The sequence below is a fragment of the Diabrotica virgifera genome, chromosome 10, assembly GCF_917563875.1.
Source record: "Diabrotica virgifera virgifera chromosome 10, PGI_DIABVI_V3a".
In the NCBI taxonomy this organism is placed as follows: Eukaryota; Metazoa; Arthropoda; class Insecta; order Coleoptera; family Chrysomelidae; genus Diabrotica; species Diabrotica virgifera.
In genome coordinates this window covers 116,356,506-116,500,684 of record NC_065452.1, presented here as the reverse complement: position 1 = coordinate 116,500,684, position 144,179 = coordinate 116,356,506, and the positions used below count along the sequence as shown (strand labels likewise).

At 32.9% G+C, this 144,179-nt stretch overlaps 1 protein-coding gene and 1 long non-coding RNA gene across 5 annotated transcripts in view; one reads left to right on the top strand and one right to left on the bottom strand.

The window, feature by feature from the left end:
• The window catches only part of LOC126893356 (uncharacterized), a 1,931-nt gene extending 443 nt beyond the window's left edge, over positions 1-1,488 (bottom strand). Inside the window, exons 1-3 of the long non-coding RNA XR_007701147.1 lie at positions 1,316-1,488; positions 1,026-1,285; positions 1-679 (exon numbers count right to left, since the gene is read on the bottom strand). The exon at positions 1-679 is cut by the window's left edge and continues 443 nt beyond it. This is a non-coding gene — a long non-coding RNA (uncharacterized LOC126893356). The remainder of the gene's footprint in view (positions 680-1,025; positions 1,286-1,315) is intronic.
• A 21,968-nt stretch (positions 1,489-23,456) lies between these two features.
• Positions 23,457-131,777, top strand: LOC114336926 (mid1-interacting protein 1-like). 4 transcript variants are annotated; one of them, XM_028287313.2, is made up of 2 exons: positions 23,457-23,687; positions 126,876-131,777. In XM_028287313.2, exons 1-2 carry the CDS (start codon positions 23,614-23,616, stop codon positions 127,492-127,494), a joined length of 693 nt encoding a protein of 230 aa, XP_028143114.1. In that variant the 5' UTR covers positions 23,457-23,613; the 3' UTR covers positions 127,495-131,777. The 4 variants fall into 4 exon arrangements, with proteins under 4 accessions (XP_028143114.1, XP_028143115.1, XP_028143117.1 ...); XM_028287314.2 differs by lacking the exon at positions 23,457-23,687 and adding an exon at positions 61,828-61,983; XM_028287316.2 differs by lacking the exon at positions 23,457-23,687 and adding an exon at positions 100,965-101,100.
• Positions 131,778-144,179: the final 12,402 nt, after the last annotated feature.

Below are 144,179 nucleotides of genomic sequence, written 5' to 3'. Positions count from 1 at the left end.
TTAACAGTTAGCGTTGTGCAGTTAATAGTTAGCATTCATAGACTACGAATGCGCATGTGTCTGATGGTTGGCAAGAGTTGCTGATCGTTCTACGAACAAACCTATCAGTAAGCACAATTTGTGATATCCATGGGTAGTTACTAACAGAAAGAGGCAGGAGTCGATTTTTAAAACATTTATTTTAGAGTCAAAACATAGTCATACCTTAAACGATAAATGTATATTATCATTACAAGTTGATACTAATTACAAAAATAAATACACATTTAAAAGACCAATACATAATTACTCATGAAGAAGTACATTATAATTAAAAATGAATAACCATTTTCATATCACTGCAACATAATGCCAAAGCCATCTTATATTTCAATTCGTTTAGTGAGCGCAACAAGCACTCTGACCGAACAGTTTCAAAATTCATTAGTTTTTCATCAGAGAATGCATATGTTGCTATCTCCAAACCATGTAGCTGTAACATATGTACATACATTGGGTTCTTCTTCGTCTGTCTTGCCCTGAGCATACTAAGCTAAAAATAGGATTGCTGCAATATGGCTGCAAACTTCACTATTACCGGCCATACGCATACAATGTGAATTTGCTATGTCATCAGAACTGGCTATCACCCCACCCAAGCATTTAGTCGTTTAGCATTAGATTTTTGGAAATGCTTCACCTAAAAAAAATATTTTATTTTTTTGGAAATTCTTAAACTACAAAAATTAATTTTTATTAGAGTATATGCGTTCTTTACAATGATTGAGAATATTTTATTTAAAATCAGACATTCATATAATATAATTTTAGAACAATCATGACAGTAATTCAAATATATGGCAGTAATAAATCATTTTCAGAGAATTATGGAGTTCGCCGTTTACAGATTAGGACGACGATATGTCTGGTTTCATACAGATATATAAACGTAAATAAATCTAATATTTAAAACCAATTTATCCAAAAGACACTAATACTGTTATCCATATATTTCTTAATGGTGAATAAATAAAATAAAGGCATACCTTTCCGACAATAATATGGAAATCAGGAAATCATTAACAATTTTTACTCCATTTAAAACAAATCCAGCTGTAAAATATTTGTGCCTGAAGGCTTTTGTATGCTTTCATCTGCTGCTTAGAGTAGCAACTGTCAGACTCCACCAGATATGTATAAATATCTATAATAGTAACTTGATGGACTGCACTTTACTGTAAAATCCAATTCTGACTGAATTGTTTATGGATCTAAATCCCCAATTATTTTCAGCTTCAATAAATATCTAAAACAATATAAAAATTGTTTCGCCTACCATTCTCGCAACATCTGGAGTTTACAATAATAATTTCCTTAAATAATCAGTTTGCATTGTGGTAAAGTTTATAAAGTTCACAAAAACAGGAAACGAAATCCAAATGAATCATGAATCCAAAATACGACGATAAACAATGAAAAATCGTTGAAAAATAGATACATACATAACCTCTTTGTTAGTTTGTGTGCCAACCAGAGGTCACGTGGTTTGGATTGCCTAATAGTTTTTTTCCTAAGAGCCACTGTTTTTGAGATACAACGATTCAAAGAGTTGAAAGACTTCTAATCGTCATAATATAATATATATGTATTAGTACACCAGGTATATACATCACTGAAGCTGTAATACAAGTAAACATAATATTCTATCGGTCAACTTAACTTATATTACACATAATAATATAAGATTATAAATATGATAATGTTTCTACTATTCAGCTTGCGGTCTACCGAGGGATGCAATGTATAAGCTGTATTATATTACAGTGCCAACAAAAAAAGCTTTACAAAGTGAATATAACGCGAAAATAATAAGAAATATTTGAATTTTACGGCTTAATCCCAACAAAAATAGTAAATTGATATTACAAAGTATTAACTTATAATAATTCTTTTTATTTATGCGCCTTAGTTCAATTTGTAAAGATGGGTTTTGTCGGAATAAACACGTTCGTCGGCTAATCTAATCACCCTACCTATTCTTTTCTCAGAAGGGTTTGAACATAATAATGAAAGACAACTTTCTAGCAAAATGTTTATTGCTAAGTACTAATAAATACTTATGCAAATTACACCGTAATCTTCCTGGGTGGCGAAATCCTTCAGGTAGATGACACTCTCGAGGTATTAATTAGTCTTCAGTACTACTCCGGAGTGAAAATACGTGTTAAACCTATATTGTTTAACCTATTTCGTGTTATTTTCATTGTTATAACAAAAATGTCAGAATATTGTTTTATTTGCGCTAACATTTTAACTGAAGGTGAAATTGTTACCGTTGAACGTGGTATAAAAACATTAATCAATGCAAGTACTGAAAGAGCTGATTCATCTTCTAATATTTTATTTGATCAATCTATGACAGTATCTACCACTCAACAGAAATTTCTTGCAAATACTCACAACAAATCTCGGTCCACTTCAATGCTGAAAGATAAGTTTATTGCTGAAAATATATCGGTAAAACAAGCTAATAATGATGCTGACGTAATGATAATTGAAACAGCCATAGAGCTATTCAATTTAACAAATACAACTATTGTTGTAGGTGAAGATGTAGACTTGCTCGTATTACTCACTGGTAGAACTCCAATCGAAAAAACCAGTTTTTTTTAAACCTGGAAAAGCTCAACACCAGTCGGAAATATATTCATCGAAAAGTTTATCTACTTTTGCAAAATGTCAAAATCATATACTATTTTTACACGCAATAACTGGTTGTGATACGACATCTGCATTTTTCAGGAGGGGTAAAACCACTGTTTTTAAAATGTTTGAAAAACAAGATTTACTTGAATGTGCTGAAGTTTTCAAAAAAACTAATTCAACTCCACAAGAAGTTATTTCCAACGGAATTAGCTTTCTTCTCTCTATGTATGGAGCGCCTAAGAAAACTACGTGCTTAGATAAGTTTCGATATGCATGTTTTTTTAAAAGTACTCGAAACAAAAAACAAGTGCAGTTATCTTGTCTTCCTCCAACCTCAGCGGCTGCTCATCAACATCTTTTTCGGGTATATTACCAAGTTCAAGTGTGGCTTGGTTATCAGCTAGATCCAAAAGACTGGGGATGGAAATTAGTCGACAATTCATTAGAACCAATTCAAACTTTACTCCCCCCTGCGCCGGAAAAACTCCTGAACACAATTTTTTGCAACTGTAAAAAGGGATGTAGCGCTAAATGTGGTTGCAAAAAAGTTGGACTGTTTTGTTCGGTAGCATGCACTAATTGTCAAAACCGTTCGTGCTTCAATGTTGAATAACAATCAATTGAGGATTCATTTGATTCTATCGAGGAGCCATGCGATGTGTCATTATTGGGACAATTTACTTGCACTTAGGATGAACAAGAAGAAAAAGAAGAAGAAGAAGAAGAAGAAGAACTAGAAGATGAAGAAGAGGAAGAAAAACAATGAGAAGAAGAACAAGGGAAGCAGAAGTGTTAGAAAATTATGAACCAGTTTGATAAATTTTCCTTTTTTTTAATTTATACCGCTTTATATAACTTTTATCATTTTTAACCCTTGCCAATATCAATTATTAAATAGCTTTAAATTAAACAGAATCATAACAGATCCGTGGAATAGGCCTACTGGGGAAACCACGTTAAAAAAACGCGCTAAGTACACTACCTCAAAGGTGGTGTGGAAACGTGTGCGCATATTATGACGATTACCACTTTTTTAATCGTTATATCTCAAAAACGGTGGATCTCAGGAAAAAAAGTAATAAGGCAGTTTTTATAGATAATTATCTAATCTACATTTTTTGTTGAAACTAATTTTACGATAAAACTTACCGTTTCGCTGAAAATCGCTAAAAACCATATTTGGTGACCTTTGACCCCGCGTAAAATTTTTAGCACGGGTCGGATTTATGAGGACTTTTCAGATTTCATTTATGATGGTATTTTGAACAATCCTGCCAATTTTCAGCTTGATGGTAATTTTTGTAGCCTCGGATGCGTAAGTTAACCGGAGTACTAGAGTTACGTTGTTATTCTTTGAAGGGGTCAAACCTTACTGGGGCTGTATTGTACAAATTCGTTTACAGCTTTGCTTAACTGTTTATGGCACGAGATTTTATAGAATTACTAGACAGTTGCTGCAAGGAAACAATCAATTGTAATATGTATGTACAAAATGATCTTACCCTCACATTTCAAGAAACAGATGATAAACATTCGCGTTTGGCCGGACGAAGCTAAATCGTGGGAATTTTACCAATAATTACCAAAAGCAGATGCGATTAGAAACTCTATATCCATTCTTCTTCACTGCACAATTGAAGTTTTTTTACCATTATTATTCGTCAATATTGCTTCAATAATATTGACCGTGACCGCCTTTCTGACAATTCAACAAAATTAAAATCTTAGCGATTATCAACGGTTCGGACTGTAACGTTGTCGATAATAATAAAAAAATATCATTCGACTAAGCAATAAAAAAAAAAGGATTTCGGTACCACTAAATAGGTCTGGATCCCGCGTATGAAAAAAAGTTGATTAATAGCAAGCTGAAAATTTGTTAATAGCTTAAGGGTGTCTAGTCGGACAAACTTTGATATGTGGGAACACTGGAACAGGGGAAGTTTTATTTGTGGAACAGGTTAAAAATTTGGAACGGTCAGGCCACGAAAACGGCACATGTATTTTGTCTGACAGAACAGACTTAAACTCTCCGAACAGAGATTAAACTATCATGCAAAAATCAGACTGCTATTTATCACCTATCATAATTCCTGTCATTTGACATATTCTACGTTATCCACTCATTAATAAGCCCATTTGGTGATAAATTCCAGTCTGATTTTTGCATGAGAGTTTAATCTCTGTTCGGAGAGTGTAAGTCTGTTCTGTCGGACAAAATACATGTGCCGTTTTCGTGGTCTGATCGTTCCAAATTTTTAACCTGTTCCACAATTAAAACTTTCCCTGTTCCCGTGTTCCCATGTACATATAGAAACCAATGAAGAAAACTGAAACTTTTATTTGTTACAGGAAATTTCATGTTTCTAGAGGTAGAAAATTCTGACTTAGAGAGGGACGTCCCATTACAGATTCTACCAAAGTCATTTTCCATACATATTAATGATGAAAATTTGTCTTATAAACTTATTGGCATTATAAACTTTGTTTGTCCCTACCATGAGACTGGAAATAAACACAAAACAACAACTGCATCAACAACAGGACATTATACTGCCATATGTCCTAGGCCGGGGCAAAAATGGACGGAGTGTGATGACATTACAGCCACAAACTCTAAAAAGAAGAACACATTTGAATGTTGTCCAAGTATGCTTATATTTCTTAAAATAAATGTTTGATCAGAAGAAATCCTTTCTAAGCGTTTTTTTTCATATCTGATTGAGCACCTACCTACCAAATTAAACCATAGGTCCCCTAGCTTGAAATCAAGATAACTGTAAAAATATGTAGTGAGGGGCAAAATTATGGAATAAATTCATTTTTTCAAGAATGGGCGATTTTAGAGAGAAATCATGAAACAAGTCGATTTTTATTTTTAAATTATGATTTTTTGGGATACATATCTTACTAGTGAGTGACGTCAATCATCTGGGTGTGATGACGTAATCGATGATTTTTTAAATGAGAATAAGGGTCTTGTGACATTTCATTTTAATGTATCTTCTCAGTAACATAAACCTTACCATAATTCTTTGCACAGGGTGACCAAAAAACTAATTTTAATTCAAATTAATTCACACATTGAGAATAATGGATGTAATTTATTTAATTCAAAATACATTTTAAAATTTTAATGCTGTCAGAAAATATAAAAACATATTTATATGACAAACAAACACTGCTTTTCGCTTAAATTAGATGCTCAAACTGCAAAGAGAAAGGTGGGTGCAAGCTTTAACGTTGAATTTAAGCGAAAGCGATGTTTATTTGTGAAATAAACATTTTTTTTCTATTTTCTGACAGTAGTAAAATTTGTTCTGATATAAATAAATTACATACATTCTTCTTTTTGTGTAAATTTATTTAATTTAAAAATATTTTATTGGCCAACCTGTATAAGTAATTATGGTAAGGTTTATATTACTGAAAAGATAATTGAGTAACCTTTCATATGAGCTATCACACGACCCCTATTTTCATTTTTAAACTACTGTGCTGCTAGCTTAAAATTAAGTTAGCAGAAGGTGCGATAGCTTTTTAAAAAATATAGCAATACATTTTTTCGTTGCACATTCAATTTGCATTTAAGTCAGAGAATACTCTGCCATTCAATTATAAATGATTTATCAATTTTTTAACTACTGTTCTGCTAGCTAGATTATCATGTTAGCAGACCATGCGATAACTTTTAAAGAAGAAGAGCAATAATTTTTTTTAACATTAAATTTGCATTTAAGTCAGAGAATATCCTGGCATTCAATTATAAATGATTTATCAATTTTTGAACTACTGCTCTGCTAGCTTGATTATCAAGTTAGCAGAACCTGCGATAACTTTTAAAGAAGAAGAGCAATAAATTTTTTCTTGGAACAATAAATTTGCATTTAATTCAGATAATACTTTGTCATTCAATCATAAATGATTTATCAATTTTTGAACTACTGCTCTGCTAGCTTGATTATAAGTTAGCAGAACCTGCGATAACTTTTAAAGAAGAAGAGCAATAAATTTTTTCTTGGAACATTAAATTAGCATTTAATTCAGAGAATTCTTTGGCATTCAATTATAAATGATTTATCAAATTTTTGACCTAGTGTTCTGCTAGCTTGAGTCTCAAGTTAGCAGAACATGCGATAACTTTTAAAGAAGAATAGCAATAAATGTTTTCTTGGAACATTAAATTAGCATTTAACTCAGAGAATACTTTGGCATTTAATTATAAATGATTTATCAAATTTTTGACCTAGTGTTCTGTTAGCTTGATTCTCAAGTTAGCAGAACATGCGATAACTTTTAAAGAAGAAGAGCAATAAACTTTTTCTTGGAACATTAAATTAGCATTTAATTCAGAGAATACTTTGGCATTTAATTATAAATGATTTATCAAATTTTTGACCTAGTGTTCTGCTAGCTTGATTCTCAAGTTAGCAGAACATGCGATAACTTTTAAAGAAGAAGAGCAATAAATTTTTTCTTGGAACATTAAATCAGCATTTAATTCAGAGAATACTTTGGCATTCAATTATAAATGATTTATCAAATTTTTGACCTAGTGTTCTGCTAGCTTGTGTCTCAAGTTAGCAGAACATGCGATAACTTTTAAAGAAGAAGAGCAATAAATTTTTTCTTGGAACATTAAATTAGCATTTAATTTACACTTAATTATGGTATAAGAATAAATGTTTTCTGCTGACTTTGTTCTGCTAACTTGATGGACGTAGAGTACACCGATGTGGACACTTTCTGCGTGTAAGAAGCTGTTCCATATTCTGTGTTTCTCCACAGTCACAGTTCACATCATCTTGGCCTGTTTTCACCCATTTTACCATGTTTGATTTTACTGGAGCGACTCTCGTTCTTATCTTGTTCATAGTTTTCCACGTTTTAAAGTCTAGGGATTGGCCCGTCCATTGAATCTGGAGAAGAGGAAAATACTCCGGCGGTTCACCTTACACTGTTCTAAGGAAGCTTTTCCTGGATTTCAGTCGCTTTCGTGGTGTTCGAGCTTTGTATAGAACATGCCGCTTGTCCGCGATCTGTTTAATTTTCTCTATGTGTTCTGCAACACCTCTGCGTGTTGAGGGTTCTGCAAAGACCGTTGCTTTATATAGATTTGAGAGTGGTGGTTTCATGCACCCCGTTACTATCCTGCATGTTTCATTTAGCGCAGTATCAACTTGTTTGGTGTGGGCAGATCTGCCCCAAACAGGACACGCATATTCGGCAGTTGAAAAACACAGTGCCTGTGCCGTTGTTCTTAAGACGCCAGGAAATGCACCCCATTTACTTCCTGTTAGCTTCCTGAGTATGCTGTTCCTAGTTGTTACTTTCTCTCTCGTTTTTATGCAATGTTATCTGTAAGTGAGGGACTTGCCTTGAGTTACTCCAAGATATGCAGTGATGAACGCGCTAATAACCGGCACAATAACGCAAAAGATGGAAAATATAATACATTGCGGAATAAAGAGAGATGAAACTAGTGGAGTTGGAAATTATCGGTATAAACGTATAAATTAACATTACATTACACAGTTTCCCATCTTTAGATGTCTGTGAAGGGAGTATTTTATAAAATTCTCCTGTCACAATGACAGTTATTGTATTCCTTCGGTACGTCTAAAGGTGGGAAACTATGTAATGCAATGTTAATTTATACGTTTATATCGATAACTTCCACCTCTATTAGTTTCGTCACTCTTTACTTCGTTAATAGACGAAGCAATAAATCACTAAAATCGGCCTTACCTCCGAAAAAAAAGGACAAGACGGATCTTAATAATTATTTTTGCATTCGATTCGTGAATGCGCCAGGAAACTTTGTGAACCGGAGCCATGATATAATATTTAAAAACTGCATACAAAAAATGCATTCTTAAAGTGCTTCTCAAACAGACAATAAAAAAAATTTAGAACTCGTCAATTATCGGCGGAAATGAGCTCAATTTTGTTACTCGGGGGTTTTGGGATCGCTGAAAACGAATATGACATCGGAAGTGATCTACGGAGTACCTGGTACCACTTACCTCGTTTTCTGGAGTTTTCGGCAAATTTATTAAAAAATTAGTCAAACGTCATTAGTTACGAGATAAACAGTAGGTACCCTGGGCACCAGGTACACCGGAGATTACTTGCGATGTCATATTCGTCGTCAGAGACCCCAGAAATCCCTAAGTAATGAATTTTAACTAATTTTTTAATGAATTTGCCAAAAACTCCAGAAAACGAGGTAAACAGTAGGTACCCTGGGTACCAAGTACTCCGTAGAGCACTTCCGATGTCATATTCGTCGTCAGCGACCCAAAAAATCCCGAGTAATGATTTTTGGCTAATTTTTTAATGAATTTGCCGAAAACTCCATAAGAAGTAGGTACCCTGGACACCAGGTATTCCGGAGATCGCTTTCGATGTCATATTCGTCGTAAGCGACCCCAAAAACACCCGAGTAATTATTTTTGACTAATTTTTTAATAAATTTTTTGCCGAAAACTCCACAAGACGAGGTAAAAAGTAGGTACCCTATGCACCAGGTACTCCGGAAATTACTTCCGATGTCCATATTCGTCGTTAGTGGCCCTAAAAACCCCCGAGTAAAGATTTTTGACTAATTTTTTAATGAACTTTAATGACGAGGTCAACAGTAGGTACCCTTGGCAACAGGTACTCCGGAGATCACTTATGACGTCATATTTGTTTTCAGCGACCTCAAATCCCCCGAGTAACAAAATTGAACTCATTTCCGTCGATAATTGACGAGTTCTGAATTTTTTTTTGTCTGTTTGAGATGCACTTTAAGAATGCATGTTTTGTATGCAGTTTTTCAAAATTATCTCTTGGCTAGAGGCCACAAAGTTTCCTGGCGTATTCACGAATCGAATGCAAAAAGAATTATTAAGATCCGTCTTGTCCTTTTTTTTCGGAGGTTCAGTGCTTCGACTAAATGTATTATGTTTTCCATCTTTTGCGTTATTTTGCCGGTTATTAGCGCGCTCATCACTGTATATGTTGGTCTTTGTGTTCTAATGCAGTGGTTCCCAACCTTTTATCTCTGGCAACCCACCTCCTGATGTTTTTTCATATTCGCGACCCATCCCTCACCCACGATTATATATAATGTACGCTACTCAGTTACTGTAAGAGCCACGGCGCGACCCACCTTAAATCTGCCCGCGACCCACCGGTTGGGAAACGCTGGTCTAATGTATTACAATTCCACGCAATTTGGAGTTTTCGCTTGGCTTCCTTTGCGCGAAGGTGGAAGCCGCAGATATGGGTTTTAGATGGATTTGGTCTCAGAGAATTTTCCAGGTAGTACGTTGTCATTGTTTTTGAGGCAGTTTCGAGTTTCTCCTCTACTTCTTCAAAACTATTTATTCACCACATTTTGCGAGATCGCCGGCATAGAGAAAGTGCTTGGTTTCAGTCGGCGTGGGTTGGTCGTTTGTATGTACATATATTGAAAATCATTGGTGCTAAAACACTTCCCTGTGGGAAGCCGTTCTTTTGAACTCGCCACCTACTTACTTTACCCTCCAGCATGACGAAAAAAGGTCTGTTTTGCAGTAAAGAATATACGACCTTACCTAGATGGTGGTCATTGAGAGTATCGTAATCGTATATACACCAGGGAAATAAGGCAAAAATATACCATGTTCGGAAAACTTGAGCAGGTTGCAAATGGGTTTTTTGGGTACTACATACCTATACCATTATAAATACAAAAATGCCCGTCACAGTTTGAACGAGAAATTTAGTTATTAACAAATAAGGCTCAAAATGGGAGTTTTTCGTTTAAATCGCTACAGGTAAAAATAGGGTGTTTAAATATCTTATTTATAATAGTTTTCTTTTAGTAGATGAGCCAAGGTTTAAAATAGCGCTTTTTGAATTTTGGTCCGATCATTTGTTGCTTCGGATATTGCAAAATAAAACTAAAATTTCGAAAATAAAAAAATTGCTATAACTTTTGCGAAAATGAATTTAAGACTCACATATTGCATGAAAAGTTGAGTCAAACAGTCTGCACAATGCACAAAAATTTTTAAGACGATTCGTCGATTAGTTTAAATTTTATTCAATTTGTTTATCGCAAAGAGCTTTTATATAATGATATAGCAATTCTGTGAAAACAATATGAAAGAACAATAGTCATATTTTCAAAGCGTTTAAAAAAATCATTAAAAAGTCATTTTATCACTCAGAAAATATATTACTAAAATAGTCATTTTTGGCTTATAAACAATTTGAATAACTTTGTTAATATTGACTGTAGGCTAAAACTACACTGGGATTTGAAAAACTGGTATTTTTATACGAATTTTCAAAGAAAAACTTTTCGCCTAGGTTAATTACGGTCAAAGTAAGCCACTTTTTTTAATTTAATTGACGGCTACTTTGTTTATAATAATTAAGCAACCTAACTTGAGCTATTTTGAAGTTGAAGATATATAGTTTATGCGTAAAAGTTTGAGTAAACTTTGAACCTCAACAGAGTGGTTAATAAAGTTTTAAAATTGGCTCCGAACGGAATTAATTCGTGGTCGGTGGAGGGGAAATAATAAAATCCGTGCACTCAAAAAATGAAATTGATTCTGCAAACATATGCTGAGATTAATATCGCCGGAGCTTGTTGATGGATTTTGATTATAATTTTTTTAATTTTTATGTACTCGTAGTCTTATAGAGTACGTTATGTACACACATCCCCACCTAACATTACAAAATGTTAGGGGGAACTCCCCTTATCACATAGGGATATGAAAAATAGATTACGACCGATTCTAAGACCTACCGAATATACATATATAATTTCATAAAAATCGGTAAAGCGGTCTCGGAGGAGTATGGAAACGAACACTGTGACAGGAGAATTTTATAGATGTAAATATATAGATGGCTATTAACAAATAGGGGTTGGTCATAAAAGAGTGAAAATTAAGGGTTAAATGTATTTTTTAATTCTACATCATATAAAATTAAGGTAAATAATTTTATCCAAAAAAATAAACAAAAATGTCAGGGGGGCAGCCCCCCTTATAACTTATGGGTACAGAAAATAGGTTAAAACCTCTTCTCTGTCTTATAGGATATACGTGTAAAATTTCATAAAAATCGGCCAATCCGTTTCGGAGTAGTATGGTAACTAACACTGTAACAGGAGAATTTGATGTATATAGAAGTAACTGCGAATTAAATAATAAAAGTGGCTAACTTTGAGCCGAATTAACCTAGGCAAAAAGTTTTTTCTGAAAATTCGTGTAAAAATACCAGCTTTAAAAATCCTAAAGTAGATTTACTCTATAGTCAATATTAACAAAGCTATTCAAATTATTTATAAGCCAAAAATGACTCTATTTTGCTAACCTTTTTTCGGAGTGATAAAAACGACTTTTTAATGATTTTTTTCAACACTTTGAAAACATAACTATTTTTCTTGTATGTGGTTTCCACAGAATTGTTATATCATTATTATTTTCTCAACAATAACATTGCGAAAAAAAGCTCTTTGCGATAAACAAATTGAATAAAATTTAAACTAATTGACGAATCGTCTTAAAATTTTTTATGCATTATATGGAATATTTGACTCAACTTTTCGTGCAATATGAAAGTCTTAAGGCCATTTTTGCAAAAGTTATAGCACATTTTTTATTTTTGAAATTTTAGTCTTATATTGCAATTTTCGAAGCAAAAAATAATCGGACCAGAATTCAAAAAGTGCCATTTTAAACCTTGGCTGATCTGCTAAAATACGAATAAGTACTCTAAATAATATCTAATTACCCTATTTGTACCTGTAGCGATTTAAACGAAAAAACTGCGATTTTTGACCCTTCTCGTTTCTCGTCCAAACTGTGACGGGCATTTTTGTATTTATAATGTATTAGGTATATAGTACCCAAAAAACCCATTTGCAACCTGGCTGCTCAAGTGTCCCGACAAAAACCTTATTTCTCTGGACTAATAATTTGTGGAGCAATGTTTTGTGCCTTCTAATGGGTATTTGAGTTTTTCATAATGTAAAGTATAGCTCGCTGGTAACTATGATTAATGTGATTCGTAATACATTTCCAGTGAAAATAATAACTCTTTGGTAAGTGTTGGCGATACAATTCTTTTTTATATGCGTGTCCGCGAAGATTATAACCCTCAAAATATTTAAAACGAAAAGATTTAGTTCATAATAGAGGCCGACGAAAACAATTATTTCCCTTTCTGTTTCTGTTTCTGCCGACGAAAACAATTATTTCTGAGAACTTTTCAGTATTATAATTTTCGTGGACCCACAAACAGAAATGATGTTTTTTGCTGATACTCCTCAAAAAATAAATTTTTTCGCTAACACTTTATTAGGGATTATAATTTTCACAATCATATAATCGAAAATAATATTGTTCTCGGCGTTCATTGAAAGTTCTACTCTTCGCTGCATTTTTCGGAGTTATACTTTTAGTAGGAGGCGGCGAGACGTCTGCTTTTTTTGTATACGAGTGATATCATCATCATTATCTTGCCCTTATCTTTATGGGTCGTCGGCTTCCACAATTACATTTCTCCAACGTTTCTATCTTGGATCATATCAATATCAATCCTCTTTACCAACATGTCCTACCTAAGCGTCTCCTCCCAGGGTGTTTTGTTTATCAGGGGCCCAGAGACTTTGTTATTTTTCTCCTATTCCTTCCAGGAACCCCTAGATCAGCAACATTTGTATTGGATGACATCTCGATGTTGAACATGACAGTACCATCTTAACCTATGTTCTCTCATTTTTGACATCAATTAGTCCCACCCCTAGACTTCCCCTAATACCCACTCCTAATTTTATCCTATTTTGTCACTTTACTGGTCCATCTAGGCATTTTCATTTCCGCCACATGCATTCGATGTTCCGTTTTCTTTTCAATTGCCCAACATTCAGTTGCGTACATAACAGCTGGTCTTATGGATGCTTTATGAGAGTAAGTAAGGACTAAGCACTGAGATTTGGTGCAAACCTACTTTGACATGAAATTGATCACAGTCTCTCCCACACCTGTCCTAACACTAGTTATTACTCCCTTCATACATGTATTCATACACAGCATTTGCATATTCATCGGGGACTCCTTTCTTATTGAGTGCTCACTACAGAATTTTTCGAGGAACTCTATCATATACCTACTTTCTCAAAATCAGTGGATGACATATGAGCATTTGTTTCTTTACTCTTGTATTTTTCCATCAACTGCCTTATAATGAAAATTTCATCTATTGTTGACCTGCTCTGCTTAAAGCCAAACTGATTATCGGATCACACATTCCTCACACATCCGTCTATCAATTACCAATTACTCTCTTCCATATTTTCACGGTGTGACTAATTAGTTTTATGGCCATATAGTGTGTACATTGTTGTATATTTCTCTTGTTTTCGTTAACAGGTGACAGGTACTAATATACCTTCTGCTTCTTCATTCGTCTGGTATTTCTTCAACTTTCATAATTCTATTAAATAAACCTGTTAGTCAACTTGTTCCTGTCTATCCCAATGATCTCCCTAATTCACCAGGAATATCATCTGGTCCAACTGCTATTTTTAATCCTTTAGCAATTGATATTTTTGACGTGGGTTGATTTTTACCCCGTTTATCTCTTTCCTCTTCAAGACAGCTTCTTCAAGAATCTTCTTATTAGTGTGGATGTTGGAATTTTAGATCTTTTTTCTGTGTGGAATTGTTAGTGGTAATAAATCCGAAAAAGAAGCATTGGGTTTTAGTCCTGTCGCCAGGAGGGTACAACGGTCTTCTTTATTCAGATGGACTTACCCAAGTTTTTTATGTATTTTGACCCGTAAAACACGAATTTTTTGGGTAACAGTTGATCAGGATGTCGATAAGATTGTTGTAAACAAAGAACTTGAGGAATTACATAACAGCCATTTCTCGCAAAACAAATCATTTTTGTATTTCTTGGGTCATTCTAAGCAAAAAATGTTCTTATAAGTTTTTTCGTAGGATGCATGGTTTTCGAGATACACGCCGTTGAACTTTCAAAAAATCGAAAGATTGCAATTTTTGAACCCGAATAACTTTTGATTAAAAAGTGAAGTAGCAATTCTGCCTACCGCATTTGAAAGTTCAAATTAAATTCTATCGGTTTTGATTATTTGCATTGCTAGAAATTAATTTTTTTATTGTTAAACAAAGCTATAAACACATGGTGCTTGAGTGATGTTTTCAATGCATTTCTCATTTAAAATTGAACGAGTAGACGCATGCATTGGGCATAGGAAACACTATTTGTTTGCAGCTTCGTTTGACTATAAAAAATTAATTTTAGCAATGCAAATAATCAAAACCGGTATAATGCGGTAAGCAGAATTGCTATTTTATTTGCTAAACAAAAGTTATTCGGGTTCAAAAATTGCAATTTTTCGATTTTTTTATCTCTAAAACTGTGCATCCTACGAAAAACTTGTAAGAACATTTTTTGTTTAGAATGATCCAAAAAATACAAAAAAATGTTTTGTTTTGAGAAAAATCGCTGTTATGTAATTCCTCAAGTTCTTTGTTTATAACAATCTTATCGACATCCGGATCAACTGTTACCCAAAAAATTCGTGTCCTACGGGTCAAAATACATAAAAAAACTTCGGTAAGTCCATCTGAATAAAGGAGGCCGTTTTACCCCCCTGGCGACAGGACTATTTCGATTTTCGAGAAATTGAATCTATTTCAAAATTTCCTTGTGAAACTGTCTCTGGAGTGATGTTGCCATTATCATTAATAGCCTGATCTTCCAGTTGCTTGGTATGTTTTATGTTCGTGTACTTAATTTTCTGTAACTGGTAGAAACTGTTGAGCAGACAAAAATCTTCATCCTTAAAGTTATCTGGGTCGAAAGGACAAATACCAGCATATCAGAAGCATATCAGATATGAGGTGAATTGAATTAGTTTTACAAAATGAATATATCTCGAGTGGCATATGACTGGTGTGATTGTCAAGTTTTAATTAAATAGGTTACTGTTGAATAGGCTAGTTGAGAGTGCTTAAGATATTTAAGTACTTAAGATACTTAAAGTGCTTTAACCATTCGTAACACAGCTGATTATTTATCCAGCCATTGTCGAAGCAGTGATATATTGCACCTTCTTCTTGATGTGCCTATCCGTGACGAATGTTGGCGATCATCATGGCAATCTTCACTTTATCTGCAGCAACGCGGAAAAGCTACACAGATGTTGTGTTGAACCAGGTTCTGAGGTTCTTTAACCAGGATGTTCTTCTTCTTCCTGGACCTCGCTTTCCAAATATTTTTCCTTGAAGGATGGCTTGTAGGAGGGCATATTTGGATTCGTTTCGCATAATGTGTCCAAAGTATTCCAACTTTCGAGATTTGATGATGGTTAGTACTTCTCCGTTCTTCCCCATTCTTCTAAGAACCTCCTCATTTGTGACCCGATCAGTCCATGGGATTTTAAGAATTCTCCGATATAGCCACATCTCAAATGCTTCCAATTTCGGCACATATCCTCGTTAAAGGTCCATGATTCAACACCAAAAAACAGGACAAAGAAGACGTAACATCTCAGCATTCTTACTTTCATACCAAGAGAAAGGTTGTGGCTCTTGAAAAACGCCCCCATACGGTTGAAGATTGATCTAGCTTTTCCGATGCGCGCTCTTATTTCTTGGTTGTTGGTCCATTATTCATTTATTATGGTGCCGAGGTAGTTGTAGTGCCTCACTCTTTCTATAGGGGTTTGGTTGATATAGAGTTGACCTTCTGTTATCTTTTTCTTGCTGACGATCATAAGCTTTGTTTTCTTTACGTTTATATTGAGTCCATATTGTTGACTATAATACGTGATTTTGTCCATGAGGACTTGTAGGTCTTCTAGGTTGTCCGCAAATACTATAGTGTCATCTGCATACCTGATATTATTTAGCCGGTACCCGTTTAGTAGAATACCTTTTTCAGTTTCGTGCAAAGCTTCGATAAATATTCTTTCAGAGTAAAGATTGAAAATTAGGGGGGACAAAATTCAGCCTTGCCTCACTCCACGCATGATTTTGACATATTCGGTGAGTTCACCGTCAACTCTGAGGTTTGCAGTCTGATTCCAGTAAAGGTTTCTAATTTTTTTCAGATCTTGGTTGTTAATTCCTGCTTCTTTTAGTATTTGCATCATCTTGACGTGTTCTACTCCATCAAACGCCTTCTCGTAATCAACCAGACATGCGTATACGTCGCAATTTACGTCTCTGCATCTCTGGAATAAGACTTGTATTGAAAACAAAGCCTCTCTCGTACCAACAGGATTTATGAACCCGAACTGACTAGGCGAAATTTGACTTAGTTTTAAATTCTCGTATGGATTACCTTTAGGAACAATTTTAGGAGATGACTCATCAGGCTTATCGTACGGTATTCTTCGCACTTTTTGGCTCCTGGTTTTTTTGGAAGTGCAATAAACTCAGACTTTAGCCATTCTGTTGGTATTTGTCCAGAGTTGTATATGTTGTTGAATATCTTTGTGATTATTGCTATTGATTCGTTGTTCATCAGTTTGAGTAGTTCTGCTTGTATATTATCGGGACCTGCTGCTTTGCCATCCTTTGGCTGTGTTATGGCAGAATAAACTTCCTGCTGTAATATTATTGGTCCATCATTTGCCTCTTCATCTAGCTGAAAGGTGTTATCTCTTTGGTCTTCAAATAGTTTTTCTAGATATTCTTTCCACGTTCTAATTTTACCCTGTTTATCTAAGATGATGTTTCCGTCAGAATCAGTTAGATTTCCTCTCTGTCTCCGTCTTAGTCCACCTGTGAGTTCTTTAACTTTCCTATGTACATTGTGACTATCGTACTTTGATTGTAGAATCTCAATTTCTTGGCATCTCTCCATTGCTTCTTTTTCTTTCGCTTCTCTAATTTTCCTTCTTATTGATATATTGATTGTTTTGTATGTGTCGGGGTCATTTTTGGCATTTCTTCTTTCGTCCATTAGTTTCAGGATCTCATTTGTCATCCATGATTTCTTCTTGGTTAATTTATCTGCCTTTAAGTGTCTATCCTTTACATTTTGAACTATTTCGGTCATCTGTTTGATCATTTTTTCTTCGTTTGATGCGTCTCTAATTGCAGTCACTTGCTCGTTTAACGTGGCTTGGACCCTCATTTTCGTGTCAGGGTCTTTTAGCATACGTAGGTCGTATGATTGTGATTTATTTTCTGCACTATTTTGATTTTGACGCGAAATACTCCCCCCAGTGGAACGTGGTCCGTCTCTAAGTCTGCTCCAGGATAAGTCTTGACAGATGTAAAGCTGTTTCGGAATCTTTTGTTTACTAAAATGTAATCTATTTGATTTCTAATAATTCTCCCGGGTTTGTCTTGAGGGGATTTCCATGTGTACAGCTTTCGAGGTGGTAATTGGAAAAATGTGTTAGTGACAATGAGTTCTGAGTCTTCTGCGAATTTTTCTAGGAGGTCTCCTCTGTCGTTTCTGACTCCAAGTCCATGTGCGCCGATGTACTGCGTCTTATCTCCAGCTCCAATCTTGGCATTAAAGTCTCCCATAATGATAAGAACTTCCTGTCGTGGAATTTTCTGTATAATTCTGTTGATATTCTCATAAAACTCAATAGCTTCTTCCTCTTCTTTGTCTGCAGTGGGAGCATAAACTTGGATAATATTTATATTGACGGGGTTGGCTTGTACTTGTAGTAATATCACTCTCTCTGATTTTGGCGTAAAGTTAGTAACGCATTTGGCAACATTGGGTGATACGATAAATCCGACTCCATATTCATGTGATCCATCACTTTTTCCCGAGTAGTATACCTTGTGATTTTCCACTTGTATTTCCCCAGAATCTGGCCATCTCATTTCTGTTATTCTCATGATTTCAATATGCATTCTCTTCATCTCCTGTATTGCATTGTGGATTTTTCCTGCTTTATATAAGGTTTTGACATTCCATGTACAGATCTTGATATTCTTTCTGCACTTTAATTTATTATCTTGTGGTGAACTCAAAACTGTCCTCCCCGGATAACCGATCGGAGGACTTACTCCGGAATTTATTTTAGTGTTGAGTATTACCATGATTGACTGACTATAATAGGGCGTATCGCTCTGGAGCATTAATGGGGTGTTTGCCCTACTTGTGCTTCCCATCCTTATACCGTTGACCAAATATTTGGTTCATCCGCCTTCGGGGCCGATTTCACAACCTCAGGACAAAAGGGTGCCCTACCACTGACCAACTCATCCGCCCGAAGCCGTTGGTCAGTAAGTGGGGGATTGCTTATACCGGAAATCTTTCGGTGAAGAATATGTAGTAGAAAAAAATATAGCGACCCGTCTGCCTTCGGAAACCTAATCGCCATTCGAGGTCGGAAGAAACAAGAGTTAGCCAAGAGAGGCGGATAGGAAAGATTAAAGACATTTCACTCAAGACAAGTTGAAAAACAGCAAAATGTGAAGGCGATTATGATTCGCCAGGTGCGTTTCATAAGCGTATGAGTATTGATACACCTTGTATTCCCGCTCGTACTTCGGGGTGTTGACTACAGACTGTATGGCTCGTCCAGTATGCCACAGCATGGAGTATAGGGTGCACGCCATTTTAACAATGTGAATACCTTAACTACATGGCCTGACTCAGATGACCCATGCACCTATCAGGACATTATTTTGAAGTTGACAATTCGTACTTTGCTTGGGCCTGGGCAAGGTGAACATCGGGGAATGTATCCTCCAGATGCACTCATCGTACAAACTATTGTCATGGTTTTTCCTTTTTTTCCAACAAGATTGCAGAGCCTACTTGTTTCTGTCCCTTTGGGTCCAAAATTCTTTAAAGTCTCTGTAGCAGTAGCGTACTGATAGATCCGTGGGCTCTGGTTCCAGTTGAGATGCGGGCCTCCCGCCCAATAAAAACACATTGCATATCAAAAGTTTTTAATAAACATTAAATATAAATCATCAAATATTTATAAAAACTCAAACTAATTTAAAACAATTAATTGGCCAACTAAGTTGGCCACTGAAGTTCAATATGTGAGGTTTTAATCCTCAAATTCCAACCACGTGGGAAGAGTCCTGTGTTGCCCTGGGAATATCCAGGTATATTTGCAACATCATTGAGTATTTTTATTAATATGTAGTATAACACAACAACTGTAAACATTTAAAGGGTTTTCATCCAAAACAAATTGGTGGCTCAGGCATGCTATTTTTTGGCTTTAGTAACACTGATAATGGATTTCTTAATCCGAAAACATTCTGTGATTTAATGTAATCCTTATTTAGGGAATTTTAAATATACCTTTTACAAAGGATCTCGTATTTTTATTTTTTTAAGATTTAACCGCAGAATGAAAGATTACGTTATTGCCGAGGGCCTGAAAGTCCCTGAAACCTTCTTTAATGTTCATTTTAATAAGTTACAGGGGTGAAAAATAAAAGAGAAAATTGAGTGTGATTTTTAATTTCAAATGTCTCATTCAAAAGAAACGGGTAATAAAATTTATTTTAAGGGACTTTCAGCCCTCGGTAATAGTGTAGTCTTTCATTCTGCGTTAAATTTTTCAAAAATATTAACTAGTCTGTTCAGGATTCGAAAAAAATGGACACCATGCCTGTGGTGATATTTTCCAAATCGGACATTCGCTATCTTTGTCATACAACGCACTCAGTTGAACAGAATATGGTGACAAGACAGTGACACAAACAAAGTTACTAAATATTTGACACTGACACGGATTCAGGAATATTTTGAGTTATTTATTAAATAATATTGATGGTGTATTATTTGATCAATAATTGATTTAAGACGTGAAATTAATAAAAGTTATTTATTGTTTATTATTTATGGAAGAGCCAAGCAGAGAATACACCTGGATAAATTCTGTGATCCAAGTATTTTGTTGTTCAAAATTTATCTAAGCGTTCCATACTAACAATATATTATTGAAAAAATCAGTTTTTCTCTATCTCGATTATTAGGTTTTATTGTATAGTATATAAATTATTGTAATCACTGAATACATAGTTGGTGAAAAAATGATCATACTAATTAACTGAATTAATAATTTAAGCGATTATACAAGTAACGGTTATCCAAAAACATTCAAAAGCCATCTCTAAGTTAATCATGCCATTGTCAACCAATGTTTACATCTTCATACCAGTGAGAATTTTACTACACGTAATTTGCTATGTACAGAAAGGAAAATTAGGGATATCCGTAAATATTTGCGCCTACGCTCTTAATGTTGATTATATAAACTACAGAAATAAGCTTAATAGTTTATTAAAAAAAAAACCAAAATCGACTTATATCAAAATAAAATTCATGAAGCTGGAAAGAAATGTGGAATAGTATAAATGATATATCTGGTCAGAAGCAAATGTCTGAAAATATTATTAGGTATACATCTAATAAAATTATATCAATAATCAGAGTAAAGTTTAAATAAATATTGGTAATATAATATGGATTACCGTCGAAAGTCGACATAATCAACCAAAACCCAAAACGGAAGATGTATTTGGTGATTTTTCTAGTGACCTTCTTGGGTGTGAATCTGCCTTTTAAATTTACTTCTCCGGGTTTAAAAACAAAGCAGAATGTCTATCGACTTAGCACCATGCGTAGGCAAGAGTATTCTTTTTTGCGCTACACCAAGTCAATAGACACTGTATCAATTATTTTACACAAAAGTAGTATTAAGGTTGGAAGTTAGAAGTAAAATTAAACATCTAACGTAAAGTTAATGCTACAGAACAAGACCGACGGTATACAGTAAACCACTTTGGATGTTGAATACCTTGATGGTAAAATAAATATAATAGTACCTATACTAATACGTCGCTGAAGAGTTCTATAAAAACAACTACTTTTTGTATAAAACCAGACTAAAAATCTAAAAATTAAAGAAACAACTCAGAAAACACAAAATATCACCGATATAAGTTGATTAACCTATGAAATGTATGAAATGCCAATAGTGTCAAAATTTCATAAATGACAATAGTGTCAAAATTTCATAACAATGGAGTAAACATGACTCAGGTTGCACCAATTACAAACAAGCATTATGGCGCGGTAAATTTGAATTACACCTCCTGGTTTAAAAACAGAGCGTAATAACATAAAATCTATTGAATGTAATCTTGCATTATCTCAATTTCCGAACTTTTACAATAGTTTACAACTTATTCATAAATCGTGCTAATATAAATACAATAAGTATTTGGGTTAGCAGGTACAGGCGGTTAAACAAGTGTTGAAACCATTGCTTCGGTTTGAAACAGATAAAAAGAGTACAGAACCTTTACAGAGGTGTTCTATATGTTTCATAATAAATTTTGTTTTCAAATTTTTTGATAAATAGGTATTTTTCGTTTTTATTTAGTGACTACACAAAATAAAAATTTATTAAGCAGTTACATTTTCTAGTGTGTACTTGTGCAGTTCAAAATGTCCCCATCAATTTAGAAAAAAAAAAGAAGCAAACATCGGGTTAGAGCGGGCCCCTTTGGGGCCCGGGCCCTGGTTCCGCGGAACCCGCGGAACCATGCTCAGTACGCCACTGAGTAGCGTACCGATAAATCAGCGGGCCCTGGTTCCAGTTGGGATGCGGGCCCGCCCGCCCAATAACAACCGCTATGATTGAGATGCAATTTGGCATACACATAGATAACATGTGAAACAAAGAATTGATTGTGCAGATGTGTGCTTTTGCCCTGAAGGTCAGTTTCACCCCTTCTCAGAGGGTGAAAAACATACGTTCAAGATAATTCCGGAATTGGATAAACTGATTAATTCTAAGCAACTTTAGTTCTACAGTTTTTTCACTGTCAATATTTTTCGAGTATGTATTTGTAAGTATGTAAATCACGTTTTGAAACGGTTTTTCGCAAATAACTCAAAAAGTATTTTATCGAAAAAAATATTCTTAGTAAAAATATAGCTTATAAAAAAGTGAAAAAAATGGTGTATATACGAAGTCTGTAGACCCAATAGGTGCAGAGTTGTATGTAATGAAAGGTATGTTCTTACTCGTCAAATTCCAAATCGAATATTTGAACGTGAAATAATCAAAAAATGAAGCACTTTTCGGGAAAAACTCATCTCAACTTTTTTAAGCTTTTTAAAAAGCTTTACTTTTGTTTTTTTTTTGGTTTCTATCATCAATATTAAGTATGTAACGCTCAAAATAAAGTTGGTACCTGTTTTTTAATAAAATAATCGTAAAAATTACCCCCAAATTAGCATCCCAAATGAAACTAATCGTTACCGCTTCACAAGTCACTTGACTTCTGTATTGTTTATATAATCTGTAAGTTTTATCGGGTCAACGTGCTCATTTAAAAAAAATGGTTTTTAATTAATTTTTTTTTTTTTATTTTAAAACAATTTTTTTTTAATTCTGAAATTAGTGAAATTAGAAACAAAAAAAGCAAAAAGCGGGTTAGAGCGGGCCCTGGTTCCGCGGACCATGCTCAGTACGCCACTGCTAGGCATTACCTTTGTGCCATTTCTTCGGAGGATAATAGAATAACAGTGCAATGTTGTTACAGATCGATATTCTGTAACCTTGCGAGATATCTAGAAATTTATGAGATATGACAACTGTGCGTAGTGTTTGGAAGCGCGTCCATCGCACCTGTCTAAGCATCGAGGCGCATGAGTTGGAAAAGAGAGCGCACATGACACAAAATCAAGGCTCCTGATTCGTCGGTGTGCGTCAGACGACTAGGTATCGTCATCGACATATAAAATTAAAAGAGAACAGAACATTCAGAATTTGTAAGTCACACTCAGGGATTGGGTGTTTCTTTAATCTCTCGCTGCAAGGTTGTTTTCACTGACCAACGTACGAGTTTTTGTTATATTTGTTCGCGCAGTTTAAATAATTTAAAGGACCCAATGTTGAGTGAAAATCAGAATCTAGCCATGAACGGTTACCTAGAAAGTATATCCACCAACTTAGAAAATAGCAGGTATGTTTTTGTTTATATATAGTTACTCATTTTGAATTATTTGCTGCATTAGTGAAAGTCATAAATTCTTTTAACTGACATTAGAATTTAGAACATTGGGACCCTAACCTCCAAGCAAAAATCCTTCATAGAATTTACCTTCAGATGAAATCTAGTCACTACTCTATCATTTTTATTTAAAAATCCAAATGACTAACCTACCTCTGATGTAACCGAGATAACATAATATTTCATTAATTAATTTATAAAAAATAGGGATTATTTCTCTAATTTCTCTGAAATTACCGGCTTATAGGTCGATAAAATCACGTGTGGGCTTGCACCAATAGCAGCTCACCAATTGGGCCTTAACAGAATCGTATGATTCTGAGGAACAACCTTTTAGCCTAATTTTTTAATGATTCCTTGTTTACTATTGAATTATTTTTATTGTTTGGTCTATATTTAGCTTCATGACAACCATCTGAATCGTTTTAGATTCCAGATAACCTTTCATTTTGACGTTTCCTGTACCATTTCTGTAAATATTATATACGCTAAACAAACAACATACTAACTTTATTTCCACTGTCATTCTTTGCTTCTTCATTGGTAAAGGGTAGCTTTATGTGTTTAGAACAGTTACATATTAATCATTCAGGGCGAAACTGTTCCTCCAAGGAGCATTTTAAAATGCATAATTTCCCCGAAAATCTGCACCAAAAGTAAAATGTTAATAGTATCAAGTATCAGTCATTTACCACTATATTGTGGTAATCGCAACTTGGTTAGAATTCCCATCATGTGGTATTTCTGTCTATCTATTTCTGTGTTATCTATTTTATTGGATCCATCAAATCTGCTCACTTTATTTACTGTTAGATTGTTATACCTCTGTAATCAAATGAGTTCTAGTATGACATTATTTTTTCATCAGTTTAGTTTAACCGTTGTCTTTTTACGCCCCTTTGTAGCATTGTTTTTAAACTGTTTTTGTAGTATCTCGAGTTATTCATCTTTTTTTTAATACCACGTATAGTTTGTTTCCTTATTTATAACTTGTTCGTTCAACAGTTCATAAGTACATAATTATTTAATATGAATATCTCTTTTTGAAAATTAATTTATGTTGTTTGCCAGAAATACCTATCAACTTATTTTTTTCTTAGATTTTGTAGTTGTTTCTTGACAGTTTCAATTATTATGTACAGGCTATGTTCTGCCCTCTTACATTTCCTCGAGTTCAAACATAACGAACACATCATAGGTACTTATCATAATTTTTCGTATCTTTGATTTTTCTTAATGTACCATGTCCTTTCAGAAAGTTGGTTATCATCATAGCCATCTTAATTTTATTCACTGCCACCCGAAATAGTATGCTTGTATCAATCTCGCAAGTTCTTCAACCACGAACTCTTTCTTAGTCCTGGACACTCCTGGACTGCGTTTTCCTTGCAACCCAACATTGGGACTCTGATTACATATGTCCGAAGTACTCCAGTTTTCGCTTCTTGATCATTCTCATATACTCAGTAGACTTGAGACGTTATAGTGTTGTGGAGTTTCCTATCTTTGATTATCTGTTGAAGTTCTCCCATCCCAACACTCAACACGTCTAGTTGTCTTCATGTCTACTTACTGTACTGTTTACACTTTTATGAATTATTCCCATTATCTAGTCTTGTTTGTCTTAAATGTCTATTCGTCATTTTTGATATTATCTGGCTGATAAGGTTGATGTCAAATTTTCTCAGAACTATTCTATTCATTGGCACACGACATAGAGAATAGAGCAAGTACGGTGCAGGATACGATCAGGCTATTAGACAAGAGTTAAAATATTTGACAGCAGGAAATATCAGGACATTGAACAAAAAACCAATTACAGTAAAGTGTATATTTTTAAAGACACCTATTGATTAGGCAGTAGAAACGCAGGATAAATGCAGGCATGTATATTATAGAAAAAAATTAGACTTTTATAATAATTTAAAAACGAATACATTCGAGTTAAAAAGCAGCTAAAGTTATTCTACATGAGAAACAGATGTTTAGGTGATCGAGAGTAACAAGATATCCGTGAAGATTTTGTTTTTGGGGGAAAGATGTCATGCATTATGGATGTTAGTTGTGAAATAATAAACTTACAAATAAATTGAAATTTAATAACTGTTTTGGTATATTTAATCAATCTTCATGCAATATTTTACTCTCCAATACCCGTCAATTCTGAAAAAAAATGTATTGTTATTTCTAATAAATAACTAACGAACGTGGTCATTATTGTAGAACATAATACTCATTATCATTGCCTTTATGCTTATTAAGTGTCAGCTTTCCCCAATAATTACGTTTCTGCAAAAGTTTCTATCTTTGGTTATACCAATATTAATCCCTTCACATACATGTCTTGCCTAAGCGTTTCTCACCAGGTCTTCTTTGGTCTTCCTCTCCTAATTCTTCCTTCTTCAAGTTTCATGTTCTATCGAAGGTTGGAAATCATCATGGCAATGCGGACCCTGTTGACTGCCGCTCTAAATAGCTCTGCACTACTGCATTCCCTCAAGTTCTTAAGCCAGCATATTCTTGGTCTTCCCACATTTCGCTTTCCTCGAATTTCTCCTTGCATAAGTTTTAATAATGAGTATTTTTCCTCTCTCATCGCATTACTTAAATTTCCGTCTGATAGTTTATATTATTTTCGCATCATCTCCTATCCATCTAGTTATTTGCACGTTTGGCATTCCTTAAATCCATGATAGTCGTAGGATTTTCTTGTAACACCAAAATTCAAAGGCAGCCAACTTATTCAGATGCACTTGTTTTAGTGTCCACGTTTCCAAGCCATAAAGAAGAGTAGAGTTTATGGATGATGCACGTGCTATTTCAATACATGTTTATATTATATACGTGTATTATATTATATATTACATACGTGTGCTTAGTGTTGGAAAATTCTTGAGAATGAAAAATCGGAGAATATTCTCGAGAATATTCTCAAGAATATTCTCGATATGGAGAACTTTCTGAGAATGAACCCCATGACGAACTTAGGAATATTGTTAAAGATGAAAAATAGGGTATTAAAAATCATGAAATTATATACAAAATTATGAGATGAAACAACAGTGTTATTTGTATATAAAAAATACAAAAACAACAGAAAACACAAAATTTCTTTGATAAAAAAATTAAATTGAAAAAAAAATGAAGGCTTCAGATTCAGAATCTATTTCTATCATTAATTCATCCTGGTCATCTACATTCTGCATTTCAATGTACTGATGAGAAGTTGTGGGATTTTGTTTTTCACGATTGGCCAGCTCAGTCATGGATTGGTCTACTTAAACAATTTTAAATTGTGAGCAATAAAAGTTACCTTACGAGCCCGTTCAGCAGTAAGCCGGTTTCTTTTAGAGGAGTGGTTTAAAAAACCATAAGTATTGAAACTTCTTTCAGTAGCTGCATTGGATGAAGGCATGCTTAATATATCAACTGCTATTTTAGTTAATTTTGTTCCGAAATATGTACCTTTTCACCATATGATTGGGTCTAGGTTTTCAATTTATCTTACAACGTATGGTTTTCCAAAAAATCCCTCCTTAGACCGATAAAGTGCCAAATCTGCCATTAATTCAGCCGACTCATCAACATGATTTAAGGTTGCTAAATTATCTACAAACTCAGTTTCCTCAACTTGTTCTCTGCTTAAATGAACACCATTCTAAATACATTCGGAAAAATAAAAGATTACCCATGAACGATCACATCAATAACTTATTTTGTATTAGCTGTGTTTTTCTATAAATAACAAACGTTTGTTATAGAAAAAGACAGAAAATTCAAAATAAGTGATTGATATGATCGTTCATGGGTAATCTTTCATTTTTCCGACTGTATATGCAAGTTAATATTGCACCAAAACAATAAATATTGACACTGTAAACACCCTTGCTAGTGGTTCATAGGATTGACAAAAGCAATATACCTACATATTTTTTAAATTATAATAATTTGACCCGTATCTAGTTTTTATTTTTGTTTCGGTTTTTGAAAATATAGAAAATTTTTGCCGAGAATATTCTCCAGAGAATTTTCTGGCCGACAATATTCTCGAGAATATTCTTGTCTCGAGAATATTCTCTTGAGAATATTTTCCTCTTACATCACGACGTGTGCTATTTCTTTGGTTTGGTCTACATTTGATGTTATCAGTATTTATATCCATACTCTTAAAGTATAGTACCTTCAATAATCAATTGGATGTTTGCATCGCCTCATTTAGTCATGACAGCATTCATTAAGGCGTTACATTACGTTCTGTAAATCATTATTGTTATCCATCATTCTTACTGTATCATCTGCAAAACATAGTTATTCTTCCAGAAACTTACATCTTACCCAGTAATTGTTCGTAATAGGTGATTATTACTTCGACATGTGCTCCTTCATTTCTCTCTGAGTTCTCCCAATATATTCATTCTTAATTTTATCCTTTTCTGTCATCATATTGCCCTTAAAGTGTCATAGATTACTTTCACATTAAATTTATCAGGGTCTCTCACACCTGTCACTAATACTATTTGTTGGTTCGTCACACATAATACCATTCATTTCTTATTGAAAACTCATCATAGCACCCCTCGAGACACTGTATCATACGCTTTATCTTCATGGATGAATAACATATACACAAGCGCTTGTGTCTTTATTCCCGTATTTTTTCATTACCTGCATTGTAATTAAGGTTGTACATGTTGTGAGTTTGCATAAATCTGAGTGATTTTCGGATATTTCGATTTCCTCACTTATCTGTCTATCAATAATTACTCTTTCCCATATTTTCATGGTGTCACTAAGTAGTTTTATAGTCCTGTAGTGGGCCCATAGTTGAAAAGAATACTTTGTTTTGACGTTTTTGTACACAGGTACTAAGGTCCTGCTTCTCTATTCATCGGGAATTTGTCTCATTTCCATAATTTAGTCAATTTTTTCAGTCCGTCCATTCAACTTACGTTTTCTTTTATTGTCATAAAATAATCTATTTGAGAAGGATAATTTCTTTTGTATTAGCCCACATGTGCCCACATAGTAGTTGATGCAAATGTGTCAAACCAAAAGAGGATATGAAGACATGGAGGAGTAGGTTTTGGAACTAAAAATGACGTTAGATGTGCTTTTCAAATTGACTAAAGCTGGCCACTCACGATATTGCGGTGTCATTCAATTTTGTCGAATTCGACTAAATTTCGTTCATTTCGACTAAAATGAATGCAACAAAATCGTCCAATTTGACCACAGACAGACTGGCCTGTCTGCTGCAGTACTGCAGAATTGATAATCTTCGACAATCTTTTCGAACGACACCGCAGTATCGTGAGTGCTCGGCTTAAAATGCGAATCTTCTACATACAGACACGGAAAAGCGAGTATCACCAAAACTACGATTCAGTTTTTCTTGACTTAAAGTTTAATATCTTAAATATCCTAACCTCATTGCATAAATTGTTAATTTTCTCTATTATCTCTTTCTGTTAGTACCTAATCAATACTCATTAAAGCTATTTATATTATGTAGATAGTTTTATTTTGTACTTCTTCCGTATTCCTGATTTTAACCAGCTGTTGATACTCTTGCTAATTATGCTGTTTGAAAAGCTTGTTTGTATATATTTTATTGCCATTTTTATGTCCACCTGTTGCTCGGTCTGTTTTTAAGTTTACTTTTTAATGTTACTGTTAGGTTGGATTTTAATTATCTAAAATTTTAGATTTTTATCGTGTGGCGCCTCCTCTTACTGTATTGTAATAAATGCTGTATTAATTAAATATTTTTTTTTTTTCAAAATTGCACGTTCATACCCAAAAATTTTAGAATTCATGAATTGTTTCATGAATTTTTTACCTGACAAAGGCTTTCGATCGCATCCAAGTCGAAGACGTCTTACATTTACTGTATAGAAGAAACATACCAAATCAATATTATACAAACCATCAAAAACATCTATTTTCATAATGAATACAGGCAAAGATAAATGGAAAACTATCGCAGTTTATACCAGTACAAAGCGGAGTCAGACAAGGTGACTCATTACGCCCACTGCTCTTTAATATAATAATGGACTAAATAATAGAAGCAGTACGTAAAGGTCATGGTTACAGAATGGGGAACAAAGAAATCAAAATATTATGTTATGCAGACGATGCCGCAATAATCGCCGAGACAGAAGACGATCTCCAAATATTAACACACATCTTCAATGCAACAGCCAATAAATACAATATGATAATATCAGCAGAAAAAACCAAATGTATGACAACATCTAAATACCCACTACGATGTAAAATCGAAATTGATGGGAAAATAATAACGCAGGAAGCAAGCTTTAGATATCTGGGAATATATATAACCAGTTACGGAGATATTGAAGAGGAAGTACGACAACAATGCTTAAAAGCAAGTAAAGCGGCGGGATCCCTTAATGACACAATCTGGAAGAACAAACACCTAAGACAAGACACAAAAGCAAGAATCTATAAAGCAGCAATTAGACCTATATTGACATACACGGCGGACACAAGACCTGACACATCTAAAACGAGACGATTACTAGAAACAACAGAGATGAAAATACTCCGACGAATATCAGGAAAAAGTCTGTTGCGATAGGGAGAGAAGCGAAAACATAAGAAGATCATGCAATGTAGAAAACATGGATGGGTGACAAAACGGAAACAGGTGTGGAATGAACACATTAAGTAGAATGGCAGAGGATAGGATAGTACGAATAGCACGAGATAAGTCACCAAATGAACGAAGAGGTATTGGCAGACCAAGAAAAAGATGGTGCGATAACTTAAACAATTTAGGAGGCTAATATTGAAGAAGAAACAGGCTTTAAAGCCTACATACAAGCAGGAAGAAGAAGAAGATGAATTTTTTTACCAAACTTTTTTTAAGGAGGTGCTCACGCTAGCGCCTGTTCTTTCGCTCTATAAGTTAGCTAGCACGCTTGCGCCTGTTCTTGTGGGTTGTATGGTAGTATGGGATCCTAGGTATGCAAACCTGACCTTACTCACTAAATGCCTTTATCTCCTACGACATACTCAGGACTACTCTTGTCAGCTGTAACTTCGAGTATGTCTCTTTTGTTTCTGTTCTATTCATTTTCTTTTGTTCTTTTAGTTCCGCCTATTTTGTAACATCGTCTCATTCTACTTTCTTGTTTATAATTTCTTGATAGTCTTTACCGTTGTGTGAAAGTATTCTTTGCTAGCTATAGCTTTCTTTATTATGTTTTCTGATGTGATACTTTGTATTATTTTTACTAACTATTCCCTTTCCTGGCTGAATTGACTGGCAAAAACGGAATATTCTACGTCATCCTGCATTCATTACGCATTGATCATCATTTGACTTTTTATTTTTATAAGTGGAGGTCCTAAAAGACCCATGTCACTCAAAAATTGTGCGAAATAAAAGTTGGTAAACTTGCAGTTGATCCAGGGCTCTATGTTGGAGATGAGCGTCTTTGTCCAATTTGCTTTAGTCGTTCCTTCGGACCACTGTCGTATACTATTTTCTGCTTTTCTCCCTGATCTTCCTTATATACCCCCTTCTCTTATTGTACATATTCATCCTGTCCTTTACCATTAACTGGGTTGGTAATCAATTAGTACCATTAACTCCTGCTATCACTGCTGCTAGTGGTTTCTTTTGCGTCCTTATCATAATTTCCATGTACTGTTTTTAATACTTCCTCGCAGACTGGGACCACATATAGAACTGTAGAGTGTACTATTTCTAAATACATCTTTGTGAACTTAGCCCCCCTAGATTTGTGAAAATAAATCTAAACAAATGTATTCTGGTGTCTCTTCTAATGTGGTTTGTTTTAGTTCCACTTTGTCCTGAGAAAGAAATAGGTTTATTGCCCCCTCCCATCCTTTCTTTTCCTTCAATTTATAAGACATTTTCATCTTTATTATTTTTATGATGTCTTTTACTAAACTTTATGTATGTATTATATTATATTGTTGTATAATTTTTATGGGAAAAATTTAGAAAATAAATTTATATCAAAGACCAAGAGATCATAGATTTTCATCGCCCTGTATATGACCAAAAATAGTAAATATTATAATTTAGTTTTAGTTTAGTTTTTGAAAAAGTGAGAAGTCGGTGTAAAGTAGTGAATTTGGCCTTTGCGAGCAGAATCGTGTTGAAACGAAATCATTGACCGAGTTGAGAACTTAATTTTCCTTGTGTCCGAGGAGATTCCTGTTTCTATCTAGAACGAGCACAAGATATCGAGCAGAGAGAAAACTGAGTAGATAATTCGAGTGAGTCCTGTTTGTTTGTTTGTGAAGCAGTTTGGACGAGAAGGACCTTTCGCAACATCCTAAGAGCCTAACAATATATGTTGACTAACCTTCGCTTCCACATTTTCATTGGTCTATGCTCTATATACACTCTTTTTCTAAATTCATTTAATTTCTACAATAATTGCGTCATACTCCTTTAATACAAATTGTACTAAATGGGTATTTCATTGTGTCCTCCGAAATTCATTATCTTAAATTTTATTTCTTTTTTTTTGTTGTGACAAAATAAATAATTATCTAAGAAAATACGCTACTTATAAATTATGTAAAAGGCGTATTTAATTGCCAAGTAAACAGTTCGCAGTTAACAATTTTTTTAGTAAAAACAATAAAATGATTTAAAAAAACTTTTTACTATAATTGGGTGGTTTGTTTATCACTTTTGTTTTAGTAACCTTAGAATTTTTTCTGTTTGTTTTTTAAACTTTTATAAGTTTCTTATTCTCGTATAACGGGAAACCGTCAGAGGCAGAGGGAGTACAGCTAGTCAAATATACGGTGATACTTGGCGATATAGGCCGATGTCAGATTATGCGTTTTGACCGGATACGGTGGAGACGCATCCGTTTCCAACGCAACCGGACCGACCTGTCACACTATGGGTTTAGCCTGGTGCAGTTAGTAAGCGCGTAAGGCCGATGTCAGATTATGCGTTTTGACCGGATGCGTTTCCGCCGCATCCGGTGAAAACGCATAGTGTGACAGATCGGTCCGGTTGTAATGGAAACGGATGCGTTTTGAGTCATCGGTACGCGCTTACAAACTGCACCAGACTAAACGCATAGTGTGACAGGTCGGTTCGGTTGCGTTGGAAACGGATGCGTTTCCGCCGCATCCGGTTAAAACGCATAATGTGGCATCGGCCTAACGATGTCTCAAAACGCATCCGTTTCCAACGCAACCGGACCGATCTGTCACACTATGCGTTTTGACCGGATGCGGCGGAAACGCATCCGGTCAAAACGCATAATCTGACATCGGCCTTAGTCCACTTGCAGAGAAAACTAAGTGGGGACATGGGCGCCCATATAAAAATTTTCAGGGGGGGCCAAACGTGAAGATGTTGCACAATTTTGTATTCTTTGGATGACGATATATACCTAGTTTAAAGCACTCGAAAGGCTAGGGGGGCCACGGCCCCCATGGGTATGGGCGCCCATGAGTGGGGTCTCATTCGGTGAACAGTATTTCTGTTGACTGCGCATCGTCGGTGGAGCCTAATATCAATACGGCCAAGTATCAACATATATTCGACAAACTGTAGATACATTCTTGAGATTATTTTCGTTTGTTACTTTTTTCTTCCAGGCGGGGCAAAGAAACAATACCTACCAGATTTTTGCAGTTGGATCCATCTCAATGAAACTTGTTGCATTCGATTCGTAAGAGCCTTAGAAAACTTCGTGAATTAAAGTGATGATGTATCAAATTACCTATCGAATTTCCATAAAACCCCAGGAGACGGGGCCCATCCTGGGCACCAGGTGCCTCGAAGGCCATCGTCGTCATGATATTGGTGTTCAGCAAGCTAAAAATCCCCGAGTAGTAATATTGAACTCATTTACATCGATTATTATTGATTATCGATTAGCACTTCTAAATGCATTTTCCTTGTTCAATAATGCAATCTTCAAGTCGTCATCATCACTTTAGTGGACAAAGTTTCCTGGGGCTCTTACAAATCGAATGTAAGTTGTGTAAATTTCTTTGAAATGCATCCAACTGTAAAATTTTGGTAGGTTTTGGGCTTTTTACTGCTTCACTCTCTCGCCTGTTACTATCATATGAAATAATCATAATCTTAAACCTTGAGTCACGAAACCATTGACAGACATTTAAAAAACAGTCTCGGTTTTTGGCGAAATACAGTATAGTCAAGGTAGGCCCGAACATTATTAGATTACATGACTATTTGCACTACTCACTACTTTCACAGCCTTCATATTATCTTTTTTAAGTTATTAAAGGTGTTAAGGTATTAAAAGGTATTAGGAAGGTATTAAAAAGAACAATAATTAATAACCTATAAAAAGCAGTATATAAAATGGAATTTTTACTACTATCTTGATTGTTATTAACGCTATTTGAAGGTCAGCCTTATTTTTTTATTCCTATTGACTCTCTGGTTTCCGTTTCTTTACCTATGCATCACCATAATTGGTTCTACAATCTTCTGTGGATCTAGGTCTTCTCGTAGAGAAGTCACTACTCCCATCGATTCCTAGCAACTTTCCTCCATGTTTTGATCCTTAGAATCTTAAGGTCTTTTTCCAGATCATAAATCCATCTTCTACGCGGTAATCCTTTACTTCTGCCGTCCTTTGGGTTTGAGACTGTCAGTTCCTTCGTGTACTCATTATTTGACATCCTAGCAATGTGTCCAGCTTATCTCAGTCTCTGTACCTTAATAAATTTCACAATATCTGGATCTGTGTATAGCTGGTATAATTCAAAGTTATATCTTCGACAGATTCGACACCATAGACCATTTTCATTTCTCAGTATTTCAAAACCATGGAGAGCTCTGTTTGCTATTGCTATGAGTGTTTTTACTTCAGCGATCCAAGATAAGTGAATTTTTTGACTTACTCAGAGGTGTAGTTGTTAATTTGGATTCTCTGTTGAACATTTTGAGGATTTTTAGCTACCAACATATATTTGGTTTTTTGTTCATTTACTAATTCACTTATTGCGTTTGTAAACTTTGTAAAACATTGCACTACGTATCTCCATAGTTCTGCCCACTACAAAGATATCATCAGCAAATGCGATAATTTGTGTAAATCTATTAAATATGGTTCCGTTCTATCCAATATTTATTTCAGTTTTCTCCTTGAATTCTAATGTTCGAGCTTATTTATACACGTTTTGCATTCTTAATTTTGTCAATTTAACTAATAGACAAGACGAAAACGGCGGGTCCGTTGGGAAAAATATTCCCATGATATTTTTTTGCATAATCACATTCGTGAGACATCCCAGAATAAGGTTCAAGAAGTCGCCCACGTGAAAAGTGGTTCAATTTTTTTTTAACAATTTTTTTTAATCAAATTGCAAAAATCAATATTTTTGACTCGAACATTTTTTTTGTAGATTTTTTGGACCATTCTGGATAAAAAAGTCTCTTATAATATTTCTCTGAAGTTGATCGTTTTCGAGTTACAAGCAATTTAAAATTGAAATAAAAAAATATGAAAAAAAATTTTTTAAGAAACGCTTTTCTTTAGTTACGAGTGACTAAAATTAAAAATATAAAAAAATCAACTAAAAAGCAAAAAATAAAAAATATTGAAAAAATCTAACACATTCGTCAAAGAAAAGCGCGTTCTTCATCGAATAAACGGTTTTCGCCCCACGCTTTTCTTTAACGAATGTGTTAGATTTTTTAAATTTTTTTTATTTTTTGCTTTTTAGTTGATTATTTTATAATATTTTTAATTTTAGTCACTCGTAAATAAAGAAAAGCGTTTCTTAAAAAAATTTTTTCATATTTTTTTATTTTTTAGTTTTTAGTCTTACACTTTTCAAACATTAAAATATATCGTCATGTTTATTAAAATATGTATAAAGCATATGATGTACTAACATGAAAAGTAGTCGGAGTCGGCAAAAAATTTGAACCTTTATTGTTTATTTATGAAGCATAACGTAAACAATTAACGTAAAAAGTGAAATTATGTATAGTTCATATCATTAGTTACAATCCGCAAAACTTTCAAGTTTTTACATTGTAAAAAACAGGAGAATTTAAGCATTTTCCATTAAAATCGTTTTTTTATTTAAACAATTAAAAAACATAAAAACATTTTTTTTATTGATTATTCGTGTATTGTTCCCGCGAATGCATATGTCTGCAAATTTTCATTCATTTGCATTGGAGAAAAGGCAGTCAAATTAACGTCTAAAAATTTGACGCAAACTATTGAACTAAATAAAAGCGTTTAAAAAACGAAAAATGGCGATTTTCAAGGCTTAATAACTCGGTTAAAAGTTATTATTATGAAACTCAGAAAGATCCTGAAAAAATTTTTGTCATTATTTTATTACTAAGCTGTTATTTTTAAGTAATAATAATGAGCGCCATGCACGAGGTATACGCCCGTAAATGTGAGTGCAAGTAAGATGCATAATTGGACTGCCGGAGTGGCATCTCTCTCGCACTCAGCATTTACGGCCGGTTACCACGTGCATGGCGCTCAATATTATTACTGAAAAATAACAGCTTAGTAATAAAATAATGACAAAAATTTCTTCAGGATCTTGTAGGGGGGGCATTAAACTTTGATTTAGTCGCTTTCTGACTTTCATGATAATAACTTTTAACTGAGTTATTAAGCCTTGAAAATCGACATTTTTCGTTTTTTTTTTCAATTTTAAATTGCTTATAACTCGAAAATGATGAACTTTAGAGAAAAATTATAAGAGACCTTTTTTATCCAGAATGGTCCAAAAAACCTACAAAAAAATTTTCCGGGCAAAAAATACTGATTTTTGCAATTTGATTAAAAAAAAATTTGGCCCACTTTTCAAGTGGGCGACTTCTTGAACCTTACTCTGGGATGTCTCACGAATGTAATTATGCAAAAAAATCTCATGGGAATATTTTTCCCAACGAACCCGCCGTTTTCGTCTTGTCTATAACTTAAATGGGGTCTCGAAGTCTGCCATTGCATTGTATAGCGCAGTAGTTATTTTAAGACTACTATAGGCTGCTTTGAAGTTGACAAAAAGATGATGTGTATCTATATTACATTCTAGTGACTTTATGTGTATATTATGTAGTTTACTTTATGACAGTGAATCTGCATTGGTAATGTCCAATAATATCCTTTGTTAAAGGGCACTTTTCTCAAAAAGTATGTTGCCGAATATTTTATTCACAGATACTAACAGAGTAATGTTGTATAGTTCTTGCAATCAAATTCACCACTCTTTTTATGCAGCGGACATACTATCTCCGTCGGTTTAGACGGCCCAGTTGGCTGGGGCGCAGTCGATAGACAAGTTTAGTGAATTTGTGATAGAGGTTCGAGCCTCAGCCAGGTCATTTGAAATTAATAAAAAGGCCAATGCCGTAGTATAAAACTCAATAGAGTCTACGACTTGGTCTGGAATAAACTGAAGTCTAATCGGCCTATGGAGGAGCGGTACGGCAAGGGATAAGGGCTTGCGGCTTGGTGATACTCCTCCATAGATCCCTTATCCTCCATAGATCCCTTGATATATATATACATATAATATCCCCTTTAGCCACTCCTCTGGTATCAATTCATTTTGCCATAAGTAGTATCAGTTTATGGATTTCTACCAAAAGATGCTCGTCGATTCCTAGGGCTTTATTATGTTTAAGTTTTTGGATGGCATCGACTTTGACACTTCTTCTCTTGTTGGTGCTTTAATGTGCAATTGCTGGTTGATTTTCTGTTTTAGCCTTCTTCAACATAGTCTAAATTGAGGTGATAGCTGAAATGTTGTTTCCATCTATTAAGAATTGAGTTTACATCATGTAGAGTTTCATCGTTAATATCTATACATACAACTTTTTTTTTCTCTCTACCTATTCGGTTATACCTATTTACAGGACATATTTCCCCCTATTACAGTATGTATTAATACTTTTTTATATTTATATCTTGCTCTAATGTTGTGATTGGCATTTATGGTCCGTACATTATAAATACCGTTGCACGTCATTGCACGTAAGTCAGAGCATTTGTAATTGAGCACTTTGACATTGTTTCCCAATTACAAAAAATTCGTGAATTCATTTTAAATCAAATATATCACATAATTATTGCGGAAGTGGATTATACAACAAAGCAAATTAATATTCAATATAAATAAATAAAAACAGAAATAGAAAACAAGAAGTTAAGTTATAATCTTACGTTAAAGTAAATAATAAAAACAATAAATATACTAAAACAAATACTTATAGTAACTAATAAAAACAAATCTGAAATGTCAATACAGGAACTGTAAAATAAGTGTTACCAATGTATGCCAAAATGTCACCTTTGTTCGATCGCAGTTAGAGTGTAATCCGAACAAGTTATAAAAATGTTTTCTTTATATTTCACTTATATAAATTAAACGAAACAAGTTAGGGTATGTTTCTTTAAATTTACATTAATAGAAATATTCAAATATTATTTCTACGCGTATATAATCAAATATGTCTGGTGGTTGTAGTTCCAGTGTTCTTGGCTAAACGATTCTAAAAAAAAGAAGAGATCAACGACTGAAATATTTCGTGCTGACTCATGTGATGTCATTTGTTATGACGCGGATGACGTGCATCAGTATTTATAATGTACGGACTATATGTTAATCTTTACGAAACAACATAAATTATTTTCTTCATTTACTATTTGTAATAGTTTTTACGCAATTTAGTAACTTCCAGGGTTAAGAATCACGTTAGTAATGAATATTTATAGGATATTTTTTGGTAATTTTTTACTTCTGCATGAAAATTAAGATAGAGGCTCGGTTTTCTAAATTCAATTAGTGTTATACTCCGTCGAAAGAGGTTTTAGCTTTCTCTAGAATAGTATCCGGTTAAAATTTAATAGCATATTTCATTAATTGTTGTTTTAACTGTTTCATTATAATCAGTGACATCTATTTTATATTCTGCTTTTATTTGAGAAGTTCGTACTGCAATAATTAGAAACAGTTTTGCGATAAAGAAGGTACCATGAAGTACCCAATTTTTTATTATTATTAAACAGATGTATAAGAGGTGGTCCCAATACTACTTTCATAGCACATGTGAATATATAGACCAGGGCATTTAGCACAAAATAAATCGATTTTTAAATGCCGCACCTAGAGACCTGCAACTTTTTGCATTGTGTTCTGGATGATGTCAGGAAAAAGTGTACTATAGAAAAATGGGTGGAAAGGCATGGTTGCATTTTAAAGTGCATAATAAACATCCAAAAGTGCATAAACATGTTAATAAGTGTATTAAGGACCTGATTTTGTTATTCGGGGGTTTTTGGGATGGCTGAAGATGAATACGCCATCAGAACCGACCATTGGAGCAACTGGTGCCTAGACTTCACTGCTAAGGCACGTCGCGCGTTGTTTGAAGTTTCGAGAGTTTTTGGCACTAAATTGATGCAAACCGATTACTTAGGGAGTTTTTGGGGTCGCTGAACAAGAATACGCTATCAAAACCGACCCCCGGTGCACTTAGCAGTGACCTTGGGCACCAGGTAGTCCAGGGGTCGGTTCTGATGGATTATTCGTTTTCAACAACCCCAAAAACGCCCCGAGTAATCTATTTGCATCAATTTAATTCCAAAAACACTCGAAACTCCAGAAGATGACGTGTTTTAGCAGTGACACTGAACACCAGGTGCTCTGGGAGTCGATTCTGATGACGTATTCGTGTTCAGCGACTTCAAAAGGCTCCAAGTAATCTGTTTGTAGTACCAATAGTTTGTTGTAACCCAATTTAGTGCCGATAACTTTCAAACCTTCATATGAGGTGCCTTAGCGGTGACCTTGGGCACAAGGTGCACCAGAGGTCGATTCTGATTTTTGGATGCATTTGATGCACTTTAAAACGTAATTATACATTTCCACTCAGTTTTATTTAGTAGACTTTTTTTCTCACATCATTCTGAACACAATACAAAAAGTTGCAAGTCTCTAGGTGCTGTCTTTAAAAATCGACTTATTCCTGTGTTTTTAGTGCTAAATACCCTGGTCGATTATCGTACTTATTCTATTAGTTTTGCGTATTCTATTAGTGTAAGTAGCAGATCCATTTAGATTTTCACTTGTTAGCGTTCTTGTTTTCTGACCAGGATTTGGACCAACGATCCACTAATAATACACAGTAAAGTGAATGCGTTTAGTCCTCATGGCCCGCTTGGCTATCTGAACGCGTAGAATACATCGAAGATTAATTAATCCCACCTAAATAATATTATTAACCTTGCATGGACACAATTTTTCAAACCTACGGTAAATTTTAGAGGCTTCTACATATTTACGTTGCTATTGCCCCAGGACTTATTTTTTGTCAAGGGAACCCCAAGCCTTGGCGTATTTCGAAATGTCTACTACACAAATTAGCATACTTCAAATTTATGATTAAAATTATTTTGAATGTTAATAATTTACTCGTCAAAATAATCAGGATCTTCATTAAGATCTTGCAAAATACAAATACAAATAAATTGAAATGTATGCTGAAACAAAAAGAACTTTTTTTATACCAAAAAACTTTATTTATAATATTATTTATATTTCTTTGTTATTATGATATTTATATATTATAAGTGATATGTCAACTATATACTATTGTGATAATAGAAAAATAATAAAGATTTGATGATAAAGATAAAAAGAAAACAAGCTGCAACTGCAAAAAAGAAACATCGGATAACAGGGTTGGCAAAAACCAAGGTTAAAAAACAGGTTTTTTGGTTTATACCAGGTTTATTGGGTGCAAAGCATTATAAGTCTAAATCCTTTAAAAATTAATAAACTATTTTAAAAAATAATAGTAATAAACAATGAAAAAATGATTGACAACTTTTACTTTTATTTACACACACAAAAAAAAATAATATAACAAGAAAACATCTTCAAAGTAATAATATTCAAAATAACTAAGTTCCAAAATACAAAAATAGAATGTATTATCTTCATTTTTTCATTTGCGGCAGATGCATTAAAAAATTTAAACAAGAACGCCAGTTTGGAGGCTTTTGCTGTACCCAACATGTTTCGAAGTTTCGACTTCACTAGCCCAAAGCAAGAAAAAATTCTTTCAATGACTGCCGAAGACTCTTGGACGGTGTGAAGTTGTTTAATAACATTAATGATGTTAGTATTAATATTGTTGTGGCTTTTCCACCACTCAATCGGTGTCACTTTTGAATCAATAAAAAACCACGTTTTTTTTCTTAAAACAAACAGTTGGTTTAAACCAGGGTTTCAAGCATTTTGTTTTAAACCTGCCAACCCTGCCGGATAACATTTACATACTTGGCAATATGAAACGAGGAGAACTAAGTTCACGTTTATAAACAATAAAGATGCATTTGATTCTATAAGTAGAAAAATAATGTAGTCAATGATGGAAACTTTGTAACACCTCGAAACCTTATAAAAACAGTATATTATCTCACACATAATAGAATCGCTGGGGTTGTACTTCTTCTTCTCCTTTAAGTGCCGTCTCTCAATCGGAGGATGGATATCATCATCACTATCTTGACTCTATTTACCGATGCTCTAAAGAGTTATGTTCAACTGCATTCAAACCAGACCCTTAAATTTTTCAATCCTGACACTCTCCTTTTTTCCATACTCGTTCCTCTTCTTATCTTTCCCTGTATTATCAATCTCAACATTTCATATCGCTATCCCCTCATTACGTATCCGAGATATTGTAACTTTCTTATTTTTATTTTATTTATTATTCGTATTCTTTGTCAATTTCTCGCAATACTTCCGTTTTCGTTTTCTAATGTCCATTTAATACGTACATGTTATTCTAAGCAAAAGGCCACACGGGCGATAATTTACGGCGCCGTAAGAGCAGTAAACCCATTGGTTGACCAACTCCTCCACCAATTTTAGATGAAATAGGAGTTAGTCAACCAATGCCTCGTCAGGTTAACTGCTCTTACGATGCCGTAAATTATCGCCCGTGTGGCCTTAGCCTAAGCATCCTTCTGTAACACCAAATTTCAAATGACTGTAGCTTATTTATATGTTCTTGCTTCAGTGTCTAGCTTTCAAGTCCATATTGTAGTATCGAAAATACGTAACATCTTAGAGCTCTTCCTCTAAGTTCTAAGACATAATACATTCCTGCCCAGAGCCGGATTTAAGACAGTGGGGGCCCCTGGGCAGAATTGGTGTGGGGGCCCTACCTCCTACCATTAAAAAAATGTTGATCTACTTTTATAAAATGTAATTTTAAATAATAAATAAGGGTCCAGCCTGTCCCCCTTAAATCCGGTCCTATCCCTGCCTAACTCCTATTCTAATTTCAATTTTTGAACTGAGTTCGTTATCTATTAACATTTGTGCTCTTTGATTCCAGTAAAGGTTTGTTATTATTCTTAAGTTCCTTTTTTCTATGATTTTTGTCTTTAGAATTTGGACTAATTTTTCATCATTTTGTCAAATGCTTTTTCAAAATCAGCCTAAAATAAATACACATCCACATTCATATCTAATATATATGCATGTTTGAGCTATCAGCATAAGCAAATAACGCCTATCTGGTTCCTAGTCCGTTTCTGAGCCCAAACTGAGTCTGTTCCTTCTTCAGTTTTTTTATTTACACGACCATGTATTATTTTCAAAAATAATTTGAGAACATAACTTTTTAATGATATTATTCTTAGCGTTTAGCGTCTACAGCGTTTTACTATAATGTCTAAGGTTTCAAAATTTATGCAGTTTAAGCTTTCTAAACTGTGATTTGGTCTGAACCCACTAGTTTGCTTTTTCTGGTGTTTTAATGCAATTTTAATTTCCTCTTTTAATCCATTAAAACCGCACCATCTTCTTCTGCTTCCATTTGTTGTGTTTTGTTGTCTTTTAATAACTAACTCATTAATGTACCTATTCATCAATCTCCCATTCTAGCAGTTTCCCATTTACATTTTTCAATATTTCCGGTTTTCTTTTTATATTGTTGTGAGTTTAATTCTTTAATTTTTTGTGTGTTATCTTTGTTTTTTCTCATATTCTTCTATTTTTGCGCATTATTATTTTAATCATTCTTCTTTTCCCTGCTTAATTTTGTATTTTATGTGTTTATTCAGTTGTTTGGACTTCTGATTATATCTTTGCTTTTATTTAACGTCTTTCTTCCATTAAATCTAAAATTTTCTCCATCATCCATTGTTTTTTTGTATCTGATTGGTGTCAGAAATTCTTTTTGACTTATAGCGATACGCTTTAATTACTATTTTTGCTAATTTTATTTTTTAATAACTTTTCTAAAAACGGTCATATAAATTCACATTTAATATACAAAAAAGATGCTAAGAAGTTTTACGAAACCATAATATGTTTTTGGTGTGTTCAGTTTAACAAACTGAATTCCCCATAAATTAATTACCTTATCAGACCTTATGTCAACTTCTTAAAATACAGAAAGGTTCTCAACTTTTAAAACGCATATGTTAGTAATTTATTGCCTTTCTAGTCATAGTATAACACCTCAAGCATCATGACAGAATAGAGTATTGTGGTCTCGCAGTATCATCACAGCGGACGAATGATTCAGACACACCCTCGCTAAAAACCCTTACGAGATAATAAACGAAGCACGCTTGTTTATCCAAAATAAATAAATATATTACTGTTCATTGTTTACACTTATTTTTAATTGATTCCGTAACCTACCATCGGAACAGACTTTTATCTGTCTTTATTAATAGTCATTTTATATCCGTTTCAGTATTTCGCAGAATTTGTTCTTTAACCTTTATTAATCGATTGTTGATTTCATCTGCCAGGCGTTGTCTTATGAGTGGGTTCCTTAATTTACTTTCATCGATTTGTGTTTCCTTTTTTATTATTCTCATTTTGAGCCTAATTTTGGTCACTACCGCGTTAGGTACAATTTTTCTTGAAAGCATCAGGCTTAATCGTGGCTAATTAAAAATATTGATTTCCGTAGCCTTAAATTTTTTCATTCGTTAGCAGCCAGCGCTGATATTGATTATTGAAACCCTATACATATTTAATAATTATTTTTGTATGAGTTTCCAGAACATTTCAGTCATAACAATCTTACGAACAGAAAAACACTTTAGTAATATCTTTAATCGTATTAAAAATTCACTTAGGAACTGTTACCTAATATTATATAATACCCAATACACATGGTTGTTTCATAATAGATACAGTTTTTAAATATTTTTCTTTCTAGCATAACCTTCTTTATTTACAGAAAACTAATACTAGACCAGGCTATTTAATAATAATAATAATAAGACGTTTATTGTTCCAAAAAATATATAAATTTCAAAAAAAACATAGATTTGAAATGTGGCAGGAATAGTGCGTTTAGGAACAATTTATATAGGTTTGTGGCAGGAACAATTTAGCGCTTAAAATACCGTAATAAATCGATTTTTAAAATACAACACCCAGAGACTTGCAACTTTTTGCATTGTGTTCAGAATGACGCCAGAAAAAAAGTCTAGTATACAAAAATGGGTGAAAATGCATAATTGCCTTTTTAAAGTGCATAACATGCATACAAAAGTGCATCACAATCACAAAATAAATGTATTGAGGGCCACTGAAAACGAATCAGAACCGACACCCGATGCACCTGGTGCTCCGGGTTACTGCTAAAATACACGTCATCTGGAGTTTCGAGGGGTTTCAGCACTAAATTGATGCAAACAGATTATAGCGACACGTTTCGTTTATTATTTTTTTAATTGCTAATTTCAAATATTAACTTTCTTTTCTAAACGAAAATAATATGGGTCATTTAAAATTCACATGTATTTCGCTCCTAAAATACAAAACCAGATTGTATAAAATTAATGTTTTTTTCTGAGAAACAAATTCCCCATTAAATAGTTACCTTATCAGACCTTATGTCAATAAATCACTTTTTAAATGCATTCGAAGACGCTTCTTAAAACTACAGAAGTGTTTTCAGCTTTTAAAACACCAGATAAAGGGCCAGCCTCTTTATGTCGATAAATTAGTCTTCAACGTAAAACCACAGTCATGTGTTTTTTAGTTCAGCCACATCAGTCAATACACAACCCCAGCAGGCATCGGTCGGTCAAACAACCCTCGCTGGGCCCAAACAATAACAAACCCTCTTACGAGATATAAGCACGCCTTTTTTAGATATAAATAAATATATTACTGTTCGTTGTTTTACACTTATTTTAATTTAAGTTAATTGTTTCCGTTAACCACCAACGGAACATTGGTGATCCCAAGATTACTCGGGGGTTTTTGGGATGACTTAATACAAATACGTCATCAGAAGCGACACCCGGAGCACCTGGTACCCAAGGTCACTGCTGGCTGAGGCACGTCATCTGGAGTTTCGTGGGTTCTCGGTACTAGTTTGATACGAACGGATTACTCGGGGGTTCTTGGGATTGCGGAACACGAATATGACATCAAAACCGACCGTCGGAGCACCTGGTGCTCAGGGTGACTGATATGCACGTCATCTTCTGGAATTTTAAGTGTTTTCAGTTTTTGGAGGTCGGTTCTGATGGCGTGTTCATGTTCAGCAATCCCAAAAACCTCACAAGTAATATATTTGCATCAATTTATTGACGGAAAGCCTCGAAAGCCGAAAATCCGCCGAGTAATCGGTTTGTATCAATTTAATGTCGAAACCCCTCGAAACTCCAGAAGATGACGTGCCTCAGCAGTGACTCTGAACACCAGGTGCTTCTAGGACCCGTTCTGATTACGTATTTAAAAGTCGATGTATTTTTTGCTCAAAATGCCCTGGTCTATACAGTAATACTTAGTGGCAAGTAAAATAGGTACTTAATGTACCACTGCATAGTTTTCCTTTATTCTAATAAGCTGTAAAGGAATCGTAAATAAAATTGATGGTAATTGGGGAACATCCATAAACTACATCGTAAACCTTTGGACTTTTTATTACCCTCCAACCCCTTCGTCGTAAAGCGTCGTTTACAATCGAGGTCCTCATTCATCTCGACGTCGCATTTGCAACTCATGATCCCCCTTTTCAGTGACTTTTTTAAATTCAATGTTATTTCTGGATTTTTTATTAAAATTAATTGTAAAACTTTATTTACGAATGTATCGTATCAAAAAAAAGTTAATTTAATAAACAATAATAATTATGACCACAGTATTTAGTGAAGAACATAAGGGCGGAGGTAAATTCCTCACCAACCAGTAAAAAGATATAATCCGACAGGTATTTTCCTCATCAAATTTAAAGGTTCCTATTAATCCGGTAGGTATTTTCCTCACCAACTCACTCAGGTAATAAAATAAAAATATAGATTTAATTTAAGAATGTCAATTATGAAAGCATCCGAAATCCGAATAAAAGACATTAATTTCCTTACATTATAATAATAGTTTATTTATAATATAGATAATAGGCAAGACGTATAAATTATTATTTAATATTTATTATAATAAGACAGACACTTTACAAAATCCATTCTAGTCATTTGATCAGACTGATATCTTAAATAAATTTACTACATTTTTCAACTTAAGTTTAACTTGTTTATTCTTTGATAGGTTTTGCAATATGCAAACTTTAAATTTTAACATACGTATCTACCTGAAATTCTTTAATTTTTTCGAAGGAAATATAGTATATGGATGGATGCGTATTACAAAACGATAAATTAAAATGCGAATGAAAAGATTCGCAAGCATTCGTAATACGAATAACAGAAGAATTTGCCCCTGTCCACAAAAATGAGGAGAATATGGCATTTTCGTCTATATAAGTTTCAACTAAATAATCAACATATCTATCTTAAATTTCATTTCCTGGTTTGCATGACATTAAATCAAATACAAAACAATCTGATACGTCTTCTGGTTTTATATGTAAGGCCAAAAGTATGTTTGAGCCACTTGCCTCTTTCTGAATCATTTTTATATTCTGATATTAAATCAAGAGACCAAGACATTTCTATAGGTACCAAGCTTAGTGTAGGTGAAATTTACAAACATGTATTTCAGTGTTCGGACACATTTCAATGATTGCATTCCTTTTCAAAATCTTCAAAAATTTTACTAGCATTAAACTCAATTTTGAGAGCTTTAAAAATTTCTGATTTTAACAAATAAAAAATATTGTTGTAAATTTCTGTTTTTTTGTTTGGCAGTAAACAGTATAATAAAGAAATGTAGTGCCCATTAATTAGCCCATGAATAATGAATAATTGCAATGTGCCATCCATATAATAAAATTCAATGTGGCTAATACTCTTATATTTGTTTCACAACTAAATACAATTATCCTACTTTTGACACAGTTTAAAAAGAGAAAATTTTCCCTCTTGGTTGTTTTTTGAGCACACCCTGTCACAAATTCTTGAACCTCATCAATATTGGAAGGAAGTCGACCAGGCATCATTTTTTGTCGATAATTATATATTTTTTCTTATGTAACTGACAACAATCGTAGTAATTGTTTCAGACAAATTAGCTGCAAGTGCTTGGCGTATAATTTTTGCTGCTTTTTCAATTCTCTTCGGCTTTACGTTTACAATAGTTAGAAACAATTTTTAGATTTAACTTCTGACAATCTGGTTCCTGATTATGTTGTCGGCTACTTCTAGATATTGTAAAAGTTGCACCAATAGTAAAAAATTTCGCACTACAAGTTGTTTTATCCTCCAGAACACTTCTTCACTTTTTAAAACTTTCACCTTATAAAAAATAAAATTTTCAAATACCAATACCGCGTAAGGTTTACCGCGATCACTTTCTATTAAACATGCCATTTTTGTCAAAATTCCAATTGTGACTAAAAATAAAATACTATAATTAATTAATTAATTAATTATTATAATTATAGGTACCTACTGTAATTTAATAGTAGATAAATAATTCAATTGAATGCCTTTTAGTAAAATCTACCTGAAATAACTGAAATAACCATTTTGGTCTTGGTGAGGAAAATACCTGTGGGATTATGATATACCCTTATAAACGCAGGCAAAAGATTATTTTGGTGAGGAAATTACACCCGCCGGAACATAATACCAACGAATATGTTGATAATACTTAATAAAATAGGCAATATAGTACATATCAATTAATAATTTTAAAAGCCTTTTTCTTTTCCCAGCCATTTGCTACTTCATTATCCATATTTTCTACGTCTATCCATTCTACACCGAGAGAGAAAAATTCTTGACATACAGAAAATTTATCAATATTTAAGAAAGATCGACTTGGCATATTGTCTAAGAAATATATCTTTGCATGTAAGATATAATTTTCTAAAATATTTCAAATAAATTTTAATATACCGAAAGAAATATATCTTAAACATGATTTAACTATCACTTTCTTGCAAACTGCAAAGCCATTTTTCAGAAAGAAATTATACTTGTCATAAGAATATATTTTCTTGGCATTACAAAACTCTTCTTTCTGAGCAATAATATTTCTTATTAAGGAATATTGTTATCTTACCATTATTAATTAATGTATTTAATGTTAAGAAATATATTTCGCAGATATAATTGTATATTTAGAATTAAGTTACATTTCTTAAAAATAAAGTGACATTACATACGGCGAAATAAATCATTCTGTTAAGGTAAAATTATTCTTTATTAGATAATAAAAACAGGATATAAAACGTTAGATATTAATACATACAAATAATTTATCCACTCTTAAACCACTGGCTTCTATACAATAATAAAAGGATGGAGAGGTAAATCCAACTTCCTTAATTTTTCCTTCTTTTTGTTAATAGCACTTTGTATATCAGCAATTACCTAAAACAAAACCGTTATGTAGAAAGAGTAAACTTATTTTAATAAAAAACATTTTTATAAGGATATAAGTACATATTTATTTTCACAAAAGGAAATATAAAAAAAACAAATACACTGGCCCACATAACATACACAAAAACTATTAATTTTTTGGTATAAGAACGGTAGGTATCAGTAAAACAGTCTACGATCCAAAAACATTTCTTGGCATTTCAACAAATAATAATCAATCATATTTAGTTCAAACATGGCTTTATTTATCCTACCATCTTTGTTAATTTTGTAATTTTGTTCTTTTTGTATATGAAATATTAATTATTTATCTGTGTAATAAATTAATATTAAGTCACACAATAGACATTGTTTAGCTAAAACAAGAAGAAAAATACAACCAATGTAAAACATTGAAGCAGACATAATATTGTAATTTTATTTAGTTATATAATCTAAAAGAGACAGCAAACCTAATCATTAAGAGATTTTATTACAGGAAAGTATTATTAGTTTACATCTTAAGTTATTTTATACTTATTAACTAAATTTCTTAACCGTTAAGATGTTTCTTTTAGACTAACTAATATTTCTTTATGACAAATAAAGCACACGCCATGTTTGATATAACGTTGAATTGTAGGATTGTATATTACAAGACGATACATTCAAGAAACATATTATAAAAGTCTAAGTTTTTCAACCTAATAAAAATATTTTTAAAATAAAATATTTTTAAAAGATTTTTAACTGAAAAACTTATTGGACCATTTTCCTGGTATATTAAATAGTATACATTTTTATTTTAAACATAGTATAGTTTATACTTAAGTATACACATTTTTATAAAGGAACTTACCTGTATACAGTACAACTAATATTTCTTTATGACAAATAAAGCACACGCCATGTTTGATATAACGTTGAATTGTAGGATTGTATATTAGAAGACGATACATTCAAAAAACATATTATAGTTTATACATAAGTATACAGATTTTTATAAAGGAACTTACCTGTATACAGTGGTACCATTTATGGAAGCCCCTAGTTGGTTAATACCTCCTTTCAATATTGTCCTGAAGTTTTATATTATATTATTCTCTCCGAATGGAAGTCGAAACGTCAATAAAATCATTTTTCAAGTTAAATTGTAGCTTATTTCCCAGTTGGAATAAGATCCTTTCTTTCAGAGTTGTCCATCATTATAGATATCTAAAATGCATATATACCTATTATGTTTCTTTTAGAACTACATATTCGGATATGCAACAATATTGTTATTACATCTTACCTAAATTAATCAATTTACTTTTAATAATTGATGGATTCGACCGTTACTTGATGGAAGTTCATTTTATCTCACAATAAAACACTGAAAAACGTTTGTTTTCTATACTTCCACAAAATTTATTACAACTATGTTATTACTACAGCTGTTTCGGCAAAGTGCCTTTCTCAAGTGATATATTTTACAATGGGTTTGCCTTTTTAAGTCTTTAACTGAAGAGATTGAGGAGTGGGGAGCTGTTTGTCTCGAGTTGGTCATTCAGAATTATATCTGTATTTTTCAATTTATTAATTTCCATTGATTCTAAAAGTGATAGCTTAAGGCCTTTATTTTGAATATGTAGAATTTGAAACTCTTCACTGAAAGAATGATTATGATCTAGAAGGTGAAGTGCGTATGTAGAAGTGTCTGTTTTTCTATTGTTGAAAGCCCTTTTGTGTTCTGCTATCCGTTTGTCAAAAGTTCTGCCAGTTGTTCTGCCAGAAAATTCAAAATCAATACTAAATCCAACAGAACAGAAATACCTTAATATTATGAACCCACAACCCCCTAAATTATACTCTTTTATTAAACTACACAAACCTGACCACCCAATAAGACCTGTAGTTTCTTTTTATACAGCTCCGTCATATAAACTTTCAAAAAAACTGTCAGATATTATTACAGAATACACTAAATTTTCACCTAAATTCACCGTAAAAATACACTAGAACTAGTTAATAAAATACAACATTTTCAATTACCCAACAACTCCAGACTAATTTCATTTGACGTAAAAAATCTTTTTCCTAGTGTTCCTCCTACAGAAACTTTTGTTTTAGTTAAAAACCTTTTAGAACATAATAGTACAAATCCGATCATTGCATCTGAAATTTTACACCTTCTTGAAATTTGCATAAATCAAGACTATTTTGAACTCAATAATCAAATTTACACAAACAACAGTGCAGGACTTATTATGGGTAATCCTCTAAGCCCATTACTATCAGATATATTTATGAACCAACTTGAAACAACAATTTCTAAACACCCCGTATTTAAACAGTTCTTATATTGGTGGAGATACGTGGATGACATACTAGTCTGCTTTACAGGAACTAACAGACAACTTGACCAATTTCTATCATACATTAATTCACTTCATAGTAATATTGAGTTCACAATAGAAACAGAACAGAATAATTCCATAAACTTTCTAGATGTAACGATTACCAGACTACACAACAAACATGGGTTCTCCGTATATCATAAACCTACCCATACTGACACAACTATACACAATTCATCATCCCATCCTACACAACACAAATTAGCAGCCTACCATAGCATGATACATAGACTGACAGAAATTCCTATGACAAAAAATAACTTCGAGACAGAACTAAATATCATTAGACAAATAGCAGTAAACAATGGCTATAACGAACAAACAGTAAACAACATTTTAAACCAAAAACTCCATAAGAAAGCCTTGAAATTAGTGTATCCACCACCACAGAAAGAACCCAGTACCTTCTGCTCTCTCACATATACTGGCAAAATAACAACAAAAATAGCCAGATACATAAAAAAGAAAGGAATAACACCAGCTTTCAGAACTAACAACAACTTAAGCAAACATATTAAAAACAATAAAAGCCGAAAGAAAAAGCAACTACAGAGTGGTGTGTACAAACTAACTTGTGGTGACTGTCCGAAAACTTACATAGGTCAAACTGGCAGAACTTTTGACAAACGGATAGCAGAACACAAAAGGGCTTTCAACAATAGAAAAACAGACACTTCTACATACGCACTTCACCTTCTAGATCATAATCATTCTTTCAGTGAAGAGTTTCAAATTCTACATATTCAAAATAAAGGCCTTAAGCTATCACTTTTAGAATCAATGGAAATTAATAAATTGAAAAATACAGATATAATTCTGAATGACCAACTCGAGACAAACAGCTCCCCACTCCTCAACCTCTTCAGTTAAAGACTTAAAAAGGCAAACCCATTGTAAAATATATCACTTGAGAAAGGCACTTTGCCGAAACAGCTGTAGTAATAACATAGTTGTAATAAATTTTGTGGAAGTATAGAAAACAAACGTTTTTCAGTGTTTTATTGTGAAATTTACTTTTATTTAATACCTATATGTACCTACCTTCAAACTATCCCTTAGATTTGAAAGAAAACCAACAAATCCAAAATCCATCTATGAAAATGAACTAATTTCACGCCATCTTGCCAAACACTGAGATTAAATCACAAATAGTGAATAATGGTTACTGCGCAATTCTTTTATGGAAGAAAATCTCTTTGCAAGTAACATTTCGGCATTAATGATAAAGTTTTTATTTTATAACCACAGTTACTACAGACGGTATTTCTGAAGAATTATTTCTTGTGGTTTAAAATATTTATTTGATTGCAAGAAAATTTCTTGTTCACAAATATAAATATGGATTAACTTAATATATATTTCTTATACTGCAAAATATTTGTAGTTTTCAATTTAAGAAACAAAAACTTTAGGATAAGAAAATTAAAATGTAACCATTAATGAATTTCTTAGTATTGAAGAAATTATCTGTAAGAAATTATTGAGTTGTGTTTAAAAAACTCGTTTCTTTATTTGTGAAGCGGTATGTTTAAGTTAATATGATATGGTAACTTTTAAGAAAGATAGCTCAAAGAAATTAGTGTTTTAGGAGAAAAGAAATTGTTCTCTCGGTGTAAATAGATGGATTCATCGGGGTCTTCATCAATCAGACAATCGCGTCCACCGCTGGACATAGCCACATCGAGAGAAGACAGTTCTTTCCAATGTTCTGTACACTGGGCCGCTTGTAGCCCGTTTCCCGCTACTCTTTTTATGTCGTCGGTCTATCTAGTCGGTGGTCGTCCTCGGCTTGATTGATAGTTTCTGGGCCTCCATTCCATGCTTCGCCGTGTCCACCGTCCATCTTGTGTTCTAGCTAAGTGTCCTGCCCAGTTCCACTTAAGCGTCGTAGCTCTTTCGATGACGTCTTGAACTCCTGATCTTTACCTGATTTGTTGGTTTGTTATGTGGTCTCAAAGGCTCACGTTCAGCATTGCAAGTTCCATGGCTCATTGTGTAACTCTTGAGTTTATTCGCAAATTTTTGCGTCAGTGTTGAATTCTCTGCTCTATAAGTTCGTATACAGACAAAACACACATTGATTATAAACCTTTCGCTTGAGACACATGAGAATTGAACTTTTTAGACTATGGCTTAGTTGCCCATGTAAGGCCTATTCGCCTCTGTATTTCATGTGTTTGATTGTCTCTGCTTATTTTGATCTCGTGTCCCAGATATTTGTAAGTGTCTGTTTGTTTTATGGTATTATTGTCAATAGTTACATTTCCACTCATTACAAGTTTTGTCATAAGCTTAGTTTTCTCAAAGTTTATTTTTAATCCTGCTCTCTCAGACAGAGTTTTATCGTAGAGACTGTATCCTGTAAGTTATCTGCGATTGATACAATATCAGATACAACATCCGCCAACCTCAGATGATTTAATCTCTCCATCTATATAGAATGCCCATATCTTGCCATTGAGTGTTCTTAAATATTGAGTCTAGAGCTGCTGTGAACAATAATTTAGGTGAAATATTTGTCTCCTTATCTTACTTCTCGACGTAAGCTTAATTTTTCTTAAAATGAAAATCAGAATCTTAATGAATGCATAAAGCGTCAGATTCTATAATATATTTAGTAATTTTTATTGAGCGAAGATTCTATTTTTCAATGAACCATTGATCCATAGATTTTTACAGCTTTTTGGTGGGAAAATATCTTCTTCTTCCTAATTTATAAATAGACTCAATGCCTGTTTTACTTCGGTTTTTAGCCTCAATTGACATTGTCTGACCATCTTTTCCTCGGTCGTCCCAATGATCTTCTTCCATTTGGCGATTTGTCTCTTGCTATTCGTACTTGGGAAATATATAGTGGGAATGTACTCGTGGGAAAATATACATATATAGTCCAGGGCGCATCTGTTTTGAGATGGACGTTGAGAGGTGACTCAAATTTTTTTGCAGAAATTGCTTGAAAATAACTCAAATAATAATATGTCAGTTATCCTCCCCCTCAAAATGGTCCGGAACATTGTTTAAATAATCAAAATGTCAAAATATGAAGGAAAAATTCGATTTTTTTTATTGTTTTTTTGATTATAACTTTAAAACTATTCATTTTTGAGAAAAGTTGTACTGACATAAAAGATGCGTAATAAAATTTCCAACAATATAAAATTGGTTATAAATTTAAAAAATAGTCATTCTTGTTGCAGAATAGCAATAATTGCGAAAAAAATCATACACAAACAAGTATTGGTATTTTACGTTTTTCAAACATTTATGCTATACTTAGGAGCTTCATATTTTACCCAGAAAAACTTTATGATATAGTAAAACAACACTATAAATTTCATTAAGATCGGTTTAACAGATTTTGCAAAATAAATTTTGCAATCCAGCTTTCGCAAAAAAAATTCATTTTTTTAAAATGTTGCAGGACTGAGAATAAAGCAGATAGCAAGTTGATTTTTTTTTGCTTATAGAAGTGTACTGTACCTTTCATTTTCAATTTGCAAAATTAAAATCGATTAATTACCACGGCGCCAGGAAATTTTTTAAATAAACATTAATTTTTGGTGCTACGCGCAGGACAGCGGTGTTCGTTTCACACAAGTTGATTTCCACCAAAATTTCTTTTTATCTAATATATTATTTTCTTACTCTATATTTTGTTTTCTTACTCTGTATTTTAATATTTTAATTCCACAAAAATCAAACTAATTTTATTATTGTTTGTGAAATATTGTTTAAACAATTGCATATGTTTAAAAATAATAAACTTTTATTCTCTAAGTTAAAATATGTGAACAAAGAAAGTTTTTGCTAAGTGTTATTTCCAAGGATAGAGCATGTGTTTTTATTTTGCAATAAACAAATTTATTTATTTATATCGAAATGTAATAAAAATTAAAATGTATCAATCATTATCAAAGGTCATTGGAATGCCCAATCAGAGCAAACTATCCGCTGTCCTGTCCGTAGCACCAATAATTAATGTTTATTTAAAAAAATTCCTGACGCCTTGGTAGTTAATCGATTTTAGTTTTTCAAATTGCAAATGAAAGGTACAGTACACTTCTATATGCAAAAAAAAATTTCAACTTGCTATCTGCTTTATTTTCAGTCCTGTAACATTTTGAAAAAATGAATTTTTTTGCGAAAGCTGGATTGCAGAATTTATTTTGCAAAATCTGTTGAACCGATCTTAATGAAATTTACAGTGTTGTTTTACTGTATCATAAAGGTTTTCTGGGTGAAACATGAAGGTCCCATATGTAGTATAAATGGTTGAAAAACGTAAAATGCGAATACTTGTTTTTGTATGGTTTTTCGCAATTATTACTATTTTGCAACAAGGGTGACTATTTTTTAAATTTTTAACCAATTATATATTGTAGAAAATTTAATTAGGCAACTTTTATGTTAGTACAACTTTTCTCGAAAATGAATACTTTTAAAGTTATAATCAAAAAACGAATAAAAAAATCGATTTTTCCTTCATTTTTTGACATTTTGATTATTTAAATAATGTTCCGGACCTTTTTGAGAGGGAGGATAACTCAAATATTATTATTTGAGTTATTTTCAAGGAATTTCTGCAAAAAAATTTGAGTCACCTCTCAACGTCCAAATGTACTAATATTTTTACAGATGCGCCCTGGTCTAATAGTAAAAAATTGAAATACACCAAAAATGACATCTGATTTGCACTCATGCCCCCTCCCTCATGTCGTATACCATCGTAATAAGCAAAGTCCCACTTCCCTCTTCTCTACGACGTAGTTTATGGATGTTCCCATGTTTGTCGTACGGTGATAGATGTAGGGATAGCTATTGATATTTTTTGTAGTAAACAGTAAAATAATTTTTAATAACGATTAAATAGTACGTTCTCCTCTATTCTCAATTAAAGTGTCAATTCGTCGCTGCATTGCAAGAATGAGATTATCTCCGTTCATCAACAAAAATCCTCCTCCTGTCTTGAGTATTTTGTCTGTTAACATTGCTCTTTCTAACATTATCCCATAAATAATTCTCTACGGCAGCGTTTCCCAACCGGTGGGTCGTGACCCACTAGTGGGTCGCGGGCGAATTTAAAATGGGTCGCGGCGTGGCTCTTACAGTAGCTGAGTAGCGTACAGTGACTGTGTTCTTTATTTTATTCTATCATCATGGGTGAGGGATGGGTCGCGAATATGAAAAAACATCAGAAGGCATAAAAGGTTGGGAACCACTGCTCTATGGGATTCAATCAGGTAAATGTATTGGTCAGTTCAGGTGCAGGATTTGTCCGTGCTGGAGAACCTTTTCGCAACCTTTATGAGGTGAGAAGGCGCATTATCAATCGCAAGGATAACATTTTGTCCAATATCATTTCATAGTGAATAAACAAATAGTTGGATAATGTTTTCAAGCATTTATTACAGATCCTCTTTGATAGAGGGCGACCTCTCTGGCAAAAGTAAGGCGTTCTTGAGGAACTTTGTAAATTCTGAGTAGGTACTCGACTGTCACTGACGATCAAATCTTGAGAAAATAATTTTTTTCTCTGAGGAAGGTTGTTATGTTCCTGTATCCATTATAGGCGTATGGCATGTCTATTAAGTAGTTCTAGGTACCCTCAATGATATCCTAGATCTTAAATTCAGACTTCTTATTGTGCGGAAAAAGATTGACCTTTGGTCTCCTGAAAAAAATATTCTGAGCATCGTCTTGAGAGGTTGGCGATTGAATATCATAAATTTTGTCTTAAACATTTATTTTTAGCCTTATTTCTCTTCCTGTCGTGTTTACGCAATGCAACAACTCTTGCATGCTCTAGATCTTAATTTTGCAATTATTGGTGCATTATTTTACTAATAGATAATAATTGTCACCAGCGGAGCTGATAAAGTTGGTCAACGAGAAAAACCGGAACATAATAGTAGAACTGTTCAACGCTATCTATACTATGGGAATCATTCCTAGAGAAATGTTGACATCAGCATTTGTGCCAAAGTGTGTTTGCCAAAGAAAGTGAATGCCAAAGAATGCAGTGACTGCCGAACCATAAGCTTAATGTCACATACCTTGAAAATTCTGCTGAAAATTATCCACGCCAGAATACACTATAACTGGAGCTGCATATTAGTGACACTCAATATGGGTTCCGCAATGGTATGGGTACCAGAGAGGCATTATTCTCCTTCAACGTGCTGACGCAGAGATGTTTGGATGTTAACCGTCCTCTGTACGTCTGTTTTATAGACTACTTTTATAACGCTTTTGATAAAGTAAAACATGATCGACTCATGGAAATTCTGAAAACTAAAAACCTAAATGAAAGATATTTAAGACTAATAACACACCTCTATTACAATCAGCGAGCAATAGTAAGAATTGAAAAAGAAACATCTGAAGAAATGGACATAAAGAGAGGAGTCAGGCAAGGCTGCATACTATCACCTCTATTATTTAACGCTTATTCTGAAGAGGGAATGCGAGAAACTCTGGAAGATGAAACAGTCGGCATAAGAGTAAATGGAGTCTTAGTTAACAACATCAGATATGCAGATGATACAGTAATAATAGCCGATAGTTTACAAGACCTGCAAAGACTCATGAGTAAAATAGTAAGGTGTAGTAGGGAGTACGGACTCTCTCACAATATCAAAAAGACGAAGTTTATGAAAATTAGTAAAAACAACCATAATACTAACGAAATCTTGATAGTAGAGGGCCAGCAGATCGAAAGAGTAAAAAAGTACACCTACCTTCCTATAGGAACGCTTATAACAAAAAATAATGACTACACTTCAAAAATCAAAGTCAGAATCGAAAAAGCACATTCTAATTTTATGAAAATGAGAAAGGTCCTATGTAGCAAAGATTTAACATTAGCTCTTAAAGTACGCCTAACAAATTGTTACGTAAAAAGTGTACTATACTATGGAGTGGAATCATGGACGTTAAATGTAGAGACAATGAGACGACTTAACGCCTCTGAAATGTGGACCTATAGAATTATGAGTGTTTCCTGGGTAGATAGAGTTGCCAACAACGAAGTACTGAGAAGAATAGGTAAAGAGAAGGAAGTTGAACTTACAATTAAAGAAAGAAAACTACAGTATCTCGGATATATGATGCGGGGCGAGAAGTATGGCATCCTGTGACTCATAATGCAAGGAAAGGTAAATGGTAGAAGCATCGGAAGAAGACGAATTTCATGGCTGAAGAACCTGAGAGAATGGTTTGGATGCAGCTCAAAACAACTATTTAGAGCTACTACCTTAAAAATTAAAATAGCTATGATGATTGCCAACCTCCGTAGGGGAGATGGCACCTGAAGAAGAAGAAGAAGCGGTACTCGTGGGGTCAATTCAATCCTCCCACAAAGTCCCATGTCCACAAAGTCACATGTCCACAAAGTCCCATGATGACACGTTGACATTGAAACACGTGTAGGCAAATGGCGAGAGACTCTAATTGAATCGAAATGCAATCATCTATATTTATTTTGATATAAAACATTATATAGGTTACATTGATAGAATTGCGGCTGATATGTAACTGTAAACATTTATCATGTTTAGGAAAAAACCTGTGCTAAATATCTTCCGCTTGCATTTTATTTTTAAATTTTAAGAGAATATCTCGGTTTCAAACATAAACAAACATTTTACAATTAAATTAAATATTTAACATTATAAATATAAGATCTTTAACCTAATAAGCTCCGTTGACTAATCGTATGATGCAACAAATAATATGAACGAAGCTCAACATCACACCACTTTGTTACCCAGCAATCTAAAGCTAGCAAAAACAGGTATTGGCCAACAATCCTTTCCTCCAATTGGATATAAATAAAATAATAATAGTGATCTGGCCATTGTTGCTTAAGACTTGGTAATTTGAAAAATATTTTTATTATATCAATAAAGTTTTGGTTTGATAATGGCCATGCGTATTCAATTAAACATATTTTTTATTCATTGACGTTAAAAACAATGAGATGATAATGTATATTATCATCTCTAGTTCAGTTATGTTATATCTATTTCATTTATATTAAATATAAATGTTTTTATATGTATAATGTATACACTATATTATATTTTGTGATATTTTGTAGATTTTATCCCAAACGGCACATTTGACATCCGAACGTCCAAAAAAACTTTGGTTTATTCCTAACGGTACACTACTAAAGGCAAAAGTTCAGATTTCAGAGTTGCAGGGGAAAAATTCAGAACGATGTATTTAGATATTGCATTTTTAACAATTCTCTCTTGTCCAGGTGGCAGGTGGCACGAGGTTCTTGAAGTCTAAGTGAAGCATAGAGCTTCAGTGAAAACGCGTCATCGAGTTCTATTTTGCGTTATGGCCTTCACTTCGTTACACGGCTTTCCTTGGCCTCTTATCTCGTCCATGATGGATCTTTCCCAAGGTTGTGCTGACCTCTTTTTCTTTTTCCTTTGGGATTCCGCTCTAGGGCAGTCTTTTCAATAATACTTGAGCTATTTTTTCTGAGTGTGGACCGATCCAATCTCACTTTTTGGACTTTATTTCAATAATGAAGGAGAGTAAGATCGGAATGGGACGTTTCGATGCCGCCGGTTCATCGCCAGTCCATTTCATCGCCGTCATATCTCGCATTTCCTAGAATTCCTAATTAATACTAAAAATAACTAATAATTGTAACTGTCGAAAATTCGGAAATATATCAGATAGCGATTAATTGACTGGCGATGAATCGGCCGGCATCGGCATCGAACTGGCGGCATCGAAACGGCGGCGATGAAACGTCCTAGACCCAGTAAGATATTTGAAGACTGTGGGATTTCCTAGGGCAATATACGTGAAAATTGGATTTTCGTTCGTAAAGAATATTGCATTTGCTGCGACTATTTTCTCCTTATGTCATTTTACGAATAGATAGAGGAGTATTGATTCTGTTTTTAAAAAGTTTGTCATAAGGGCTATTGGTGCCCTAACCTGAAAAAAAAAACAACGGCAGGTCGTGAAAACGAAAAATTTACCTTGGAAAAGTTCTGGAAAACGCACTCTGTTTCAACTCAGGTTGTTTTTGTTTTTTTTTTTGTTTCAACCAAAAGATAACATTTCCTTTTTTTTTGTTTATCTCATATGACATTTTCAATACACAAAAGATCAGAAGGGATAAAATTGTAGTTAAACTTCCTACTGAAATTCGTCGGTCTTTTAGGTTTAGATGACAGCTTTTGGCTAAAGTTCTATTTTTGGACATACATTGTGTTCAGTTATCTTTCCAACTTTTGAACTTGTTATTTAAGTATGCTACATTTTATCTCATTTCTTTTTTTTAATTTTGCATTATTCAAAGGCTCATTCTTGTCTACTATCATTCGCAAACCCTTTTCTCGACCAACTTTGCTCCCAGAGGACTCATCAAGGTACATACTGTGGGTCAATTTGAAAAAGTACTACCTTCTATAATTTGGTCCTTATAGAAAATCTAAAAATATGCAAAAACACGTCAAATATATTTGTGAATGCGGGAGCCTCTAGCGGGGGCGGACACAATCCCCGAAATCTTTAATGGAAAGGGGGGTTGAGTGATAACTCATTTTAAAGGTCGTTCAACCACCTTTTCAATAATACCATATACATTATATTAGTGTTAAATACTTAGGAAAAATCAAGTGAAACCGTAGAGGTATTCAGTATCGAGTTCAGAGCTCCAAATATTTTTTTGAGTATTTTGGAAGACTTAAGTAGAACCGTAAAGATATTGAGTATCGAGTTCAGAACTCCAAAAGTAGAGGATACCACCCTCTATAATTTGGTTCCTATAGACAATTTAAGAATAATATGCAAAAACACGTGAAATTTGTTTGTGACAGGACATTTCGTAGACCAGTATTGAGAGTAAGATATTAAGTATTGAACTCAGAACACCAAGAACTTTTTGGAGTAGTATTGAGTCCAAGATTTTTCAAAAAGTACTGAAAACAAATATAATGTACCTATGTAGGAAAACCTTTAAAATGAGTTATCACTCATTACTACTGTAGATTTATTCCAATTTTTATTGCGTTAACTTGTTTAATTTCTACGTAAGTTCTTCTCATTCATCGTGTTTGTCTTCTAGTTTTCCATCATTTTCCTAACTTCGGTAATAAGTTTGGTTAATCTTCTTTAATTTATTGAATCCTCTTCCTCATTTCCCCTATAATTGGAATCTTCATTCCTTTAAGAATAAAAGGACATTAGGCTAGTAATGAAATATATACTAAAATTACAATAAAGATGCACTGGAAATAAACAAACCAAGATAGGTTGAATGTTACGAGGAGCACTCCCGAATTATGATTACAATGTATGTATAAAATTTGTAAATCATGATCTGGGATTTACAATGTATGTATACGTTGTAAATTATCATTTGGAAGTGCTTCTTGTAACATTCAGCGTGTCTTAGTTTTTTATTTCTGATGCATCTTTATTGTGATTGTAGTATAGACAATATGGGTGTTACTCAATAGATTACAGGTATATATCACAACACCGAGATAAACAAAACGAATGACAATGACTCATCTTGAACGGTGTTGGCTAGTAAAAAAATTTAAATTACAAAACGGTAATTTGATTGATCTAGTAGACTCTTACCTTCTGTGACCTTCCATCAGGCCACACCGTTGGATCGTATGATGATTCGCACAAATCAGAATGAAGATATTTTTGGTATCAGTGTCTAGAAATAGTAGAATCACATTACGTGTTTTCTAAATCACAATCAGGAGACATTGTGCAATATTTTTAAAATCAACACGATATAATCAAAACATTAGTTAATAGAAATAATGGTAGGGGTATCTTGACAATGTTTTAAGATTTTTAATTGGTAAAAACGTGACGATTTATTTTGATTTAAGTTCTTACGTCCTTACTTAATAAAGTGACTGTTGAGTATAAATAAAGAACTTCTAATTAATTTTTTTCAAAACAATTTTGAACACTGTGCCAAACTTTCTGTGTGAAAACAAGTTAATACCATCTCATGGGCAACGGTACCAGCTTGGACATTGACGAAAGCGGGTATGTTATAGATCTTATACAGATATCAGTACTAATGCAAATATTCATTTTTAATAGACCTGGCCATTTTGATGGTCCTTCTACTATTTGCGTCAACAACTCTGGGTATTTTGCTAGTTCTTTTGCTATTTATGTTACCACTTGCGTCATTTATTTTAAATTAATATTTACCTCCCATCTTTTTATATTTATTTTTGGTCAGGTGTTCATTGCTATTATTATTTAGAAATTTTATATATTTTTTTAATTGCTTATTGTCATTATAGTAAAGGTTTTGTGGGATTCTTCCTTCGTTTCTAGGGGTAAAACTTCAATTCGCTATTTGTTTTCTATAATGAAAACTTTCTTTGGTTTATTTATAACACATCGAGACTCAATTTTGAAATTTATTTTATCATGAATCATCAATATTTTGTGAAGTATTTCTATTAACTTTTCTACGTCCTATTTTGCGGATACCAAATAGTTCTTAATTTTTGAAATGTACAATTATTCCCTTTTTAATTTTTTTTCATTAAATTCTTCGTTTGCTCTACTTTCCCCACTTATATACGTATCTACGTATAATTTTGATAAGCTCTCAAATTTTAGTCTCCTCATTTTATCGCTCAACAAAATCATGTTTTATTTATATGGCACGTGTTCATGAATACCAAGTAATTCATGAAATGAGAATTGGTCTATTCTGTTATGGTGATCCTGATCTTTCTTTTATCTTAGTGACATCCCAATTAAAAATTGTTTTACGATTAACATTTTCAAGTTTAGGAGCAACCACGTGGTCTGTACCTAGTTCTTTTTGAGACACATCACGTTTTTCTTCAGGGTTGCAAAAAACATGTTTTTTTAATTTTAAACAAAACACATGTTTTTTTGTTTTAAACGTTTTTTTTTTTGTTTTAAACATTTTTTTTGTTTTTAAAATGTATGTTTTAAACAAATAAAACTTGTTTAAAACACATGTTTTTTGTTTTAAACGTTTTTTGCTTTAAACATGTTTTTTTGATTTTAAATTTAATATTTTAAACAAATAAAACTTGAAGAAAACATTGTTTAAATCAAATTTTTTTAAACATAACATTAATTGAAGGTGTTTGATCTATTATTCTACTAAATAATAGATAAGAAATTGCCTGGGGAACCCCAGACTATTTACTATTTATAAATTCTCATTGCAAGTTAGCTATTGCAATAACGTCTACTGTCAGTTATTTTGTGGTGACCCCAGCTCATTTTTTGTCAAATTTGCTTGATCATCGCTTTAGCGGAAATAGACTTATCATCCATCCATTATAAATTATCATCCAAAAGCATTTTCAATTATTATTATTACCAGGCAAAGTGTGTACCCTTTAATTTAAACCATATGTTTTCTAAACATCTAATTGAGAATGTAAAACCATTGGCATGGTGGCGTTCTAAGAAAAATATAAATCTATAGCATTGAAGCTTGCTCAACAGCTTCATAGAGCTATTGCATCGTCAGCCAACATAGAAAGACTCTTCTCATCATAAGGTTTACCATTCCAAACTACGTAATCGGCTAGGCCCACTAGGCAATGTCAAAGCTTCTAAGTTGGTTTCCATTTTTAAAGAACTTAATTCCATCAGTAATGACGTGACTGATCATATTGATGATTTAGATTACAAGATTACTATGAGACTAAAACAGTTTTGAGGAATTGATTAACTATTGTATGCAAAATGTTTTAAGTTTTATAATTTTTTTCTGTGTTCCGATTATTAATAAATAAATAATATGTATGTTAAAAAGTTTATATAATGTATGTAATAATTTTTTTTGATGTTCATTACACATATTAACAAAGAAAATGAAAACAAACATTTGTTTAATTTAAGTGTTGTAAACATGTTTTAAACATAACACATGTTTAAAACATTTGATTAAAACAAAATGTTTAAAACGAAACAACCCTGTTTTTCTTAGTTTTCTTATTTAACCTCTCTTCTTCTTTCGGTACCCTGTCCCATTATCGAACGTTGGCGATCATGTTGCTAATAATATCTTTGTTCCTTTTTTGAGATTTCTTCATTACAGGATGTTCTTCGTCCTGGGTCTCTTCTTCAGGCGATCCTGTCCTGTACTATGAGGTGTAGAAGGTGAAGGGTACAGAGAAAAAAGGGGGAATGTCAGAAATTTTCATTTTTTGTTTTAATAATTCATTAGATAGGTTATATTTTGTACTTTACTATACATAAATAACACTGGTTAAAAATGGGTTATGTCATGAGATAACACTAATAATAAAATACCTATACAGGAAAAGAAGGTGGAATGTCACGGTGTTACCGGTTAATTAGGGGGAATGTCAGTTGTGAATCACGCAGAAATAAGTGAAAACACATTGTTTTCGTGTGTTCCCACAGAGTAAATCTTCCAAACATATGATTTTGAAAAAAAATACCATTAAAACATAATCAATAATATTATACTAAATTCACAATCAAGGTGAAGTAGAAATAGACAAACCAAGACACTTCAATGTTGCGAGGAGCACCCTTAAATCATGATTTACAATGTATAAACTTTGTAAGTGATGAATTGAGATTTATACAATGTATATGTTACAGTTCAAGTTAATTCTCAGTTAGAGTTGACTATTCCTAGTTCGAGTCGACTCCAACTAAAACGAGCAGTAAAAGTTGATTTTAAAAATTTAATTAAACTTTTACTAGTTTGAGTTGACTATTCCTGGATCGATTCAGTAAATGTTGATTATACGAGTATAATCTCACGTGCTTTTTTGATGACTGTGCGTGTCTTTGTTTTGACCGTTTCAACTACTTATCATGATTTGAACATATAGGCCAGAAAATGAAGCTGAAAAAATGACAAAACCTCGCAATTTTTTCGTCCAGCATCGATTTATACAAAAAATTTGGAATTAGGTTCATTTTACCCTCTAGTTCATTTTCTATATTGGGCCGTTGTACGCTTTTGTTTTTTTAAGGGTGATAGCTACCCCTAATTGTAAAAATATTATAAAATAACATTTTAAACTTTAATATGGTCAACATTTGGTTTTTATTAGTTAAATAATGATTGTTTTATGCTTTAGGATATAATATCATAATATTTCAACTCTTCAATCCACCCTTGTTGGAGCTATACATAAAAAATGTATTTATCCTAAAAGAATGATTCCGGCTTGCATCGATTTGCATAAAAATTTGGGATTAGGATCATCTCACCCTCTACTTCATAGGGACCGTTCAAGTATTACGTAACGCAGGTGGGGCGGAGCGTGGTCAAAAATCTTCAAAAATTGCGTTACGCAATAGTTAAACTCCCATAAGAGTGCGTTAGGTTGGGGGGGGGGGGGGGTTAAAAATCTTCAAAAATCGCGTTACGTAATACTTGAACGCTCCCATATTCTATATCATGCTCAAGGGCGTTGATTATTTTAGGGGGTGAAAACTACCCGTTATTGTCAAAAAATATATAAAAACAATATGGGTAAAATTTGGTTTTGATTGGTTAAATAATGATTGTTTTATACTGTAGGATATAATATCATAACATTTCAACCCTTAAAAATCACCCTTAATAACATTGCAATTTTTATAAGTAAGTCAAACTTCTTGGGTGTATTGATAATACATATATAAAAAGATATACAGAAGGCCGAAGATCAATTTTAATTAGGGGGGTAGTTTTCACTGATTTTTTCGTAGAAAAAAGTAGGTACGGTCGAAGCGAAGATCGGTGGGATATGCGCATTTTATCAATGAAATTCGATATTTTTAAGACATTCCAGAAGCCGCTACAGATAAAATGTTTTAACAACCCATTAATCATTCAGAATTAGTCGACGGATATTAGTACAGTTAAAATAATTAAGACGATAACTGGACGATAATGATTTAATGAATGAAATTTAAAAGTCTTTTCTTCTTTAATGACAAAAAAAAGCAAGCTCATTAGCAGAACCCAATTAAAAATTATTTTGCACATCATACCTGAAACATTATTTTGTTGAAAAATCTCATTTTTAATGGCAAAAAAATATATTAATTTGTCTAGACTAAATTACAGTTCTGTGTATCTTAAAAGGGCTATGTTACTATCAACATTCACACAGTGTTGCCAAACTGAATTTTGTTATTTTGAGTGTAAATTTTTCCAGCGATCTCCGAGGGTACAATACCGACCATATTTTGATCGTAAGTCGCTCAATTTTTATGCTAGAAACTTTTTTTAAACCTCTTATTGTATACTTGAAAAAATATTCTATAAGTTTTCCTCGAAAAATGCAAATTTTTTTCGTTATTTGGCTTTAAATATTTCAAATTATGCATTTGACGAAAAATCTAACCTTTAACATGCCGTATCACAGTTTGTATTGGTTGTAGAAAAATTATAAAAAAAGGATTTTGTTTGTGTTTCTAAAAAATACAATTTTTAAAGCTACAGTTTTTTTATTAAATGTACATTTTTTGAGTTATTCTCAAAAAACCCTCTAAAAAAAGTCGATTTTTTCGTCGAAAAACTGTTACTTTCAACCGCGAATAACTCGAAAAATGTTAGTTTTACGAAGAAAACTTAAAGAACATTTTTTCTTAGAATTACATTTTCCATCGATTTCCATGGTTAAAATGTAATGAAAAATTCCCGCCCCTGAGATGGGGTGACAACCACCCCTAAGGTTTTAGCGTACAGCGGCATGATATAGAAAATAATCCTTGGGCTGTTCCCTACCTTCTGTGAAAATTTTAAATAAATCCATGCTGGACGAAAAAATTGCGAGCAAAAATGCTTCATTTCCTGGCCTAATATCCAGTAACATCCAGAATCGGTTGTTTGTGTGAATCAACTCTTACTAAATGGCATTGGGAAGAGTATACTTTAACTAGTTGGAGTCTACTTTTACTAGTAAATGTTGAATAAAAATCTTCATTTTATATTTTTATAATCAACTTTTACTGAAACCAGCCGTTTGAGTTGACTCGAACTAGGAATAGTCAACTCCAACTGGATAATCAACTTGAACTGTAACATATATACATCGAAAATCATAATTTGGTAGTGCTCCTCGTAACATTGAAGTGCCTCGGTTTGTTTATTTCTGCTGCATCTTTTTTGTAAATTTAGTATAGTCTTATAACTTTGAAAATGCTCTGCTGAAAAATTCAACAAAAGTGACACTCCTCCTTTTTTCCCTGTACCCTTCAGGTTATACCTCTCTGGATGTCTCACTACATGGCCGAAATATTGTAACTTTCGAATTTTTATTGTTTTTATTATTCCTGAACTCTTTAAATTCGGTGTAAAACTTTTCATAATCTATTACATATATTTTCCATATTATATTCGCTTGGTGAGAACATTAGTGACGTAACTTCAAAAACTTTTTGTAGTAAAGTGACTTCAAAAACGTAGTTTGTAGTAAAGTGACTTGCGTCACTAATGCATGCAGAAGTGTAACTAAAAGTTAAAGAGTATTACTGACGTATCGAGACTTCCGTCATTAAAGCATAATATCAAGTTCAATATTAGGAGTATGTTTATAGATTAAGTCACAATTGGTATTTTTTGAGTTACGTCACTAATGTTCTCAGCGAGCGAATTTTTATTTTCCATAAGGAACAAATTTCCTGTAGCTGGCTGTATACCATTAATTACAAAAATTGAATAAAAAATCTTCTGTGTAAAAGGTATATTTATTTGAAAACCCCAATAAAGGGCTTCATTAAAAAACAGAACGTTTTCGCTCTAAAGAGAGCATCATCAGTGTTCTAAGCCTAAAATAAGTATAACCATAATTAGTGAAGACAAAGTAAAAAAATTTAAAGGTGGACCAAGATAAAAAATTAGATTATACTCACAAGCTATACATGCTAAGCCACCAAAAATACATGGGTTAAAACCCTTAAAATGTCGAGTAAAAGTCTTACATTGACGTGTTGTATATTAAATCCTGGCGATGGATGAAATTTAGAAAGATACCTCAAAGCATCATATGACTTTGAGGTATCTTTCTAAATTTCATCCATCGCATCGCCAGGATTTAATATACAACACGTCAATGTAAGACTTTTACTAAGCATCATATGACTTTGAGGTATCTTTCTAAATTTCATCCATCGCCAGGATTTAATATACAACACGTCAATGTAAGATTTTTACTCGACATTTTAAGGGTTTTAACCCATGTATTTTTGGTGGCTTAGCATGTATAGCTTGTGAGTATAATCTAATTTTTTATCTTGGTCCACCTTTAAATTTTTTTACTTTGTCTTCACTAATTATGGTTATACTTCTTTTAGGCTTAGAACACCGATGATGCTCTCTTTAGAGCGAAAACGTTCTGTTTTTTAATGTAGCCCGTTATTGGGGTTTTCAAATAAAGATATCTTTTACACAGAAGATTTTTTCTTCAATTTTTATATTTTTATTTCATTTCTTATTCGATTAACCCAACTTATCCGCAATATTCGTCGGTAGATCCACATAGGTAGATTTTAAAGTTTAATGTAATATCTCTATTAAGAAGATTTTTTTTAGTTTATAGAAGGCGGCTCTGGCTTTTTCAAAGCGTATTTTTATTTCTTTGTTTTTATCCCAGTTATCGTTAACGTTGGAGCCCAAATAGGTGACATAGACTCACCGGCAGAGAAAACGGGCACCCCAAAAAATGGACATTTTTAATGTCTTGTATTTCCTAAACCTGATGTCCGATTTATGTAATTTTTTTAATATGTTATAGCCTTATTCTTTATCAATATCGCTGTAATAATATTGTTGCTAGACAGGTACATTGTCATTGTATACAGGGTGTACGAATCAAACTGTGTTTTTTTCTCAAACTTTGGAACACCCTGTGGAATGTTCTAGCTTTTATAAAATACTAAAATTAAAACCCAACTATAGCCACAGATTTTCTTAACATTCTGTTTTTTTATTCATTCGCTTATGTTGGATAATAAAAAAGTTAGGCACTTTAACAACTACCCCTGTTTTTCGTCAATACAGGGTCGTTTTTCAATAAGTACGGCAAGCTTTAAGGGGTAATTCTGCATGATAAAATAATGACAGTTTGCTTTATAAACTTATGCCCGCAAATACTTCGTTTCTGAGATAGGGGGTGTTGAAATTGTTCTTACAAACTGACGATTTATCTATTGCGCTAGTTATTGCGCATTTTTTGGCATACAATTGAGAATTTTATATTCACCATTGGCGTGCATACGGGATATATCTAAAATATTTATACCCGTATGCACGCCAATGGTGAATATAAAATTCTTAATTGTATGCCAAAAAATGCGCAATAACTACCTCTTAAAATCTACCAAATTTCATTTGCATATTACAAACCGTTTTAGAGAAATAAATAAATCGTCAGTTTGTAAGAACAATTTCAACACCCCCTATCTCGGAAACGAAGCATTTGCAAGCATACGTTTATAAAGCAAACTGTCATTATTTTATCATGCAGAATTACCCCTTAAAGTTTGCCGTACTTATTTAAAAGCACCCTGTATTAACGAAAAACAGGGGTAGTTGTTAAAGTGTTTAACTTTTTTATTATCCAACATAAGCGAATGAATCAAAAAACAGAATGTTAAGAAAACCTGAGGCTATAGTTTGGTTATAATTTCAGTATTTTATAAAAGCTAGAACATTCCACAGGGTGTTCCAAAGTTTGAGAAAAAAACACAGTTTGATTCGTACACCCTGTATACAATGACAATGTACCTGTCTAGCAACAATATTATTACAGCGATATTGATAAAGAATAAGGCTATAACATGTTAAAAAAATTACTTAAATCTGACATCAGGTTTAGGAAATACAAGACATTAAAAATGACCCATGTTTTGGGGTGCCCGTTTTCTCTGCCGGTGAGTGTATTTGACTCTTTGTAACCTTATTCGATATGCTCTGCTGTTCATTGGTTGTAACTCCGTTTTGCTGACAACCATAAGTTTTGTCTTAGAAGTATTAAGTTTTAGCCCATTTTATTACTTGTTTCGGTCACTCTGTTTTAACCTTTGGGAGGTAAGAATTATTTTTTTATACTTTTACTTTTTTACTCCAAAAAGGTGTTTTTAATGGCTTCCAATAATTTAGATAGGCAGATGACAACGTGAGAGCTTCGTTTTTATTAACATTGTTTTTTAATGTGTTTAAACAAAGTGCAGGTTTATTATTTTTGCTCATTTGTGGGTAGGTGATAGGCTATTGAAAAGATAATTACATGGTCCGATTTATTATTAAAAATCTTTTTGTAATCGGTTTTATATATCAAAGGTCAACATTTTTTTTTTGTTATTACTAAACGATTTTATAATTATTATTTTATTGGTTCCTTAGAATATTCTAAAATATAAAAATTATGTTTACATATTGAATTTTCTTAAAAAAACTGAGTTTCTGAAAACACAAGAGGTATTCACTGTTACTAATTTTGGCAAACTAAAATGACGTGACCCTGAAATGAAATGATAAGACTACTAAAAACAAAACAAATCGAAGAAGAAATACATTGCGAAAAATGGGTCAGTACCTATTAATAAAAGTATAAATTTAATTAGTTTAATAAGATCCGTAAGAAATCATACATCTTCTTCTTCTTCTCTTGGCATCATAACCCTGGATGGGTCTTTGCCTGTCTGACTATGTTCTTTCATTCAGACGTCTCTTGCGTCCTTCACCACCATTCATGGTTTTCAGGTCGTCTTCCACATCATCCAACCACCTCGTTCTGAGTCTTCCTTTTTTCGTCTTCATCATATATCATACATTTCCAAGTGGAGCAAAGGGCACCTTGCGGTGTTTCAAGTAGCATGAGGAATGATGGTGAGGTTGCTAGTCCCACGCATCATCTGTTGAGTTCCGTCCAATTTTGTTTACTAGTTTTCTCCATTCTCTTCTGTTCTTTGCTATCTTTTTTGCATCGTTCCATGTTCAATTATTTTCTTTGAGTTCTTTCTCTATTGTTCTTTTCCACGTATAAGATGGTCTACCCTTTCTTCTTTTGCCTTGAGCATTGTAATGTAGAGCTTGTCTAGCAATATTTGTTGCTGGTTTTCGTAAGGTGTGTCCTATCCACTTCCATTTCCGTTTTTTTATTGTATGTTCTATCCTTTCTTCATTTGTTATTCTCCACAATTCGTCATTAGTAATTTTGTTTGGCCAAAATATTCTCAGTATAATACGTAGGCACCTGTTAATGAAGGATTGTATTTTCTGAAAGAATTTTTTATGGTGTTTCCATGTTTCTGCTCCATATAACAGGACAGACTTTAAATTAGTTTCAAATAATCGTAACTTTGTTCTTCTGCTGATGTTTGTCGAGGCCCATATCTTGCGCAAAGAGTTGAAAGCGTTTTGTGCGAAGCTTATTCTTTGTGTTATGTCCTTTTCTGTGCCTCCTGTTGTGTTTAGCAGACTGCCCAAATAACAGAAATCTTTTACTTCTTCTATTTGTTTCCCTTCCAAATATATATTGTTTCCGTTCGTTTCCCCATTTGATAGTATTTTCGTTTTTTTCTGATTTATTTTTAAGCCGGTTGTTTTTGCTATGTTGTTCAATCTGGTGATTTTGTTGTGCATGTGTTGTCTGTTTGATGTTATGAGACATATATGTCGTCAGCGAACTCTAGATCCTCTAGTTTTGTAAATGGTGACCATTGTATACCTGTTTTTTTATCTTCAGTTTGTTTCATTATCCAATCTATGATTTTTTTTTTCGTCTTACTTACCTCTTACTATAATATGTCTTAAAGTTGACACCATCTATCTATCGCCCGTCGGCAAATTCAAACAAAAATATAACTCCAGACCATCTTTTACCACCTTTAGTCCAGACAAATTAATATATGTATTTAATATATTTTTTACCGTCAAAAATGAGATATTTTAATCAAATATTGTATCAAATGTAATTTGCAGAATAATTTTGAATTACGTTCCGCTAATGAACTCGCTTTTTTGTCCTTCAAAGTAGAAAAAAGTTTCAATTATATTGCTTAATAGTATAATTGTCTAACAATTTTAACTGTACTAATCCCCAAGTATAAATTTTTAAGTGCTAAACTGATTGATTTACGATGAGTAACCGGGTTGTAAAAATACCGGCATGTGCCTAGATAAAGGGACATCGGTTTACTCGAATATCATAACATACAAATATTATCTCTTTGAATTTGCCGACGGGCGAAATATCGATGGACCCGACTTTACTACTTATATTACTTCCACTGTAATATTTTCTTTGTTGATTTGTTATTTTCTTGTCTCTGGACATGCCCCAACCAAGACAGTCTCTGACTTTTAACAAATCTTACAATATATATCGTGACCTTCATTAAATTCATTAATTATCTCGCCGTTTCTCCTATTTATCCATATGCCGTCTTCTTCTTGCACTGAGCCGTATAATTTTCTCAATATCTTTCTCTTGAATGTCTGAGATGTGCTTCATTTTTTTTTTGTCATTACCCATAATTCTTTTCAAAATACTTTTGATTGATTTACTTATGTGTCCAGATATGTGAAGCATCCACACGTTAGAGATGTTGAAAAAGTATCTATTTGTTACAAAGTACTCGTTACTTACGAATACCGAAAGTAACGATTACTATACAGAGAGGCAAATCGTTACTTTGATTACTCTGATTACTTCGTACCAATCGTATCAGAGCAAGTAACGGCTATTGTATCTACTTTGATTACTCTGATTACTTCGTACCAATCGTATCAGAGCGAGTAACGGCTATTGTATCTACAACCAGTACACTTGATTACTTTCTACCAATCGTATCCCAGCGAGTAACGGACGGGACCGGTATTTTACGAGTGTTATCGAATATCGTTATCGGTATGAAGCGTTTTAAGGGTGTGAGCCTCAGAGCCTCACACTGTGAGGGTGAGGAGAAGATAGAAGATGAAACAGAGGGAGGTATAATGAAGATAAAATATGTAATGTATGTCATTAACAAGATCGAATTCGAGAACCCTATATTTTTATCTATATCTATACCTATACAAAATACCTACCTACTGAGAAATACGATTCTCGATATGATTACCGGTACTCAAATACAAAAGTAATCATAGTAATCAAATCATTTTTATCCCTTAAACAAATCGGTGAAGGTCGTTGTTATATCGGAATACCTATGCAAAATACCTACCTACTGAGAAATAAGATTCTCGATAATATGATTACCGGTACTCAAATACAAAAGTAATCAGTAATCAAAGTAACGAATACTGTAAATGATTACTTTATACAAAAGTAACGATTTGTAACGAATACTCGAAAGTAACTATAATCAACATCACTACCACACGTTCGATGGTATAGTTGTCTATAACGATAATATTTTCATTGTCAGGTGTTCTTTTGACGGATATTGGGATATTTACTTTAGTTTTTCTTTCGCTTTTATTAAGTCCTCTTTTTCGTGCCTCAGGATCAATTTCCTTGACACTTCCATTAGTCGTTACTTGTTCCTACGTATGATAGCTACATAGTCTGCATAATATGCAGTAATTTGTACTGATTTGGTATTTAGACGGCCGGTTACATTGGTTTTTCTGATGAATGCGTCATAATTAGGTTGAACAGGATGGTTAATAGTGGGTCTCCCTGTCTCCCACATTGATGTCAATTAGGGGAATCAGTTCTCCATCCACTGTAACTGCGGCTCTTGAATGCTGCAACGTCATTTGTATGAGGCTGATATATTTGTTATGTAGATCTAGATTACGAATATCTTCCAGCATTTTTCTTGTCACACTGTCAATAGCTTATTTAAAGTCTACATACATTTTGATAATCACCGCTTATATTCTCGGAGTATTCTAACAATCTGTAGATAGTTATACAAACGATACACATTTAATCAATAAAGACATTTCTTCACAAATTAAGAAAACACGCAAAACAATAACAAAAGTCATAAAGACATTTAAACATTTGGCGATTAGGATAGACAAATGAAAATATAAGAAAATGAATAAGCAACAGAAAAGAATAACAGCATTAAGCACCAAGAAGGATATGAAGTTAATACATAAATATGTATATCTAAACAGATACTGGTCAATATAAGAAAATGCATTCTAATTATATACTAAAATCAGAACCAGTGGTTTACTTTCTTATATTTCAATTATAACCTAAAGAAATATAACTGTGATTCAGAATATACTTTATATTGTGAATCTCTGTTTTAAAACCTCTTGATTACATCCATCAGACCGTTGAAAACTTTCTCCAACTATCGATATAAAATTTTGCGTCTTCCGGTGTTAGAAAAAAATGTTGTATTTTAGTGCTATTTTTAATATTTATAAACAATTTTTTTAGTAACTCTTGATATTTATATTTGGCTAGATCCTTTTTGATAAGAATTTTTTTTAATCGCAAATACTGACCTTTCCTATGATCAAGTGAATTGTCTTAAAAAGCGTGTGCTGTCGTTAAGTTGTTAATTGCTATTTCAAAGTTGATAACAAACCAGATGATGTTATTAACCTTCGGAGTACGAAGACTGGGTCAAGCGTGACCCGAAATTCACTTATTTCTTAATATTTTAGGAAATAATTTTTTTACAAATCCGATTGATCGTAAGTTCTCCTTATTTGTTTAAGTCTATTTTTTCGTATATAATTCGTGAACATGCAAATTACAGTTTTTCCTCTACGTAACATCTATGATGCCGGGTCAGTCCTGACCCGGTCTTCGGATTTCGAAAAATATTTTTAATATGTTTGTAGGTACACGTAAATCGCAGCTGTCTTTGTTTGTGGGTATACGTATTCAAATATATGGCCGGAGCGAATTTACCTATGCCCGTTTTCTGTAAGGTATTAAAATCTGGCCGCCGGAGCGAACTAGTGTATACCCATGGGAAACCATCTTAAAAAATTTAAATACAATAATTTAGGATTATAATGGTTATGTTTGTTTGTTTTTTGTTGAATTAAAGATACTGTTTATTAATACTGACTATTTAAAACATCCTTATAAAGAAAATGAGAATGGGTCACGCTTGACCCATCTTCGTAATCTAAGTAAGTCAAATAATCTCCGTACTCCGAAGGTTAAGATAAACTAAGTGCCTACTTTATCGGTCTTGTTCCAGACGGTTTTTACTTAGTTTTAGACTAAATTATCAATTTTAATTATCTATTCAAATTATGCCAAATTCCTTTAGATTAACGTTTCAAGGTCATATTATCATTTTTTTGTACAGCTGCAATGTTTTTAAAGTGTGTCTACGTGATACTACTTAAAATGTAAAGGCTGATTCTTCCAGATGATTCTGCTGTGTATCTATTTTATCAATTTAAATAGTTTTTTGGCTTAGATGTAGCCCTGGATATTTTAACGTTTCTCATGTCACGTCAAGGTTTTGAATCCGAATATGACAATTATTTTCATCAGGAAAAATTAATCGTTTCGATGTAGTCAAAAGTCGAAAAATAGTAAAGATATTGTTCAAAATATTTAAAACTAAAGACAAAAGCTGCATGTAAAGATACCAAATGAATCGTTGAATTATGGTGGAGTGGCAATAACGGTCAAATGGCAACATTAGTTAATATAATTATTATAAGACACAATAAAATACCAGAAGAACGAAAGACCTGCGAGCTAATCCTCTTAATCAAAAAGCGATAAGGAACAACCAGAAAACTACGGAGGTATCATGAACTGAGAAATGATTTAAACCAAATTCCACACCGAAAAATAATATTTAAGAGATTTTAACTTGCACAATACTTAGGGAAGTAACAAAACCGACAAATGTTGTAAACTCTTAAATAATCTCATTAATAATTCAAATTTAGTTTTAATCAATTTGCCAAATTCTACTCTGAAACTTACAACTAAAATTTTGCAAGAACAAATAAATCAGCTTAAACTTAGCGGATGAAAAACAAGGTTTCCGTACGAGAAGGTCGTGTACAGATGCAATATTCGTCATACGTCCAACATATTACAGAGAAACTATGTTTGATCGACTTAAGAAGGCATTTGACAGAGTAATACTTAAAAGACGTAACTCATCTGTTGTATAATAAAGATATCCCGATGGATGTTATAAAAACAATTAAAAACGTCTATCCAAACAATAAGGTCGAAGTCAGAATATATGGAAAACTTACAGAATATGGAATCTATAGATACAGGCAATGGAATAAAACAAAGGATTTACTAAACACTATGCTATATCTAATCATGGATGAAGTCATAAAGAGTGTCAATAAAGGAAAATTTATCTGTTACGCAAATGATGCGTTATTAAAATCCCAACATAAAGATAGCTTTCAAGGAGTGGTTCACAGATTTAATACAAGAGCAAAAGAATTTAACATGGTGATTTCAACTTAAAAAACTAGACTAATCTATATCAGTATAATGGAGGATATAATAGGTTTGCTCTAGCATGAATTTCAAACGGTTTGAAACCGTCAGCGAATAGCGGACCAGCGCCAGTAGAGGGGATAGCACTGACTGGTGACTGTATTATCAAGTAAGTATTATGTTCTCTCACTGACCAACTGTTTGCTGACGGTTTCTGACTAGTTTGACTGTTTGCTAGAACAAACCTAATGGTCGTTAAAATAGTAAGAAACAAATCACCAAGTGGTAGAAGAAGTGTCGGCCGAACTCGGTATAGATCGAATGACAATCTTCCATAGAGGCAACGAATCGCCAATGAACAAGCACAATTGCTTACACCAAGGGAAGAAGAACAATTACCTTGCAGTTGCAGACAATACATTTGGTCGTGTCATAAGTTTAGAAAATGAAAATCAATCAATTTTAATTCATTTTTAACTTATCTTGCCCTCGATTTTATATTTTCACTAGCACCGAAAGAATCTTAAAGGAAAATTTTCACGAGTTTCTTTCATTCTTGTAATGTAATTTTGTCCAAATGAAATATATTGGATGAAAACAGTTGTTTTTTATATTGTTTTATGTATTAATATTGTGGAGCCAGGTTAGAATACGTAAAATATACTTGGGAACGATTCACTACAGGTGCACCACAACCATTTTGAGGTAGCCTTTTGAGCAAAATGAAAAGTGTCCAAAAGAGACATCTTAAACGCGATATACGATTATTTATAAGCAAAACGGTAAAGAGGGATGAAAAATAGTTACATATACAGGGTATCCAGATCTCCCCTAACAAACGAAGATCGGAGGTTCCTCACATAATAAATTTTAAGACAACTTAACCCAATTCACCTAGTGCGAAAATGTTTTCTTAGGGAGCTAGAGCTCTTTGAAGATGGCGTCTTGTAATTAGTATTTTAATACCTCCAGAACGCTTCTTATAAAAAAAAAAACAAAAACTGGTACGACTATTTATCTTTCCCGAGATAATCGATTCTTTCGATTTTGGGTAGGGCAACGGTTATTTTATCGCATAACATTATTTTAGGCATTTTGGCACTAGATTATTAAATTATGAGGTATTCTAGTACTGAAATTTTTAAAGTCGGTAAAATACACTGTATTTTTTGACAATTTTTTTCCAATTCAAGAAACGAAAAATTTTCAAATTGATTTTTCTAGGAAACGGTATATCCTACCGACTTAAAATAAGAGTACCTTTTAGTAGGTACTAGAATACATCACAATTTAATAATCCATGTCAAAAATGCTTAACAGTTAAAGACAAAAAAGTTATGCGATAAATAACCGCTGCCAAAACGTACGCCTTTGACAAATATTAGAAATTCTTAATTGATGGAATCGATTATCTCTGGAAGATAAATAGGCGTACCAATTTTCGTTTTTCTAAATAGAAGCGTTCTGGAGGTTTTTCTTCTTCTTAAGGTGCCTTCTCCATTACTGAAGGTTGACTACATGACTACAGCAAATTGCTCTCTATCTGGAGCTGTTCTTAGCATCGAATGTGTATCCATGTGGGCAGAAACGCGACCTGACACAGAGAGGACAAAAAGATTGGTCGAAACAGCGGAGATGAAAACCCTTCGAAAAATCGATGATAATACACTATGGGACAGAGCTAGAAGTATAAGCATAAGCCGAATGACAACAAATAGAGTGTAGTAAGGACGGCGAGAGACGGTTCCCCAATAGAAAGACAATCAGTGGGAGGACAACGAAAACGATGGAACGAATACTTACTGGAGGTACATTGAAAAACAGACAAAGCCATCTTTATAAAAAAAATAAGAAGATCATGACAAGTGTAAAAAAATTATTTAATATCTAAACTATCTACAACACGAATCTGAATTTTAAGCGATAAAATAACAATATCAGAGGAAAAGGAAAAATGTTTATACAATGTTCTGTTTTGTCAATTTAAAGAGAATCAAAATCGTAAATAAAACAGACTTGTGTCAATGAAAAATATTTTGAATTCCCAATAACACGGGTACTATTGGTGTTTGAGTTTTGTTTAATAAATTTATCAATGAAAGTGATGACACGTTTTTACAACACTCGTTCATTGCTATTAATTTGAATGCATTCGAAATAAGTGTTACGCATTGGCCTCAGCTATAAATAAATATTTTGAGCGAAACACTTGGAAGAGTTCATAAATTTTAATAAACATAAAGAAAATTTGGGAAAGTAGCCATTCTACTTTAGCAAAAATGCTATTAGCATTCAAAGACGAGCCACGGGTCATCCACCGAATTGCTCACATTGTCACAACGTTTGTAACGTGTACCGTTCTGGAGAAAAGTGAAATTATATACGTTCTACATTCTCACTATCGAATTTGAGAGCTGAAAGTATTTTATTTACAGTCCAATTTAACTTCGGCTATCGCTATCATAGACACAGCGATTGGTTCACAGGTGTCACAGTTATTTCGCAATATCAAGACGGATGCTTAACTCACTTCCGAATAACTTAAATGGCTATGCGGATATGTATGTATATACAGGGTGTCCAGAAACTCTCCTGGCAAACGAAGACCGGAGATTCCTCGGATAATTTTAAGGCAACTTAACCCAATTCACCTAGTCCGGAAATGCTTTCTAAAAAAAGCTAGAGCTCTTTGAAGATATGCAATTAGTTTTTTAAATACCTTCCAATAAACTCTACCTTATCGTTGGATATCCAATACCAATTTGTAAAAACATTCATTTATTTCCTATTGCTATACGGAGTGGAAACATGGACTCTCGGAATTACAAGTATGAGGCGTATAGCAGCCTTTGAGATGTGAGTTTTTCGATAAGAAGATCTCTTGGACAGAGCACGTGACCAACAACGAGACGCTGAGAAGAATGGGGAGTGAGAGAGAACTCTTAAATATTGTAAAAAACAGAAAAACGAGTTATCTAGGACATATTTACAGAGGAGAAGGATACAACTTTTTACGACTCGTAATGGAAGGAAAAGTGGAAGGAAAAAGAGGTCCACGAAGAAAAAAATGCTCCTGACTGAACGGAGTATAGATATCCAGTTCCAATCATGAACTCTGCCAACTGTTCAAAGAGACACCAATCTCAAAATTGGTTAAACTTTAGAGACTTCGATGGGCTGGTCATGTAGTGAGAATGGAGTATGAAAGATTGTCGAAAGGAGCCCTAGATACTAAATGTAGGGCGCAAGGCCAAATTGCCTTACACAGAACAAGTTATACCATACATGATTTTTCTGGTTTTCAAACAGCTCTCTTCCGTTTCCGTTCGGATGGTATTCTATAGATATTTTGAAAAAGAAGTCCATAAAGTGTTTACAGCTAAGGCAGCTTACAGACGAACCACTTTTTGAAGTCGAAGTGGGCAGCAAAAAGGAGCTAGTTTATCGCTAGCGCTGGTATCGGCGTTTGCTGTGGTTCTGACCGATTTCTTTTTGTAGTTGACAGCGACGACACAATGTAGTCTGTACAAGCGGGGTTCTTCTTCTTCTTTTGCCCTTTAATTCGTCCAATTTTGAACATAGGCTTCCCTCAGTTTCCTCCATTCGCTTCTGTTTAGTGCTTTCTGTTTCCAGTGCGTTCCTCCTATCTTTTTAATGTCGTCTCCCCATCTCATCTGGGGTCGTCCTCTTGCTCTCTTTCCTGTCCATGGTCTCCATTGTTGTATCGTGCTATTCCACCTATTGTCCGTTTGTCTAGCGTTATGACCTGCGAAGCTCCATTTTAGTCTGGCTATATGTTGTCCTGCGTCTTTGACTTTTGTTTTATTTCTTACCCAGTTGTTTTGCTTTTTGTCTGTCAATTTTACTCCTAACATTGCTCTCTCTATGTCTCTTTGTGTCTTCATTATTTTATCCATGTTTGCCTTGGTCAAGGTCCATGTTTGGCATGCGTATGTGAGAATTGGGAGTATGCACTGGTCAAACACTCTTGTTTTTAAGTATTGTTGTATTTTTTTATTCTTTAGGACCCATTTTAATTTTCCAAATCCTGCCCAGGCTAAACCCTTCTTTTTACCTCCGCTGTTTGGTTTTCCTTATTTATTTTTATCATCTGTCCCAAATATATATAATCATTAACCGTTTCTATTGTGGTGTCGTTTAGTATTACGTTTCTATTATCTTGTGTGTTTGTCATTGTTTTTGTTTTGGCAAAATTCATTTTTAGACCTATTTGTTCGGATTCATTTGCTAATTCGGTTAGCATGGTTTGTAGTTCTTCAAAACTTGATGCTATGACTACTACATCGTCTGCATGTCTGCATATCTTAGGTGGTTTAGTTTCTTTCCATTTATGTTTATTCCCATGTTTGTCCATTCCATTGCTTTGAAAACATCTTCCAGTGATAATGTAAATAGTTTAGGAGAAATAACATCTCCCTGTCGCACTCCTCTGTTAATTGGTATGGGTTTTGTGGTTTTTTCCAATTGTACTGTCATTGTTACTTTCTTATATATATTATGTATTGGCGTTCTCTATCTGGAATCTATTCTACAGTTGTTTATAGCTTTTTCTATTGCCCACATTTCCACGCTGTCAAATGCTTTTTCGTAGTCAACGAACACTAAGTGCAGATCTATATGGTATTCGTTAGCTTTTTCTATTAGTGTCCTAATTGTTAGAAGGTGGTCAGTGGTGCTATATCCCTTTCGGAATCCTGCCTGCTCTACTGGTTGATACGAGTCCAATTTGTGTTAGCCTGTTGTTGATAAATTGAATTGGAAAATACTGTTGTTGATAATCCTCATGAATAGTTTATACGTTTGCGACAGCAGTGAGATGGGTCTGTAATTTTTTATGTCCTTTCTGTCGCCTTTCTTAAATAGCAGGATTGTAAGACTTTCGTTCCATTCGTCGGGTATTTCTCCTTTATGTAGACACTGATTAAATAGATTTCTTAATGTTTGTAAGATTTCTTCTTTCCCTTCTTTCAACATTTCAGCAAGGATTCCATCTGGTCCTGGTGCTTTGTTGTTCTTTAATTGTGATAGTGCTGCTTCTATTTCATAATTTTCTATTTTTGGTAATGTTTCAGAGTTTACATTCGTTATTGTTTTCTTGATATATTCCTGAGTGTTGAAGTTTGCGTCTTTCTTTGAGGTGTATGGTTCTTTATAAAACCTTTCTACTTCTTCTGATAGCTTATCTTTTCTCTGGACGGGAAGAGAGGAGAAAGAAGATAGGAGAAAAGAAAAGAAAAGACAAGCAGGTTAATAATTATGAATTCGAACTAAGAAACATTGCTTTTGTTGCTCCTTCGAAAGCGCAGACAAAGAAAGAAACGACGTAAAATTTGAGTGCATTCCATTGTCAAAGACCGTTCAAAGTTTGGACAGATAAGCTTTTGCCTTTGGATTTCTGTTGCTATATGAATCACTTTTGTAATCCCAAATCGCAGGTTCAACCTGAACTGCAGCAACGAAAGTGTCTGTGTCGAACAGCTCCATTTTTATCAACACTGCTTTCAAAATCAACAACCACGCTTGTACTTTTTGTCGCTGCGACCGGCGTTTCAATGTTCAAAGTGGTTTCGTGTGAAAAAGTGAAAAGAGATCGCTCGACGCGACGGGAGGGGCGACAACCGACGACAGAAGTTGTTTCTGTCGTCGGTTGCGACGGAAAGCGCTTTACATTGTTGTTAAATGACGATTTTTAATACTGACAGACAACCACAAACGCTAAAACTTTTACTGCCGATGAAGTAAAGAAACACAGACGTACTCACCTCACACTCACAATCATTTAATTTACTTCGACGACCGGTTGATCTGCCTTCAGGATCCATTCCAATACACTGTGTTTTGACCTACGAAGCATGTCCGCCTACCCAGTCCTTCACCTAGTTATCCTACTAGCATAATCTGGACGTTTAACCCGCGAGTAGTCGCGCGGTGAGATAGAATCTCAATTTTTATCCTTTTTCGCGATAACTTGATGAAAAATTTTGCAATTTTGAAAAAATTTCGTAAGTGCCTCGAGGAAGGGTGTAGTAATGCGTAGGAATTTTTTTTTCTTCTTCTTTTTGTGGAATTTATGGCTTTGGGGAGAGCCAATTCGCTTTAACGCGCGAGTAGTCGCGCCGTTAGATAGAATCTCACATTTCATCCTTTTTCGTAATACAGTAAAATTTGTCAGTAACGGCCACTAAAAATGAAAGAACTATTGGCCGATATAGAAAGGTGGCCGCTCTTTCCAGTTTTTGTAGTCTACATATAATTGGTTTGGGAAATTTTTAAACGGCCGATGTTGGCAGGTGGCCGTTAACACAGGTTTTACTGTACAGTAAAATTTGTCAGTAACGGCCACTAAAAATGAAAGAACTATTGGCCGATATAGAAAGGTGGACGGTATTGCCAGTTTTTGTAGTCTACATATAATTGGTTTGGGAAATTTTTAAACTGGCCCTTAGGACAGGTGGCCGATGTTGGCAGGTGGCCGTTAACACAGGTTTTTTTAATAAAATTGTTAGAAATATATATTTTCAGTATAAAAAGTAGATAAAAATAGTACAAAATAAAAATTTGTTTTAAATTCGTATTTTGAGATAGAATCTCACACGCGACTATCGACAGAAGTGGGCGCGACTACTCCCGGGTTAAACATGCTACTGATGAACTTACAAATCATCCCTTGTAACGGCATGTAAGTAGATCAAAGTTTAAAATTTAATTTTAATTTAACAAATAGTCATAAACCTCATGCATCTGTGCGCGAGTGCGTGCTTATGAGTACTTGTTTGCTCATATGTGTGCATACGTCTGTATTTGTTTGTTGTTCTGAAATGTCAACATTTACATACCTTTCAAAATTTTGGCTTTCTATTAGCATTTTGATACAACCAGACACTGTTCTAACTCTGACTTTCTTTAATTGTAGCATTTAATCACTTATAACGCCGAGCTGAAGATGAGCTGTACATTGTAGAGATCGAAACCGGTCGTCGAAGTAAATTAAATGATTGTGAGTACGTCTGTGTTTCTTTACTTCATTTAAAATGAAGTCACATATGCAACCCATTCAACATTTTACTGCCGACTTTGACTTCAAAAAAGTGGTTCGTCTGTAAGCGGCCTTATAGACGGAGAGCTAGAGCCGAAAAATCATCGTCATAAGTAATATGGAGTTTTTCCTGTAAAATGTGTCCATTGTATATTGACAATTATGGCCCCTTTCAGGCTGACACCTCAGTGGATACAGGAAGTAGCAATAAGGGATGAAAGGGGAAAGTTAGTGCAGTCATTAAAGGTTTTCACCTCCAATTTTGTTAAACCTCCATCGATTTGTATGTGACTATCAATATTGTATATAATACAATGTAATATCATGTATCAATATTGAATAATTACTAAATCGGTAAAGTTTTAGTTTATTTTATATGAATATAATTACAAAATACTACAGAATTTCACTTTTTGACATAAATTTAATTGATAATATCGCAAATTGCATACAATATTTTTAATAATTAAAGTAAATAAATTTGAAGTCCACTCAAATACTCGCCATTCGATTACTGTCATCGACCACTTACATTCAATCTCGGTTAATTTGATTAATCGCGGCAGGTAAAGTAAAAATCTTCTTTCAGTACAATAAAGTGTTACTTTACTGCCGCAAATGAGGGCAAATGAGTACAATAATGAATTACTTTAGTGACGGTTGGCGATAAAATATTATTTTTATATTATTTCGATATTTAATTGAATTTTTTCTATCAATATAAACTGAATATGTCCAGAAACTGGGGGTGTCCAATAACGGGTACATTTGACATATTATTCGAATACACTTTTGCTAAATTTTTAATATCGAAATAATATAAAAATAATATTTTAGTAACATACAATTAATTAATATGTTCTTTTATCATCCTTAACTTCACGCATGTGTTCTTAAACAAACAAGTCTTTGATCTTTAATAACTCAAAAAGTATTGATTTATTTTAATAACATGATGTAACAAATTTTACTTATAATTTGTCCCTCTATCGATTTGTGGGGTTATTTTTAATAAAATAGTTTTCATTCCCGAGAAGGGGTGGTATCCACCCCCAGGGTAAAAGTGCAAGTTGGCACCAAATCATTTTTATTTCTTGGGGTATGCTCTAAGTCACCAATTTTCATGCAAATCGATGAAGGTTTAACAAAATAGGAGGTGATAACCTTTAAAGACTACACTAACTTTCCCCTTTCATCCCTTATTGCTACTTCCTGTATCCACTGAGGTGTCAGCCTGAAAGGGGTCATAATTATCAATATACAATAGACACATTTCACATGCCAAACTCAATATGACTTATGACGATGATTTTTCGGCTCTAGCTCTTAGACTATTACATTGTTGGACTTTCTCAGACCAACGATGTGAAACACTTTTCATAATAAAAAAAATACAGCAGATTTATTCATGTTCGTGATGAAGAAAAGATCTTTCTAGCTACAGGGCGATTCTGAGATAAAAAGATTATCCTTGAAAGAACTAAAATCAAAATAAAAAAACTTGCCTAATACGAGTTTCAGAGTGCATTTTTAGTGCATATTTTTGAAAAGAATAAGAAATATTCTATTTTTTTGTTTTATAAACGTTTTTAAGGACTATTTTTATGCAAACTCGAAGTTAAAAAGACAAATGACAAATTAATTAATTCTAAATAATGTCCTTAATATATTAAGGTATCAAGAACTTTGTTGTAATTTGATAAAAGTGTTAAGTCAATTTGAATAATAGACTTAGTTTACCATACATTGATGGTTTATTGATATGTCTATTGTTTTATAAATTTACATGCCTACATTGTAAACATACGAGGTAGCATTCTTAACACTTTATTGTTTTTAAATTATCGACTTAATTAAATCCAAGATCGCACGGGGTCATACAAAAAGGTGAGGGCGAAAAGTCACATAAAATGGAATTCTACTTTTCGTTATCGCTTTATTACATATTATATGATGTGTTGTGTTTACTCTATTTATCATTTGCGATAATGATCGTCAAGTAATTATTACAATACAAAGTGTTGTTGATTACTTTATTAAACGTAAATTTTCACCCAAATAAAGCGTGCCTAAATTTAAAGGTCCCAGGAATTACTCACTCATTAACGGCTTAAGTTTAAAACAAGTAGTAGCAACAATTTAACAAAGTTGCGTCCAATGGGAACACTTTTAGCTCAATATTGTTAATTAGCCACGAAATATCTTCTTTAATTGCCATCTCTTATGGAGGTTGGCGATAACTTCTGCAAATTCATCTTTATCCTATTCTTTTCTTATTAGAAGAAGATGCAGATAACAGTAGAAGAGCAAATCTCAAATTGTTTAACCAGGAGATGCGTCTTCTTCCATGACTCCTTCTACCCTGTATTCTTCCTTGTATTATTAACTGCAACAAGTTATAACGCTCGCCCCTCATGACATGTCGCAGATATTGCAGTTTCCTAACTTTAATTGTATTTAAAACATCTCTTTCTTTTCTCATTCTTATCAACACCTCTACATGCTTGACTCTATCCACCCCACTTATTCTTAATTTTCTTCTGTAGGCCCATAACTCAAAGGCTTCTAATCTGTCCGAAACATCTTTCTTTAATGTCCAAGCCTCCAACCCATAGAATAGTACGGAGTCATCAACATCTCAGAAGTCTTATCTTTAAAGAAATTGTAATATCCCTGCTACAGAATACTTTTTTTAGTTTGTTGAAAGCATTTCTTGCCTGTCATATTCTTGCTTTAACCTCTTCCGTGTATTCATTATTTTCATTAATTGTTGTACCCAGATATTTATATTTTTCAACTTTTTTAATTTGTTTTCCATGTATTCTTGGTTATGCTTTCTTGGCGCTGTTGGGCTTTTGTTATTACCATGAAATGTGTCTTTTTTGTGTTTTTAGACAGTCCGTTTTCTTCGCTGACTTCTACCACTCTGTCAACCATTTGTTGTAAATCTTATTTGGAGAAGATTTACAACAATCTTTAGAGTTCTAGTCCTGTCCAATTCTTAATGTTACGCAGCCATGTCATTTGTCATCTATCAGGACCACGCTTTGCTTCTATTTTTCCTTCCCGTATTAATTGAAAAAATTATATCTCTCATATCTGAATATATGTCCAAGATAAGATGCTTTCCATTTTTCAATAATTTTTACAAGTTCACGATCTCTATTCATACTTCTTAAAAGTTCATGTCTAGAACATGGTCAGTCCATAGAATTTTCAGAATGCGGCGGAATATCTACATCTCAAAGTTTTCCAGGAGTCTTAACGAGCTAATTGTCAGCGTCCAGGCGTCCATGCCTGGATCTTGGTTGAACAATTGCTTCAGTTTTAAAAATGCATTCTGTTCTACATTTTACTTATCTCTGGCACCAGATGCTCCGGGCTCTGTTCTAATGGCGTATTCATGAGACACAAAAAACCCTCGAGTAATCTGTTTCCATCAATTTAGTGCCGAACATCCTCTAAACTCCAGATGACACGCCTTAGCTATAACCCTGGGCACCAGGTGCTCCGGAAGTCGGTTCTGATGGCCCCAAGAACCCCTGAGTAACAAAATTTAGCCCTTAATATACTAATTTTGACATGTTTATGCCCTTTTGGATGCATTTTATGCTCTTTAAATGCAATTATGCATTTCCAGCCATTTGTCTATTGTAGAATTTTTGTCTGAAGTCATCCCGAATAAAATGCAAGTTGATAGGTGCTGTATTTAAAAATCGATTTATTTTTTCCTAAATGACCTGGTCTAATTGAATCACTCAAGATGCTGATATAAATAATTATCAACATACTAACCCGGCCACCTATTTTAAAAATTAAAATTGCATTATATTTTTGAAATAAAGGACAGTATTGATTCTATTACTAATGTATACAGTCTGTTCCAAGGAGAATTTGACCCCCCCCCCCCCCCCGCCAGAAACTCAGAAACTAAGAGCTTCTTCAGAATTAAAAAAAACACGTCAATTTTTAATGGTAGGGGGACGGAATTTCATGCAAAATTCATGCCCTTAAATGTAACCCCCTACTGCCCCGCATCGACCAACCACCTCTTTTACATAGCAAGTGTGGTCGAGTGGCACTTCATTTGAAAGGTAATTTTTTTTAACGACGCTCTATTTTTTTTAAATTTATGTAATAAGTTTGAAGATAATTTTGGACTTAACAAATTTATTATAAATTAGTTGAATCCAAAATTATCTCTAAGGTTATTCCGCAAATTAAAAAAAAATTAGAGGGTCCTGTAGAGAAAACAAATACCTTTCAAATGATGTGCCACTCGACTCTACATTTGCTATTTAAAAAAAACTGGTTGGGCTGATGCGGGGCAGGGAAAGGGGGACGAATTTTGCATGAAAATTCGTCCCCCCACCCTCAATACAAATTGACATGTTTTTTTTTAATTTTGAAAAAACTCTTGGTTTCTGAATTACTGGGGCGGGGGTCAAATTTTCGTTGGAACACTCTGTATGTATATTATGTGGAATTTTTAAATGCCTAATGCATTCTACTTGCAAATTATTTTAGAAACTATTTTTTTTATATCCGTAATTTAAAATGAATTTGAATATCATCAATACTACCCCGATGTTTTAGGCTAAATTTTCAATAATATATTGATGGCCAAAAAAATGCAACACCTGTAAGGACAAATAATGATACTTATTTAAATATTGACTTTTTGGAAGTATACGTTGTAATATTTAAATATTGACTTTTTGGAAGTTTACGTTATAACATTCTTATTATTACCACATTTGCAACATCATTTTCATCAAAAAATTAATGAGTGGCTTCTATATTATGAGTCACTTAGTTACTCTGTGGGGTATTGACCGAATTAAGTGGTCTATATCATATTGCGGAATACTCATCCAGATTCATCTTATGGCATGCCACAGGTCTTCTAAGTTTGCTGGAGGACGTGACAATCGATTTAGGTTTCGGCCTACCATATCCACACATTTTCTATGTGTGACAAATCAGATGATCTTGATGGCCACTCCAAAGTCTCTGTACCAGGTTCTTGTATAAACTCAATGGTTTCAGAGGCAATATGAGGTACTGCGTTATTCTGTTGAAAGATCGCATTTGGAATGGTTTGTAGGTAGGGCTGCAGCTGCAAAACCGGTTGCAGTACTTCCCCAATATATCGTCGAGCTGTCAGAGTGCGGAGCTGTCAGAGTTGCGTCTTTTCTAAGATGCAGAGCAAGAACTCTAAAATGGCGCAAAAACTTCAGGACGCCGATAAGTTTACTCATTGGACCACCTCCTCCAAACTCTTACCACCGCTGATGAATTATCTTCAACTCTTCGTGAAATTTCCTGTAAACCACAACTGGCGTCTTTCGTGCCTACTAAGCGTCTTTTTTTAAGTCGCTTTTAAATGACGAAATGATCGACGACCGCGAACTCTTGGCATTTTAACTTTTTTTTGAATCAAAAACAATCCAAGATGACTAAAAATTACAAATAAACTAAAGTTAAAAACATAGAAATAAACTTTCTTATCTTTTTTGTTTTTGCCAAAAAAAAAAAATAAAAAAACTTCAGTTAAAGAAAAGATAGTAAGGTAAAAACTTTATCACATATATAGGGTGGAAGGCACTTATGGAATAAAATTATTTCTGTCCTTGTTTCAAAAAATTATAAAAAATGCTGAGACCCATCGATTTTTAAATAAAAATGTGCACTTTTAAGCATAAATTCAAATCTACAGGGTGATCCTTGCAAGTCTAGCAGAGTCCATAAGCTTTATTTTTAATAAAACACCCTGTATATTCTTATATTTTAAAAGCTGCTTAACAACCTGATTTCAACGAACTATATCATGCAGGGTGTACTATGAATAATACAGGGTGAAATTTGGAAATTAACAAGTATGAAAACCACTTACGGAATAAAATTGTTTGTGTCCTTATTTTAAAAAATTATATAAAATACTGGGACATGTCAACTTTTAAATTTAAATGGGCGTTATACAAACTTAAATTAAAATATACAGGGTGATTCGCGCAAGTACAGCATAGTCCATGATCTTTAGTTTTAATGGACCACCCTGTATATTTTTACATTTTTAGAATCTGCTAAACAACCTCATATCAAAAAAATGTACACTTCTTATGTAGGACCTATTATGAATAATACACGGTGAAATTTTATAATTATGTATAATTTTCGTCAAGATATTAAATACCTACTTCAAATTTTGAACTGGATAATTTATCATGTTTTAAATAACAGTATTATTTTTTAAATTAACTAAATAAAGGCATACATTTTCTAAACTAAGTATTAAATGTATTGGGTTTTGTATTTAATGTCCTGACAAAATTTATAAATAATTTCAAAATTTCCCCTTGTATTATTCATAATGGACCCTATATAATACACTTTTTTTATATGAGGTTGTTTAGCAGATTCTAAAAATATAAAAATATACAGGGTGATCCAGTAAAACTAAAGATCATGGACTATGCTGTACTTGCGTGAATCATTCTGTATATTTAAATTTATGTTTGTAAAGCGCCCATTTAAATTTAAATGTTGACGTGTCCCAGTATTTTTTATAATTTTTTAAAATAAGGACACAAACAATTTTATTCCTTAAGTGGTTTCCATACTTGTTAATTTCAAAATTCCACACTGTATTATTCATAATACAGCTTACATGATATAGTTCGTTAAAATCAGGTTGTTCAGCAGCTTTTAAAAATATAAGAATATACAGTGTATCCACTTTGAAAAAATAGAGCATATGGACTCTGCTAGACTTGCAAGGATCACGCTGTATATTTAAATTTATGTTTAAACAGTGCACATTTTAATTCAAAAATTGACGGGTCTCAGCGTTTTTTATATTTTTTTTTTAACAAGGACAGAAATAATTTTATTCCATAAGTGCCTTCCACACTGTAAATTTTTAGATAAGACTTACAAAGAAATTCTTTTGATCCAAATAAATAACCGTATACAAAGTGTTGCATTTGTTTGCCATCAGTGTACATTATAAACCTCGCGGCTCTATTTCATTTTATCTGACATTGTGTTTTGACGCTAACTAGAGAACATAATCATCTAATAACTTTTATTGACAATTTCTATTTCCAACAGCCGGTGGTAATAGTATCTCAATTATCTGCAATAATGATTTTTCTTAGAATACATAATACCTTAATATTTATTTCAATTAAAAATCGACTTTCTTGTGAAATAAAGCATATGGTACTTACTGTATGTGTATTTTTTAAACGTTCTTTATTAACAATATTCTGTAAACACAAGCGGGGTACTTGAATGGACAGTAAGGAATAATCATTTAAATTATTATCGACCCATTCAACAAACCATTGAATAGTCTTAACAAAGCAAGTTTAAGACAATAAAAGAGAATGGGCCAGAAAAGCTTTATTTTGAAATACTGTTGTTGTGTCTTAAAAAGGTGTTTTTTACTTCATTAGCAGCATTTTACTACTTACGCATTGGCGTAAAATGAGATGGCTGAAGCACTCAGAAAAACAAAAGGCTTAACATAGTTTTAAAATTATTCAAGGTGGACCTGCAACTTAAATTAAAATATGTACCCAGTAGCTCGGGCCGGCCGATGAATGAGTAGTGTAAGTGCGGCAGTAGATGGGAGTTTATTGGTTAATGGTTAATTCTTACCGAAAGGCGTTAAGTTGCCAGAAAACAAAAATGGAAAACACGAAATTGGAGCGTCGAAAAAAATGTAATTTGAGTAGTACCAGATAATGACACTGTGATGGGACTACTTACTGTTAAGTTGATATCTAATTTAATGATAGATATATGCAAAAGCCTTGCATACTTCATTAATCGTGTCAACTCGTATTAAGCGGTATGGTAACGGTTTTGAAATTACCGCCTTGTTTTTGGAGTAAAACGAAATGACATTCTTTTGATTGTTTGGTGGTTTCACTACACATTGAAAAACAACAACTCGTTGATCTCCTTTTCGTTCTTCTTCTTCTTCTTCTTCTTCAGGTGCCATCTCCGCTACGGAGGTTGGCAATCATCACAGCTATTTTAATTTTTGATGCAATTTCGCTATAAACCGCCAAAGAGATAACTTCGTGCATACACTGCTGGTAACTTTGTCTATATATCTACGCCATATTATGTAAGGGATATTTTCCCTACTTTGGTGATAATTTCTCAACTGTTATATAAGCTTTAGTCCTTTGGACGTTTGTGGCTGTAGTTTGAAAAGATCCTTAGTCTTATGTCTTCTACTTTGAGATTCTTTCAGGCACTTACGTTTTAAATTTTTTAAATAGTTTCAATTCATTTTTCTTTTGAAACTCTTCTACTTGGCTGTACTATTAGTAGGTGGATCTTTATTCTGAAAGGCCCGGGTAATTTTTTATCTTTTAAATTACGTTTAACGAAACTAGTTGCATGTTTATATACGAAAATGTTAACGAAACATATGTGACAAATTAATACATTGCTTGATACTTATTATGTTTGTATACTGTCTTACATGATTTTCATTAATATCGGCTTCTATGAATGTTTTAATGTTTTTTTGTTTACTCGGGTAAACATTCTGAGTGTAACTCTATCTATAATTTCTGGAAAAAGAACTTATTGCTCATAATTTAAACTGCTTTTGTCTATGTTTTGATATAAATATATTTTACATGGTCCACATGGCCCAAAACGCGACCTCTATATGAAGCAACGAGAAGTTAGAGGAAACATCTTTTTGGATGGCGAATTAGGTGAACTGTAGAGTCTGTAGATGCAAATTTACTGGAACCTATTAGACGATGTTAGGAATAACCTTTTATACCGACAATGCATGTACAGTTTAACCTTGCAAAAGACCATCTTCTGCACTATTTACGTAGAGAAAGGACGTTGAAATGAAAGTAGACGATTGTATTTTTTTTTTCAATTCAAGCTCCACCATTGCTCTCAGGGCTGGATTTACATATGGGCTGAAATATGGGCTATCATAGCCCATGGCGGCAGAATTCAGGAGGCAGCAAATTTTGGGGGGGGGGGCAAATTGTGGAGGATAGCCCAGGGCGGCAAATTTCAAATCCGCCTTTGATTGCCCTACAGTCTGAGAAACCAACCGTCTTACTAATATGTAGTCTAAGATACGATATAAGGTCGATTTGCACCGATTTGTTTAATGTATAAAAATTATTGGATATGTAATTTAGCATGTTAACAATTACAAAAAACGAGGGTTGCCCGATTTAATCTTGTTCTAACTATAATTAATTAATAATAATTAAACAAGGACATTTTTTTTATAAATTTAAAAAAATAATTAGACGCGGCAGATATTATTTCAGATTTTTAGATCATTCTAAACAAAATAGGTCTTTTGTAATTTTTCTCTAAAGTTGATCGTTTTCTATTAGTTATAAACAATTTAAAACTGAAAAAAGAACGAAAAATGAAGATTTTCAAGGCTCAAAAACATAAGTATAAAATATCATTTTTGAAATTACGAAGTACCTAAATTCAAGTTCAAAGCTTTTTCTATCAGTTCTTGTTCTTGGTAAGTCTTTTGGACTTATTTCATTATGAAACATTGTTTTTTAGTTGTTAATGCCCGTCTCCCCATAAGAAACCTTCCTCATTATCAATTTAAAAAATATGATTTAGAATAAAACAGGGCTAAAATTCTTATCTAGGCCTGATAGAAAAAGGTTTGAGCTTGAATTTATGTACTTGATGATTACAAAAATGATATTTTTAACTTGTGTTTTTAAGCCTTGAAATTGTCATCTTTTTCTTTTTTAGTTTTAAATTGTTTATAACTCGAAAACGATCAACTCAGAGAAAAATTACAAAAGACCTTTTTTGTTTAGAATGATCCCAAAAATCTGATATAATATCTGGGTCGAATTTTTTTTTTTAAATTCATAAAAAAAGTCAGTTTTAATTATTAATTAATTATATTAGAACAAAATTTGATCAGGCAACCCTTGTTTTTTGTAATTGTTAACATGCTAAATTACATATCCAAAAATTTTTATTCATTAAATAGATCGGTGCAAAGCTACCTTGTCGGCGCATACGGATAATATGACTTTTATGTGCGCCAATGGTGAACGTAAAATTCTTAATTGTATGTCAAAAAATGCACAATAATTACCTCTTAAAACCCACCAAATTTCATTTGCATATATTAACCGGTTTTAGAGCAATAAATAAATCGTCAGTTTGTAAGAAAACTTTTAACACCCCCTATCTCGGAACAAACTGTCATTATTTTCATGTAGAATTATCCCTTAAAGTTTGCCATACTTATTTAAAAACACCCTGTATTGATGAAAAACAAGGTTAGCTAATAAAGTACCCAACTTTTTTATTATCCAACATAAGCGAATAAATAAAAAAACAGAATTTTAAGAAATCATTTAACTGTAGTTGGGTTTTAATTTTAGTATTTTATAAATGCTAGAATATTCCTCAGGGTCACGCGAACTTTAAAAAAAATCACAGTTTGATTGGTACAGCTATATTGTTAAATAATAAGGCTATAACATGTTAAAAAATCACTTAAAGGACAACAGGCTTAGGAAATTCGAGACATTAAAAATGACCAATTTTTAAGGTGGTGCCTTAATTTCTTGGAGAAGTGTATTAAGACGGAGCATTTTAAAACATTTAAAAATATTTTGTTGCTCGTACTGTCGATAGCTCATTTCACGAAAGTAAAATCACAAGCCCTAAATATTAAGTACCTATCTGAAAGCGGTTATTTTTTTTATACATTCATGGACAAGAATCGAATTTTGCAACTTTCTCTTCGGCTACATTCTGAAATGAAACAATTAACATTAGTAAACAAACAGTGACTTTAAAGTTTAGGTCAATGTCATGTAGCCCTGGAGAGATGACGTAAGTTATGACTGGAATTTCATCTGTAATTCTTACTTTTGTTTTTGTTGATAGAATGACGAGATATTGGAAATAATTACGCGTTTCCTTATTAAAATTATGTAAAAGTGATAATTTGGGTAAACAATTTAATTTTTTTCGGAATTAATTTGATCATAAAAATTCTTCTTAATAATTGTCTAATAAAAACTATTAAAAAATACCTACATGAGATATTTTGGCTTCATCGTATTTTTATTACGCCTTTTATAATAGGTATTGGAGTCTCCAATAATTTGTTTATGGAGAATTAAACATGTTTTTTTAAAACACAATTTCTTTCTTTTTTATTTTTTTGCCTTAGGTTTAAGACCTGTTTAGCCAGCCAATTAATTAAATGATTATTACAAAAATCACCTTTTACAATAGCATATAATAAAATAGTCTTCTTCTTCTTCTTCCTCTTTATAAGCAATTCTGCTTGTTCATTGGCGGATTGATACCTCTATGGAAGGTTGTTACTCCATCTTTTGCGCGGTCGGCCGATACTACTTCTTCTACCGATTGGTGATTCATCTCGTGCTATTTTGACCACAGATGTCTCCCCCATTCTGGTTATGTGGTTGTTCCATTCTTTTTTTCTATTTAGTGTCCATTCGTTTATACACTGTACGTTACATGTTACATTGTCTTCTAATATCTTCTTTCCTCTTTCGATCTCTCAGTGTATTTCCTGTAATTCTTCTCAGTACTCTCATCTCTGCCGTTTCCAGTAGTCTTTGTGTTGTGGCTGTATCGGGTCTTGTTTCTGATGCATATGTCATTATTGGTCTTACACTGGCTTTATAAATTCTTGACTTCATCTTAATGTTAATATGTCGGTTTCGCCATATAATGTTATTAAGGCATCCTGCCAATCTATTTGCTTTTTGTACTTGATTTCTCACTTTTTTGTCTAGGTCTCCGTAACTTGACAATGTAATTCCAAGGTATTTTACTTCCATTACTTGTTCAATACTGATACCATCAATTTCTATTTTGCATCTGATTGGTTTTTTACCGATTACTATTGTTTTGGTTTTCTGAGATGAAATTGTCATATTGAATTCTTTTGCTCTTATGTTAAATCTGTGGACTAATCTTTGCAGACTATCTTCATCTTGGGCTATCAATATTGCGTCGTCTGCGTAGCAGAGTATTTTTACTTCTTTGTTTCCCATTCTATATCCTCTTCCTTTGTTGACGTTTTTGATGATTTCATCCATGATTAAATTGAAAAGCATAGGACTCAATGAGTCTCCCTGTCTTATTCCGCTGCCTATATCTATAGGTTCTGTAAGTTGTCCATCTATTCTGACTTCCATTTTGTTGTTTTGGTAGATGTTCTCAATAGTTTTTATGATATCTAGAGGGATTTCTCTATTATACAGAAGATGGATTACATCTTTGAGTCTTACTCTGTCAAATGCTTTCTTTAAGTCAATCAGACAGAAATGCTGGTCTATTATACTCTAGTGATTTCTCAGTAATTTGCTTTATGACGAATATTGCATCTGTACACGATCTTCCAGTACGAAAACCCTGTTGTTCATCTGCTAAACTTATCCTCTGATTCATTACGTCTTGTAAGATTTTAGTTGTAAGTTTTAGGGTAGTATTTAACAAGTTGATACCTCTGTAGTTCTCTGGCTGCTTTTTATCTCCTTTTTTGAATAGTAGAATTAATTCGCTCGTTCTCCATTCTTCCGGTATTTTATTGTGTTTTATGATTTTGTTAATTAATGTTGTTAATTGTTCTGTCATTGCTGCTCCACAATATTTCAGTAATTCGTTTGGTATTCCATCCTTACCTGCAGCTTTTCTGTTCTTCAGCTTTTCGAGTGTTTTTCGTACTTCCTGTGCACTTATATTAACATCTTCATTTGTGGTAATTTCTGGTGTTTCCGGTTCTAGCATCATTTGTTCTTCCTCTGCATAGAGCTTTTTTAGATAGTCAATCCATGTATCCTTTTCTGTGTGTATATCTAATAAAATAGTAATATATAATTTATACCGGTAAGTTTCCATTTCGTTCATTCGCTCGATTTCTTAACCTTCCCATTGAAAACACTATTGATGACTGTACAAAAAGGAATAAACAGGAATACAGGCTTCACGCTAAGGGACCCTTCATAGCGACTTTTTTTTAAACAGACAATACAGGCAACCGTTGAAGGTAAATAACATAAAAGGAAAGACAGTAGTAGGAAAATACAACCATTTCGCATTCACGCAACACTGTTTGGAAAAGCAGTTTAAATTTTCCGTTTGATACATTTGAAAAATTCCCATAAAACCGATCTAATATGCAGGGCCGTAAGTACGATGTTGGGGGCCCCGGAGCAAACGTGGTCTGGGCGCCCTCTACCGGTGGTCTGGTGGGTTTACCCCCCAGCGGAAGGGGGGGGGTCCGGAAAAATGTTTGATATTTATCCCCTTGATAACGCATTTTAATATGCATTCCATGACTGAAGTTTCTTGTACTTGCCTACATATTGCTATTTTAGTTGACCAACAAAAAAATATTGAAATCACCCTATTTTAAGCTGAATAATTTTGCGAGTACCATCAATATAACATCTTTTCTATGTTCATAAAAAAATATACTATGTATAATGTTAATTACATTGTTCGGCTACAATGTAGGTTTGTAATCGCGCTATATTGCCTGTAGGCAGTATAAAATGACAAACCTACAGTGTCAGACAAAAAGGCAATTTGCCTTTTTACAAATATGTTGTTAACAAAAGATTTCTATTATTAATTGTAATTTTATTTTACCATTTTAATTTTATTAGTTTGAAATATTTTGCGACACAAAGTAAAACATAGTTTAACATGCACCCTATAACCACTTATTACATTTTGAAGCTTTATTCATTATGTTTAGAAGTGTTATGTTATAACTATGTGAATAAAGATGGAAACTAGAAGCAAACAAGAATCAGCAAGGTTTGAACAATTGTTTCAAATGATGAAATCACAACAAGAAGAGAATAAATTATGAACAGAAAGACAACAAAAGAGAGACAAACAAGGCAAATACTAGTGATGAAATAAGAAAATAAACGGTTTTATTACGCCGAAATAAATAATTTCCTAAGTAATAATTAAAATTTTTATATTAAGGTCTCGGGGGCCCCAGCTTAGCTCAGGCCTCAGGGACCCCTGTTATGGTCCAATTGCATTTTAGTCGAAAAGGCTAATTTTCCCAGTGAAAAATTAAAACTTTATATTGAGGTCTAGCGTGCCCCTGTAAGGTATTTTTAAAATTGTGTCATTTGAAAATATTTCGTTGGGATTGACTTTTAAAATACATATTTTTATTTTCGTCGTTAAAATCTATGCACGGCCAACCAAAAGGGGGCCCCCTTACTAGATTTGTAATGTAGGTACATATACCATAATTTATTCCATCTTTATTTTTAAGTAATTTATATATTTAGCTACATTTTTATCTAAAACCATTCTTTTTTAAACAATGCTAAAACGTTGCAAATATGCCAATGTTGCTATCACATATTATTATGTAAATTATATTACCGTGTAGAATCAAAATCTCGCATAGATAATATAATTTATTTAAATTGGCCTTAAATCATAACAAAACATTCTGAATTTGTACCAATATGGTACTTTTTATTCCATATTTCCCTTCTCTGTCTGATTTACTTAATTTGTATACCATTTTTCTACATTGCACCATTTATTTATTTACACCACTACATTTCTCCAAGAAATGAACGCATCACTTTAAAAATTAATAATTTTTAATGTCTCGAATTTCGCTGTAATAATATTGTCGCTACACTAGGTTAGCTTTCAAGATGCAGTAGAAATAAACAAATCAAGACACGTTAAATGCCACTAGGAGCACAACCGAATCATAATTTACAATGTATATACATTGTAAATCCCAAATCATGATTTCCAAAGTTTATACATTGTAAATTATGATTCGGGAATGCTCCTAGTAGCATTTAACGTGTCTTGGTTTGTTTATTTCTACTGCATCTTGAAAGCGAACCTAGTGTAGACAGGTAAATTGTCATTGCATACCGGGTGTACCAATCAAACTGTGATTTTTCTCAAAGTTCGCGTGATCCTGCGGATTATTCTAGGATTTATAAAATACTGAAATAAAAAACCCAACTATACATTCTGTTTTTTTTTACATTCTGTTTTTGATTCATTAGCTTATGTTGGATAATAAAAAAGTTAGGTACTCTGACAACTAGACTTGTTTTTCGTCAATATAGGCTGTTTTTAAATAAGTATGGCGAAGCTTGAAAGGGTAATTCTGCATAAAAAAATAATGACAGTTTGCTTTATAAACGTATGTCCGCAAATGCTTCGTTTTCGAGATAAGGGTGATGAAATTTTTCGTACAGACTGACGATTTATTTATTGCTGTAACGGTTAAGATACGCAAATGAAATTTGGTGGGTTTTAAGATGAAGTTATTGCGGATTTTTTATATACAATTAGGAATTTAATATTCACCATTGGCGCCCATACGGGTAATATGACCCTCATGTGCGCCAATGGTACACATACAATTTTTAATTATATGTCAAAAAATTCACAATAACTACCTTTTAAAACCCACCAAATTTCATTTGCATATCTGAACCGGTTTTAGAGCAATAAATAAATCATCAGTTTGTAAGAAAAATTTCAACACCCCCCTATCTTGGAAACATTTGCGGACATACGTGTATAAAGCACTGTCATTATTTTTTCATACAGAATTAACCCTTGCAGTTTGCCATATTTATTTAACAACACATTGCGTTAATGAAAAACAAGTCTAGTTGTTAAAGTACCTAACTTTTTTATTATCCAACATAAGCGAATAGATCAAAAAACAGTGTTGAGAAAACATGCGGCTATAATTGGGTTTTAATTTTAGTATTTTGTAAATGCTAAAATATTCCACAGGGTGACGCGAACTTTGAGAAAAAAGCACAGTTTGATTGGTACACCCGGTATACAATGACAATTTACCTGTCGAGCAACAATATTATTACAGCGATATTGTTAAAGAATAAGGCGATAGATAACATGTTAAAACAATCACTTAAATCGGACAACAGGTCTAGGAAATTCGAGACATTAAAAATGACCATTTTTTAAGGTGTGAGTTAATTTCCTTGAGAAGTGTATTTAGCAATAGGAATCATAAGTTTCTAAGCAGAAGTGCCAAGGAAAATTCTATTTTTTCCCTTGCTACACAAATAGGGTTGACTGGTTAGGTATCTGTTGTATCTATTCAAGGGTCAAAGGAGTCCCAAATAATAGACCACTTCCAAACAAAAGCGGAACAACACAAAGTTTTTGGTATGGGTAAAACGGTGCAATGCAAAGTTTTTGGTAAGGGTAAAATGGTTCAAAACAAAGTATTTGGTTAGCCACCGATGCAAAGCAAATATACGCGATTTCTCACTGTATTTCAGTGCTCTTTTTCATGAATTGAATGCCTCCTTTTTCTGCAGTTGGTGACAAGACTGTCTGGTTTGCGATCTTTACCAACTTCTTTCGCCATTATTTTCCTTTCGTGGCTATTATTGCTAGATAAGTTGTATCCAGTTTATCAATATCCCGATATGTCCATATTCCTTAGGAAATAATTGACTATATTCTTATACTATAGACTTTTAAAGGATTGGTTTATGGAAATACGATTTTTCTGTATGTTTTGGAAGATGCATTCTATTGTTATTGAGCTGAGATTTCTCAATAATAGAGAATGAAAACTGCTATGGCAACTAGTTATTCTTATACGGCAGACGTTGAATGGTGCAGAAAATGTTGACAAGTAACAGAACCGTTAACTCGAACGTATATTATGTAAAAATAGAAAATTAGACAACTTGTTGACTAGTATCAAAGTGGAACTTTCCATTTCCTTAATTCATATTCTAATTAACTCGAAATTTTAAAATGGTTATCAACAAAAGATCCGAGGACAGAAAACTGTACAGTGAACTAACATATATGATGTGAAAAAGGAAATAAAGGAAGTAAACAACAAGAGCTGGGAAGGAAAATTTAAAGAAATGGAGGTATATTGGCAGTTCTCGTGGAAAACTCTCAGATCACGTTAAACAGACATACAAAAAGCAAAAACAGTAGGCGGTATTCACCATCATCATTGGAGTTACAACTTTTCGTGAGTCTGTCGCGTTTACTATTTCCTTCCATTATGGTTGTTCCTGTACCACTATTTCCTATTGCCTCCCTCCCATTTTCTCTAGATTCTCTCTGACTGCATCTTTACACCTTTTTCTAGACCGTCTTGCAAAATTTCTGCCATCTGGACATTGTTTATAAGGCGATTGTCATTAGTGCTATCATATTATGTTCTAGCCATCTTAGTCATTGGCCTTTGTATGTCTCAATTTACGCAAAAAATGGACTTAGGCAATTTGCTTATTAGACCGACGATATATTATTCGAAGGATGCCCAATAGAGGGTATTTTCTCAAATATTGCTTCTTCCGCCATACTTGCTTTATTCTTATTAGATATTTTATTGGTTTTACGTAAATTTGGTTGAAAATTGTCCTTTTTAATTTGTTTACTAATACTCGTCTATAGTACGTCATGGGATCCGATATGGAGGGGATAATTACATAAATAGTTCGCGTTCTTTCTTGTCACTTGCCAGTTTAGTTGCTTCGCAACCTCCTTAGGTATTGTTGTTATTGTTTCACATAGTTTTATAGTTTTAATTGATGAGATAAGTTGGTGTATTCATATTTCATTTAAAAGTGTATTAGCTTTGGAAACACTCATGTCTGCTAGGTGAGTAATGTCATAATTTGATTTTTAAATGCTTGGGAATTTAATATCAATATTAAAATTACCCGTAAAAAATAAATAGACTTTTAAATAATTCAATTTTTGCATTGTGTGTGTCTTCTTTTTGTTTTATTATCTGTTAATATAATTTTATTTTTGTCCGTTTATTCTAATTATTTATTCATATATCCAAAAAATTCATTCACTTATTCTTATTTAATGCTAAAACTTGGTATTTTGTCCATATTCAATGTTATACCCACTAGATTTTTTTCTTTTCAATTATATTAATTATAATAATTATATATATTTGAATATACCGATTAAATTTTTTTAGATTTTTACTGCGCCAAACTTTTTTTATTCGATTCTAAATATTTTTCGAATTTCAATTTTTTTTTTATTTTCTCAAGTGGGCCGGAAATTGTCATTAACAAATAACTTGTAAAAAAAATTTCTCGAATCGCTTCAAATAAAACTTTTTTAAGCTATCATCGAAATAAATATCTACTTTGTCTCTAGTGGGAAATTTTTCGACCATCCTTCCTTTTCGAGTGATTTGCAATTTGTTGTTAAAAAAAATGCCTTAATTAGTGATTTTTGGGATTTTCTTTCTACAAAACCACTAAATGAATTGTAATTCTACAAAAAGCTTAATAATTTTTAAGCCTCAAGTACAAGTAGGAATATTTCGACAAGGGTGGATTGTTTCTATCTGGCTGAAAACATAGACCCAAATGTTTCAAATATATGTAGAATCGAATAAAAAAGGTTTGTTGCAGTAAAAATGCAAAAAAAATAGTCGGCTTATCTTCTATGGGGGTAAACCTTGCCTAATAAGACAATACATTGGTAAAAACATAAGAATGTTCATAAAATGATACATTATATGAATACAAAAATATATAACGGAAAACTAAGCCTCATGGTCCGTTTTTATCGCATTCTCGCTAGTATTCGTATTTTTCTTCTTGATATGCCAATCCGTGACTAATGTTGGCGATCATTATGGCAATCTTCACTTTATCTGCAGCAACGCGGAAAAGCTGCACAGATGTTGTGTTGAACCAGGTTCTGAGGTTCTTTAACCAGGATGTTCTTCGTCTTCCTGGACCTAGCTTTCCAAATATTTTTCCTTGCAGGATGGCTTGTAGGAGGGCTTATCTGGATTCATTTCGCATAATGTGTCCAAAGTATTCCAACTTCGAGATTTGATGGTGGTTAGTACTTCTCGGTTCTTCCCCATTCTTCTAAGGACCTCCTCATTTGTGACCCGGTTAGTCCACGGGATTTTAAGAATTCTCCGATATAGTCACATTCGTATTAAAGAACCCTATCAACTTCGGAGCGCTGCAAAACCCAGCTAAATTAATAAAATTAAACAAATTTGAATGAAAATTATTCGTTAAAAAACTTTCTATAAGATTGCTCTGATATAATTTCTATTGTAAAGTGACCAGAAAAAAGTTATAACGCCCAAAAGAAGTTCTCTAGAGTTGCTAGTTTTTTACTCCCTTTACTCCCTTTTTGCAAGTTGGCGATCGGGGAACAAGCGTGGCGACTCCACAAAATTGAACATATAATTATATGTATAATAACCCCTACACATAAAAAAATATAATTGCTTCCTCTAAAAACGCAACCCTAAATGTAACTTTTCAATGGAACTTGGAGGTGCTATGAAATCTTAACTTCTGAGTGAAATGGATAGATTAGAAATATTTGCCTTCTTGAAGCTTCTTGGACTTTTCTTTGACGCATTAAAAGCAAATTATTGGTAAAACATTTTTGGGAGTTATTTTTTGAGAAAACACGTGATTCGCCCCAAACTGTTCGGACTTCATTCAAAGTGATTTTTTTCGAACTAGATTTATGTTGTACTTGTAGTCTATATTTACGTCACATGATGGTTATTATGTGCGTGTCATTGATTTTTTACATTGTTTAGATTGATTTCCTTTGTCCAAACAGAGTTATTTTTATTGATAATTGCTCTAACGTAGATTGTAGCAATTTGCGGTGTTGTAACAATTGTAACATATAGTTGTAATTTGTTGAACAGGTGCAATTGTTATGTACAACCACTTTTTTCATGTTTGTTTAATTACAATATCACTGAATTCTGTATAATTTTTGTATGTTTTTGTTAAAAGCAATCGTCAATCACGAATAATATATTATGCTTTTTTTGATATTCAATTAAAGAAGTCAGTAGTTTTATCTTTTGTTATTAATATATGTAATGTATGTGAACAGTATAGACCACAAGGACATCAGCAATTTATTATTAAATACACTCACCGGTACAAAATTCAGCCACTAACATTTTTTTATTAAGTTTGACAATTTATAACTTTATTATTTGTACTCCGATTTTCAAGATTCTTGCATCAGTTTGTAAGTAAATGTATTAATATATTATTTGTTATTATTCCGGTAACAAAAATTTTTGCTTAGATCGATGGCATTATACGGGGGTGAATGGAAGCTTTGAACATTAAAAAAAAATCTGTAGAAAAATTGAAGGGCTAATTTTGTTTCATACTGTCTTCGTATTATGTCAAAGGCATCCCTAAGATTTTGTTTTTTGAATTATCCGAATTCTCTTTTCTTGTAAAAGCTCTAAATAAAAACACTGCTTTGAAGGTTTATTTAATTAAAAATATCAAACGCATTAAAATTAACATCACAACAAAACAATTCAATAGCGGGTATGTCCACCTCTTGCAGCAACGACTGCTCGCAATCTATTTGGCATCGAATAAATAAGATGTGTTATCCTTGTCTGGGAAATAGCCCGATATTCCTCTACCAGGTCCATAACTGTACCAATTTTTTTGGAGGCCTAGGATGACGGCGAATAGCTTTTTAATTCATCCCATAAATGCTGGATTGGATTGAGATCTGGGCTGCATGCGGGGTGGGTTGTGATTGCGCGCAGCGGTCAAATACCTCCTGGGGTACTGAAATTTACCTTTAAGAGGGTTGCTGTGATTGCGCGCAACGGAAGGATTAAGGCAGGTAAACAAAACGGTATATTGTGATTGCGCGCAGCGGTATATATCAGCAGCTCTAATACCCGAAAGTTAGGTTTGGACCGAAGGGTTAGGTCTTCCTCCTTTGAAAATTGTACTGTATAATATAATATATATAATACATTAATTTTTTAATTAATTATGTGCAATTAAATAGCTTACATTTACAAAAAAAAAATTAAAAATATTAATTATGAAAGAACATTAAAATATGTAACTTTGATAGAGAAATTTAAAAATAAAGAAATATCCAGAATAGAATTTGTTAAAACTATATGTTATAAGGCATGTTCAAATTAAATGTCTACATATGTACATTATTTAATACAATAAATATTAATTATAAAAGAAACACTATTTAGTTCTTTTATCACAATTATTTCAGTGTAGTATTCACTTGTTATTATCTTAATTTTTTAAAATTAGCAAAATTTCCGTTCAAAATGAATAAGAAGTAAATAAAACTTCCGTTTACTATAATTTACGACTTTGCGCGCAATCACAGCATACCTTTTTAAAGACGTGCGCGCAATTGCACCATTGGCTTAGACACCCTGTTGAGAACCCTGACCGCTGCGCGCAATTGCAATCTGCCCGCATGCGGGCCATTATAATCTTATCAAGCCAACCTCTATTTAAAATATTTATGTTTACGAGTCAATTAGTGTTTTTATTTACAAAAAATTGTGCAGCTCTTACAAGAAAAGAGATATTCGGACAATGCAAAAAAAAATCCTAGTGATGCCTCCGGGATAATACGAAAGGAATATGAAACAAAATCAGCTCTTCAATTTTTCCACAGAATTTTTTCCAGAGTAGTTAGGAGAAAATACAACGCTTCTATTCAGCCTCGTATAATGTCATCTACGCAATTTTTTTTTGTCACCGGAATAATAAATAAACGATATCAATACATGTACCTACAAACTGGTGCAAGAATCTTAAAAATCGGAGTAAAAATAATAAAGTTATAAACTGTTAAACTTAATCAAAAATTATTGTTAAATTTTCCTCGGAAATGACCAATCACTCCTAATACATACTTGATTTGATATTGTTCTTTATTCAATTATTAAAGAATTCAATTGCTCAGTAATTTTATCTATCCTTATTAATATGTAATGCATATATGAACAATAATATTATAGTCTACGAAGAAATCAGCAGTTATTAAATATTTTAAATTTTCCTCTGAAATGACTCACACTACACAATAGAGTATTAAATTTCCTTATTCGCACTTTGTTTACAGAAGGTCGAGGCATCAAAGAATTATTTTGGATAATCAAAAAATAAACATTATTGGTGTTAGCATTTTGCACTTCCAGGTATTTTTTTTCCTAGAAATAATTGTTTTATTGCCACATTTTTAGTTTTGAAGGTTTTATTTTTACATAATACATACATAATATGAACTTTTTACACTGATGTGTACTATGTGTACGTCAAAATTGTAAGTCAGGAAGTTGTCGCATTAAAAAATATATTTTTTTGCCTTTTTTGAACAAAAATTTGCTAAATATTCACTACCTATACATTTTTACACATATCTCGGTATTAATATAAGTGGTAAATAGCACTACGCGCTTTCTAAAAGAAGTCGTTCTTTATACAACAGTCACATAGACCATCATAAAGACAGTAAACAAAAGACATTTTAAAATGTACATTTAATGTGTCGTATATGCGGATTTTGAACATATCGAAATATCCCAACTTGAGATATTAAATACACGATTTCTCAACGTCTCACGCCTATTTCTGACAAGTCTTGCCTTACTGCTTCAACAATTTCTTCTTTGGACTCTTCTCCAAACCAAAGCAAGCAAAGAGAAATGAGAATTGATAAGAAGATGAAGAAGGGACGTGCGAGGAACCAACTTTGAATGAAGTTGAAGAAATAGTAAGAAATCTAAAAAATAACAAAAGGGTAAGAGAAAGCGGTACTCCAGCTGAGATTTTTAAGGAAGACGGCGAAAGGCTGAAAGAAAGAATATTCCGCTTGATATTAACAGTTTAACAAAAGAAACTAATGCCGAAACAATAGACTGGCGCTTTTATTTGTTTATCGCAAAAAAGGCGATAAAACGGGGCGCGAAAACTATTGAGGTATAGAAGAAGTATTAGAAGTACCTAGTCTATAAAATACTTATTTAAAAAAATAATAGGAAAATTAATAAAACATGAAAACAAAGTTTTCGGACAAGATCAGGGAGGGTTTAGACCAGGAAGAGCAACTACTAGTTAAATAAGTATGTTAAAATTAATTTTAAAATAACAGCTACGAACAAATCTTAGGACTATAGATATATTTTATTTATTGACTTTAAACAGACGACTACAGACATACGACTCCAGAAACCGAAGGATGCCAGATGAGACCATGAAACATTAAAAATACCAGAAAATATTATAAGGCTAGTAAGAATGACGCTTAGGAATACGAGAAATGGGGTAACAATGAAAGAAAGCAGGCAGTACACAGTGAATAGAGGTTTAAAACAAGGGGGTGCGCTATCAACGAATTTATTAAACCTAGTATATGCTAGAATTAGAACAAATCGTAAGAACATCAAATATGGGCAAAAACAGGACTATATTCAACAGCAAGGAACAGTGCATAGCGTACGCGGGTGATGTGGAGATACTAGTAAGAACGAAAAAAAAACATCTAGAAACGTGAACTACACTCACCGGCAGAGAAAACGGGCACCCCAAAAAATGGGTCATTTTTAATGTCTTGTATTTCCTAAACCTGATGTCCGATTTAAGTAATTTTTCTAATATGTTATAGCCTTATTCTTTATCAATATCGCTGTAATAGTATTGTTGCTAGACAGGTACATTTTCATTGTATACAGGGTGTACGAATCAAACTGTGTTTTTTTCTCAAACTTTGGAACACCCTGTGGAATGTTCTAGCTTTTATAAAATACTAAAATTAAAACCCAACTATAGCCACAGATTTTCTTAACATTCTGTTTTTTTATTCATTCACTTATGTTGGATAATAAAAGTTAGGCACTTTAAGAACTACCCCTGTTTTTCGTCAATACAGGGTGTTTTTCAATAAGTACGGCAAGCTTTAAGGGGTAATTCTGCATGATAAAATAATGACAGTTTGCTTTATAAACTTATGCCCGCAAATACTTCGTTTCTGAGATAGGGGGTGTTGAAATTGTTCTTACAAACTGACGATTTATTTATTGCTCTAAAACGGTTTGTGATATGCAAATGAAATTTGGTAGATTTTAAGAGCTAGTTATTGCGCATTTTTTGGCATACAATTGAGAATTTTATATTCACCATTGGCGTGCATACGGGATATATCTAAAATATTTATACCCGTATGCACGCCAATGGTGAATATAAAATTCTTAATTGTATGCCAAAAAATGCGCAATAACTACCTCTTAAAATCTACCAAATTTCATTTGCATATCACAAACCGTTTTAGAGAAATAAATAAATCGTCAGTTTGTAAGAACAATTTCAACACCCCCTATCTCGGAAACGAAGCATTTGCGGGCATACGTTTATAAAGCAAACTGTCATTATTTTATCATGCAGAATTACCCCTTAAAGTTTGCCGTACTTATTTAAAAACACCCTGTATTAACGAAAAACAGGGGTAGTTGTTAAAGTGCTTAACTTTTTTATTATCCAACATAAGCGAATGAATCAAAAAACAGAATGTTAAGAAAACCTGAGGCTATAGTTTGGTTATAATTTCAGTATTTTATAAAAGCTAGAACATTTCACAGGGTGTTCCAAAGTTTGAGAAAAAAACACAGTTTGATTCGTACACCCTGTATACAATGACAATGTACCTGTCTAGCAACAATATTATTACAGCGATATTGATAAAGAATAAGGCTATAACATATTAAAAAAATTACTTAAATCGGACATCAGGTTTAGGAAATACAAGACATTAAAATTACCCATTTTTTGGGGTGCCCGTTTTCTCTGCCGGTGAGTGTATAAACATGTAAATTTAAATCCAGAAAAAAATACAGTTTATGTAGAAATTAAGGCAATAAAGACAACGAAAAGTTGAGAAATGTAGCAGAATCTCGATATGGAATCAATAGTGGATATGTGTTTCATGGTTCAAAGACCCGAACCAATAGTCTAAGAGCTAGTGAACCCTCCGACTAACGGTCTTCCTGTAAGGCTAGAAATTTGTATAGTGATAATTCATAGCACACCAAGGCTAAAAACCATGACCTGGCAGGCATTAGCCCTGCACGTGTATCTACCAGGTGAATCGAAAAGTGCATAGTTTAGGGGAAAAATAAACTTTCTCCTGTAAAGTTTAAATTTAAGTATGTGTTTGAGTAAGTCATTTAGAACAAATGTGTACAATGACAGGCGATTCTGAAGAGCATAAGGCCGCCAGGCGAGGGGAAAGATTAGAGGTTTTTCCTAATTTTTTTTTTGTATCGAACACAAAGTTTTTTTAGGTTTTTTGAATCATTCCAAACAGAAAAGGTCTTTAGTGACTTTTCTCTTAGGTTAATAGTTTTTGTTATATAAGCGATTAAAAATTTTGAAAATTACGAAATCGGCCATTTTTAACCCTAAATCGGACATTTAACTAAAAATTTCAATGTTGCCAAGGTAGGTAGATATTCTTTAAACACTGATTGATGAAATCTCGAAGAGTTTTTTGCAATACAATATCGAAAACCCCTTTGTTTTTAATTGATAATCAAGCGAGCGCGACACTGTAGTATAAATGAGGACGTTTGAGTTTGCATAAATTCATTATCTCGAGAATGGGCAAATTTGAAGAGAAATCCTCAGACAGGTCGATTTTTATTTTTAAATTAGGACTTTTTGGCGTACATATAATACTAGTGACGTCATCCATCTGGGCGTGATGACGTAATCGATGATTTTTTTAAATGAGAGTAGGGGTTGGGTGATAGCTCATTTGAAAGGTTCTTTAATTCTCTATTCAGTAATATAAACCTTAACATAATTATTTATACAGGGTTTAAAAAATAATGTTTTCTTCTTTTTGTCTAAATTATTTTAATAAAAATTTTTTTTTTGTACACCGTGCATAAATAATTATGTTAATGTTTATATTACTGAATAGAAAATTAAATAACCTTTCAAATGAGCTATAACACAACCCCTACTCTCATTTAAAAAAATTATCGATTAAGTCATCACGCCCAGCTGGATGACGTCACTAGTATTATATATGCCAAAAAGTCCTAATTTAAGAATAAAAATCGACCTTTCTGACGATTTCTCTTCAAAGTTGCCCATTCTCGATATAATAATTTATGGAAACTCAAACGTCCTCATTTATACTACAGTGTCGCGCCCGCTTGATTAGCAATTAAAAAACAAAGGGGTTTTCGATATTGTATTGCAAAAAACTCTTCGAAATTTCATCAATCCACGTTTAAAGAATATCTACCTACCTTGGCAACATTGAAATTTTTAGTTAAATTTCCGATTTAGGGTTAAAAATGGCCGATTTCGCAATTTTCAAAAATTTTAATCGCTTATATAACAAAAATTATTAACCTAAGAGAAAAATCACTGAAGACCTTTTCTGTTTGGAATGATTCAAAAAACCTAAAAAAACTTCGATGCAAAAAAAATAATTTTAGTTAAAACCCCTAATCTTTCCCCTCGCCTGGCAAGGTCTTATGCTCTTCAGAATCGCCTGTCATTATACACATTTCTTCTAAATGACTTACTCAAACACATACTTAAATTTAAACTTTACAGGAGAAAGTTTATTTTACCCCTAAACTATGCATTTTTCGATTCACCTGGTAGATACAGGTGCAGGGCTGATGCCTGCTAGGTCATGGTTTTTAGCCTTGGTGTGCTATGAATTATCACTATACAAATTTCCAGCCTTACAGGAAGACCGTTAGTCGGAGGGTTCACTAGCTCTTAGACTACAATCCGAAAAAAAGTTGGGGGAGAAAAATGTTTTATGTAAATAAAACAGCCACCTTATTATCTAAGTAGGACAAAATAATACAATTGATTTCACTTTCGACCATGAGGTCAAAGCATGTAATATCACACGATCTTAGATCTATTATAAAAGTGACCAGCTAAGTTAATCATCGTAACTAAGCGGATTTTTGATTTGATAAAACAATCCTAATTGATAAGCGGACATCAGATTAATAATCAGCTAACAGCCGAGTGACAAATGATTGAATAAAAATTAACTGGAATTTTTGAACAACAAACTATTATGTAGCAACAGCTCGCTTAGTGAGGTTCGATCCTTAGTGTTTCTGGTACTTAGAGATTTTCGAATACGTTCTTCTGCTTTCAATTTAGCAAACAAAAGTTATATTGATATAGATGAAAACAGAACATACAGAATCTATGGATGCTGAGTAAGTGCAATATTTAATATTTTGGTTTTTAATGTTATCATCATTTTTTTATTTGTTTGTCATTTCCATTGTTTTCATAAAAGCATTTGTTGCTTATATCTATTTTTCTTTAATAAAAATATTGAGAAAATGGACAAAACTGTTTCGAGCGGAAACAAAATTAAACTAGAAAATAAATATGTATTTAGAAGAGGTCTGCTATAAGAAATTCCTGCCACAATTCATAGAAAGGGAAAAGAACAAAGACAAGCAATCCCCAAAAATTTTCTTTTTAAAAAAGATTTTTTTTAGTTTTTATACTTTAGAATAGTATGTAATTCCTATGCCATCTCATCCTAGAAATCTATCCAGTCCATCTTAATTTCTGTACCTTAATAACTTTCACAATATCTGGATCTGTGTGTAGCTGGTATAATTTAAAGTTATATCTTCGAAGTCATAGACCGTTTTCATTTACGACCCCAAAAAACTTTCGAAATATTTTTCTCTTAAAAATACCAAGTAGTCTGTTGTCGTTTTGGGATAAAGTTCTTGTTTCAGCCGGATATATTTTATCAAAACCAGTCTTATTAAGGTTTTGTAAATGTTAGTTTTTTATTGCTCAGATGTTTTGGAAAACCATGGAGAACTCTCTGTTCGCTATTGCTGTAGGACTTTTTACATAGTCGCTCGTGGTGTTTGTTTTATTTACTAACGATGCAAGATATGTGAATTCTTTGACTTGCTCAGAGGTATAGTTTTTAATTTGGATTCTCTGTTTAAACATTTTAAGGGTTTTTAGCAACCAACATATATTTGGTTTTTTCCTCGTTTACAAGTCTTAGTTCACTTTCCACGTTTGTAAACTTTGTAAAACACTACACTACGTCCCTCATACTTCTACCCGCTGTGGCGATGTTTTCAGCAAATGCGAGAATTTTTGTCGATTTATTAAATATGGTTCCATTCAATGTAATATTTATCTGCCTGACTGCCTTTTCCAAGGCAATATTAAAGAGGAGACACTCTAGCGCGTCTCCCTGTCTTAAACCATTATTAATATTAAAGAATGTAGACTTTTGTCCTTGATCGCACGGGCTTACGTTTTGCATTGTTATAGTGTTGTCAATTTAACTAACTTAGGTGGGATTCCAAAGTCTACCATTGCATTGTATTGCAGTTCTTTTAACAAAGTCATAGGCGGCTTTGAAGTTGACGAGAAGATGGTGTGTACCTGTATTATAATCTAGTGACTTTTCTCAAATTTTCCTATGTGCGTGTTTCAATAATTATTGTGTATTTTTCGTGGGTGTGTATTTTTCAAAATCTACAAATGTGGAATATTATTTGTGTTTATAACCAAGAAAATCAAGTATTCCTATTTTGCTATTGCTCAAACATAAAAATGTAGTCAAACAGTTCCTAATCACCAAATTTTCGGAATATTTTTAATCTATTAAGGAAGACTGAAAAACGAAAATCTAAAGCCTTATAATTTTATCTTTGTTTGATAAAATCAACAGAGTTTGATCAAAATTTATTGCCAAATGATCTGGTGTATGTCCCGACTTCATGGCTATTAAAATAATGATAGGTTATCAGTGTTGCATTACTTTTATCTATAGGTTTTTATCCTATCTCATATTTCAGGCTGTTTTCTCATTCATATCTATATTATCTATTCCTTCCTAGATCTGAAAATTATTTTTAAATGTTTTATTTACTTTGTCTATTGTTCATTCACACCATTAAAGGCTGTCCACCATAAAGAATTCTTAGATTATTGTCAACACCTATATTGACCTTAATATCTTTACTTGGTGTGTTGTTGATGTCTCTTTCCAGGTTACTAAAATTCCAATTAGAAATTACTGTTAAAAAAATATTTATTTTTACTGGTTGCGATGTACATGAGGTATTTTATTATTTATTGACTCAATTGTATAAACATGCTACAAAGGTGTACATAATGCATATTTAAAAAAATATTTGTTGCATAACATAGTTTGAAACTTTGAACCTTAGATAGATTTACGTATATAATGTGACATTTGTTTCTTTTTGTTCCAATTACCGTAAAAGCTAATAATATATTTAAATAGTCCTGAAAGAACCTTGAAATATTCATAGATAATAGGGATAATAGGTATAATATACTGCTAATATAAGACAGTTCAATTTAAAACAATCGATAGTATAAAACGTAGATTGGAACAAACTAGTGAAAACACCTCTTCAAGCGTCCTTTTCGATCAAACAAAAACTTTAATAGAAATTGAAGGTTTAAGCGAAGTTTCATAATAAGTAGGTATTGTACCCTCGGAGATCCGTGGAAAAAATTTACACCCAAAATAACAAAATTCAGCTTGGCAACACTGTGCGAATGTTGATAGTAACATATCCTTTTTAAGATAAGCACAACTGTAATTTAGTCCAAACAAATTAATATATTTTTTTGCCAACAAAAATGAGATTTTTCAACCAAATAATGTTTCAAATATGATGTGCAAAATAATTTTTAATTGGGTTCTGCTAATGGGCTTGCTTTTTTTGTCATTAAAGTAAAAAAAACTAAATTTTACTCATTAAATCAATGTTATCCGGTTATCGTCTTAATTATTTTAACTGTACTAATATCCCTTGAGTAATTCTGAATGATGAATAGGTCGTTAAAACATTTTATGTCTAGCGGCTTCTGGAATATCTTAAAAATATCGAATTTCATTGATAAAATGCGCATATTCCACCGATCTTCGCTTCGACAATACTAGTGATGTAACGAATGTCATTTTTTGAACATATGCGAATATCTGCTACCGACATTCGCGAATGCGGATGCGAATGCGAATATTCTGGTTTATTAATTTGTGTCTATTTTTGACATGTTTTCTAAATTTATAATGAAAAGTTAATTGATATTTAGTGTAAATCAATCTGAATCTTAAGCTTTAGTACATAATACCAAATAATAAAATAAAGTGAAGGCTGATAATGTGATTGTACAAGGTAAAGTTGCCATTTCTTAATATAAAGAAGATAAGAAATTAACAGATTTTGATTTTGTCAACCTAATATTATCTTCAAATTATTTTTTTCTGATATTTTATATTCGCAAAACATTGGCACAAATTTCTCGAAACGAATACGAATGCGAATATGCAAAAATATGCGAATATTCGCGAATGCGAATACGAATATTCGTTACATCACTAGTAGGTACTCGTAAAGCTACAAGAATACCAAATAATAAAAGGAAACATTTACGAAATGACAGTTATTCATGGAGATAAATGCCAGTAATAAAATTGAGGAATCGAGAAAATCAAATATTTCTCACAGTGTACATAACTGTCAATTATTAGTGAAAATCTACAAAGGTGATAAAAGACAAAAAGGAAGACTAGTTAAAAAAATTTTAAACAAAAATTTTATATTAGGGATGATAAAGGGTGTATTCATAGTACGTTATAGAATTCTTCTTCCTCTTTTTAGTCGTTAACCTGATGCAGGTATCGTGATATCATGAAGCTATTATCTAATTTTTTCATTGATCCTCCATTTTTTTTATCTTCTGCCATTCCCTGGATTTTTTTGCCTTCTACCTTTCCCTAGATGGTAAGTTTTTAAGGACCATTTCTTCGAAGTAGGTATATGTCCAAAATAGCCTATTATTTGTTTTGATATTTGTAGTCTTGGTATTTTCTTTATAATTAGCCGGTTCAGTACAGTTTCATTTGTTTTCGGGCCACCCATGGTATTCTTAGCATTCGTCTCCAGCAGTACATCTCAAATACATCTATAATCCTTTGATTTTCACCATAAGGGTCCAACATTGTGATGCATAAGTGAAAATTGGAAAAACTAGACTTCGTACCAATCTCATTTTTGTGTCGATAGAGCTTTTTGCAATTGCTAACCGGCGCTTTATTTCTTCAGTACAGCTCTCCTTGTTAGTTATTAAAGAGCCCAGATACACACATTTATCTACAACAGTGATATTGTCTATCATTGTTACATGATTTTGATTGTTGTTAGATCTGTCAATTATCATGATTCTCGTTTTATTTCAAGACCCATCGTCAAGCTTATTTCTTCATTCCATTGTAGCAGGTGAATCAGTTCAACCTCGGGACTAGTGAGGAAAATTGTATCATCTTTATATCTCAAGTTGAAAATCTTCCCGCCGATAGTGACGCCACCGTTCCAGTCCTCAGTAGCTTTCCGCATTATTCATTCACCATAATTGGGCTTAGTATACAGCCACTATGAAGTGCAGATTATATTCCAATATTGAATTATCTGGATTTTTCTATAATCTGCCATACGTTTAATGTATAGAATAAAAACCAACAATAAGAAAATAACAATATTGAAATATAAAAGTTGGTAAATTTGTACTATTCGTCTTACTAATGAAAGTTTCGGTATTTTTTATGGAATAGAATAGAAATACGCTTTATTGTCACTGAAATTTTTTACAATTTTATGGACAAAGCGTACATACAGTCAAAAGAAAAATAATATCAATAACAAATAACAACTACAATAATTTACTAAAATGAGATAAATCGTCAATATACAGTATATAAGCTATAAAAGCAAAGACAAAAACAATTTATTGCAGAATTTATATAAATTGAACATACTTACAACAAATAAAATATAACATTAGGAACTGGCAAGTTTAAGCTACTGCGTATGAAACCCAATTTTCTTAGTTAGGTATTCATTAAGAAATTCTTCCATTGAACAATATGGTCTTTTAGATAGGCTTTTGTCATTTTACGGAACTTTGGGAAAGATGTTGCAGATTTAAGTTGTAACGGGAGATGGTTGTAAGTTTTTTTGCGGAATATAATATAGATTTCTTTTGGATGGGATCGGTAAATAAATATCAAAGATTGAATTTCTGGTGGAGTAAAGATGATTGGGCCTTTCTGGAAAGACATGAAGGTGTTTACGAATTAAACAAACCGTTTCTAGAATATATAAAGATGGAAGTGTTAAAATTCCGTGATCTCTGAAGTAACTTATGCAATGTGTAGATCTTTTGAGACCAAACAGATATCTTATTGCTCTTTTTTGCAATTTAAAAATAACATCAAATTGAGCAGCTGTACTAGAATCCCAAAAAGGAAGACCATATCGAAGATGAGACTCGAACAACGAAAAATATGTTATTTTAGAAGATGCTAAATTGAGTAACCTTGAGACAGATCTTATTGCATAGCAAGATGAGGCGAGTTTCTTACTTAACGAATCGATATGAAGGGACCATTTGAGGTTGCTGTCTAACAAATACCAAGAAATTTTACAGAATCAACGGTACTGATCTAGCTGTTATTAAGAGACAAAAGTTGAAGAGCTCCTTTATAGGATAATGCTACTGTTTTATCTATGTTGCAGTAGATCCGAAGTTATAGTTTCATGAAGAGATGCAATAGTTGAGTTGCTCCAAATGATACTGGTATCATCAGCAAAAAGAAAAATGTTCCCATTGATTTTTAAGTTAGTGATGTCATTTATAAAGATAAGGAACAGAAGAGGACCCAATACTGAACCTTGTGGTATTCCACATACAATGTTTTTGAGACTAGAGTCAGTATCATTTGCTCTAACTAGTTGTTTCCTATTACTCAAATAGGATTGCAACCAATTCAAAGAAATACCTCGAATTCCATAGAAATTTAGTTTTTTAATCAAGATGTCGTGATTTACACAATCAAAAGCTTTGGCATAGTCACAGAAAACATTTTCAGTGTAAATATTATTGTTTAGTGCTTGGTAAACTTCATGTAGTACAGACACATGGCATCAGTGGTACATTTATTAGTTAAAAAGCCGAACTGATTTTCTGATAAAATGTTGTTATCAACGATAAAGGACATAAGTCGAGTTTTAATGAGTCTCTCAATAATTTTGGAGAGTACGGGTAGTAAGGCAATAGGTCTATAGTTACAGGCATCAGATTTTTCACCACCCTTGTGAAGAGGAATAATAATGGCTTTATCTATATCTTTAACCATACTATATTATTATCATACCAACTGCGGCTCATCGAAATGTTTTAAATTTAAAATAAAATAAATCACGTATATATTACATAGCAAATAGCACCTTTGACCTATGTAGTACCTAGTGGAAAGGTCGCTCAATATTAATATTGACTTAATTTTTTGTGTAGTTAATGGCTAAACGCAGTAGACCTTTTAGGCCCATCGCCGCGCCGGACAGACATTTCACGGTATTTCCGGTTCCGGTCTCTAGTTATTATTCTCCTAGTCTATGTATTCGTTTAGTTATGTTCTTTGAATAATTTTGAACGAAGTGCAACCGAAGTGCGCCGAAAGAGCAAAACACAAGGATTAATTAATTATATTACTGTAAGTACGCTTAAAATATCATGCTTAACCTAAATAGTTCAAATTCAAACATGCATAAAATCTGGAACTGATGAAAGTCTTTTAAAAGATAGAGGTGGGTGCTAACGTCCCAAAATAATGGGAAATTCAAAAAGTTTTAACATTTGATAAATTTCAACAACACTGAGAAAATTTAGGTCTCTGAAGGGTCGACCTGGACATGGCTCTGAACGCAGTGTATGTACAAGGCACAATTTAAAGAGAACTGTTAGTATAAAGATTTAAAAATAGTAAAATGCAGTTGGGCATAATACTGAAAAAGAAAACGAGTAAATTAAAAAAGGAGAACGAGAAAATGCAAAGAAAGGTGGTAAGTGTAAAAAGCAGACTGGAAATTGTGGATAAACATTATAAAAAAATAATATACATAGTTATGCAAGGTCTCTCCTGCAATTCTAATGAGTTCCTTGAACAGCAGTGGTAGATCTGCTCCAGAAAGATTTGGGAGTGCAAGTAGAAGTCAAAAAAAAATTAAAATCGGAAAAAGCACGTGTCTAATCTAATTTAAAAATCAATTGACAAAAACTGGTTATGCAAAATAAATCTAAATTGAATAATGGTATGGTGAGAGAATATACATTAGTCATGATATTACCAAACAAGAAACACAAAAAACTTACGAAACAGTGCATGGGAGAAAAACGAGATGAGTTAAAATACATATATGTATACAAAACAGTTTTGAGACCGACAGTCATATATGCCAGCCAAACATGGTTGCTAAACGAAACACAAGAAGAAAAATAAATACCTGTGTGGGAAACAGTGGCGTGCTGGCCATATAAATGAAACGGTGCAATCACCGAGAGGCCGCGGCCTCTTGAGGTCGGTGAAATAAGTTTTTTTTACAAAATTATCGGAAGTATCGAAAAACGATGGGATCAAGACAAATCGTCTTATGATGATATAAGCACTCTACATCCTAAAAATTTTGACAATAAAAAATATTACCACGTACCACATACCTTTAACGACATTTAAATCAGTTACTGAAAAATTAAGAAACTTTTATCCTACCACATCTGCGACTGCAATTAGAGAAGAAATCATCGATTTTACTGAGATAAATGGATTGTATTAAAAAATAGGACTTTGCAAAATACTGAAATTATAGAAGATTGAGTTAATGATGAATATGCTCAGTCTACAGAAAATAATGAAGGATTATATTATTAATCTAAGTGATAATGAACATGAAGTAACAAATGACAATGTTGTTGATACCGTGAAAACTTCCCCTCCATGTGGTGCTAAAAACTGTAAAGATTGTGTAGCTTGCTGTTACGCTGTTTTGCATGAGTACGACTTATATCAGTGTGCTTATCCAATAGTATAAATATAGTATATAGGTTAAATATAGTATATAGGTAAGCATTTATTAACTCTTTCAGTGATACAAGTATCTTGTGAAAGAAGCTTTTCAACGTTGAAATACAAGATCACTTGGAATCATTTATGCTAATGGCTAAAATAATGAAATAATCTGCGAATCTACTCAAAAATCTACTTTAATGCGGAAATTATTGATCGAGAGTTATTTATTTTATAAAATAATTGCAAAAGAATTTTTAGATTATTAGGTACGTTGTATTAACATTTAGATGTCGTTAAATTGAAGTGTTTGTACTGTACTTGTATGTATTTGTACTCTCTTATATAATAATTGATTTACTAAAATTCAACTTAATTCATAATTGAAAAATTCTCAAAATTTTACTTGACTTTTACATATCTTAATTACATTAAATTCATATATATTTATTAAGGAATTAAGTTTCTGTCTTACTGAAAGGAATGTTGTTATATGCGTGGTAATATTTATTATGTAAGATTTCTTATTCTTAAATAAAAAGACAGTAAATTTTAAAAAATCAATGAATTCAGTTTTATGTTTAATTTAAAAGTAATTTATATTTTTTTAAATATCGAAAAAAAATCCTGATAATAGAAGGTAAAATAAGGATGAGAGGCCGCTTTTCTATAAAATCACCGGTCCGCTTGAAAAGTTCCAGCACGCCACTGGTGGGAAAGGAAAACATTGAGAAGAATTTTTAAACACATAACGAGGAAAAGGTATATAGAAAAAGAACCAATGCTGAGATCGTGAGTCTTTTTAAAAGCCTATGATATCGGAAGTTGTAAATGCATCAAGATTTACAATGATTATGACACATTTAGAAAGAATAAAAGAAGAAATAATACCAAATATGTATATATATATATATATATATATATATATATATATATATATATATATATATATATATATATATATATTAATCAATACAGAGATGGGTGACAAAAGAAGAGTAGGTTGACCAAGGAACAGATGGTTCGATGAAGCAGAAAAAGTCTTTAAAGAGATAGGTGTCCGAAATTGGAGAGTAAAGACCGTAAAGAAAGGAGAAGAATTGTCAAGTTATGTGCCTAAAAGGCCTAGGTTAAAACTATACTCGGAAATATATAATAATTAATTTTGGATATAATATATCTCTATTTTAATTCATTTCTAATATATTTGCACTTCTTAGTCATTGAATTTTTATTACATCACCTACTTTTCTTTATTTCTACTGCAATTTTGTGTGTACACAATCCTAAGTTTCTGTCTTGGTGATAAATATAGATCGATTTTATTTTTAGCTGCCTTTTCTACCCCCAATTGCCTTATATTTTCTTTAAATGAACTCTTCCGGAAATTAACGACAGTGCAATGGCTTCTTAGGAATTTTCCACTGTAGCGGAAGTTTTATAATACGAACTAGCATATTTATAATTTTTACCAAATTAGACAAAAAACTTTAGTCTTTTCGGATATGTTTACTTTTCGTATAAGATGATCAAATATATGTTTCATTCAAATTTCGCTTCAAAGCCAAAATGTTAATATTAATTTTATTTTATTATAAAAGATTTTAATGTGATGCAACAGATAAGTATGCAGAGATGATTTCCACGATAAATTTTAAAAAATACTTGTTAACACAGCAAAAGATATTTTTTCTCTTTGTAGTATTACCAAAAAATTGAATCTTTTACCACGAAAGTATTTTTCTATAATTTTATCTATTTTAATAATTTATTTTAAATACCATTTTAAGTATGTCCCGAGAGTTGTTTACACATTTTTATTAGTTTAAGTTAATAACATTTTACCAATTTTGTTGCATATTTTTCAAAAATATCATCGACCTTCGTATTAAGTGATTAAATATAAAATTAGTCATGTCAAGCATTCGGCCAATGAACGTGATACTATCTCGTGGTTGTATATAATTGTTTTTATTTTGAATATTTGTCAAAATTCTTTAAATTTAAAAACTATATTATTTATTTTTATTGCTTTATGCTGCTATTTCAATTATTTTCCGCTATGTTCATATCTGAAACATTATTTATAAAGGTATATTATTATGTTTTTATAAATTTAGATCTTTTATAAATTTATACACATAAATCTTATGTTTCCGAATATATTCCTCAGCATAGTATGAATCATGTTTGTTCAAATTTTTGTTAGTTCAAAATCTTTCCACAATTCTGTTTTCTGTCAATTCTGTCAACAAATCTTATTTTGAAGCACCTATTTTGAACATAAGAATACACAGAAGGTAACCTGGACCTCCCCTGATGGAAGAACAACGAGCAGGTGGATCACATCTTAATAGATTGAAGACACGAAACAGGCGTAGTAAACTACAGAAATTTAGAGGCGCAAGCATAGACTCAGATGGTTGCCTATTATAGTAATCTCAACATTGAGGGCTAGAATTGCAAACGCCAACAAAGAAAATAAAATGACTAGAAATAAATAGAATATGCAAAAGCTGAGAAATGCAACAGTTGTAGAACGGTACTAGAAAAACATCATCAATAGGCTAAGGAATCAAAATGTAAATTAATAAGGCCAGAAAGATATTAACTCCTGCTGGACCAGAATAAAGGAAGATATTGAATCAGCAGGAAAAGATGAAATATGACCAGAAACTTGTGAATTTGTCGGTGAATACAAGAAATTGGCCAGAGAAAAAAATGGGGCCTACAGAAAAATGTTTACTCAACGAACTAGAACAACTGTAGAGAATTACCAGACCAATAAAAGAGAAGAAAAGATGATACACAAAAGAAATAAACGAAACCGCTTAAATAAGGTACTTGAATATATAGGGAATCGTAAAGGCCGATATGCATGAAGCCAGTAAGAAAGCAAGTGAAGTGGACAGGTTACTTGCCACTAGTTACTTGCCTTTTGTAAACGTTTGCTTGAGTCATATTTTACTTTCCTTGCCTTAAAATATGAGTCAAGTAATCGTTTACAAAACGCAAATAACTTGTGGCAAGTAACCTGCCCATTTCACTTGCAATCTGACTGGCTTCATGCCTTAAGATAGAAGAAAAGATTGAAAGCAACTACAAACCAATGCAGAAGTCTGAATGATGACCTAATAACAGCAAGGAAAGATGTATTGAATTGAAGGGTAGAATACTTTAACTGTGCACTTAATATAGAAGCAGAAGAAGAAAACCTGGAAGACGAAAGAAATGAGGTAAGCATAACAAACGAGTCGGAAGAGGACCCTCCAATTCTTCTTGAATTTAAAGACGCCGTTAAAAAATTAGCAAAAACAAATCTCTATACTCTTTATACCGGGTGTCCACTTATATTTTCCCCCATTTTAACTGCCTATAACTTCTAAACGGCTCAAGATAGAAATATGCGGTTTTCGCTGAAATGTTTTATTTTAGTAAAAGTTTTGTCTGAATGGATTGAATTTTTTTATATCGCTTTTAAATACGAAAATAAAAATGGCGGATTTTTGAAAAAAAAGTTGTTTACTTTTTTTTAATGGAACACCCAGTATATTTTTTTGTAAATTGAAAGAAAGGTCATTCACCTATCCAGCGATATAAAGTTTTTCAAAATCGGTTGTCAAATCACTTAGTAATTAATTTTTAAAATGAAAGGTGCAACGTGGATATCACATACAGTAAAACCTGCCATATCCGGATCAATGTGGCGACAGACCGATCCGGATATGAAAAAATCCGGATATCAAGACCACTACTTCTTTTACAGTCTCTGAAACGTTTTCTCCTTCATACATTCCAGTAATCAACGCCGTTAATAACTTTCGTCGATAGACACGTTTTATAGATTCTATAATACATTATTTCGCCATCTTTTAGTTCTTCTTTTAGTGCGTTGTCCAACAGCAGGACTACCTTTCTCGGTAGATTTCGGTAGATCCGGACGGCGCAGAACCGTCCGTATATGGGGAGGTCCGGATATGACAGGTCCGTATATGGCAGGTTGTACTGTACCTAAATAACATAACTAAGCAAATTGATATTATGTTATGTGATTTCCACATTGCATCTCTCATTTTAAAAATTAATTGCTCAGTCATTTGACAACCGATTTTAAAATTTTTTATATTGCTGGATAGGTAAATGACCGTTTTTTCAAGTTTTTAGGTAAACAACCATTTTTTATATTGCTCTTAAATAAAAAATGGCGGATTTAAAAAAAACGTTGTTGACTGTTTTTATTAAAACACCCAGTATATATTTTTTGTAAGTTGAAAAAAAAGGTCATTTACCTATCCAGCGATATAAAAATTTTTAAAATCGGTTTTGAAATGACTGAGCAATTAATTTTTAAAATGAGAGATGCAATGTGGAAATCACATAACATAATATCATTTTGCTTCGTTATGGTATTAAGGTATGTGACATCCACGTTGCACCTCTCATTTTAAAAATTAATTACTCAGTGATTTGACAACCGATTTTGGAAAACTTTATATCGCTGGATAGGTGAATGACATTTCTTTCAATTTACAAAAAAATATACTGGGTGTTCCATTAAAAAAAAGTCAACAACGTTTTTTTCAAAAATCATTTTTATTTTAATATTTGAAAGCGATATAAAAAATTCAATCCATTCAGACAAAACTTTTACTAAAATAAAACAGTTCAGCGAAAACCGCATATTTCTATCTTGAGCCGTTTAGGAGTTAAAGGCAGTTAAAATGGGGGAAAATATAAGTGGACACCTGGTATTAGCAAAAACTATATAAAAAAAGGTGGTCACGACACCATAATGTCGCTACAGAAGCTCATAAAAGAAATATGGACACAGAAATCCCTCCCCAGTGATTCGAGTATTGGAATACTTTGCATCATACACAAAAAGGAGATATCTTTGAATGCTCTAACTACAGAGGAGTTACACGTCAAAATGCAGCATATTCTCCACTATAAATAATATGACACCATTTATGCAGAACGAATAATAGGAAAATACCACAGTTCTTTACTACTTCTTGTCTTGGTCATTTGATTTTCTCTTCAAATAATTTATATCGTCTCTTATATCGTCAGTTATATCAATTATTTTTTTTATCTCGATATTAATGCCATGAAATTAATAACAATGTACACAAGATTCAACTGGAGTTTCCTTGACTTACATGAGATGTGTATCAGGTTTTTTGATACATATCTTAATTTTTAAATGGACGCTCATGTTAATCTAGCTCTATCCATCTATTTCGATTTTTAATTTACTCACAATTTATGCGTTGCCGAGGTATTTTGTCAGTCTTTAAAGTTTGTCGTTAAATTCAATTAGCAACATTGTTTATTATCGAATTTGTTCGCACTACGATTTAAGACATAATAAACACGCATAACCTTATAGTGCGAGAGAGGTATATGGTATCAATTATTTAGAAACTCTTTAATATGAGGTATGTTATTGCTATCACGTACGTACTTACCTTTTTTAAATTTTAAATCATATTATTTGGAAATCTTCTTGTGCAATATTATTTGTATAAATGTGTCCAACAAGGACATATTATATTTATGTTATATTATATTCACTTATTTTTGTGCAAATAATGTGACATATCTTAACAATAACATTGGTAGGTAATTAAGATGCTGATAACATAAGACAGTTTTTAAAACCAACCAAAATATTGTAATTTGGCAGTTCTATTTAGAAATTTTCACAAAATACTGAGGTTGTGATTGTATTTACATGGTGTCATCTCGTTTTAACTATAGGCAAAATATACAATAAGTTTGTACAATCTACTTTTTAAACATTTCTGACACATTTTTATTAATTAAATATGTTTTTAAGAAAACTATGTTATTTACTCCAAATGTACAAAAAAATCCTATATTTTATGGAACGTACGTTGTTGTAATAGAGATTAACATATGACAAGTTCTTGTAACCTTCAGATAAAATCAGTGATGTCTGTCTAAGAAGTAAACAAGGAAAATCCCCTAAAAACACGGTTACTGATGTGAAATAATTAATGAACGCGGTTGTTACATCCTAGATGAAGATAAAATAATTAGCGTCACCTAATATCCATGTTTTTGTGCGCAATTTAGTTCAATTCATAAAAATATGTTGTTTCCTTTTAATCTAATGATTCAGCCATACAAAAGAGATGACACACGTTTGTTGATACAGGTATGTACTCGTCCTATAAAAAAGATTAGATTACTATAACGTTGACTTTCATTGTATTATATTATTGAGTTATTGACTCATGCCAGATACCTACGATATCAAAATTATTGAGCTCTGGTGTCACTCCTTCCTTGTTATCGACTTAATACATGAGTATATCCCAAAAAGTTTCTCTTGCTCACCTGAATGTTGAAAGTAGTTTATTGATTTTATTATTGTATTATTTTATCTGTGACCCTCCACCCCTGACCACTTACAATAAGAAATTAAAAAATTTCTCGTGTATTTTTCCATGAAATCTCTTTAAGATCAAAGGCCATAAATGCTTGTGATTAAATTAAATTTTGTAAGGTCCTACCTTAACTCCACCTTCAGTGTTCGATGTGGCTTTCTTATCCTTTAAAACCATTAAACTCTTAAATGCAAACCATTTGCTCACGTAAAAATATCATCAACTCTGTCTCCTGAATGAGATTTACTTTTCTTCATATCCTTCGGATACTGTACTATTAAACCTTTAATTTTTTTCTTCTGCTACCTCTTTTTGTGTTTCCATTGTTATCGCACATGTGGGTAAATGCGTTACTCTTAATTTGACGATTTTTATAATCTTTGTGGTGACAATCCCACAACAAGATATTGCCTATAAATAAATATATTAAATGCATAGCTGCTTCCTTTGACGGCTCCATTTTTCCATAAAACTTAAAGCAAATCGCAAAAAATAAATCCCGTTTTGAATCGCTTCGGGGCCCATAATGTAGCCAAATAATAGAATCAAAAACATTGAGGACGCAGCTCCAACATGTTGCAAAAACTTTGTTATCAACATCTCTTCATCTTTACCGCTCACCGACGTGTAACAAACACCTTACTGAAATAACAAGCAACATGTTGATTTTTAATAGAATTTCGGCAACGTATTGAATAACATCGTTGATCACTGTGTGAGGACGGGTCTTACACATTCGACCTATTTAAAGTACATATTTACAGTTAATAATCACTGCGGGATAAATCTGGAAAGTATTGTGGATGCTCAACTAATTCGAATTCTGCACCAACGATTGCAGTTGTTGCAATTGCAGATTTATGGCTTATTATTTTCTGTAGACATGGGTTTTCTTGTATTCGCAGCACATATGAAAAACATAACAGTGGTTTTCCTTCAACTACTTATTTGACTCTCTATTTTTATATTATTATTAAAGCTATTTTTACTTGTTTGTGAATAGTAAAATATGAATATTTATTATTTATTTCCGATGATTTTTAAATAAAAATATTTGGTGGAATGAATTAGCTGCTGCTATAAAAACTATGTAGTAACAACAACTGAAATTTATGAAATAATGTCGTAAAAGACCTCACCAATCAATTTGTAAATTATTATATTTATTATTATTGGATTGCTCACTGATACAAAACAGTTAATACAATATCAAGGTTTTTTCCAACAAACTTCCCAAGCTTTCGAATTAATAATTATTATTGACAGAATTGGGAGCTGTTAATACGCAGGATTACACAGTCGGGTACTAGATGGACAGAGGAATATTATAAAGACAACAGAACACAACCCAGCAAAATAAAGCATAACCTAATATATTTATGTGCAGCCTAGAAACACGTGGCGATGTCGTGAATTAAAGAACGATTTGTAAGCATTGAAAGTTCTCCTGATTACTTCTTTCAATCGAAAAGTCAGATGCTTTTGGATGTCTTGGATATAAATTCTGGTCTGAGAAATAAATAAATTTTGTGCTTTCGTTGTCGTATGTGAGGTGGGCCAAAAATTGAACTTTTGCTTTTTGCTGAACAGATAACAATCCCTAAATTTTAAGTGTTTAAGAAAGCCTTTAGGTGGTCGAGATCCAAAGTTATGGTAGTTTTAATTTTAACTTTTTCCCACTTTTCGCATGGGCGAGTTCTTGAACCTTATTCTGAGATGGCTCATCATATTTTTCGAAATGAACCCGAGATTTTCACCTTATCTCTAGAGATTTCCGTACGTTTATTCCTTGCTGTTAATATTGATGAAAATTGCAGAATATCTCAATTGATTCTAGATTAATTGAGGCCTATAGAATCAAAACCAGCTATATCCATTTTGTCAGGAGGCTAAAAAACATTAAAAATGTAAATTTTCCAAAAAGTATCCGGCATTTCTCAATCAAATGGGCTTCAAGAAATATTATAAAATGGCACACTCGTTTGTCATTTTTCTGCATGCCCCTTACAGCTTCAGAAATTTGTACTTTTAGTTTGGATTTACCAGAACGAAAAATGTAGGATTTAGCACGTTTTAATTCTGATGGGCTCAATTGCGATTTTAAAAATAACCACAGTAATAATTTCTTACGCGCTTATACATTTTCTCATATAGATTTTAATTTTATTTAACTGCTTATATCATTTGGGCGAAGTGAACATTTTTTAATGAACTTTTCTTTTGTTACAGGAACTGCCTTCGTCGCATAGCAAGACACGACGACACAGAATTCTCTAACCAAAGTATCCTTAACGTCATGGAGAAATTCGTAAAGACCGTCAACAAAATGGATGAAACCATTTTAGTGCCTTGTCGTTTGATGGACCTGAAAGTCGGAGATGAGCAAGACCCAGCTTGTCAAAATTCAAAAACCAAATCATCCCACTCTGTACACCAAATTCTAAGTTCTACAGACCTGTTTGAGATCTACAATATGTTGAATGGGGTAAAGGACTCGCTGTTATGGGGAGGAGCTCAAGAGCCTCCAAAGAATCCTCCACCACCTACTACCGCAATTGTAACATCAGTAACTACTCCAATCGTCAAGGGCCACATCCGGCGACCCTCTTCAGTGAGTGTGACTTCCACAAATTCGTCATCTACTCTCAGCGATACTGATTCTGAGTCTGGCAGCAATGAAATCGATTCTGGAATCGATGAAACGTCCCAAGAGGAAGGAAAAGCCGAAAGAATCGCTCAAGATTTTAAAAGACACTTACATGGACTCACCAGTACGTTACGTCACATGACAGAAGCTGCTCAGTACCTGACCTGGCGTTACCAGTACGACATTGGTGGCCCTGTTTAACAAATCTTTATTTTAGGTCAATGGACTGATGTTTTATATTAATTATAGTTAATTTTTGGATACAGGGCGACTCAGCAGTTTGTGGGCAACCAGTTCATATTTGACACAAATTAATAAAAATACATACTATTCGCACGATGTTATAAGTCGTGACTGTGTGAAAATGAATGAATAAGTGAAAATAGTTTTTAGGTATTTGTCATATACTTTTTTAAATCTTTGATATTTATTAGTTTGTTTACGATTATTAATGAAAGAAGTAAATTAAATTATCTGTACTATATGTTGTCTTTTAAAACATAAATTTAGAAAGACATTTATTGCAAACTTATAAAATGTTACATTGAATTAAAGATGATATCTTTTGAGGTAGCAATAAACAAGTTTAATAACAATCTAGATTGTTTAAAAAGAGACAGAGCTACCACAAGAACATACATTTTCACAAAATGATACTGTGTATCAGTTTATTCCAATAGGTTTAGATTAATTTCTATTATGAAATAGTGTACTCAATTCTAAATTAATTTTTTTTCTGGTTTAATATTTTTTGTTAAAAATAATTGTTTCTTTGTTTCTAAACATTTTTAAATTTATAACATATTTAAATATCAGAATAGGAAACAATAATTTTGGAGTAGAAGTCTGACATTTGCCCAGTAATACGCTTCAAGTGTTTTTATCGCTCATTAATGTTACGAAGGTTGTTTGCATAGAAGTCTTATTTTCCATTAATAGACCAGGGCGCATTTGTAAAAATATTAGTACATTTGGACGTTGTGAGGTGACTCAAATTTTTTTGGGGAAATTGCTTGAAAATAAATCAAATAATAATATTTGAGTTATCCTCCCTCTCAAAAAGGTCCGGAACATTGTTTAAATAGTCAAAATGTCAAAAAATTAAGGAAAAATTCGATTTTTTTCTTGGTTTTTTCATTATAACTTTAAAAGTATTCATTTCCGAAAAAAGTTGTATTGAGATAAAAGTTGCGTAATTGAATTTCCTACAATATAGAATTGGTTAAAAATTTAAGAAATGGTCACCCTTCTTGAAAAATAGCAAAAATTGTGAAAAGAACATACAAAAACAAGTATTCGCATTTTACGTTTTTCAACCATTTATGCTACACTTAGGACCTTCATATTTCACCCTGAAAAATTTTATGATACAGTAAAACAATATTGTAAATTTCATTAAGATCGGTTTGATCGATTTTGCAAAATAAATTTTGCAATCCAGCTTTCGTAAAAAAAACTCATTTTTTCAAAATGTTACAGGACTGAAAATAAAGCAGATAGCAAGTTGAAAATTTTTTTGCGTATAGAAGTGTACTGTACCTGTCATTTGCAATTTCGCAAAATTAAAATCGCTTAACACCACGGCGTCAGGAAGTTTTTTAAATAAACATTAATTATTGGTGCTACGCGCAGGACAGCGGATAGGTTGCTCTGATTGGGCATTCCAATGACCTTTGATAATGATTGATAAATTTTAATTTTTATGACATTTCGATATAAATAAATAAATTTGTTTATTGCAAAATAAAAACACATACTCTATCCTTTGAAATAACACTTTTATTAGCAAAAACTTTCTTTGTTCATATATTTTAATTTAAATAATAAAAGTTTATTATTTTTAAACATATGCAATTGTTTAAACAATATTTCACAAACAATAATAAAATTAGTTTGATTTTTGTGGAATTAAAAAATTAAAATACAACAAAATATAGAGTAAGAAAATAATATATTAGATAAATATTGGAACAAATTTTGGTGGAAATCAACCTGTGTGAATCGAACACCGCTGTCCTGCGCATAGCACCAAAAATTATTGTGTATTTCAAAAATTTTCTGACGCCGTGGTAATTAATCGATTTTAATTTTGATAATTGCAAATGAAAGGTACAGTACACTTCTATAAGCAAAAAAAAAATTCAACTTGCTATCTGCTTTATTTTCAGTCCTGTAACATTTTGAATAAATGATTTTTTTTTGCGAAAGCTGTATTTCAAAATTTATTTTGCAAAATCTATTGAACCTTATGAAATTTACAGTTTTATTTTACTGTATCATAAAGTTTTTCTGGGTGAAATATGAAGGTCCTAAGTGTAGCATAAATGGTTGAAAAACGTAAAATGCGAATACTTGTTTTTGTATGGTTTTTTCGCAACTATTGCTATTTTGAAACTAGGGTGACTATTTTTTAAATTTTTAACCAATTTTATATTTTAGTAAATTGAATTGCGCAACTTTTATGTCAGTACAACTTCTCTCGGATATGAATACTGTTAAAGTTATAATCAAAAAACGAAGAAAAAAATCGAATTTTTCCTTCAATTCTTGACATTTTGATTATGTAAACAATGTTCCGGACCTTTTTGAGAGGGAGGACAACTCAAATATTATTATTTGATTTATTTTCAAGCAATTTCTGCAAAAAAATTTGAGTCACCTCTCAACGTCCATCTCAAAACAGATCCGCCCTGGACTATAAGGTAAACGCGCATTTGACCAAATCGGCTGGCAACGGAACGCACCGCTACAGCTCAGAATTAAATGCCATACGGCGTATTTATCGACAAAATCACGTAAGCTCAATGAGTGAATTTACGTATTTCATAGAAAATGGATCCGAAAATTATTATTGTTAGTTTGTTGTGCAAGGAGTGGAGAAATAACAAAGTAAACTTCCAAAAGGAAGTGCAATAAATAGATGTATGAAAATTGTGAAAAAAGCAAAACACGGAAACAAATTTTATCAATACTTTAGAGTGAGTTACGATAAATATCAAGTATACATAAACCAGAGAACTAAGAGACTCACAAATTTTCAATTCAGCGGGATGCTCTTGTTCCATTTGTAAAGTTAAACACGTAGATCCCTTGTTTGTGGAATTTCATACCTTGTACAATAGTACCCCGCTCAGCTGAATATAAATGAATCTCTTAGTTCTCTAGTTTAACTATAGCTAGTAAAAGCTGATGTCACAAAATAAAATAAAACATCTAGAATTTGTTTCATTCGAATACACACAGATATTAAATTTCCGTTCCGTTGCGACCGGTCCGGACAAGTGAGGCTTGCCTTTTAAGCGGGCTCCACACTCTCGGCGAAGTTACTTCGCCAAAGTTGACCGAAGTCCGAAGTACCTCTCTACACACTCGTTCTACTTCGCGAGGAACACATTCAAGCGATGCGATACCGACAAAGATCCCTTTGACTCGGACGCGCCAGACCGACAGAGAACGGAAGTAGAACGAAGCGAGGCAAAGTTGCACAAGGTGTCCGTCTACACTCTCGTACTTGTTGAACCTCGATCGACTTCGGCGAGAGTGTGGAGCTCACATAACATTTTTTCATAGAGAGTAATAATGTAACAGTTTGTAGTTTCTACCAGTTGTGATGTAACAGGCGTAACGCTATGTTATTTCACAATATGGAGAAGGTCTACTACTTCTTCATTTGTGACGAGATCTACCAGCGAAATTTCAAAAATTGTCCTCGAGATGGACATTTCAAACTTTTTTAGGTTCTATGATCTTAATTTAACTTCCATCAACAATAAGATTTACTGTTTTTGATTAAATAGTTAATCTAGCAAAGATAGACCAGTAGGTACTTCTTTAAATCTAGTAATGGTCAGCGTTTACATAGACCAATAATAGTTTATTAAGCTTTTTTCGGTCAACTTTTTAAGTCTTGTTTTTAAAGGAATGTTTGTATAACATTTTAAACCTTTGTGAAACATGTACCATTAATGTTGCTCTTCCACTCCTTTATAAAAATAATTGTTAAAATAACTTATAAAATTAATCTTGTTTAATGACTCGAAATATAAATTTTAATTTTCGTATAAGGTTCAGATTTACAGTATTAGTTATATTATAATTTTTAGAAATTTTTCAATTTCTTTTCTAATAACTACACATACAGCAAAAAGTATGCCTGTGGTAACGTTCATAAATTAAGAAGTTGTCGTTGCTTGAAACTTATGAAAATTTTGATAGTTTTTGCTGTATTGTCATTATTAAATATTTAAGTTATTTTTTTATTAATAAATATTCATTCAAATGATTTGTGTCAAATATACTGGTGAAAAAGGCAGAAAGTGCAGTTACTCTGTGTATAATTTGGAAAAGTGATAATATTTATATACTAGATTTATCTATTTTTGCTCATAAATTTATGAATCTATTTATTTTTAAATATTTAGTATTATTGTTTATTTTACCTCTGTATTGTTTTAATTTATAATAAATATTATTGAGGTTTATAATTGTTGTTGTCTCGTATACATTACTTGCCCGATCATCCACATCCTTATAGTCTAATATACGATAAGGTCGACCTGCACCGATCTGTTTAATGGATAAAAATTATTGGATGTTAGTATGTTAACAATTATAAAAAACAAGGGGTGCCCGATCTAGTTCTGTTCTGACTATAATTAATTAATAATTAAAAAATTACTTTTTTTAAATAAAAAAATTTCGATCTGACCAGATATTCTTTCAGATTTTTTGGATCATTCTAAACAAGAAAAATCTTTTGTAATTTTTCTCTTAAGTTGGTCGTTTTCGAGTTGTAAACAATAATTTAAAACTGAAAAAAGAACGATGACGATTTTCAAGGCTCAAAACCATAAGCAAAAAATATCATTTTTGAAATTACGAAGTACCTAAATTCATGTTCAAACCTTATTCTATCAGCTCTTGATAAATATTTTACACTTATTTCATTTTAAAACATTGTTTTTTAGTTGTTAATGACCGTTTTCCCTTAAGGAACCTTCCTCGTTAATAATTAAAAACTATATAGGTATATTTTATAAAAAAAACATTGCAAAGATTCTTATCGGGACCTGATAGAAGGTTTGAACTTGAATTATACTTGATTACAAAAATAATATTTTTTACTTGTATTTTTGAGCCTTGAAAATCGTCATCTTATGTTCTTTTTTCAATTTTAATGTCGGTACCCCTTTTCCTTGCCGACATCGCTTGGGTGCTGCTGGCTTTACTGTAAATTTAGCAGCACCCATTGTTTTTCGGAAACGGCTAAAGCCATAAATTTTTTATTTCCGTAATAAATTCTTGGTCTGAGTTTGGTCTTATCAAAAAGTGCTAACTTTACAGACATTCCATTTTAAATTGTTTATAAGTCGAAAACGATCAACTTGGAGGACAATTATTACAAACTACCTTTTTTGTTTAGCCCGGGTAGAATTTTTTTAAATTTATAAAAAAATTATTTTTAATTACTAATTATAGTCAGAACAAAATTAAACGGGGCACCCCTTGTTTTTTTAATTATTAACATACTAAATTGTATATCCAATAATTATAATTATCCATTTAAACACATCGGTGCAAATCGACCTACCGAATTCTATTATTACAATAAGTATTAAATTGTTGGCTCCCCTGTGAATCGCCGGTGATACAGCAGCTTCAGTCGCTGTTATACCAGCATAAATTTGCATAAACTTTATAAACCAAGAAATTTGATCACCGGTGATACATATGGTATCACAACGCAGAATCGTCACAGTATGATTGGCGTGCAGCCAACAGGTTCTCTTTATGGTGAACAAACCATAGGTTTGTTAGTATTGTCACAGTCAGGGCCGCCGAGAGGGCGGTACAACCGGTACATTTTACCGGGGCCCGGCGATGTAAGGGGCCCGACGTCGACCAGACCAAAGACGTAATTTTTCCGTTTTTTTTTTGCTCTTCACTTTATGCCCATGGTTTAATTAATACTCGGCTATTTTTAATATCATGACCTTTAATCGATTTGGTTTAAAATTTTAAGAGCCATAAATCACAGGAGTCAAATACTACAGTGCAGTCAGATAAAACTATGGTATGGATATGAAGATTAAAAATATATCAGGGCTTCTAGAAGATTTACAAAAAATCAGAAGAATCTATGTTGAAGAACCTAAATTAGTTACCAGCAATTATGGAATAAATCCAGAATTTAATCAAATAAAGAAAAACGGCGCAAAAACCAGTGAGACTTTGTTATGATTTGCCTGGGCCTAGTAGTGATGCGACTAATAATTTTGAGCCCGACGCAATATTTCGCTGGGAAATATTTAATATTGTCATACAGGGTGTTTCATTGGGAAAGTAACATACGTTAACTGTAGAAAGAGGACACTTAGGCGGTCTCAAAATACTATAATGAATGGGTCTTACTCCATTAATAACAAAGATACTGGGTGTTTTATCTATTTTGGCATTTTTTTAATTGGTTCATAACTTTTTAACCACATTATATATTTATTTTATATTTGGCACGCAAATATCATTTAAGGTGTACAATAAATTAATTTATTTACAATTGTAAAATATCCAGGTCCGGATTAAAAAATATTGGAAAAATATTCCAACCCAAAAACAACACCCTGTACATTATTTTTTTTTAAATGGATTTTTCAGTTGAGAAGAGGAGAAAAAACTAAATTTAGTGGTATACTTTGAATTTTCGGTAAAATGATTTTTCTGGTCAAATTTTGAATTTTAATTCTGAAATTATTTGTAATAAAAAACACCCTGTATGTTAATTTTTTTTTAATGAATTTTGCATTTGAAAACAGGATGAAAAACTAAATTTAGTGGTTTACTTTGAATTTTCGGCAAAATGAGTTTTCTGGTAAAATTTTGAATTTGAATTCTGAAATTATGTGAATTACGAAGCTCTAAGTAAAATTAATTAAAATATTACTTAATTTCAATTAATACCATTATTTAATGTAAATTGGTAAAATATTAACATTTGCACACATAACAATAATTTTTGATGGTGTTAATTTTGAATAAGTACTTTAGTTTTGAATAGTTATTATGCTACAAATTTTCGCTGTTTTGTTATCATTTGTAGATACTTTGTTGATTAAAGTGATGTTTTCTTTATTGACCCTTTATTATTTATTAATTATTAAAGATGAATATTCGCCATAAACTATGTGTCACACATAATAAAAAAACACTGAAATGTTAACATTTCACCAATTTAGATTAATTAATGGTATTGATTAAAATTAAGTCGGATTTTAATTTTTTTTACTTAGAGCTCCCGCAATTGACATAATTTCAGAATTCAAATTCAAAATTTTACCAGAAAAATCATTTTGCCGAAAATTCAAAGTATACCACTAAATTTAGTTTTTTATCCTCTTTTCAAATGCAAAATCCATTTTAAAAAAAATAATATACAGGGTTTTTTTTTGGGGTCGGAACATTTTTACAATATTTTTTAATCCGGACCTGGATTTTTTATAATTGTAAATTAATTAATTGATTGGACACCTAAAAGAATATTCGCGTGTTAAATATAAAATAAATATACAGTGCGGTTAACAAGTTATAAGTTGTATTTAAATTGTTTCTTCTTGGAGCTCTCGCAATTCACATAATTTCAGAATTCAAATTCAAAATTTGACTAGAAAAATCATTTTGCCAAAAATTCAAAGTATACCACTAAATTTAGTTTTTTATCCTCTTTTCAACTGAAAAGTCCGTTTTAAATAAATTTAATGTACAGGGTGTTGTTTTTGTGTCGGAATATTTTTCAAATATTTTTTAATCTGGACCTGGATTTTTTACAATTTTAAATAAATTAGTTTATTGTACACCTTAAAGGATATTTGCCTGCCAAATATAAAATAAATATACAGTATGGTTAAAAAGTGATGAACCAAATAAGAAAATGGCAAAATAGATAAAACACCCAGTATCTTTGTCATTAATGGAGTGAGACCCATTAAGTATGGTATTTTTGAGACCGCCTAAGTGTCCTCTTTCTACATAACGTATGTTACTTTCCCAATGAAACACCCTGTATAATAAGCAGAAGATTTAATGCGGAAAATAAAATTCATTCGCTATTTAACATTTTATGGATATGTATTCCGAGATGAAGATGACGACAATATTAAGAAAAGAATTGATGTATTGCGCGAGTTTTATAAAGAAGATATCAGTGAAGAATTGATAGATAAAATTTTTCATTTGAGAGAAATATACAAGGATAATATTGGCGAATCTCAACTTTCTCCAATAGATTTGCTTATTAAAATTAAACATCTCAAATTTGAATCGTTATTGCGTTAAGAATATTTTGCACATTACCGGTGACAGTCGCAGAAGCAGAAAGATCCTTTAGTTTTCTTTTTTTTTTCGCATAAAAAATACTATGAGGTAATGATGAAATAGGATCGGTTAGCTTCCTATCAACTTTGTGAATTGAGAATGATTTGGCAAAATCATGCGATTTTTCCAAAATTTAGAGACATTTTTGCCAATCAGAAAACTCGAAAAGCACCTGTATTATAAATATTTTCACTATTATAAATAATCAAAATTTAATAAAATTTATATTTGAATTTTTTTATTATTTATTATTAATAATTTTATTTCTATAAAAATTAAACAATTTTTTTCGCTCTTCACTTTTTACCGGGGCCCGCTCATCCCTCTCGGCGGCCCTGGTCACAGTATAAAGAGGGTATTGTTGTGCACCAGAATAAAAACCTTGAGGAGACGATACTATGCAATTTCTTACTGAATGTTACAATTCCTCAAGTTTCTGTTACAATAATTCTGTATTACTGAGAGACTATTATAACATCTAGAGAACAAAAGTCCCAAATATTAATTGGGAGCTAATATGATTTACTAACGGATCTAGAACTGCTCATGGTACTGGGTCAGAAGTCTTTAGACAGACATGTAATTATAATAAGTCTTGCAGCCTAGTTTAATATATAACTATGTTCCAGGCTGAAGTTATTGCTTTGGTGGCCTGCATTAATGAAATCATGGATGGAGAACTAAAGAAAGAATGTGAAAAATGGGGCCTCAATATGAATATGTCAAAGACAGAGTATCTTAAAATAGGGGATGATGAAGAAGATTCAGAGTTAGAAATTTAAACCACAAAAGCATTAGAATATAAATATCTCGGATCTATATCTAAAGAAAGCACTACCAAAAGAGATATCGAAAACAGAACACAGCAGAGCAAAAAAGCGGTAAACATTCTAAGCTCTCTACTATGGTCTAAAGATATAAGACAAAAAACGAAATTGACAATATATCGAACCTTGGCCTATTATGACTTATGGGCAGATCAGGAAAAAATATAGAAAAAGAATAGAAGTAGTAAAAATGGATTATCTATAAGGAGAGCTTGTGTGGTATATCCGAAAAAGATCACATCAGGAATGAAGATATTAGGAGGACAAATACTGTATATTACATTGTATATAGAATTGAAACGAGACAACTAGTGTGGTATAGTCACGTGAAACGAATGAACAAAGATAGATGGCCAAAGATAGCTTTAAATTACATACTCATACCACAACAAAGAAGAAGGGGAAGGCCTTCAGTTACCTGGGAAGAAAATGTACGGCACATAATGAGAGATAGAGCCATCAAAAAGGCGAATTAATGGACAGAAAACGATGGCGGTCGAAATTCGAGAAGCGGCAGAGGCTGTAGGAACCTCGCTTAAGCTATAGATAGATAGATGGATGGAGATCCCGAAACAAAGAGAATCAACATTTATACAGATATACAAGCGGCGTTCCGACAGTAAAATATCCACTCACCAAATCTAAACTGGTGAGGAACTGACACAAATCTCAACAACCTGGCAAAAGATAATAAAGTATCTTTAATATGAAGAGAATCAAAAGAAATGAAGAGTAATTCAAGAGCAAATCCAGATTAAGAAAATAATCGAGAATATTGGCAAAAAAAACTTACGGACAATTTGAGGAACCTCAATAAACGAGAGATTAAAACGGTCAGTGAAATGGTTCCTGGGAATTGTAATTAAATGTTCATATGTTTTGGAATATGCAGATGACGTGGACCTATAGTTGCCCGCACAACACGCAAGCTAGAAGAAATGTATACCACATTCTTAAATGCCTAAAAAAATATGGGCCTGCAAGTAAACGAGGAGAAAACTAAGATGATGGCATCAACACCCAACAATAGAGCCAGAAACATCGGTCACCAATTCACGGTTGATAACTCTTCCTTTGGTGGACAAATTCACACACTTACGCTCCCTGATCACCAAGAAGAACGTTATGACGGAAGAAATCAAACGAAGGATAATCCTAACAAATGCTATTTTGGACTGAGTAGACATTAGAGAAGCAGAAACTTAAGTCAAAAAACAAAAATAACCATATTATAAAACCCTTATACAACCAGTGTTAACATATGGATCGGAGACATGGACCATCTCCAAGGCAGATGAAAACCTCCTGCTTATATTTGAAAGAAGGATCCTGAGAGGAATATTCGGTGGCATCTGTGAAAATGGTGTTTGGAAAAGGAGGTACAACTACGAGGTATACCACAGATATAAACATATATGTGGTGGTAATGACGTAGTATCTTTCATAAAAGAATAGGGAGACTAAGATGGGCAGGACATCTAGCAACATCACAGCAAAACAACCCTCCTAGAAGAATCCTTATGTCACAACCTGTGCGGGAAGTAAAAATAGGGGTAGGCCAAATGAGCATGGGAGAAAAATAGGCGCAGCAAACTGGCAACGGTTGGCAATTGATAGGACTGACTGGCGTAATACCCAGATAGCATGTAAACTTGTGGCAAGTTTGATTCTTCTTTGATTTTAAATTGCTGCGTCAAATATATGACGAGGCAAGTTTGTGTCAAGTTTGCTGCAATATTGTTATGACAAAGATAATGATTCATGTTTGTAGCAACTTTGTTGTAAGCTTAAAGTTGCAAAGCCACGTCACGCATGCCATCTATTTGGTTGACTTAGACGTTACGGTCGGTTCGGATCGGTTTTGTTCGGAACCCTGACTGATGTCACGCCCACGCTAACGAAAGTGTTGCCACCGGAGGGAAATTTCCCTTTTTGCGAGAATTTTCAATATAAAAGGGAAAAATTTAACTTATAAGGATATCTTTGCTCCAGTCCAAATTGTAAAATATTAAAAAAAAAATCAAAATATTTAAAAATAATTCAGCATATTTTCACAATTTTTTTTTAAATAGGAGCATAGGAGGGGATTTTATCATAAAAGTGGGAATTTTTAAGGGACGTTGAGGGAAAAAGCTTACTCGACAGCTGGCAACACGGGAAAGTAACCTTCCAAGTGCCAAGTGGTGATAATTTGTGGTTATGTCCTATCCTATGTTGTTATATTTTTAAGTTTTTAAATTACCTAAATTTACCGTACAATTCTCCGAGACTATTACTTTAATTATTATTACTAAGCTGAAGCTCCTTTTTGAAGTTTACTACGCTTACAGATTGGTATTCTTTTTGCTTTGGTGAAATTGAGGTAAGTTTTTTTTATGTTTTTCGTAGCTTCTAGCTGTATTTACATACTATCTAAAACTAAAATAAATTATATTTATAATATTAAGTTTTATTGTAAAATTGTTACTTTAACATCTTTTTATCTCTTTTAATAGCAAATATTAATTCTGTTCACACAGCAAGAACTTATAACAATTTCTTTTATTTGTTTCAGAGCTGATAGACAAAACTGAGCATCAGAATCTCTGAAGCTAGCGGGTTTAATGTAAGTTCCAATAAATAATTTTAGACAATAGATTGTATTTTAGTTGAGTGATGAATAAATAGTTTTATAAAATGGTATTGTATTTTTTATTCACGTTGTTTTATTCAAATTGTGGCTAGTATGTCAAAACAAACCTTAAGCAAGTTTGTACCAAGTTTGAAAAAAGAAACTTCATGCAACAAAACAAAAACAAACATTCAGTAAGTTTGTTATATCAAGTTTGTATCAAGTTTGAAAAAACAAACTTCGTGCAAGTTTGTCACACTGTAGCTAGCAAGTTTAATTTAAACTTGCTGCAAGTTTGCAAAGTTGCCATGGCAAACCCGCAGCAAGCTTTCATGTTTGATGTATCAAGTTGCAAGTTTGAAAGAAGTTTATATTGTTATCTGGGTAGACTTGGAAAGGTCGAGGCTTTTTCTTAGGGCTGGAGCACCATTTATGGTGATAAAGTGATATGAGGCAGTAATTCACTGGTCAACTGAGGATTGAACCAGAAGATATCCTAAAACTATCAATAAGGAAACTGTTGGCCTTCGTCGGGGCCACATGACTGAATAGAGTTTAATAGAAAAAACAAGGTATGGTACAAAGGTCTTACGACCAAGTGTCAGAGATTATAGAGTCTCGCCTGAACTAAAAAGAAGAAGAAGATCCGATGGGTGAAACATTTGGTGATTTAAAAACTTATAAGTATGAATGACTAGTTTCTTCGTGTGAATCCCAAGTTATAATCTAAATGTAAATATAAGAACAATGCACAAATACAGAAAAAAATGAATAGTAGGTAGGTACCTACCTGACCAATAAGAGAGCAGAATACTTCAACTGCATGGAAATATTATTATTAATAAATCTATATTTAAATTCCGCATATGTCTTCCTTCTGATTTAAGCAATTTTTATGGTTAATATAAGTTTTATATCGAAAGCGTAGTGAATTAAACACCCTATATAGTTAAATATGAAGAGCTGAGAGTTAATGATTCATTTACTAAGACTAAGAGTTTTACTATAGACTAATCCCAGTTCCGGCGCTAGGGTATAAAGTGCCCGCCTGCAAAACTAGCACAGGCGCCCCCCCCCCCCCGCACACATACACACAGATACTCGTACAACCCTAGTCTCGGGAACATTATGTGTGTTCAAATGGAACAGTGAGACCCACATGTCCGAAGATCAAACCCGTCACACTGCGTAACATGACACCTTATCTATCTGACCCCCCAAGCTGTACCACCACCCCTCCCCATCGCAGAACATAACGAATAAGGGTAAAAACATGCCGAAGATACATGGATGAGCGCGGTGTAGGTCGCGATCACGGTCGCTGCATCGATATCAAAACAAACCTTCATTTTCTTGTGAGATCGCACATACCAAGGATGTGTCACCGGTTCACCCTTGCGACCTTGCATCGCGGTTTGCAGCGATGTCGATGCCAAAACAGGATACGGAAAGTATCTTCGGAATGTTCTGTTCGTCATCGATGTAAACCTCGACCGCGATCGCGACCTACACCCCGCGCTCATCCATGTATCTTCGGCATGTTTTTACCCTTACCGAAGATACTTTCAGTATCCTGTTTTGGCATCGACATCGCTGTAAACCGTGATGCAAGGTCGCGAGGGTGAACGGGTGACACATCCTTGGTATGTGCGATCTCATAAGAAAATGAAGGTTTGTTTTGATTTCGATATAGCGACCGCGATCGCGACCTACACCGCGCTCATCCATGTATCTTCGGCATGTTTTTACCCTTAGGAGGCTTTGTACTGAACGTTACCTTGGATGCACTGGGTAATGGAACACATCCTCTGTATTACTTTATGTGGTTATACCACCTGATTTTAGGGGTAGCTAGAAGAGCTTTTCTCCCTATTAATGACTTGATTTTGGACTTGTGCCCTAAAAATGTGTGTTCCGGGCAGCGAGGCACCGACTTAAGTTGGTGTCCCGTTATCCGCAAATGTCCCCAGTAAATAAAGTTTGGTTACAGTTTTATTGAACCCCTCATCTGACAAAACAACTTCACTTTAACTTTTTTAAGAAATTGGCTAAGAGAACTAAGATTGTTTTTTGTCTCATTTCTTCTTTTTCAGCTTTTATTTTTCGATTTGTGCCCCAGATAATTTTTTTTTAATCCATTTTTATTTAACTAAATAAAAATAATAATCCGTAAATTAATAATAGTACTGAGTACTTAACAAATATAATTTTATATTAATTGAATGCTAGATTCTTTAACTGCAAAGTACAACTGACAAACTATTCTGTATTATAATCACATGAAATAATACTAAATCTAAGAGCTCTAAACTAAATTTTATGTAAAATGTTTATTTTAAATATTATTATGTTTTTATGGGATTAATACTTAACTTGATACCTATTGTACATAATACTTAAATAATTAGACAGGCGCAGGCGGCAAGAAAACAGTATCACAATCTTGTTTATTTTACTAGAAATCATTCATTTCCTCTCATAACTGCTGATACAAAACTAACAACTTGCAAGAAATTTGAAGAACATAAACAAAGCATTCTCATTAAGAGCAAAGTTGTTTGGTTGAAATATAATATCTTTGACCAATAAATTACATTACTACATGGTAAGAATTCTATGCCGCATTGCGTATTTTTGTATATTATGTGATATGCAAAACTATCAAACACAGATTAGGGTATTATGACGAATTTAAACCACATTTAAAAAATGAATTTTTCTATTTTAGTATTTTACATAAAACCAGCAGAAAAAAGCTCATTTTGGCGCCCCCAAACAGGGGCGCCCGCCTGCAATGCATCCCTTGCAGGCCCGTTATGCCGGCCCTGACTAATCCGATTCAAATTTATTAGCATTATATTTTGAGTGTATTTAATTTATAAAGGATACAAAATTCACAGCTGTAAATTTCTCTTTATTCTAAATACAAACACCCTATACTTATTTTATATCAGCATTATAGTTATTTATGCAACTGCACACAGTTATTTTCGTTTGTGAACTGAAACATTTACAGCGTCAGGCAACTATGTATATAGAAAAACTAAAGTATGCAGATCATAAAAATCAAAAAACACTAATCACAAAAAGTATCGCATAATTTTTGACAGAGAAAAAAAGTTCAAAAACAATTTTTAATTTTTAGCAGAATGTTTATAATAACCGTCTATCGTCTCCTTTCTCAAACAATTCAGATTACTTCTACAGATGATGAGGTTTATTTTATTTGCCAAAAAGAGAGCTCTGGCGCACATACCTACGTGCATAATTTGTAATCAGGTGTGAGATCATGTTGTGTGCGCTGACAGCACACTTGGTGCATACGATGAAGGTTTTGAAAGAAAAGTTACATGCATGCGTTGTGCACAGACAGAAAAGATTAAAATAAATAAAGGAAAGGCGATTGAAGGTCTTCATGCCCAGGCTAATGCAATAAAACAATTAAGTGAAAAAAAAATTCCTCCAATTTCGATCGGAAAAACTGTAACAATACCTATCCCCAGCTTTGATAGAGCCAAAGGAAATGTTCGAAATATTTTGGGTATCATACAAGATAAAACAATTGACGGTTTATAAATATAAGGTTTGTTCCAACACAACGAAAAACTTTCACGTAACGATCACGTTCCTATATAATTAACGTTCCATGGGTTCCATGGGAACGAAATAATACGTTCCATGGTAGGTACTGCGCAGGACGGTGATCGTTACATGACGCTTTTTCGTTGTGTTGGAACAAACCTATAGAGTTGGTACGAAATACGGAACAATAAACACTCTTTTTTCAAGAAATCAAATAAGCGAACGCAAAGAGAATTTTCTTAATTTCGAAGATGTTCCAGACGTTAAGCTGTCTCTAAGAGAAATTAGTACAAGGGATTCTAAATGTGGAGAACAAGGCTTTATAAAATGCTACTGCAATAAGAAATGCTCTTTAAAATTATGTAAGTGTAAAAGGTCTAACGTATTGCGCAACTCTAAAGGTCATAATGCCTCAACATGTGAGAATAAACACTATTTTTTTTTTTATTTTAATTACGACAATATAAAAATAATAAACATTAAAATTTAATGACGTTTTATTAAACCTAATCTAACAAATTACGATATTTTAATAGCTGATTGGGGTTTGACTAGTCCAACCCCGATTTCATAAAATTAAATTTTGACCTTTGCCTGGCCAAAGTATCTCCTAGGTTTAACTAGTCAAAGGCCGGAACTGTAATTTATTTCGGGCTTTGACTAAGATCGTCAGTCAGACCTGAAGATTGCCTAGTCAAACCTAGGAGTGCCTAAAATTCGGGCTTTGACTATAACATATATACTGTTTTTCTTTTCCTGCCCATGAGTAAGATTAAAACGCTGGATTTCATAATAAAGTTAAAGTGGACTTTAAATTTAAAGTTGATACCTTTAACCATGATACTCTAAATAACGAGATAGTATGTTCCCATAGCGCAAACACGTCCGAGTTCGAGCATGATGACGTAACTGGAGACCTGAATTTGAATTTGAATTCTTGTTAAAGTTAAATGGGATTTGTATGCATTCTGTCATGAAATTATTCAATTAGCAAAATACCATTAAACTTCAATGTATTAGAAAAAAATTAAGTGTCAAGATTCCTGTCAAAATAACTGTCAAATATAAAATACACTAAACTTAACTTACAACCGCGAACAATTCAAACTAATGGGACATTACGAACGATTATGAACCATTACGAACTTGCAGGTCTCCACTTACGTCACGACTTCAGGATGTGCAATCACGCTTGTTATTTATAGTACCATGCCTTTAACTATAACAATTGCATTGTTAAAGGTACCAACTTTAAAGTCCCCTTTAACTTAATTATGAAATCGAGCGTAATATATTTTCTATAAAAAGAAAAGTGTCTCTAGGGTGCAGGTGGTTGCATCATAAGTCTCAATAGGATTGTATCGGCAGACTTTAGACTTGCTTGCGCTTTTTGATCTCGCAACGGCCCTTAGTCCGAGTTTGGTCTCGCAACATGTCTACTGAGACATCCTTGAGACACATTGCTGAGACCAAAATCGCGCAATGTGTCTATTGGTGTG

Excerpts from the sequence above, each read along its gene's own strand:
- LOC114336926 (XM_028287313.2), top strand. The coding sequence starts at position 23,614 with ATGTTGAGTGAAAATCAGAATCTAGCCATGAACGGTTACCTAGAAAGT. Across the intron at positions 23,688-126,875 it reads ACCAACTTAGAAAATAGCAG|GAACTGCCTTCGTCGCATAG; the intron begins GTATGTTTTTGT and ends CTTTTGTTACAG.